The sequence below is a fragment of the Pelecanus crispus genome, chromosome 1, assembly GCF_030463565.1.
Source record: "Pelecanus crispus isolate bPelCri1 chromosome 1, bPelCri1.pri, whole genome shotgun sequence".
Lineage (NCBI taxonomy): Eukaryota > Metazoa > Chordata > Aves > Pelecaniformes > Pelecanidae > Pelecanus > Pelecanus crispus.
This window is the reverse complement of record NC_134643.1, coordinates 189,192,666-189,336,844: the sequence shown is the minus strand read 5'-3', so window position 1 is coordinate 189,336,844 and position 144,179 is coordinate 189,192,666.

Sequence of the window (144,179 nt, the reverse complement as noted above, 5' to 3'; positions counted from 1 at the left end):
GTGTAGAGTCACTCATTCATGATAAATTAACATAATCAGCAGGATTCACAAAGCTGCATTTGTGACAAGTTGATGTGTAGAAACCTGTGGATTTAATTAAATACATATGAGTAGCCAGCACTATCTTGGATGTTCTGTAGCATTGTCTCATGGTTACCTTCTTCTCTGTCAGTTTTTTCTCCCAACATGTTGTCCATCAGTTTTTTAAGACAATAAGAATAATGATAGGAGGTTCCAGGGAGAAAGAATACCAGATTTTCTTTCCAAAAAATATATTGTGGTAACATTTCTGTCTGATATTTCTAATTCCAATAGCTTCAGAACTCAGCCAACTTAATAATTTACCAAACCATGCCAACCGCAAAAAGAAGAAACAAGATATGTGAAACACCTTGCATTTTTATCTGTATAGGACAAAACCTTTCAAATTTTTTTCTAAAGATGTTTGTCTCCTTTGCTGAGAGAATGAAAGGGGAAGCAATTCTCACTCAGAGTATCTTAAAGTGGATCTGTGTCTATTTTGCTTTCCCAAGATTTATCTAAGTCACCTGATAATACATGACCACACTCAACAAGGACCTGTGCAGCTTAGAAATGCAATTTGCATTCAGTGTAACACAGAGTTCCATACAGATTTTTACAAATCATTGTATTCTAATGTATGTGCTTTCTTTGGATGCCTCCTATATAAAGTCTTTCAGTAATTATTACCACCTGCTTCTTAGCCCCACTCAGCTGTACTGCTTTGGAGCCACCTGCAGCAGAACACCTAGAGAGACAAGAAATCAGAAGAAAGAAAGAGAAAAAAAAAAAGAAAAAAAGAAAAAAAGATATTTCTTTCTATAAGAACAAGAGTTTTTAGAAACAGGATATGTCCCTTACATTCTCTATGTTCCATGGACACTAAAGAAGGAACTGGAGAGTGGGCATGAGTGATCAAGCCCTTCCCATCTTGGTTACTAATAGAAATGGACAGATAAGATGCATCTGTGACCCCTTGGGACTTCAATGGCCAAAATGACATGGTTCCTGGCATACTAGAATACTTGCAAAACTTACAGTGCAATACACAAAGGAGTGACACACAATTCATCTACTGTGTGGATAAGTGGGTATCTTTATTACGGCAAGAGGAGATCAAGCAGGTTTTATAACTAGAACGGTAACTGAATTTTATGAGACCAAGGGGTGGTGTTCCAGCTAAAGGATAATCCAAAAATTGTACGTTGCTAATGTGTCTTGTTAGTGCCAAAGGCAAACTTTTTCAGCTGCTTGAATTGCATTGCATAAGGGCAGAAGTAGGAAGAAAGTGAAACTTCTAAAGCAGACAGTTGTTCTATGATGGTGTTTCTACTAGCTATATAGCATATGCATATGTTGACAAACTAAGCAACAGCTGCTTTATTGGCAATATTCAATGTTAAGACATTGATGCTGCTCCTTACAGAGGGAACTTTTCTTGTAGCAAACTACACCTAAATGCAACATCTCATCCTGCCTGAACCCTAAAGGAAATGAAGCAGGTATCCACACTGCATTTTAAATTATCAAATTGGAGTATAAGAGCAGCATATATTAGATGTTTTAGCACAATTCTCCATCCAAGGCAATCTACTTTTTCTTTCTTTCTTTTTTTTTTTTTTTTGTTTTTTTGAAACTGGGTTAGGTATCTCTAAAAATATCGCTGGGTTTGTACAGCACAAAAGCACTCATAGGAAGGTTAGAGCTAGCAACTTCTATATGAACCTGTGTATTCTTCTAGCTTGGCAAAATTCCTAACAAGGATGTACAAAGAGTCATGAAGTGCCTTGTTCTCACCTTGATGAGCACTTAAAATGTAATTTACTGTTGCTCTCAATTATTGTAGATTCCACAAGTGTTTACTATTTTTGGCATCCTGGAACCTCACAGCCAAATGATGATGAATGAATGTAATGATTTGTTCTGTTTTAACAGAAATCTGGTAGTAAGGCAAAATAAGATATTTAGGCTAATCTGCATGACTACTTCTTGAAACTTTAATAAACTGTCAAAAAGATGTGCTAACATTATGCTGAAAAAGATGCTACAGAATGACAGACTTTTTTTACAGGGAATATGTTATTTCTTCAAAAAAAAGAGGAGAACAGGGCATATTTTGCAAATGTGTTATTTGTATTAATTATGTACAAGGTCCTTTTTGGTTGTGCAATTACATTCCCATCTAGCACCCAAGGAAGGGATTCAAGTACTTAGGAATTTGACAACTGCTGTCTGCCTCACTCATTAGCATCAAATTTCTTTCTTCTGTAGGAAAAAGCTATGAAAAGCCTTCAGCAACTTTTTATTAACCTTTCAGAGGTTTTAGCTATTTTTCCTTCTTTTTCTTCCGTGCTCCTTCTGTGTTTTGCTCTTTGGCCATAAAGGGAAGCAGCTACTATGAAATAAAGTGTTCACTTCTTCCTTTATATAGCCCCTTTCCTGTGTATTAAATCACTTCCAGGCTAGTACTAGATCTAGAATGTGGCTAAATATGCACTTCATAGGTTCCTACAGGGTAATATTTGGTCCTGATGCAAATCCCCAGAAAAAAATCGTATTAATTCCTTTGTATGGTACTATATGGGGCTTAATATGCCACGTGGGATGAACTGAACCCTTATTTCCTCTAACATTTTACTACAGATAGAAATGGACTGTGAACAAAATAAATTTAATATCCAGCAACACAATGTGCATTTTCATTTTGTCTAATGCTTTCAGAGTATATCCTGTCAGCAAATGAAGAGCAATTTTTCAGCATAGGCTTTATCAGAAACAGACTCTGCTTTTTTGGCCCTTCCTTTCAGACTTCTGACTCAACTTAGATCCATAGGGGATGTTTTCACCTTCTTTCAGGAAGAAATCTTCCATTCTGGCAGGTGGTATTGCAGACTGCAAGAATATGGCATTGTCCTGGTTTCAACTGGGATAGAGTTAATTTTCTTCCTAGTAACTGGTATAGTACTGTGTTTTGGATTTAGCATGAGAATAATGTTGATAACACACTGACGTTTTGGTTGTTGTTAAGTAGTGTTTATACTAGTCAGGGACTTTTAGCTTCCCATGCTTTTCCAGGTGCACAAGAAGCTGGGAGGGAGCATAGCCAGGACAGCTGACCCAAACTGACCAAAGGGATATTCCATAGCATCTGACATCATGCTCAGTATAGAAACTGGGGGGAGTGGGCCGGGGGGCAGTGATCACTGCTCAGGGACTGTCTGGGCATCAGTCAACGGGCAGTGAACAACTGCATTGTGCATCACTTGGTTTGTATATTCTTTATTATTATTATTATCATCATCATCATCATCATCATCATCATCATCATCATCATCATCATCACTACTTTCTCTTCCTCTGCTGTCCTATTATCTGCCTTTATCTCAACCCACTGGGTTTACTTTTTTTTTCTGCTTCTCTCCCTCATCCCACCAGGGGAGGCGGGTGGGTGAGCAAACATTTGTGCGGTGTTTAGTTGCTGACTGGGGTTAAACCATGACAGTCCTTTTTGGCACCCAACGTGGGTCACAAAAGGTTGAGATAAGGACAGATCAGACCAGAGCATGTTAAAACAAATTTGTTAGAAGCATTTATTATATTAGTTTAGTAATCACTGGTCACAATGTTGATTTATTTGCTCTCAGAGTTGTTGCATTTGTTCTCAGAGTTGTGTTATGTAACACTTTACTTACCATATATACTGTTTATCAGTATTTATGTGTTGTTTATTACCTCTGGGAAATGGATTAAGGTTATCGCTTTGCTGACTGTGTTACATTGGCTTATGGTATGATAAATTATTGGTCATGAGATCAATCTTGTATTTATGCTCAGCATTGCTGTCACCTCTGTACTTCAGGAGCCAGAAATTATTAATAATCACGCTTAACTTTTTCTCCTCACAGAGCCAGCCTATGGGGGATACACCTTCCTCCATCTTCCCCTTCTTCTCCAGCCTAATTACAATAGCTCTTGAGAATTTTGAATATCCTTGGGATGTTCAAACCAGCATTTTCCTATCGTTGTCTCCTGAATGTGTGTCAGGTCTTGCTAAGGGTTAAATGGCTATTTATGAATATTGCAGTTACTCCAACCCCTGCAACAGGCACTGCAGCTACTCAAACCATGGTGAAAGGCACTGCAGCTGAACCAGAGAACCAGTCCATGTTGGTATCAGTTGCCCCCGTACACATGAAGAAATCTTGGAAGTGAAAGCTTGTTTAGTAAGGGATGAAGACGTTTCTCCTAAGAGGGAGCAGGGGGAAGAAGTATACTGCCCCACCAGCGAGGAGGCAGACTACTCTAAATCAGGACCACCATGAGAACAGGAGGAAGAAGAGGAAGAATTCCATGCTTCCCCTCCAAGGAAGAACTCAGTGGAAGCATTCCTTCTCTTCCTTGGAGGAAGAGGAAGAACTCATAAATGAGACAGTAGCCACTCGATCTCTATCCCTGAGTGAGCTGCAAGATATGCAAAAGGATTTCAGCCATCATCCAGGTGAACATTTTATCACCTGCTTTCTCCAATGCTGCGATAATGGGGCCAGTAGTCTGGAATTAGAGGGTAGGAAAGTTGGGTTCCCAAGCAGTTGGGATTCCTTTCCAGGGAAAGGGGCATTGACAAAACGATTGGGAAAGGGCCACAACCCCTCAACCTCTGGAGGTGACTCCTGTCAGGTGTGAAGGAAAGGTATCCCTTCAAGGAAGATGTTCTGTGTCAACCAGGCAAGTGGACCACCATGGAAAGAGGTATCCAGTACCAGAGGGAATTAGCCAAGCTGGAGGTGATTTATGATGACCTGGACAACAAGCAGTTATCCAAAGATCCAGACGAAGTCAAGTGCACGCAGCCTGTTTTACAGTGGTTTCGAGGATTCCCAGGGAAAGGATGGCATGCACACACAGACTATCTAGCAGCATAAAAGACTTTATTAACTACACTACAACCGTTTAGCAAAGCAATAGTCTTACTGACCTGACAACTGTGAGGAAGATGGTCCATCCGTTCAATCTTGTGCTGTCTTGCGCTGTGAGCCCAGCCCAGCGCTCGGTAGGTGCCAGCTTTACATGGGTGTCCCCACGGAGGCAACGGTGACCTTGCTGTACACCTGCCCACCCCTATTCAGGAAATCCCAGTATTTATATGGCAGAGGAAATGGGTTTCAACACACGTGGCCAGTGAGTGCCGAAAACACGCCTCAGTTGCAACAAAGGGAACCTATGGCGCGTGCGCCCGCTGGCCAGGCACGATGCACACGACATAGTCATCCCGTTTATTGGTTCATGGGCTTTGTTCACATGACATACTACCATAATCAAGCAGTCACGTATTGACTATGCTCAAGCCAACAACAGGATGCTTGCAAAGCAAGCAAAATCATGAGCTGTACCTTGTATCTTCACAGCTGCACATCCTCCCTAACATTTCTCAGCTTTTTATCTCTATGGTCAGCATTTCAAACAATAAATTATCTGTCTCTTGTGCTAACGGCATTCCTAGGCTATCTACTTCTCACCCAGTGTCCATCCACGGACCAAAATTCCATCTTTTAACCCTTCAGTACACGCAGCCCATGTGGCAGAAGTTTGTACAGAGTGAACCATTGTCATATTGAGGTGCTGGAGCGTGTTCAGAGGCGGGCAACGAAGCTGGTGAAGGGTCTGGAGCACAGGCCTTATGAGGAGCGGCTGAGGGAACTGGGGTTGTTTAGCCTGGAAAAGAGGAGGCTGAGGGGAGACCTTATCGCTCTCTACAACTACCTGAAAGGAGGTTGTAGTGAGGTGGGTGTTGGTCTCTTCTCCCAAGTAGCTAGCGATAGGACAAGAGGAAATGGGCTTAAGCTGCGCCAGGGGAGGTTTCGACTGGAAATTAGGAAAAATTTCTTTACGGAAAGGGTGGTCAGGCATTGGAACAGGCTGCCCAGAGAGGTGGTGGAGTCCCCATCCCTGGAGGCGTTTAAAAAACGGGTAGATGTGGCACTTCGGGATATGGTTTAGTCTGGTCTACCCTTGATTAGTCTAGAGTGGGCTTGGTAGTGTAGGTTAATGGTTGGACTGGATGATCTTAAAGGTCTTTTCCAACCTAGATGATTCTATGATTCTATTCTATGATATGCCAACTCATAGGCAGTAATGACATGCAAAGACAGAGAGGGACAAACGGTGGATGAATTGGCTGGCCAACTCCAGCAATATAAAGAAAGTCTCTCTTCCTACCTTTTCTTGGCTGTAGAGAAACTGGTCCAGCAACTCGAAGAGGATAGATCCCACTCCCCACCTGTACGGACCAGTATCTCAGCTAGTAGGAGTTCCTCCGCTCAAGAGGGACAATATAGGGGGTATACACCACAGGGCACCCTGTGGTTTTACCTGTGTGACCACGGAGAGGACATGAGGAAGTGGGATGGAAAATCTACCTCGACCCTAGAGGCATGCGTGCGTGAGTTGCAAGGAAGAACTGTTACAAAAGGTGGTTCTTCCAGGAAAATTGCAGCTCCAGTTTCCAGTGAGCAGTTCCCCAGACAGAGTCAGAGGGTTAATTTTACTTGTGATCTTAATCAAGGGACTCTTGATCGTCATTTGCAAGAAGTGAAAAACGAATACTATGACCAGTGTTAGAGGGGCCCTGCCTCCAGCCAGGTGGAGGAAAGGGACAACCGGGTTTACTGGACTGTGTGGATTCAATGGCCTGAAACATCAGACCCACAGGAGTATAAGGCTCTAGTGGATATCGGTGCACAGTGTACCCTAATGCCATCAAGCTATACAGGGACAGAACCCATCTATATTTCTGGACTGACAGGGAGATTCCCAACAGCTAACTGTACTGGAAGCTGAAGTGAGCCTAACTGGGAATGAGTGGCAAAAGCACTCCACTGTGACTGGCCCAGATTCTCTGTGCATCCTTGGCATAGACTACCTCAGGAGAGGGTATTTCAAGGACCCAAAAGGGTACCGGTGGGCTTTTGGTATAGCTGCTTTGGAGACAGAGGAAATTAAACAGTTGTCCACCTTGCCCAGTCTCTCAAAGGACCCTTCTATTGTGGGGTTGCTGAGGGTCAGAGAACAACAGGTGCCAATTGCTACCACAGCAGTGCACCAGCAGCAAAATTGTACCAACCGAGACTCCCTGATTCCCATCCATAAACTGATTCATCGACTGGAGAGCCAGGGAGTGATCAGCAAGACTCGCTGACCCTTTAACAGTCCCATATGGCCAGTGCAAAAGTTGAATGGAGAGTGGAGACTAACAGTAGAATATCGTGGCCTGAACAAAGTCACGCCACTGTTGAATGCTGCCATGCCGGACATGTTAGAATTTCAATATGAACAGGAGTCAAAGGCAGCCAAGTGGTATGCCACAACTGATATCACTAAAGCATTTTTCTCAGTCCCTTTGGCAGCAGAATGGAGGCCACAGTTTGTTTTCACTTGGAGGGGCGTCCAGTACACCTGGAATTGACTGCCCCAGGGGTGGAAACACAGCCCAACCATTTGCCATGAACAGATCCAGACCACACTGGAACAGGCTGAGGCTTCAGAACACATGTAATACATTGATAACATCACTGTGTGGGACAATACAGCAGCAGAAGTTACTGAGAAAGGGAAGAAAATAGTCCAAATCCTTCTGAAAGCTGGTTTTGTCATCAAACAAAGGTCAAGGGACCTGTACAGGAGATCCAGTTGTTAGGAATAAAATGGCAAGATGGACGTCGTCAGATCCCAATGGATGTGATCAACAAAATAACAGCTATGTCCCCACCAACTAGCAAAAAGGAAACACAAGCTTTCTTAGGCATTGTGGGTTTTTGGAGAATGCATATTCCAAATTACAGTCTGATTGTAAGTGACGCAGAAGAACGATTCCAAATAGGGTCCTAAGAAACAACAAGCCTTTGAACAAATTAAACGTGAGATAGTTCATGCAGTAGCCCTTGGGCCAGTCTGGGCAGGGCAAGGTATAAAAAATGTGCTCTACACTACAGCCGGGGAGAATGGCCCTACCTGGAGCCTCTGGTAGAAACCACCAGGGGAGACTCAAGGTTGATCCCTAGGGTTTTGGAGTCGGGGATACAGAGGATCTGAGGCCTGTTGTACTCCAATGGAGATAGAGATATTGGCAGCGTATGAAGGGGTTTGAGCTGCTTCAGAAGTGGTTGGTACTGAAGCACAGCTCCTGCTGGCACCCCGACTGCTGGTGTTGGGCTGGATGTTCAAAGGGAGGGTCCCCTCTACACATCATGCAACTGATGCTACGTGGAGTAAGTGGGTTGCACTGATCACACAACGGGCTTGAATAAGAAACCCCAGTTGCCCAGGAATCTTGGAAGTGATCATGGACTGGCCAGAAGGTAAAGATTTTGGAATAACACCAGAGGACGCGGCCCCACTGTATACTAAATTTCCAGAAAATGAAAAGCAATATGCCCTGTTCACTGATGGGTCCTGTCGCATTGTGAGAAAGCATCAGAGGTGGAAAGCTGCTGTGTGGAGTCCTATATGACAAGTCGCAGAAACTGCTGAAGGAGAAGGGGAATTGCGTCAGTTTGCAGAGGTGAAAGTCATCCAGCTGGCTTTAGATATTGCTGAATGTGAAAAGTGACCAGTCCTTTATCTCTATACTGATTCATAGATGATGGCAAATGCCCTGTGGGGGTGGCTGCAGCAATGGAAGCAGAGCAACTGGCAGCGCAGAGGCAAACCAATCTGGGCTGCCGCATTGTGGCAAGATATTGCTGCCCGGGTAGAGAACCTGGTTGTAAAAGTTCATCATGTAGATGCTCACGTACCCAGGAGTAGGGCCACTGAAGAACATCAAAACAACCAGCAGGTGGATCAGGCCGCTAAGATTGAAGTGGCTCAGGTGGACCTGGACTGGCAACATAAGGGTGAATTATTTATAGCTTGGTGGGGCCATAATACCTCAGGCCATCAAGGAAGTGATGCAACATATAGATGGGCTCATGACCGAGGGGTGGACTTGCCCATGGACGTTATTGCACAAGTTATCCATGAATGTGAAACATGTGCTGCAATCAAGCAAGCCAAATGGGTAAAGCCTCTCTGGTATGGAGGATGATGGCAGAAATATAAATATGGGGAGGCCTGGCAGACTGATTATATCACTCTCTCACAAACCTGCCAAGGCAAGCACCATGTGCTTAAAATGGTGGAAGCAACCACCGGGTGGCTGGAAACATATCCTGTGCCCTATGCTACTGCCCAGAATACTATCCTGGCCTTTGAAAAGCAAGTCATATGGAGACATGGCACCCCAGAAAGAAATGAGTCAGATAATCATAGAATCATAGAATCATAGAATTATTTAGGTTGGAAAAGACCTTTAAGATCATCCAGTCCAACCATTAACCTAACACTACCAAGTCCACCACTAAACCAATTAAGGGTAGAGTAGCAATTTCATGTTTCCTGGCTTGGTGGCTGGGTTATTGTTTAATGAAAGTAAAAACTAGGAATCATTAAGATTGGAAAGGATCTCTAAGGTCATCAGTCCAATCATCAACCCAACACCACTATGCCCACTAAACCATGTCCCAAAGTGCCACGCCTACCCGTTTTTTGAACACTTCCAGGGATGGTAACTCCACCACCTCTCTGGGCAGCCTGTTCCAATGCTTGACTACCATTTCCGTGAAGAAATTTTTCCTAATATCCAATCTAAACCTCCCCTGGCACAGCTTGAGACCATTTCCTCTTGTCCTATCACTAACTACATGGGAGAAGAGACCAACACCCACCTCACTACAACCTCTTTTCAGGGCGTTGTACAGAGCAATAACGTCTCCCCTCAGCCTCCTCTTCTCCAGGGTAAACAACCCCAGTTCCCTCAGCCGCTCCTCATAAGGCCTGTGCTCCAGACCCTTCACCAGCTTCGTTGCCCTTCTCTGGACATGCGCCAGCACCTCAATGTCTTTCTTGTAGTGAGGGGCCCAAAACTGGACACAGTATTCCAGGTGCGGCCTCACCAGCGCCAAGTACAGGGGGACAATCACCTCCCTGCTCCTGCTGGCCACACTATTCCTGATACAGGCCAGGATGCTGTTGGCCTTCTTGGTCGTCTGGGCACACTGCTGGCTCATGTTCAGCCAGCTGTCGACCAACACCCCCAGGTCCTTTTCTGCCAGGCAGCTTTCCAGCCACTCCTCCCAAGCCTATATCATTGCATGGGGTTGTTGTGACCCAAGTGCAGGACCCGGCACTTGGCCTTGTTAAACCTCACATAATTGGCCTCAGCCCATCAGTCCAACCTGTCCAGGTCCCTCTGCAGGGCCATCCTACCCTTCAGCAGATCGACATTCCCACCCAGTTTGGTGTAATCTGCAAAATGGGACTCATTTCCAAAACAACCTCATAGATGCCTGGGCCAGAGCATGATATTGACATGCATGACTTCCCCTATCATGCACCAGCCTCTAGGAAAACTGCACAATACAATGGACTGTTAAAGACTACCCTGAGAGCAATGGGTGGTGGGACATTCAAACATTGGGATACACATTTAGCAAAAGCTACCTGGTTAGTCAACACTAGGGGTTCTGCCAAGTGAGCTTGCCCTACCCGATCAAAACTTGTATGTGATGTAGAAGGGAATAAAGACCTTGTGGTGCACATGAAAAATATGCTGGGGAAGACAGTCTGGGTTATTCCTGCCTCGGGCAAAAGCAAACCCATCCATGGGATTGCTTTTGCTCAAGGACCTGGATGCACTTGGTGGGTGATGTGAAAGGATGCGGAAGTCCAGTGTGTACATCAAGGGAATTTGATTTTGGGTGAAAGTATCCAATGAACTGAACTGTGTGATGTTAATTGCTATATAATACTGTATGTCATCAATTCTATGGTGGTTATATGCCATATCAGCAGTATTACAGTAAGAATCACCCAGATTAACGAAGAATGAATTTTGATGAAACTGAGCAAAGTGCAGTGGTGATGGAACCAGAACTGGCTTCAGAATGCAACAATCCAACACCGCACACCACCTCTCCTGCCCTGAAAGGCTGTTATGACAGATTGACCCCAAAGTCATGACTGAATGAACTCAGTGGACATTTTAGAGGGATAGCCCATAGACGAAGGGAATGATATCTTTGTATATACATCAAAAGACAGGAAAAGTGGTGGTGATTAATTGGAATGTATTGGAAAGGGTAGAACCTCAGCATGATGTAGAATAAGGTACAGAATAAGGTGTGGATACTGTCCTGGTTTCAGCAAGGATAAAGTTAATTTTCTTCATAGTAGCTGGTATAGTGCTGTGTTTTGGATTTAGCATGAGAATAATGTTGATAACACACTGATGTTTTAGTTGTTGCTAAGTAGTGCTTATGCTAGTCAAGGAATTTTTAGCTTCCCATGCTCTGCCAGGTGCACATGAAGCTGGGAGGGAGCATAGCCAGGACAGCTGACCCAAACTGACCAAAGGGCTATTCCATACCATATGACATCATGCTCAGTATAGAAACCCGGGGGGAGAATGGGCTGGGGGGAAGTGATCACTGCTCAGGGACTGTCTGGGCATTGGTCAGCGGGTGGTGAGCAATTGCATTGTGCATCACTTGTTTTATATATCCTTTTATCATTATTATTATTATTATTATTATTATTACTACTACTACTACTTCTCTTCCTCTGCTGTCCTATTAAACTGCCTTTATCTCAACCCATGGGTTTTACTTTTTTTTTCTGCTTCTCTCCCCCATCCCACCAGGGGAGGAGGGCGGGTGAGCGAGCGGCTGTGTGGTGCTTAGGTGCTGACTGGGGTTAAACCACGACAGGCATTTTAAAAATAATTTTGGGGATGTGGATTGTCTTTTAGAAATTTGCTTTACAGAAATGTAATGGCACAGATTTTCGTAAATAAATACCTTCTAGACTTGCAAAACAATTAGTCACTTTTGAAAATTTTGTTCATAATGTTCATTCTGTGAACGTTAAGCAGACAATATTAAAATTATGATTTAAAATATTAATGATTACATGATTATTCACTCATACCAATCACTGTTCTTTAAAAATAGATAAAACCTATAGTCAACTCCAATAAAACAGTTTACCTCAGTTATGCAGATAAAGAAAATTTTCCCTTTCTACTAAATAAGATAAAAAATACAAAAAGATGGTCATTTGGTTATGCTATTTATTGACCTGACAGAGAAATTAGGGAGAAAAATTCTGTGCAATATGCAGAAGGTCGAACTAGATGATTTATATTAACGCTTTCTAGCCTCAGCATTGATGAATCTATGAAATCCTCATACGTCAGAACATGCTACGATTTCCAAATTATGACAGTCAAGAGGAAACCTCTTTAATGAGCAGCTTATTCCATAACTTTTCACTCTAGGGAACTATTGCAACTTCCACTGAAATACTTGGCACTGGACATGTCAGAACAGACTCCTGCTCTGATCCAGAATGTCAGTAGGTTCACAGATTCATACAATCAGAGTGCTACATGGAAGGCTTCTTGATGCTGTTTTGTTTTAACAAAGGTTCTGGATGGGCTCATTTACTCTGTTCATAAATATTTCACAACTATATTTGCTTATGCAACACAAATGCATCATTATTTAAACTAATCCTTAGGGATCATTTTTTGCTGTTGCTGTGCTTTTTATAGTACCATGCTCTACGTATAATTTTGGTTTTGAACGTCTGTTATCACCAACAGTTCAAGGCTGTACAAAGAGTATATAAACACACAGATGTCAAAGAGAATGTTTAGGCATTTTGTGGCGTTTTTTTTGTGTTTGGTTTTTTTTTTTTTTTTTTTCCCATTCTGATGCTTTAAAGATTCACCTTAAAATGTAATATTCTCTCATGATGTGCTAGGGCATAACATCATACAGTGGCTAAAGGAACCCATTTGAGGCTATTGCCATCTAATACTATGGAAAATTTGTTCCTTTTTAAATGCACTTGTGTGTATGTCCCTAATGCAGATCATGCGGACTATGTCTATGCTGCGAAATAAAATAAGGTTGAGGCCAGTCCTGAACCCTAAGGCACAGATTGGCTCACATTCACATTTTTCAGAGCTAGCTATCTCCTTCAGGAGTAGACTGGTCTCATGAGACAGAAACTATTCATCCCTGGGTCTCCTCTAGAATCCACATGATACCCTTTGGGTCCTGCGATATAATTAATTAGTGTGTGTTTATGAATGGGGGGGTGTTAATTCAAAATGCTCGAAGTAACATGTTAGAGGATACTCTACACTGGAAGTTCAAGAACATAGTATTTTTTAATTGTCATGGTTTAGCCCCAGCCAGCAACTAAGCACCACGCAGCTGCTTGCTCACTCCCCCTACCCCAATGGGATGGGGGAGAGAATTGGAGGAGTAAGAGTGAGAAACACTCCTGGGTTGAGATAAGAACAGTTTAATAATTGAAATAAAGTAAAATAGTAATGATAATAATAACAATATAATAATGATAATAGCAATAATAATATACAAAGAAAGTGATGCACAATGCAATTGCTCACCACCCGACGACCGATACCCAGACAGTTCCCCAGCAGCGATCACTGCTTCCCGGCCAACCACCCCCAGTTTCTATACTGAGCATGACGTCATATGGTATGGAATAGCCCTTTGGTCAGTTTGGATCAACTCTTCTGGCTGTGCCCCCTCCCAATTTCTTGTGCCCCTGGCAGAGCATGGGAAGCTGCAAAGTCCTTGACTAGCATAAGCAGTACTGAGCAATAACTAAAACATCAGCGTGTTATCAACATTCTTCTCCTACTAAATCCAAAACACAGCACTATGCCTGCTACTAGGAAGAAAATTAACTCTATCCCAGCTGAAACTAGGACATAATTCAGGCTAATAAGAAGTAGGATTGAGAGGACAGGATGCTTGACAGAAACCGGAAGGCATACAATTTGCAGAACAAACAGCTTTGGAGTTTGAAAGGCATATTTGTTAAGGGTTGTATTACATTCTTTCAAGTTACTATGCTCTATTTCACCTTGTGAATAATTAGTTTTATGTCTAGTGTCACCTGTAGTAGTCATGCTGTCAGTCAGGTTACTCTTCTTAAGCAATATTGACAGCATGTGTTTCTCCTTTGCCTTGACCAGCTATGACAAAACTTATCAAAGGGGTTTTATTCCAGAGATTTGAGGGAACGCATTCTCCATCTGCACCTCATGGAAGTCTTTGATCTGTCTGCTAAAAGTGCTCATTAGTGATGATGGACACGGGTTCAGATGAAACCTGACCATCATTGCTCTCTTTTGATGATTTAAGGAGTATAGATGACTATTTTTGTTTTAAAAAGTTCATTTCTGTGAAACATTTATCTTTTACTTTAACAGCCACAAGTCCTCAAAGAGGTAAACTATATTCCATGATACCCACAAGACTCTGGGAAAAACTCTGAAACTGCAGTTTCTGTGGGACCTGCAAGCTGCAGCACAGCTGCATTACTGAGTCTCGGAAGAAATTCTTAAAAAGAGAATTGCAACCCTAAGAGTATGTATGGAGATCTGGAAAGAGACCTAGGGCCCAAACTCTTCAGGGTCGGAAAAGTGATGGGAAACTGATCCTCTGAGTTTCTCTGATTGTTATGGGTTGTTACATTATGTTGTCTCAAGATAGCAAGCAGCTGTCTTGAGAGAGGTAGTTCAGATCAGAGAAAAGTTCAGCCTCTAGAGACACCTGTTGTAGAATATCTCACTCAGATTTTGAAAGTCAGGTTTTATAAATTCTCCTCTAAAAGAACATGAGGGAAATGTCATCCACAGTAACTGTAAACTGATGGGTATCCAGAAAAGCTGATTTAGGAAGTGAAGACAATCAGGAAACACCTCCCCCAACACCCCCCGAAAAAAAAAAAAAAATTAAAAAGAGGAAAAATACACTAAAATCATAAAAGATATGGAGTAAATTAATAGGGAACTTTTATTCACTATTTTTCATAACTCCAGATCTAAAGAGCACCGCAGGAGTTGAACAGGCAGTAGCTTTATAGTGATCAAAAAAGAAGTACCTTTTTCAGACAGTGTGTAATTAAAAAGTGAATTTTATTTTCATAGGAAGTTGATAAATCTCAGAAAGTATAAAAAAAATGTTCAGGAAGTGAAGGTCCTTCTGTAGTTATTAAAGACAATGGCCTGGATGAAGCTTCCAGTTAAGGAAGGCCCAAGAAGCTGATGCCTGGAACACGAAAGCAAGACCAGAGAAAGTGCCACTTCATCCTTGCCTTACTTATCTTCCCCTAACCATTCATTGTAGCCTCCAGGATGTTGGGCTAAATGACTCCTCTGTTGTTTTCTGTTATGGACACTCCAATGTTCTTGGGAGACCTGTAGGATTTTCATAAATGTCACCTTATAGACTGAATTCTATACTGAACTTGATCATCTCCCATTTAAGCTAAATTTAGCTTGAACATTTGAATTTATTTAAAGAAATATAATCTAATAAAACATGTACTCTCACACAGTATCCATGTAAATTGCTTAAATGAAAACTACCTCAACTTCTGTAATATTTTGTGTGAGATACTGGCTTTATTTAAAAATATATATATTTATGATGCATCCATCTGTCTATATAAAACTTAAGCATGTTCTGTCCTAAGTTGAACACAATGAATGTTTGTGTCTTTTTTTTTTATTTTAGCATAATGCACTAAATTAGACTTCTGGTAATTTCTCTTAGCCTAATGCAGATGGTTTTAAAAAACAGTGGTAGCTACACACTGCAAGGGAGTGATCCCTGGTCACCAGAGCCAAGTACAGTGACTTGTGTCCAAACTGTTTAGAGCTAGTCCCTTCTACATATGATTCGCCATATCCTTACAGCATAGCATTTCGCTCAGTGTCTCCTCTGAGCTCTATGTCAAGATATAAGTATTGGTTCAGTTTTCTATAGATTTTGTTTGTTTGGTTGGTTTTTTTAAGTTGAAAGTGCCTGAAATAATGTGAGGGCTGTATTTCAACCTAGTAGACTGGTGTTCCCACAGTCTGAATCTGAGGATATGCCTCTGGTGGGTAGGTTCATTTTGAGATGTTGGGATTGTGATTTTGGAGGACTAGGACAGGAACTCAGACTGGTTCAGTATCAGGTACACTGCATTTTGGGAGTGGTCTTTGCCTAAACCACATTTGAGTTTTTGGTTAAGGTAAACTAATTCATCCACTCAGAAAGAGTTGAAAATAAATGAGAGATCTTTGCAGGAATAAGAAAGAAAGTACTCAGTCTTTCTCTATAAATTAAAACATAAGCTTAAGACATCAGTTTTTGTGAGGAAGATGTCTCTTTTTTTCCTATAGCTGCAACCTTTATAATGTCTGGTTGCTGTTTTTCCCAACTAATTTCAGTCAAAAAGTAAATGTACTGTAGTCAGCATAGTAAAGCCAGGGTGACTAGTTGAATCCTGCCAGACCAGTGATGACTAGGGTGATACCCAAAGAAATTCATTGCCCATCCTGCACAGACATGAGCACTCAAAGATGCAGCTTTTAACAGAAGCAACTTAACCTTAAAATCTGCAATTAAGAGTGTGGTTTCCACGGAGACAGCTGTGAAAGATGCAATGGAGTTGTAAAATAAACAAGTTGTAGAGTGTCAGACACATAAACTAGCCTGAAAATAAAAGAAAAAGCCAGGAGCAAACAAGGTATGAATTGTTTTCTGCGCTGTAACTCCTCACACGACCTTAATGTTTTGCTATAAATGTAAGCAATTCAGAAAAAGAAACCATGGAGGATCATATTTACAAGAAGTGTTACATTTCATCAAGAGATAAGCATATGAAGCTAGGAAAAAAAATACCTAATGCATTATGTGATGGATATTAGCAATGGCTGGGATTCTTCCTTACTGCACAATAATAGTAAGAAGAAAACTGTTTCACTTTTTAGAATACAATTCAGGATGTTAACAGATAATTGTTCATCTGCACACAGAATATGTTGTAGGAAAAAAAAAACCCCATGGTTCTGAAAGATAATTATTAAGGATACAAAAATCAAACAATACAAAGTTATAAAATGCTAGTAATGATGTTGCTTTAATTCAGTTTTATATTAAATGTCTAAACATAAGTGAAAAGAAACTTTCCTTGGATGTTCTCAAGGACACTCAATTTATCCATTTATAACCCACTCATTTCAAGAGAACTGAATCACTAAACACCTAAAGCTAAGGCACAAGCTGTATCTGTCATTTACAGCAACCAGAACTCATCCTGTGACACTGTCTTCACTGACATAATCAACTGTGTCACTCATTTAGTCCTTCCTCATTGGGGAGGATGCTCATTTACTATTCTCATTATTGAAAATGTGTGATGTAAAACCTTGTTTAGTGCACACTTTTCAGACCCTGCTCTGGACACTGTGTTATTAATTTTATCAGAGACTGTTTCTTCTCTAGAGTCTCAAGTACTAGACAACCAACGTGTCTTCAACCCCTGCCAGGCTGTGTTCATGGGATAGTGTTTTACAGGTGAAGACCAGCAGAACAAGAATGTTATAGTCAAATGACCAATTTGAGACAGCTACTATCTGATTATTCAAAGTACTTGGCGTTAAACTTGTTTTATGTGTTCAGAGCACAGCTTCCAGCACTACTGCAAATCAGTCACACAGATCTTTAATTTGATACATAGAAGAGAGGCAAAAGATGATAAAGTTTAGGATTATTGAGTTTTCCCAGGATAATGTCAGGATTTTATTCAATAGTTGTAATGCAAAATGCAGGAGTAAGCTAATGTCATAATCTATGTCTCTTACTCAAAATATTGCTTTAGTGAGAAATTAAAATCTTTCCATTCATTCAGTTCCACAGGGTCCACCTTCAACAGAAGTTCAAAAGGAACTTTCCTAAACTGTAGGAATTGTTCAAATTCTTCTCTCCTGCTTGAGACAGGGACCGAAACTTTCTGTTTCCTGAACAAGTAGCAACACGCTATTATGAAGAAGGCAATAAACATCAGTTCATTTTTAAGCGAATATGTCTGTATTTTGTACAGATTTCAGTACTATGCATGCACATCAGGTATTCTCAGGACATATGTGGAAGACCTATCAATACTTTCTCTTCGTTTATGCATCCCAAATGGGTTTAGGTGAAAGCTACCTAGATGCTCAGGTCAGCCAAGACCGTGGCAATTCCAGATGTTTTCCATAGCAGGACTTCAGGTGAATAAGCATGTTCTGTAGAAGAAATGAGGACTTTCAGGCTACTTTTGCTATTTTAAAGTTAGACATCTAAAGATGCTTTTCCCAACTGAACAAGGAACTGCGGCAGCAGACTGCTTCCTGAGGGGATACCAGCCAGGGGTGACCCCAAAGCAAGCAGAGCTTTCACTGATGCGATGCAGCCCTAAAGGGTCTGAGCACAGTGGGCAGAGCTGGGGGCTGGTAGCAAGGTCCATCAACAGCTCCTGACACAGCAAGCAATGGGTCAGGTCCAGAATACATGCAGGGGATCCTGCCAGGGTCAGCAAGACACAGGGTCAGCGACAGGGCCTGAGGCAAGCTGCGGAGTACGTCCAAGGCATCCATCTACAAGGCAAGCTACCCACAGCATAGGGATGAGGTCCATCCAGGAGGCAGGGCTGGAGACAGGTACCCCTATAACGTAGCCCAGGTAGTACCTGAAGGCCCAGGGTTGAGCTGGAATTTGGCTTTGGGGCTTGTGGGCAAAGTGCCAGTGGAGCAGCCAAGAGAGGCTGCTCCAGGCCATTAAAACCTATTAGTGCACCCGTGACACAAATTTAATGTTTAAGAGAATTCTGTGCTGGTTTTGGATCTTTCACTTTTTTTCAGCTACACTTTATGTGAGATTTTTTTCTGAGTTCTGGTTATTGTTGTCTGTCTTCTACACTCTTTCATTCTGGAATGGTCTTTCTGAAGGGTGGTAATTTGTACAGCACTCACTAGGTAAGGCCAAACTACTGATTTATGGGAAGACTTCATAGATTTTATCATAATATTAATTATTTCTTATGCTATTCACCCAAACACCTTGGTAACCTTTTCGATCAAGTATTTCATTGACTTACTCACAGAGGTGCCCAGTTCTCAGGAGTTCCTGAGTTCCAGCTGGGACCCAAACAGAACCCAAGCCACAGAATGTGCTGCAGTACATTCTTCCTATTTCCACCAGGATAGCCTCTGTCTTTTCATCTCTTTCCATGATGTTATCTGAGCCCTCTAGGAGTGCATCCACTTCTAAACAACTTGACAATTGGTTTAAATAGTTTTGAACCAATTATCATCTGTGAATCCAAAAACTGTAAAACTTGATAGCAGGTAGTTTTTCTTTCCTAATGTTCTTCACAGTACCTTCTGGTCTTGGTTGACAACTTTGTGTCATCTTTCCACCTCACTGCTCAATCCTCTCTTCCAAATCATTAATAAAATGTATTTAAAAGCACAGAGTTTAATGTGAAACCTTGGAGAACCTCTCTGTTAACGTGTTGACATTTTTTTAAAATCCTCCCATTTTCTGTTTCTTAGCCAATTCTGCCAGTTTTTTCTCCTTTAGTCTATCTTTTATATTAAAAATAATTTGTCCTACACCTACCACCTATAATTTTCCAAGTTTTTCTTTTTTTCTCATTAAAACATCTTTCACCTGGTTTAACAGAAACAGCTACAATAGTATAGATGCTGATATTGATCTAATCAATGAAAAGATGCTAAGCAGCCTCATGTTACTGATGTCTCATGTTGGAGAAAACTGTATGAAAAGAGGTAATGTAAGTGTAAGTGACATATAATAAATACTGTCTGTGCCAATGAATCCTGAGTCTTTTCCTGATCAATGTTAACAGTAAGAATGTCTGTACCAATATTTCAGATAGACTATATCCCATTAGTTAAGGACTTTGGGGTGGATTATGACAGAATTGTGTTAGAAAGCTAACAGTCTTGAAAGATTTTGAGCCCAAATGTCTTGCTTGTTAGAAAAGGGAGGTGTATTAGTGTTTAGCCCATTATCAACTAAGGTTGGAGCTCTGACAGTACCTTTTGGGACAGAAACGGTCCTGATGGGATATGTCACGTGTGGTATGTAGAAAGCTGCTTGTCATGGTTTAGCCCCAGCCAGCAACTGAGCACCACGCAGCCGCTCGCTCACTCCCCCTGCCCTGGTGGGATGGGGGAGAGAATCAGAGGAGTAGGAGTGAGAAACACTCCTCGGTTGAGATAAGAACAGTTTAATAGTTGAAATAAAGTAAAATAATAATGATAATAATAGCAATATAATAATAATAATAATAATAATAATAATAATAATAATAATAATAATAATAATAAATATAAAGAGCAAGTGATGCACAATGCAATTGCTCACCACCCGACGACCGATACCCAGACAGTTCCCCAGCAGCGATCGCTGCTCCCCGGCCAACCCCCCCCAGTTTCTATACTGAGCATGACGTCACATGGTATGGAATAGCCCTTTGGTCAGTTTGGATCAACTCTTCTGGCTGTGCCCCCTCCCAGTTTCTTGTGCACCTGGCAGAGCATGGGAAGCTGCAAACTCCTTGACTGGCATAAGCAGTACTTAACAACAACTAAAACATCAGTGTGTTATCAGCATTCTTCTCCTACTAAATCCAAACCACAGCACTATGCCTGCTACTAGGGAGAAAACTAACTCTATCCCAGCCAAAACCAGGACACTGCTGAATTTAACCTTTTCTGGAACATAATAGGGAAGACATCTAACATCTGAATCCCAGCTCTGAGGTATGATGATTTTTTCAGTCGCATTATAACTGGTCTGTTTTAAAGCAGAGAATCTAAAGCTTAGAAGTCTTGCTTTCTGTGTGTATCTATATGTCTCAAACTTATAAAGAGGATATCCAAGGTGAGTAGGTACCTAATTTTGGTTTCTGGAAGTAGGCATGATGAGCCTGTCTCTAGATAAACAGCAGAGTTTAGCATCTAACAGTGCAGCATCTACACATGTTGGGTCACCTCTGAAATGAGATGTGAGCTGAACTGTGATTACAGTTTTAGTACCTAAAGTTTAATCTGCATCCCACTTCAGGCACTTAGGTTCTAGTTTGGATTTGGCCAGTCAAGAGTATAGGACAAAATGTAAACTGAAGTGAATTGGTGTAACTCTACCAGATAATGGAGATAATCCCAGTTCTTCCAGCAACTTAAAGCTCCATCTGTAGTTTATGGATTCATTGTTCTATTCCACTCAGAAGCAGCAGTCCACCAAAACCATCCTGAATATAGATAAGCAACTCTAGTTTTCATGTTACAGCAACAAGATTTGACCTCAGTGCTGTGACGGAGGTTTACAGAGACTCTTACTGTTCTTCCACTTCCTTTCCCTTCAGGTTCTCCAATTATCCTGCAAGGTTACTTGCAGGTTACTGCAATATTACTTTGCAAAATACCTCTCTTTCTGACATGGAAATTATATATTTCAATACACAACCGAATACATTTCTAACAGGTCTTAAAAGGCATTTTTAGGCCAGATTCTAAAGCCTAGGAACCCTTCCTGCCTGTCTGTGGTATGCCCCTTTTGATGTGACCTGTGAGGAACTCCCAGACTGGTTGGTGCCTTGAAAACCATAAATTTGTTTTCTTTGATTATATCATCCTTCATTAACAAAGGTTCAGAAGTTCATTGGCACATCAATTCTTCTAATATTTTACAAAAGATCCTAAGCAGCTTATTAAAAAGCACTAATAGTACAGGTAAACAATTATGAGGGTACCTATATTAAGAAGTTATGGAATTCATTAAATGTTACTATATGTCTAAATTCAAACCCACAGTCTATATTTATGAACAGTTTTGATTGACTGCAGTGTGTGTCACTATTTGTCTTTCTCATCCTTGACTTTATGCGTAGCTTTAAACACTTGGGTTTATTTCAGTCTGAGAGTCATTTAATGTTAAGCAACCTAGCCTCAGGCTCTGAAGATTGGTTGGGTTGTATCCTCCAGCTCTTGCCAGCTGCAGATCTGCCCAAAAGTAGCTAGGAAAAAAAAAAGAAGAAAAAAGGAAATAAAAAAAAAAAAAAACAGCATAGCATGATATAATCTTATTTATTTATTTAATGAATTAATGTCAACTGAAGAAGCTAACTGAAACCAAAAATGAAATTAATTTTATTATGTTCTCTGAGAACATCTGCTTTTTTACCTTGATTGTACAGATTCTATTGTAACATCTGTAATGGTCCTCAGAATCAGTTTCATATGAGGTTAAGATGACCACACGTTTTTGAGAGTTGAGCCATAATCTCTTCTAACACTTATTTTTACTTTGTTCAAACAAAAAAAAATTAAAAGTCATAAATATTATTTCTTGACGTCCCTAGGTCATACACACTTCTATTTTACAATATAAGAGCTGCCTGCTCTGCCTGGGTTCATGATGACTACATATAGGATTCTTCTGCACTTGTATAGTAGCACACTCAAAACTTGTTAGCAGTTTGTCAATGTAATAGCTTAAGGTAAAAATGCTCTAGGTAAAAATATATATAAAAACATATCAGAAGTGGATGACACCAACTGATATGCCTATGTATTATAGAATATTGAATGCCCTATTGCTGGTTCTTCTTTTCATAATGGTGTTATAAATATTTCAGCACTGAGATCAGTTTGTCTTCTCCTTTGTAGAACCAATTTCACATTCACTGAATCTGTAGCAGAGCACTCATTCCCCATCTTTCCATCTCACAAATAAAAACAGTCCAAATCCTAAGAATTTCTTTTAAGCTACGAGACTTATGAACAGAAAAAACAGAATTTACATGTCTTATTGTAGCCCAGGTTATATAAATCAGAAGACTGAGAAAAAGATAACATACAGTTGTGTCCAATGAAGAACTAATCACTGTGAAAGGTACAAGTTCAAACCTAACCTCTTAGTTATGTTATCTTCTAATATGTAATGTTAGAGTGGAGAGACTTAACAGCCTACATTGTTGAAGAGATGGCTTCCTCTCATCAAGAAATGTTCATAATTACACTTAAACAGAAAAATGGAAGTCAGATTACAATGTCTTGTGAAAGTAATTTTGGTGCTGTATTATACAAATTGAGATTTTTTTTTGTGTGTGTGGATTTTTACTGTGAAGATAATTGTTCCCTTAACTGTCTTAGTTCAGTATTATGATTTACCTTGACAGCTGTTTTACTGATATGATAACTTTGCAGAATTAATTATTATTTTCTTTTATTTTAGTCATGCAACTGGCTGAAAATCTATGCCAGTCATTTGGTCAAAGTCCAAACACTACAAAAGATATCTGCTCTGAATTAAGGACAGACTACAGCAAATAATCTCATTCTGTGTTTCCTTTTAGCTAAAACTAGATTTTAAAGCAAACAAAGAGATCAGCTGAGCTCATAATTCTTTTAAAGACAGTGCTTTGCTATGTGGGGATTTGTGATTCTGGCTTTCAAATATGAAGCTGGGGAAAAAAAAAAAAAAAAAAAAACAGCTAAATGCTTGAAAGCCATAAACTGTAAAGACAGAAGCTCATGTCTAATTTAAGAGGTTTGGCAAGTGTTGTATTCATTGACTTTATGGTTATTTTCTGTCCTTTTTTTTTAAAGTTAAAATGTCACATGGAGTGCTGTAAAGCATAACACAAGTTCTTTCCATTCTCTGGTGTGGATATATTCTGCTTTTTGGGCATCCTTTCTCTGTCAATACTTACATCTGTTGCTTAAAATGCTGTTCCTGGTACAATTGTTTTTTAAATGCAAACCCATATGTGTGATCTCAAGAGAAACTGGTAAATTTTACCAAATGGGCATCCCTAAATTACATGCCATCTGCAGCTAGTGATGAGAGGACTAAACCCAGTCAGCTGTGATCTTCCACCATGGCGTCTATCATTTTGATTGGCTCTAGGGAAATCAACAGCTTTTGGCTTGAACTTTTCCCACTCCAACAGGTTATTATGGACTTGAGATGTACTGGCTAAAGAATGATCTCTTTTATGTGCAGCTAGGCCTCAGACTGTTTTCTTGTAGAAATCAACAGCAAAACTGCAAAATTCAGCAAAGCAAAAGTGGGCACATCCTCTAGCATTGATTCAGATTTTATGAGGTTTAACTGTGTAGCCTTATTAACTCAGAAAGACTGGTGAAACATGCAAAATATGAAAGAAAAATTTAAGAAACATTAATATTGCCTATGTAATCGTAAATTAATAGTACTAGAAAAAACAATGAACTTTTCGGAACACGTTCATATTCTGAAGGGATAATTGCCTAAGTGGGAATTACTGTGTTATAGCATGTGAGACTTTAGGATCATGTTAGAGAGAGAGGGAAAACAAGCAGGAAAATAATACATAGATTCTACCTCACTGAGGAAAAAGCCCTCTGAAATCCTACTTATATCCCTGATTTTCTGCTATTCACTCCTACCTTATGGCATATTCCTTTAAAGTAATAAAAGTTATTGTGAAATGATTAAAACTGAAGTTTAAAAATTTAACTGGAAATATACTGAGATACACCTTGCTCTTACTAACAAAAGGCTTGGCAAATGTAAGTCCTTAAACCTCATGAGCCTAACTAAACACTCATAATTTGTTTTTATTTATTTCTTGGCTAGATGAACTAGTAAAGTCAGAAAACAAGATGAGGGCCAGCTCTGAAAAACAAAAAACCCAAACCACAAACAAAAAAACCCCACTCCAGAACCAACATATCTTTGTTCCTCTACTACAGAGCACCAAATGCTAAGTATAGCATGAATTCATTTTCACCCATAAACTTGCTGTAGCATTTAAATGGTTAGGTTTGCAGGAATGAAAGGCATAATATCCAGCATGTTAGGGAGCAGGACGAATGAGGTACACTCTGGTAGACACTGAAATAAGGGAATGTCTGAAATCCCACCTCTTTTTTGATCCGAGACATGTGTGTCACTGGGATTCAAAATTCAGAGCCCATTTTGAAAGACAGTTGTAGGTACCTGTGTGCAGAAGAGCAACCTGGGCTGAGCATCCCCAGTGCAGACAGGCACCTTCTTGGAGCCATGCAAGTTATCAAGTCCTTGTAACATGTGGAATGGTAAATCCTCCTGTCTATCTGTTGGCTATTTTCATATGGCACCATATTAGACAAGCAAGATGCTAAGAAGAGTGCACTCTACCTAATGCAGTCACTTTGGTGGGGTTTGGATACCTCTTTGTGAATTAGGCATCAAAAATTTAAGGCATTCAAATTCCCAGTGTTTAAATTAATCTTCTGGTCTTTCAGCTACGTTTGTTTTCAAGTTCTGTCCTCTATGCTAGAATTTTAATACGTGCATTTGGTATGCTCTCAGAATGTCTGTAAGATCAAATCCCCCAGGGAATTTAAGCAAAGGAATGGCTGGTGCCTCTAAATAGCTTTATTTAATGGCTAGTTGCTGAGTTGCTCATACCTGTTAGAGTTTAGGTGCCTAAAGTACATGTACTACAATTCAGCTGCAGTTACCTATGGAGATTTTTTTAAAGTCACAAAGAAAAGGATCATTAAAATTTGGGAATTTCTAAGATACACTGAATGGGAGTCTTAAGGAAAACAATTTTGGGATTTCGATTTCTAAATTACATGTGTATTCCAAGTTAGGTGCCTGAATTATATTTTTTGTCTATTCTTTAGCTTCTCATTGCTTTAATTTCCCATCTGTGAAATGTAAAATATATCTTTCTTCCATAACAGAGTGCTGTGAAAGAAAATAATTTAAAGATTGTATACCCTCATCTCCTACAGGAGCCTAGTTGGCAGGATCTCAGATAAATACTTCAAGTTTGAGATGAGATAATGTTTAAGATTTTAAGATATATTATGAAAGAAAGGGAAGAAAACCAGAAGATGGAACTAAGAAGATAAATTAACTGGGAGATAAGGCATCATGAAAATATTTTTTTCTGGCTTTTTAAGGTCCTCTTGTTGACTGATTTTCTTAAAAGCTGCTGCACAAAGACTCAAAGGTAGTTCAGCACTAATAATCTTTCCATTCCACTTGATGTCTTAGGAAATTAGATGCCTAAATAACTGTTAAAATATTTTTTTTCTCCCATAAATGGTAAAAGATTCAAAATTGAGAGGTTCTGAACTTGCTTTTGTAAAACGTTTTTCATGACATTTTCCCACTGAAGCTAATACACGTGAGTCATCTCACTCCACCTGATTGCTCAGTGGTGTAGCATCAGTCTCAGTATCATTAGAAACAGTAATGTTTTAACAAATGTGTAACTTTGCGGGAAAAAGAAAAATCAATTACAACCAAAATGATAAAAGAAACAAATAAGGAGATAAAATTGGTTTTTATGTGAGGCTAACTTGCTGTATAAACTCCTTGATTTATTGTAACAATTAAAGACGGAACAAACCCCAAAATTAATATTGTGAGGCATGAGAAAGCAGAGTCACTAACAGAGAGCAGCCAACTTGTTTGTAACAGTTTTTGCAGTTTGCTATCTCTAGTGTACTTTACTAAAAATATATGAAATGATGGCAGACTCTGACTACAAAATCCGTCAAGCATTTGCTGTAAGTGCTTAAACATGACTCTGAAAGCAACAGAAAACAGGAAAAAGCCTTTGGATTTTGAAAAATCTGCTGCAAAATAAGGTATGTGATTTTATTCCCCCACTTGAAAGAGCCACAGGACTGTCACGGTGACTTTTCCAAATTATGTACTTTCTCTCCAAAGTATTGCTTGCTCAGATGTCTGAAGAAAGGCGAGACCTTTCAATTGATTTTTTTTTCAAGTGTTTTTTGCTGGTGTACATTCCTCAAGACTAATGTTAGGACCCTCTCACAGCTTTGCACCATTACCTTTATTTATCACGTTTACCAGAAAAGTTTCCTCTTTGATGTCCAGTACCCAAGACTCTGAATAGCTGCAACAGCTGAAAAAAGATCAACACTCTAGCGCTACCATCTAAAGCTTGCAATAGGGGACATGAAATCATTCTCTAAGTCAATGTTAAGAAATGTTTATTAGTATCTGTTTTTATATAAAGAAAAGAGATGAATGGTAGAAATGTCAAGTGATTTTCAGACAGTTTGGTATTGTCAAAGGACAAAAATATCCCCTTGTGATGTCATCAAGGACTTTCATTATTGACTTTGGTGAAGACAGGATTTTACTCAGAATACTTGTCCTTCATAAGGAGAGAAGGAGGGAAAAGAATGAGGAGAGGGGCTTTCAATTATATTTTATTTCAACTCTCTGCAGTTGTAGAATAAAACTTGCCTACACATGCAAAGGATGAAGGCTGGTTTCTAACTAAACAGGAAATGACATCCAATCTATCAGAGAAGATGGGTAGGATGGCAAATTTTAGCTAAATGAAAATCTTCTGCTTATGAAAAATTCCTTTATGTCCCCAGTGTTCACACAGAGAAGCCAGGAGCTCTACGGGTTTCATGTCATAGTCCTGTAGTCCCATGCTACATGAAACTCAGCTACACTTGAGAGGGATGATGGATGAATTGACACTGCAAGCACTTGAACAATGATCTTGAAGGAATCTGAGTATTTTAAACTCTCATTTATTACATCATTTTTCTGCCTTACAAGCCTGACTATACTTAGGATAAGTATTTACCTTTCAGCTTCTATTTGAAGGCAATTCAACAAACCTACTTTTTTGCAGGTAAACGCTAACAACTACAGGAAAATGGTGCTTTCAAGATTGTATGGAGATGCACTTCTTGGCCCTAGTACCCTTCCTATCAATATGAATATCCTCATTCTAAGCTTTTATAGTATTTTATTGTGACAACATAGAGTGAAATCTTTCCTTTATCTGTATTTCTGAAAAAGTTACTGAGGAAGTACAATCGTTTTCTCTATATATCTGTTTCCTTTCTCTTCTAATTGTGTATCTGCCAGAGAAAAAGATTAAAATATGGAAAATAAAGGAGCAACTCACAAAAATAAAACTGACAGTTTTGTTTTCTTAAAACGTTGAAACAACAGAGAATAGGAGTGTATGATTTTATGAAAAGTATGAGTGTGATTTTTTGCTTGTTTGTCTCTGAAGTTTTTTCTCTTTCCTTTGGTGGAACATCAGGTAAAATCTAATTTGCATAGTTTATTGTGTCTGTACATAAAAAATACATACACAACCTGTAGTTGTTTCCATACTTGTGATGCACTGCATCCAGGCTGCTCCTCTGAGACAAGGAAAGCTTGCCTTGTCTCCCTAACCTATCGTCAAAGAGGACATCATTATGCAGATTGCGTGGTACACTGATCTTTGTTCGGGGCACACACAGAAGGCATGCAGTCTGAGCTACGGAGCGTGGAAATCCTTTTCCACTCACTTCCATATAGGAGATGGACAATGGAGAGCCTTTTATAGAGTAGCTGAAGTGAAGAGCCAGCAGGGTGAATACACAACAGAGAATATAAGAAAGAAAACTGGGGGCGGGGGGCGGGAAGAGACACTGGCTGCCAACTCCCACTGCTTTGTCTTCACTCTCTCAACTTTGTCCACTATAATCTGGATTTTGTCTTTATTCCTGTCATTGAATATGCCCTTTGGAGTGACCCAATCACAGTGACCCTTTTGGAGTTTGCAAGCACAGCAGATGCCAGCTTGTGCTGTGTAATAGAAGGGTACATTCTCATTGTTACTTTCTAAAGAGACTGCTATTGCTGGTTGGAATAAAATGAGAACCAAACATAGCCTTCACCTATGCTTCCATACAAGTGAAATAATACTGTCATTGTTTGTTTAAGTGTAATTTTTCATAATGTAACCCCATCTCTGAATTTTTCTGGCTATCTGTACTCACAAATTTAGTCCAGGTGCATCCATAGGCATTGCAGGTAAATTAATTGTGAACTGTTCAGGAAAAGTGTTAGATGGAGAAGACCAAACTCATGTCAGAGAATGTTCTAAAATTTAGTACCATAGATGATAATGACCAGCAACCAGACATATTACCAGATAGGAACAAAATGACTGGGATAGACGTAGTCACTGGTTACCCTTCTAACAGGTCTGATCTGGGATAAGTAACTTCCCTATAAAAATCTTTTCTTACATATTAGTATCACTTCCATGTATGAGATTTGTGATCTTTTTCCCAGCCCAGATAGAATAGGGTGAGGCACTATATCAGCAAGGTCTAAGAATAAAGGAATAGCTTTTGGCTGAATTAACTTTTGGTCTTGAAGCAATTTATAGCTTCTAAAATACTTGTAGAAGGAATCACCTTACCCACCTTCAGATACCCACAATGTGAATATGTACATGTGAGCTACTATCTGAAAATTTCTTCAGGGACAAAGGAGAAATAAGCATACTCTTCAGGTGTGCTTTAACTGGCCAATTTTAGCTGTCTGCTTCAGGCTGACCAAACTCAAGCCCTAAAAGTGCCTGCTTTTCTTCACTGACTATAAGGGTAGACTATTTCAGACACAACAGCAAGCTAAGATGCAATTTACTGATTGAAGAGACAAATACAGTCTGATTAACCCTCTCTGCCTTCATATTTGAACAAAAAGCTTACTGAGAAGTAAGAAACTAGCCCAGGTGAAGAAATCTACTTTTAGTCAGGTCCTACACTCAGTAAGACTTACTGACATGGAATGCACAATACCTCCTAAAAGCAAAGAAACAAAAGAACTCTAAAAAAAAGAAAATGTTTTTTACACTCTGAGTAGGTAAATTCCCTTCCACAGTAGTTTCACAGAGTTTATGCTGTGGGACTGCCATGCTGATTCAGCTGTGATTGCACTTTCCACACTCACTGGAGCAGAATGAAGCAGGTATAGTTCTTATTTAGTCCAAATTGTATTTGTTCATATAGTCTAGCCATGTTGTCGTCGTTTTCAAAAAGGTTTCAGCTCCATCTGGAAATGTTTCTCCCTTCCTTTTTTGCAACTCTTTTTAGAAACCTCAGGGGGATACTTCCAGGTCTTGGAGTTCTGTTAAGCTTCAGATGTTCTAATTCCTTGATCACCTGTTCTGGCTGAATCTTACCTCCTTCGATATTTTTTCTTGCTCTCCTGGGAAATTTATGTCTGCTTCTGACATCTGTCCCCAAACCTTCTGTGTGAACACAGAGGCAAAGAATGCATTTGATTGTGCTTTAGTTATGTCTGTCTCTACAGTCAGTAAATTACCTAGGCTAGCTCTTAGAATTTCCACTATCTCTTCCAATGACCTTTTGTTCAATACGTTCTTGAAAAAAAGAAAACTTTGTTATTTATCTTAACCTCTTCTGCAATTTTCCTTTCATTTCACATCTTTACTATTCCTAGCAGATTGCTGTGTTTTCTACTGTGTTATGCCATCTCTTCAGTCATCCTCATTCTTTTAATACCTTGCGTTGGCCTCTTTGTGGACTTTAACTAACTTTTGTGTTGAGTCCTTCAAGTTTTCCTTTCAGAGGCTGATTTATTGGTTGGATAATTCTGGCAATGACAGAGCACACAGAGTACTGTGTGCAGTTCTGGGCCCCACAATATAAGAAGGTTATTAAGGTCCCTGAATGTGTCCAGAGAAGGGCAACAAAGCTGGTGAAAGGGCTGTAAGGCATGTCCTATGAGGCATGGCTAAGGACTTTGGGCTTGTCTAGTTTGGAGAAAAGGAGGCTGACAGGTGACTTTATTGCTCTCTACAGCTTCTTGAGGAGGGCAAGTGGAGAGGGAGGTGCTGATCTCTTCTCCCTGGTGTCAAGTGATAGGACATGTGGGAATGGTTCAAAGCTGCTCCAGGGGAGGTTTAGACTGAACATTAGGAAACATTTCTTTACTGAGAGGGTGGTCAAACACTGGAACAGGCTCCCTAGAGAGGTGGCCAATGCCCCAAGACTGACAGTGTTTAGGAGGCATTTGGACAATGCCCTTAATAACATGCTTTAGCTTTTGGTCAGCCCTGCATTCGTCAGGAAGTTGGACTAGATGATAATTGTAGGGCCCTTCCAACTGAAATAGTCTATTCTATTCTATTCTATTCTATTCTATTCTATTCTATTCTATTCTATTCTATTCTATTCTATTCTATTCTATTCTATTCTATTCTATTCTAAATTTATTCATCAGTGCTTTCCACCTCCGTGTTGTTATTTTTTCTATTGTTTTATTTCATTTGATTACACCAGCAATCTTAAAATGTGCACGGTCAAAGTAGCAAGATGTGTTTATCTGATGTTTAAGCATACAGGAGGATATTCCTAGCTTCACCACTGAGTTGCTGTGATCTTGGAAAAAATCCTGTGGGCTAGACATAAGCCAGACTATACATTTGTGAGTGGCAAAGTGGTAAATGTGAGAGAGTGGGCTGGCAGACCTTGGTCACATAAAATGGTACTTCGTGGCAGTCATTGTACCTCATTCTCTCAGAGCCATGGGATGAGGTGCTATAACCCTCAACAGAGGAACATACATAACATGTTTTATAAAACTGTCTTACTTTTCTGAAGGATTCCTCCCAGATGCTTTGGAGGTATTTAGGGTGAGTTACTATAATCATGTTGACCACCACCACTGGTCTCCAGCTACAAAACAATAAGGAATTTTTCTAATAACTTAAATAACTATTTGCAAGTTGTGCTTATGAGAAAGTGAAAAATTATTCTGAGTATGAAATAGTGGCTCCACACCTGGTTTATCACTTCTGTTCTTATGCAACATAGAGATGCCCAAGAAACTCCTAGAGCTTCATTCTGAGGAAGGGGGGAACTTGGAGCACACAGAAGATACAGTTTGAACACCAAGCACTGTTCACACAAGAGAACTGGAGAATGAGGGATTACAGATATGACTCCCATCAAAATCTACAGCAGCATTTTTGAACAGTTTTTGTTTCAAGTCAAAAGTTTTTAGTCAGGTGTTTTTTCAGTTTTTAATTTTTCAGAGAGAAGTCAACATTTTCCACAGGGAAAGAAACAAAATAACATAATCTTCCAACTAGTTTTGGTTGTAACAAATGTATGTTTTTGTAAAGTGCTTTTAGACCATCAGATAAAGGTCACTGGGGAAGTGGAAAATGTCATTAAGAAATTCACTGACTTGATTTTCCACAGGTTTAGGCTTCATTTGCCAGCTAAATACTACAGTTCTTTGTCTACAGCGAAGTCTGCCACAAGATTCAAAATGAAATTAGATTGTGTAGTCTAGTTCTCTGTTGGTATTAAGGTCATACCAAACTACCTCTATAAATTACCCAGCTACAGTCAGTTCTTAATGCAGCCCCTAAGGACACTCCAGTGCAGTGGTGTGAAGAGAGGATTTCTCTGGCTTAGCATTAGGCATAATCATTCCAGGCCACTTTTTCCCCCGAGCAGTCTTACAATACCCCCAAAATTGAGGACAATCCACCTGATACAATTCTTCCAAGACCCTGACTTGCAACAGCTGCTGGAACTCTTGACGACCCTAGCCTGCTTCCTTGCCCTCCTCATGATAACTGTTTGCATGCATTGACGGTCTGAAACTCCTCTGAAACAGGCCCTTTACACTGGTTCTTCTCTTTTCTATGTTGGAGATAAACCCACCTGCTGAGTATGGGAGGTATCCATCACTACTACCCACTAAAGAGTGAATGAGTTTAAAACATTTATTACTGTATCATTTCTGAAGGTCTAGCAAATATTGTCAATCCCTGTTAAAAACTGGAGGGATTTGGTTATAGGGGAGTTACTTTCAGGGTAGTGAGACCTTGCACAGAAAATTAACTAAAACTAGCTTGGAGGGCATTCTGGCACTGACAGGAAAAACATGAAGTTATTTTGGTCTTGAAGCTGCCCTGAGAAGCTCTGAATAGTATAGTAAATGCATCTAGGAAGGTTGGATTTAGGAGTTAGGCACGTAAATACTTCTTAAGAACTTTTCTGAGAAACTCACTGCTGATAATACATGAAATAGAGTAAGAATCTGAAACTCAAGCTAGTGTTGTAAATGCTGAGGTATTCCGCAAGCAACTGATGTATTCTTTATGAATAGTCCTTGATGCTGCAAGTCACATGTTCTTGCTTAATGCTCTGAAGAAAAATACACTAGGAAAAAAATACACTAGGAGTTTCACAGTGAAAAAGGCTTTCATCAGGAAATGTCAATTCATTAAATTCTTCCAGTGCAGGCTGGATTTTGTGGTGAAATAGAGATTCACTTTAAAATGTCCAATAATCAAAGTATCTGGGCATTTATCTGCAATGTGACAAATTCAAGTTAAAGCCATTTTTTTATGCATTTTTGCCACAGCCCAGTGAACACTTCAGCCAGATTTTTATTAGCTATTTTGGGGTCACTATCCCCTGTTCATTTATACTAGCTTGTTCCTTTCTGTATGGATAATTAAATAATCATTGGAATGGAACTACAGTTTTGGCAATACAGAGCTTTCTGAAAATTACTGACAAATTCCACCCAGCTCTAATAAATAGTCCCAGAGTATTAAATTGGCCAACTCTCACAGCTCAAGTGCAAATACGGGCCAGGCTGGGTCCTCTTTTTTGTTGGTCTCAGTGAATATTGGAGTAGATTGGAATCAATTTCTTATGTGTTATCATCTTTGTTTCAGCTCTGGGATTTTCCTGATTACTTGATTTATTCTACAGTACAGGAAGTCTTCTTATTTTTATGCTGTTTGCTTAATTCAGAATCTGACATAATTCTTCACTGGGATAATCAATAGTAAATTTCTAATACCAGTTTTCTCTCTTCATTATCTTCAAAATACTTCATTGTAGGCAGATCAGATTTAACCAGCTTCCTCTCCGCCAGGGTCCTCTGTATCTTTTTCTTTTTAGCTACACTTGGGGAAAATGCCAAGCACTTTTAACTACTGTGTTCACTTGGAAATTATTTCACTGGCACTTGTCTGGGAACACAGAAGAGACACAACCTAATTGATCCATAAAGGTGAAAATAAGAGCTGTGTAATGCAAGATAGATTTTTATGGTAAAAGGAATTGGAAATGCGAAACACATTAGAAATCAGAAGAAGGAAGAATATGTTTTTGCAAAGCTAAGGCTGATATTTAAAATCTAGAGAATTAAGAAAATCAAAATGATAGGTGGCAGCCACTTTCCTGCTGTCCCTTAAATAAAGTCTTCAACTTACCCCAGGTGATTTAAGAGTTACAATGTCTGGAGCTTAATAATGGAAAGAGGTTAAATGTATACTACTGTAAATAATTAATATGCAACTTGTCTTACAATGTCCAGAGGAACTGTCATAATCCTTATTCCTCCAGTCTTGTGATTGCATTAAAATAACTGCACCTATTGCAATCAAGAGGCAGAATTTACTTGCAAAAGCCAAATTTATTAGTCTTGCTGATGACTTACTCATGACTGTTAGAGCACAGATCGTGCAGTGGCTCTCTGGAACCCATACCCACCAGCTAACACAAGCCAGAATTAAATGGGACAGGGATTACAATTGTGCATAAAGCCCATTAAAGCTTGTGATGAGGAAAGGAATCTTTTTTATGAGGAATCAGTGCTATATTAGCACTGCACAAGAGACAAAATGGATGGAATTACTGACAAGACTGAGTGAAAAAAAAATATGAAACAAGTCCAGACCTCTGGACATGTCAGGTCCTTACTCTCAGTTCCCCATTTTAAGTATTTTTGGCAGTATAGTACTAAGGATCAATTTGCAACAACAACAAAAATCCCCCCCAAAGCAAGTTTTCATTTTTGCATCTATTTTTCCTTTTTTTCCTTTTTTTTTTTTTTTTTTTTTTGTTCCACTAGTTTATGGACAGCTGTATTGTGTGTTGGTGGCAAAGTGTTGGCAGCAGTGGGGCTGCAGGGGTGGCACCCATGAGGAGAGGCCAGGGCTGCCTTATGCAAGCCACAGCTGATTCCAGCTGGTCCCAATGGACCCACCGTGGTGCACGGCTGAGCCCATCAGCCAGCAAGGTGGAACCCTGGGGAAAAGGTATTTAAGAAATGGCAAACTGTTGCACAGCAGTGTGAGGAGTGAGTAAAAAGGTGTGAGAAACAGCCTTGCAGACACCAAGATGAGAGAATAAGGAGGCAGAGGAAGTACTCCAGGCACTGAAGCAGAGATTCCCCTGCATCCCTTGAAGGAGACCATGGTGACCCAGGTTGTCCCCCTGCAGCCCATGAAAAGGACCATGTTGCAGCAGATATCCAAACTGCAGCCTGTGGATGACTCCACACCAGAGCAGGCTGATATTTCTTAAAGGAACTGCAGCCCATGGACAACCCATGCAGGAGTGGGGGAAGAGTGTGAAGAGCACCAGAGAGGAACTGTTACAAACTGAGCCCATTTCTCATCTCCCTCTGCTGCTTATAGGAGAATAAGGTAGAGGAGTCAGGTCTTATAACTGCTGCCCTGTAAGATACAGCGCTTCCATTTCTGTATTTATGTGAAAGAATTTTCTGAAGTGCACATGAGAAAGCAATCATGATATAAGGGACCAGAACTGAGTCCTTATCACTAAGGCCTTACCAGTCCATTCCTGAATGGAGACATTTGTTCTTTTCTTTGCCTTTCCTCATCTCAGTACCATGGATTGCTGTAGTGACATGGATCACCACATTCAGGGAAGGAACACCTCTCCAACATTTCATGATGTTTTGACAAAAATGTTCCAAACTACAAAATGTCATACACTTATGTAAATATGACCTAGCACAACTTGACTTCCCTTACTTGAAAAAAGGCACTGACAGACTGTCCCCCTTGCTAGGAATACCCCTGTCTGCCTAGAGTTCTCCAAGAGCTCTGAACTGCCTTCATTCCTGTAGATAATTCTCCCAAGATTTGTTAGGTGACAGCCTTTGAAGGTGCTCCCATCAGAATAAACTCCAAATGTGAGATCTCCAACTCTTTTTAGTCCTAGATGAAAAAAACATTCCTTTATGGAAAAGACAGAGTAAAAATAAAGTAATTTATTGATATCTGTACAAGAATAAATATATTCAATTCTTGTGTTGCATAAGGATGACAGGCTAATTGTTTTTCTGGACAAAATTCTCCAAATTTATGCAAAAAATCTACAAATCATTCTTGCTACTCTTTCTTTTCTCTTTCTATAGGAAATTTTAAAATCTTCTGGTATTACACAAAATATTCTTTCAACAGGAAAACATAGATATGATGGTTTCTGTCTTGCATACCTGTACATCAAGAGAGGTACATATAATGGGTTTTAAATATGTAAGCCTTTCTAGATACTGCAGCACATACTTGATGGACAAGTCTGTGGATTCATACCACACAACAGCAATGCATCTAGTAGTTTTCACAGCTGTTTCATAGATGTATATTTGTCTGATACCACACAAAGTATCTGTCCTCTAGCCATATCCTTGTCCTTACCAACTGGCTTTACTATGGGTATAGAGGCCTGCAAAGCAAATCAAGGCAAGATAGTAAGAAGAAAAGTAGCAATATTCTATGACTAGCATCCATGGAACTACCCGAAGGAAAAGGGAAAGGAAAGAGTATCTCAGAAAACCCTTTACTGTAGAAGTCAAGTTAAATATAATGCTCTAGATTTTCTCAATAATGACATTGGCCACAATGACAAAAACACTAAATGAGATTCTTCTCTTATTTAGCCAGGTGAAGATTCTTTGACTGAAGTGGCATAGATGTAACTCAGGACAAATTTTTGTCCAATAACTCCTGTAGAATACATGCTTTGGGACACAGTTTAGTGGGCATAGTGGTGTTGGGTTGATGGTTGGACTGATGACCTTAGAGATTCTTTCCAACCTTAATGATTCCTAGTTTTTACTTTTATTAAAAAACAATCCAGCCACCAAGCCAGGAAACATGCAGTTATTACTCTACCCTTAATTGGTTTAGTGGTGGACTTGGTAATGTTAGGTTAATGATTGGACTGGATGATCTTAAAGGTCTTTTCCAACCTAAACTATTCTATGATTCTATAATTCTAGCTAAATTAGACAGAAAAGAGAAGCATTTTAAATTGAAATATAATATTTGAATAGAAGTTTGTTGTTACGAACATATCTGTAGTCATAAATGCAGCCTTCCTAAATGTTCAGTACAAGGATTCTGCAAATATTGATCTATACATAATAGCTGCTGTAATATATTTTTAATTTGAACCTTTAATTGTCCATAAGATATATGTGATGCTTTCTTTACTATTTTTTTAATCTTTGTGTTCACAGGAGGTGTGCTTCTTAAGGCTTGAACTCACAGGGTCAGGCCCTGAGGCTAGAGTTTGCAGAGCCAGCATGAAGAAGGTGCAATGATGAAAACGTATCAGGCCCACTCTACATGCACCTCACAGCTGGACTGAGCATGCATCAAGAAATTCTTCATCATTCTCACTGCAGTTGTTTCAGAGCTCTGTCTGTTGCTAGTAATTCCCTGCAATGGGCTTGCATGACATCTTTTCTGCTTAGTTTAAATTTCTTTTACCATGATCAACCTCTGACAAATCCATAGAAAAATCACTAGGGAGTTTTCCTGAAACACAGCTCTGTACTGCTTTATGAAATCCTTTGTGCTTACCTTATTTTAATAGTCTGTGAGTTTAAATGATAACCCCTTCCTTAGGATGGAAGGACATGTCATGTGTCCCTCTGATTTCATACTTCTGTTTTCATACAGTGCACAACCTATAGCTCCAGGGCTTGACCCCATGAGCTCATTCATGCCTTGGGCACAACCAGTTTCATGAACCTAGTGTCTAGCTTAGAGACCTAATCTGACAAGGCTCCCTACAGTACCAGTGAAGAGAGATTAGTTCCTCCAGAGCAACTGAGCTAGACTACTGCTCTGACTTTTCCTCAGGAGAAGCTCATTTTCAACTGCAAGAGAATCACTGCTGTATTTACCTTGAGTTACTTAGTTATATATTTAGAGTTACCATAGTACTTACCCATAGTCTGAACATACTGAATCCCTGAAGATGTAAAATCACAGAGAGAGTAACGAAAACGCAGGTTTTATGGCTTTGTTTCCTTAATAACATGCTAAAATATCTTTAAATAAACACTCAGAGAAAATGTGCTTTAAAGCATTTTTATCGAGAGAGCTGCATGGTCAGAAGGTCTCCTTCGTCTCCTTTAAGCCTTCTTTCCCCCATGTATTCATGCAGTTTACTTCATAGAAGCTCCGGGATAACACAGATGAATTAATAGGAGGAAAAAAATATGGTACTTTTATTCCACTGCTGCAACCAAAGAGAAAAAACAGAAGATGTTGAGAAAGTGACTAGGGAAACAGAGATTAGATGGTGAAGATTCAGGACATGGGGAGCAAGGAAAGAGAGGGAAATAGAGCAGATGCGAGTGAGAGATTAAACAATGAACAGAATCAGACAGTATGACTAACTTGTTTCATAAGGACAAAACACTTGTTATAGCTCAATTGCATATTAGCTTGGTTAACACGCTTTATCCCTGTAATAATTTCTATAGTTGTCCTAGGGTGGTTATTGACCACAGCTAAGGAAAGTGTCCATTAGACAATCACCTTCTGAAAATATGGTCCACATGTTGGGAAAATTTAAACCAAAATTTAAAAATTTAAACCCTTGCTATTGATAAAATAATGGGCTCAGAAACTACACTACAGTGAGTGAATCAGAAATAGCTGTAAATAGAAAGAAGCACAGATGGCTGTGCTGGAGATGGGGATCTCTGCAAGATTCCCCTCACAGGGTTTTCTCTGAATCACTCCGTCATGAGGATGGGCAAGTTACATTTTTTCTCTATCACACTTCTCTCAACATCACCATCCTTTGCCAGAAATAAATGACCAAGTTTTTGATCAATAGATCTTCAGATTTAGCATGTCTGTCAGCAGTCATACACTTTTTGTACTCAAAAAAATCATTGTGAATTATTATCTCACATCTCAATGGTAAAGAATTTGTTGGAGTTAGACAGTTAGGATGTGCTTTTGCTAGAACCTTTTCTTAGACTGGTGAGAAGGAACGTTATCAGGAAGAGTGTGTATATGCAAAATTTCTGCTAGTTTAGGTTTAAGCCCAAATATGGTGACTGAAACACAAGAATTTCCAAACTGTTTAACAAGCAAATTAAGATTAAAGAAAATAGCAGTTTTTACAGTGCTTAAATTCTTATTAGAAATACAGATTCTCTATATCCCTGCAGCTCTTATTACATGAAGCAAAAAGAAACAGTCAGAATCAGTTGGGGGATAACTGGAGAGTCTCCCTTTGACTGTGGGGGTCCCTTTGACATCACAAGTCAGATTCTGCATCTCTTTCTACACCACAACATTGAGAAAGAGTTCACATCAGGGCCATGGATTGCGAGGCAATACACAGGGCCAGAGAGAACAGTGGTCCTTTGGGACACTTACACGTGGTTTGCTCAAAAGTCTGCCATCAAAAACAAAGGTAAAACTGTTCAACTGTATTTGTCTCTGGAATGGTCTAGTAGAGCACAAAGACAACCTGATTCTACATGTTGATTTTTTGTATTTTTTTTTTAATTCCATGAAGAACTATTTTTTTTGCTTCATCACAGATATTTATTCTTTGCTTTTCTATTGTTTACTGGTGTGACTAGATCAATGGATTTTCTTTTATTGCAAGTCAGTTTACTAGTATGTTTAAATCTTTAATATGAAAGTAGCACTGATGGGATAAAATTTCTTCCCAGGACTTTTTTAACTGTAGAATACAAATAAAACTCTAGGCAAAAGTAATTTAAATGAACAGTGGGGTTTTTTATCTTAAAAAAAAAAAAAAGCATTTTCAGTTCTATATCTTTCTTTATAGCTTTTTGGGAAGCTCTCCTGACAATTTGCCTATTTAAGGTAAGTATATAGAGAGAAATTTGCTAGAGGACACATTTCTGTACTGTTATATAGTGACTCCCTATTTGTAAAATAAGTATTTGCCAGTTCTAGTCGTGTTCCTCTACTTAAGTAATTGTGTCTCTGAATGCAGTATTTGCTCTTCTAGACTGTGTTTCTCAGCCTGCAAAAAAGCTAAGATACTGAGAAATGTTTCACAGAAGTTAGTGGTGAGTCTCACAAACTGTAAAGATAAGCATACACCCAAATCCGCAGAACTGATTTCTGCTTGTCTAAGAGTTTGTAACCAGGTGAGAAAAAATGCGGTTAATAAGCATGAAGGGTCACAGTTAAAGTTTTGTTCTCAGTTTCCTTTGGGTTTAAGGTTTCCTCTTCTGCTTGCGGTGAGGCTGGAAAGAATATAGACTAAAAAAAAAAAAAAAAAAAAGAAAGGAAATAACAGGAAATAAGGCTATTTTTGTCCCTATCGATGTGCAGGGCACTGATGCACATACATGGCACAGACAAGATTTGGGGTAATTTGAGGGGCAGAACTGATAATAATAGCTTCAGACATTTCTGAAATCTAGAATCATTTATTGTTTTGTAAATGCTTGAACATTTAACTCAAAAAAATTTTCAAGCCTCTCTGCACACATAAAAGAATTGTTCCCTGCTCTGGTACATTTGACTCAACATGCATTCTCAATTTTGCTGCAGTTGTTATATAACCAACTTCCATTTTGTTTTGATCTCTCTATGGCTTTCCATAACACTTATTTTAGCTTATGTTTTTATCGTGAACTATTGAAAAAATAAACTAAACAAATAGCATTACACTGAAATCTAAAGAAAAAACATTGTTTCTGTGAGGGTGAGGCATTCACCTTTATGACCAGCTAATGCCAGTTGAAATACAGGTGTCTCTGTTTATTGCATCTTCAGTTTTGCCTTTCATTATCATAGTTTTATACCATAGTGGCCATGGGAGTGTAATGGTGCAGTAGAGCCAAGCCAAAATGGGAAAATGCAGCTTTGTGATATCTGGAATTATTTTGGTGTCTCAAGACTGGTTCGGTGTTAAAACACCTTTGAATGAGGTACTTCAATCAGCCAAGCATTTTCATTTTTCAGGTAAAATATTTGTATTTTTTAATGACAAAAATTCAAGTTTTCAGCTCCAGATTTAATCTAGCACATTTCTTGTGTTCTGTCTGAGCTTTCAGAAGCCTAGTTAGTTAGTTCAAGTACAGCACTATTCTGCTTTGGGGACCCAATTTGGCATTGCTGCCTGCTTCAGCTCTGCACTATGTGGACTTTTGACACTCTGAAAGCTGGTTTGGAATTATCTACATTGCACTCAGTTGCATGTTGTAGCCAAGCTGTGTTGTCTTATGCCAGATTTTGATGCACAAGTATTACGAAGTTTTACTTCTAATGCAGATGTGTGAGTCTTAGACAGAAATACCCTGTCTTCCCTATTGCATTATGCTGTCAACTGTTGAACATCATTGTCTAGTAAGCACCAAGTTAAAATCGCTGTCATTTTTCAGTCTTTCCAATGCCTTTGGGAGGGCTCTTTATGTGTAGCATGTGCATTATTTGGTTTTTTAGGATTTTTTCTTCTGTGTTCTTTCAGATTGTCTGTGTCAGACCAGTAAAAATCTATCACTTCCTTTCATTCTTGTCAGTGTTCAGAAAAGGGCACAGCTCTCTGTAGAGCTCCCATGTAGAGGTGTCTAAAATGGAGTTGATAAAAAGAACAGGAGGCAGAATCCCTGCTATCAGCCTTAATTTTTTTTTTTTTTTTTTTAATATGATAGTAGCAATGGTCAGTTCAAGCAGGAAGTTTTACCTTGTTCTTTTGGTTCAGTTTCCATTTTTTAGTTTTTCTTTTTAACTATAAATTACACATGTTCACTTTAGAAAATCTATAGCAGTTGCCAATTGATTTCTAATACAGCCATCACCACAAAATCAGATACGTTATATAGAAGAATTGATAGCAATATTATCACAGTCAAGTTTCAACTATAGCCTGTACTTCTTCCCATGATACTATGACTTCTTTGTAGGTTCATTTCTTCATGTGTATTCTAGAAGAGATGCACTTAGACTTCTGTATTATCTTCAGAAAAAAGAAAGAAAGAAAAAAAAAGCTTTATTGCAAAGACATATAAGTGGAAAAAATAGCTATACCAGATATTAATCTCATTTCCAGTAACTAATTCTAAAAACCACTATGACTGATCCTTTACTTTTTTAATACAAAAGCAATTTTAATGCAACAAAATAATCTATTTGTGAACAACAGTATAAGAATGGGAAAACTAACTTCTGCTTCTGAATTCTGGGGTTTTTTTAACATCAGTGTAAATTCATTAATCCATAACAATTGGGAATTGTTCTCTGCTGTGAGAAAACTGATTATGCATGCACAGGTATATACATGTATGTATTTAGACAGAGAAAGAGAGGGAGAGAGATATTTTTATACATGCCCACATTCACATGCCCTCACAGAGTAGGCTATAAATTGACACATACATCCAAACATTCTTTCAAACCTGACAGTGCCACCTTGAAAGCCAGGAATACTGGGAGACTTGCTGTAGTAGTGTATAAAGGGAAGTCCACTTTGATATTTCACATCAGCGTGATGCCTAGAATTGTGTGGACCAGACTCTCCCTCTGGGTGTCCTTGTTCTACTGTTTCTTTCCCATCAGCTGTCTTTCTTCCTCTTTTACATCTACCTGTCCCCTTGCTCCAGGTGCCTTTTTCTTTCATCTTGAACTTTCTAAAGCACAACAAGACAAACTGTGTTGTTACTCAGTTTGACATTGCTTGCTATATCATGCACTCCCTTTCCACTGTTGAATCAACAACACAATATAAAACTTTGTAGGGGGATAGAACTACAACGCTGAAGTTATGAGAATCTGACAATATATTACCCATTTGCAGGGCTAATGAACATGTCTAAAGGGGTTTCCTCCCCCATGAAAATCCATCCTTCACCCAACTCGAGCTGGGCAGGACAGCACTAATTCCCAGGATGTGTAACCTAGTGAGGGCTGTACACCTCTACCAGCGTAGACTGGAATTGTATCAGCCTCATATTAACAGCTCCCACGGTTCATGAATCAGCCTCATCATACCATGAAATCTTCCAGAAGCAAAAACGCTGAAGTATTTCTAGAAAATTTCAAGACTCGGCAATGCTGCAGAAAGCAGTGTAATGAGTATGTATAAATGATTGTATATGTGTTGCACTGACACAAGTGAAAATGTTTTTATTAGTCTGTAACAGCCTGAGAATGTCTTTGCCATTAATACTGTAGTCTGTGGTAAGTAGATACACAAATATGCTTAAAGTGTTATTCATACATTAAATTCAATCTTAGAAGCTTGACTAAAATAGTATATGCTGTTGAAATCATTGCTAAGCAGAGGTTTCTCACTTGAGAATGGGTAGTATTTTGCATTGTCCCATTGAAAACATTATACTGGACATTTCCTTCCATGCAAGTATAATATGAGGGTCAGAATTTTCTCTTCTGCTGGGAATTATATTCATAAGCTTTCATGTTGAGATTACAATCAATTTGTTAGTATGATATCATCTTAGTTCCACATTGCCCTTTGCAACCTCTCTGCTCAAATTCCTATTTTTTCCATCTTGTGATGCTTCTGAGATATCTATAAACTGTTGCATTTTTATCACATTGAGTATTTATGTCCTTGAACACTTACCTTCTCATGCATCTTTATAGATAGATGAAGATTCTACCACTTTATGTGAAATTAGAATGGTTTATGTCTAAGAAAGGTAATACTTTACTAGCTGATGAAACACTGTTCTTAGAACAGTTTTCCATGTATAGTTGCAAATATTTGTGCCTCTGACCATAGCACTTGCTAGTATCCAAACGAAATTAGCCCAATGATTTAGCAAAAAGAGGTTTCCCAAATTTATATAATTTCAGTAAAAGCACAGGTATCATTTTGCCTTGTGGAAAAAAAAAGCTCATATAATACTCAAAGCAAGAAGAAAATAGCCTTTGAATTTGGAATATGAGCACTATCATTCAAAACACACTGAAACTAAAATTCTTAACCCCTCGGGGAAGTGGTTGAATGGATGAAGACTACTTGGCATATCAGTTGGATACATGAAGCATGAAAAATGACATGGTATTAATTAGAGGGACAACACCGACTAGTCAAAAGCACAACAATGGTCTTGAATTGCTGTTGTTATCTTGTGTCTATTACTTTTAATTAGCATTACGGAGTGTTCAGGATTTCTCGCTGTTTTGTTTCTCTTAATTATGTAAAAAAGAATGCAAGATATGTTTAAAAGCATTTGCTTTGCAGCATAGAAGACTGCCTGTGTTCTAGCTCTGACATTCATGCCCCTAGGAATACACTTGTGCTGGATTTAGGCACTATTTGTTGACATGGGTTGTAAACTACTATATTATTATTGCAGACTATTTGATGTGTAATGTATTTTTCTTGGACATGATGAGCCAGATATCATACAATATTAATATTTTCACATACAGGAAAACCATGTAAACTGGTTGAGAAACAGTTGAGAACCAAACACAGAAACACACAAGCCAGAACCTTTTTTAACATGTATAAAAAAGAAAAAAGTCCTGTATGTGGCAGAAAGTACCAGTGCCTTTTTAATAAATATCTGTAGTAAGTTATATATATATATAATAGTGATGATAATGTCAATAATCATTAACAGTACCAAAAGTTTTCATAAAGCATGACCTTACCCCTGGTATTTCCTCATAAAGGAAATATGAAAGAAATTAAAAAAAAATACTATAAAAAATTATAAAAATCTACAATAAATGATTAAAAACACCCTTATAAAGCACCCTAAATGGATGGAGGGGACATATTAATAAAAGAAATGGGGCAGAATAAAATCAATAAGCATTTATGTCAACAGCAGCTGTTCTAAAAATATTCATTAGGAAAAGAACAGAAAAGATGGGGTAAATAAACCTGGATGAATGTCAGAGGAGAATGGGTCAATCACAAAAACTATCTAATTGTCTTCTCGGACGAAGTACACCGAGGAAGTCGCAAGAAACAATTAGTAACTGCACATAGATACTCGTCAAGAGAAGGTTCCAAGCAGAGCACTCAGCAAGTATGAATCAGTGAAAAAATGTGTAAGATGCATCTTTGTTTTACAAGAGCAGACAGAATTCTGACTAATTCATTAGACAAAAAAGTCACACTGACTTTGGTGTTGAATAATTGAAATACTTATGTTTTGATAAACTTTGCTTTCACTTACATACAGATAAACCCATTAAATTCAGCTGGAATTTGTGTGACAGGTCATGACAGAAATGGCCCAATAACCTCACTGGGTTTTTCATCAGGAAAAGAGGAAAGCCACAACACTCTCTTCTTGTAAATTTAAAAGTTCTTGTTCAGACACTTTAGATTATTGTTACTCTCTTAATCTCAAATACATTGCATATTCAAATACTTATTTTAATTTATTAAGTGAGGAACATTCTCTTTGCTATGTGCTGTTGCATTCAGAGACAGCAGAAGGCCTTCCAAAGAAAAGTTACACCATTATCTGTTTTTCAAATACAACCTGACTTAGAACATTTATTATAAACAATAAACTTCCATGTGATTCCACATGAGGATTTGATTAACATCAGTACTAAGACTTTGAGGGGGCATCTGAAGGTCACCAGAAAGAAAACAGATATAGATTTTGTACTTTAAATTTTATTTTTCTTTGGTGTAATAAAGGATGTCTGGCAGTCTAAGTTGAGGAGAAGAGCTGGAATACAAAGGCTTTTACAAATCAGGAATAAGCAATATTGTCAGGCTTGCGCTGGGAGCTTGCACAGTGCCTGCTTGCATTATGTCTGTCTTTAGCCTCTGCTGCTCTTTCTATGGAATTTTAAAGCAGGACTTTATCTGACATTTCATCCAAAGTCCAGTGTCTGTCCTTGAAAGAGTGAGCTAACTGATCCTAGAAAGCAGCAGACCACTGCGTTATTGCAGCTTCTGAGTCACAGCTGTTGATCTAGAGGATCAGTTTCTAATCTTTCCCACTCACTGTGAACAAAGAGTCAGCCAGGGTTCACAGAAAGTTGTGTAGCAGATCACCTCTTCTCTGAGCAGTGCTTCTGGCCACCAGCATCCTTCCTTGAAGGTGAGAAATCAGTGATTGTGGATGGTTTCCTTGTTCCACTTCTATCTTTTTCTCTCCTTGCTAAACTGTACTAACCTACAGGAATTGTTAACTTAGCTTTCAACCACTTGCTGGATGACCTACAAAAATATTTTGAAAAATGGAAATTAGGTTATAAACTCTGGCTCTTATCACAGTGTGTCATGCTGGTAATTTATTACAGGATGGAACAAGCAGTATGCTGGAATTTCTCTTTGGAAATAGCTTCAGCATTTTCAGTCCCATGTCCAAACTTCAGTTTTATCATTATTGGTTCTCTGGAGAATTCTTCATTTATAATTGAGAATACTTTCCTTCCTCTCTAATAACAACAACAACAGCAGCAACAACAATAATACAAAGTGTAATTTAATGAAAGGAAACGTGAGATTTATTGCTCAAAGTATTGAAATAGGATTCAAACTCATGAACTCAAACTATAGGTCTGTATTGATTTGCTGCACTAATATGTCTGTGGTATTGAGCAAATTAATTGTTATTTTTGTGCCTCAGTTTGCCTATTTGTAAAACAGGAATTATAAAACTATTTACTTCATGGGAACTTTTTGGAAGGTTTAATTATGAGCTTTAATGGCCCTTAGGTGCATCGGATGGTAGATGCTGCGTAAGTTGCAACACACTATTGTTCCCATTCGTCTTCTCTGTCATGGGAGTTTCTCTGCTTTCAAGGTCTTACAAATGTGAATTATCCTTAACAGTAACCAGACCCTTACACTGGATGCAGTCTGAGGAAATATACTGTAACAGTTGTTTCCAAAAGCTATATTGTATGTCACTGGATAGATTTAAATCTAGAAACCTGGAATAAACCCAAAAGTTTTCTTCATAATAGAATAAGAATTGTGAATACTGTATTTTATTTCTGCAGGTGTGAGAAACTGGCTGTAATAATTTCGCATTCTGTGGCATAGCCATATACTCATAGAAATGGAAGAATGTAATTTATGATATTCAGCTCAAGATAAAGTATAATCTAGATATGTCACTGAGGTAATTTTTGCAGAATGGTTTTATGTTAAATATTCTGAAGGCCAAAGCCATTAAAACTACAGTCTTAATTATCTTGTCCAGCACTGGTGTAGATCTCTTCTGAGATCATTAACTGATGTTTATAATGCACTATTGAATATTATAAACAGTTTTCTTTTTCAAGGGATGAGTCATTTTCCCTCCTTTTTCATGAATGAATCATCTTGCAAATCCTATATATTTGTTCGTCGGGTGACACATTAAATGAGCATATGGGTGCAGTCAGTTGCCTCTGTAACATTAGAAAAATCTAGCAATCCTAACAAATCATTTTCATGTGTTGCAGGTGCTGCCTATTAGAAGAAAAGATGTAGTTTGATGTTCTTTAATTAAAGTTTCAATTGCTTTAGTTATTCTGAAAAGAACTGAATTAGAAATTCTACTACTGAGTGTCCTGTGAAGTCAGAAAATATTGATGGGCACTAGGTCAGATGGCCACTAGACCAGTATCTGTACATGCAGATGTGTTATACATGAGTGTCGTGAGCTGTTGTACGTCAAACTTCACAGTTTACAAGGCTCAAAGCTTCTCTCCCCCATCCCATCGGGGGGAGTGAGCGAGCGGCTGTGTGGTGCTTAGTTGCTGGCTGGGGCTAAACCACGACACCTCCTCACCACAGAACATCCTCTTTAAGTAATCCTTTTCTTTTTCTGCTTAATCTTCTTTGATTCTTCCCTTGTTGAGTCTGTCTTGCTTTGTGCATTATGAGCTATAATGATATGACTGATATGACCCCAGTGAGAATAAATTTAAATTGGATAAACACTTCCATAGACAGCAATATACTTAATTTTGTGTCCATCTTCTGAAGATTAAATTGATAGTGTTACACCACCTTGTTCATGGATAATGCAGGGACTTAAAACTTTAATGCCAAAAATAAGAGGAACACCTTCATGGCAAGCATACAGATGTATTAGTATTACATATAATACCACTTTACAAAAGGTTATTATATTGCTGGAAATTCATATTAGCAAAAAAGCTAGGAGTAAATGGCCTGTAATAATTCATGGTTAGCATGAAAAACATTTTTGCATTTGGGCCTTATTAGCAGCTAAGTCTTGGTACATCTGTGTAGTTTCCATATTGGTTTCTAATTCATAAAATCATAGAATCATAGAATATCTCAAGTTAGAAGGGACCCATAAGGATCATTGAGTCTAACTCCTTGCTCCTCACAGTATTACTTAAAACTAACATATGACTAAGAGTGTCATCCAGACGATCCTTGAACTCTGACAGGTTTGATGCCATGACCACTTCCTTGGGAAGCCTGTTCCAGTGACTGACCACCCTCTCAGTGAAGAACCTTTTCCTAATGTCCAGTCTGAACTTCCTCTGTCACAGCTTCATTCCATTTCCTCATGTCTTATTGCTGGTCACCAGAGAGAGATCAGCACCTCCCCCTCTGCTGCCCCCCTTGAAGAAGTTTTAGACAAGAGATGAGGTCACCCCTCAGCCTTCTCTTCTGCAAGCTGAACAAGCCAAGTGACCTCGGCCACTCCTCATAAGTCTTGCCCTCAAGACCTTTCACCACCTTGGTTGCTCTCCTCTAGATACACTCCAGTAATTTGATGTCCTTCTTATTGCTCACTCAATGTATTATGGACTTGCTTAGCTGTATGCTGGACATTTTATGCAGTAAGAAACTGTGAAAGACAGTATCAAGACTTTTGCTAAAATCCAAAACCACCACATCTACTGGCTTCCTTTGGTCAACTAGATGGGTGACCTTGTTATAAAAGAAAATTAAGCTGGTTAGGTAGGACTTCTCCCTCATGAACCCATGCTGGCTATGACCAATGACTGCATTGGCTCTCAAATATTTTTCAATAACTCCCAGAATGATTCTCTCCATGATTTTACCATGCACTGAAGTGAGACTGACAAGCTTGTAATTACCAGGCTCTTCCTTCTTACCCTTCTTGAAAACTGGACAACATTTGCCAGCTTCCAGTCGACTGGGACCTCTCCAGACTCCCAAGACTGTTGAAAAATAATGGAGAGAGGTCCTGCGATAACATCGTCCAGTTCTTTCAGTACCCTGGGATGAATCCCATTAGGCCTCATACACTTATATACATCCAGCTGGAGCAGCAAGTCCCAAACAAGTTCAGGGCCATCTTGGAATTTATCACCCCCTCAGTCACAGGAGTCCAGGTGGCCCAGGGCCCATCATCAGTGTTAAAGATAGAGGCAATTAAACATCTCTGCTTTGTCTACACCCATATTTGTGAGGAGACTGACTTCATCAAGTAATGGACCAATGTTTTCTCTGATCCTCCTTTTGCTGTTAACATATTCAAAAATTCTTGAAAGAATTATTGAAAGAAAATAGGAAACTGGATTACTTTCCATTATTGCTTCACCAATTGGTAGCTACAAATATTCATATTAAAGTGTTCATTCAATGAAGGGATTTAGGGGCTTATTTGTTCTTTTACCAGCCAAAATCCAACCCACAGGAACATCTGACATCACCATAACCTTTATGCAGCTATAGTCCAACATCCAGTTGAGCTGTGTCCACCTCCATTCTCATAAGAGATTTTGGTGCAGAAAATCTGTTTTCAGGTTCTTGTTCTGCAGCAGGTCTAGTGGCAACTGTAAGAAGGTCCCTGCTCTGCCAGGGGAGCTGGGGCTGAAAGGGGGGTTCCTGGGCCATGGGCAGGGCAGGGGAAACCCTGAGGGGGTCTGAACACAGACAGTAAGACTCATGAGTGCTCTCAAGGCGCAGACTGTCTGCTATCAAATTGATGGAAAGTCTCAGGAATGATTTTGTCCAGTTGACACTGTCCCCTGTATTGTTACCAGGCTGGGGAATTAGAGTGGGCCAAGGGTTGCAGGTTGTTTGCATGTGGTCAGTCTGTTTAGAAAGCAATGCTGTAGTTATATGGATAATAGCATAAAAACTAGAGTTGTCCCATGCCAGTTGCCTCTGTGCTGGAGAACAGACTCAGAGACATTTAACTTATCAGTGCAGATAAAGCACAGCTGTGTTAGGACATGTCTGAACCCGTGACGGCACTGCTCTGCACGGGCAATGATGCTCATTCAGGTGTTGAAAGCAGTTCAGCTGAAACACTGTAGACCCAGCTAACTCTTAACATGGATTTATCAGACTAAAGGCCTTTATCTCTCTCCTTCCCTTCCCACTAAAACCATCCAGTGCAGAGTAAATACTTCTGATTTTGTCGTGTTTTGGTGATCTCACAACAGCGCTGCTTTCCCCACAGCTGGACTGGATTGACCCTGCAGTGGAGCCTACCATTTAAAAGTACTGATAGGTTGACAGTGTGGATGAGATTCGTCTCGTCTGATGATCCAGAGGAGTAACCTTCTACTTCATACGCAGTCACTAGAAGGAAATAAAAAAATCTTGGATGCAATTCATCTCACAGCAAAGTAATTGTCTAAAATAGGTCAGGAGACTAGTGCTCAGTAAATTTTTTTTCCCCCATGATATATATATATATATATATATATATATATAAACCCACACACACTGGACTCATGATTTTAGAGATCCTTTCCAATCTTAATGATTCCTAGTTTTTACTTTCATTGAAAATGATCCATCCACCAAGCCAGGAAACACAAAATTGCTACTCTACCCTTGATTGGTTTAGTGGTAGACATGGTAATGTTAGGTTAATGGTTGGACTGGATGATCTTAAAGGTCTTTTCCAACCTAAATGATTCTATGATTCTATATAAAAGATGCAAATGTGACTGGTTCAGAAGCAGATGTATAATGCAGCTATCTAAACTTTGGTTAGATGGCTTTCACATCTTTTTTTTCTGTTGGCTTATTCCTAAGTCTTTATTTTTAAATGTAACTCATATTACCTGAGTTCCAAAGCAGATCTGCATTGCTGTAATAAATATCATTATCATGATAATTATTTGCAATCTCCACTAAAGTTAGAATGAGAAAGAGGAGGTCAGCAGCTATCTATGCTTGTGAAAACAGGAAGAATTCACTCACTTCCATGCTAAAGGATCTTCCAGAGTGTTATGAAACTATAGGATGATCTCAAGGGTCTTTTCCAACCTAAATGATTCTATGATTCTACAGCAGTAACTGAAACATATTCTGGTCTGTTTCTCTGCACCAGGAGACCATTATCATGATAATTTAACACCTGTATCACTGATTTTTGGTAGTGCAACCTGTAATCAGAGTCTGAAGCAATCCCTGAAGCAGTTATAATTTAGATTACAGTTTAATATACAACAGTATTGATACTGAGCATTTGGATCACAGAATGTGAAAAACCTCACTAAGTGATGATTGTAATAAGTAGGATTTACCAAAAAGGAGGGCAATATCATAATTCTATAGTCTTGAAATGTAGCCAGGCTTGACTGTGCTTGTATCTTGAGCAGGATAGCCCATTTTTGGCAGTGTGATACCATACAGGATGCTTTCATGAAACGTCTTTCTGGTAGTTTTATTTAGAGTAGGCCCAGTAGGCACTTCTAATTTACCTTCAGGCCATGATTTTGAAGGGCAGTCAGTATAACTCAGGAAATACAGTAGCCCCACAGGAAGAAAGTTTTATCAATGAGACATCTCAGGTATTACACATGGGGAAAAATAACACAGCCAAGCAGAGCTGTCAACACTCTGCTCTGTAGCTTCCACCTCTACTGTCTCACCAATACTGACAAAGTCTGGAAGACAGTAGGCACAGCATAGATGCCCATAAAGCTTTCTGTCAGAAGAGATAAGGAATAAGAAGGTACCTAAGCTATTCTGCCTACTTATTCCTTTAGGGCTGTTTAGGAAAGGAAAATTAAGTGATATTTCCCAAAATGATTATTTGTTACTTTGCTGACAATGTTACCAGCAACGTAGGTTTTGGTGCCGCTATAATGTGATCTGTGCTCCTATTTTAGAAAAAAACACAATGGTTTTTTTGTTCTTTGTTTTTTGCTTTCCTCCTTAGTGAAACTGCAGCCTATGCAAATTTTGCAGATCCATAAAGATCTGGGACTGGCTATAGGGACTGGCATCTGAACAATCAGTTTGGTTCAGGTAAAAAAATAGTCTTGGCCATTGCACTTATTCATTGTGATATGTTCCAGGCCAACCATCATGTAGCATCTCTACCACAAGACAATACAAGAGGAAAGGTAAACAGATCTTGTTTTTTTTTCTGGATAGACTGAATGCTTGAAATGGAAATGCTGTGTGAAATTCGATTTCTTTTGACCTTTCTGCTTGACTTTTGAGCAGCTTAGGAAAAGATAAGGAGCGTAGCCACGTTTATGTAGCCCTGGTACTCAGATGCCCTGGGTGAAGGTTTTAAGCATCACTGTCATTGTTCAAAGGTGGTTCTGCCATGTTGCAGATCCTTCAGCACATCTGACACATGAATCCCGCTGAGACCAATGACATTCAGATGTCTAAATAATCGGAAGGTTCTGGACCTTAATGACTTGTCTTAGCCCTCTTCCATTGCTAGTGAAGTCAGAGGAAATTTGTGACTGAAATTTAATAATGGTTCAGATGCATTCTTGAGGAGAAATTTCTAAACTTGCCTGGCTGGACAAAGGCACAAGGCTTAGTATGAAGAGGGGCCCTATAGGTATAGCAGATCTTTAGACTAGTGCGATATTGTTGTATTTCTTTAAGTAGGACATAAAGAGTAGTAATACAAAACTTTCTTAAGCTTTCATATAACATTTCCAGTTATGGCTAAGGCATTTCACTGTCACTTGAATACCATCAAATCTCTTTCCACTAAATTCCTGTTCACCTATGAGTGCAGGCAAGCTGAAATGTCTTATTGTCCAGCTTTCTAGTGATAATACTCACTGCAGGCTCAAGTTTGTGCTAAAGCTGTGGGGAATCAACTAGCCAACTCCTGACATCACTGAGTCATTCTGAGCTGAACTTTATACTGCAGCTTTGAGGCAAGTTTCATGCTAATTCTTTTGCTTCTAACAGAGCCTGCTGTGATTAACACACTGAGAGAAAAGACTGCCTACCCTATTAAGCTTCACACAAAAGCTCTCAAGATGGAGGGGTGCTGAGTATTCATTTCTGATCTGAGTGTCCCATGATTAAATCTCTCATTTGGCTAAAAAGAAATAAAATGGACTTAAGAGTCTGATACCAATACAATAGACTTAAGTGTCTGATACCTTCATTGACTGAGGGTTTCAGGGAAGCTGTGTTGAAACCATAACCTTAAATGATGCAGTTGAGGAGTGTTCTAGGCATCCTTAAATGCTGGGTCACTGGATGTGGAACTAGTGCTCTTCTTGGTCCAACCTGAATTTTCAGACCATATCCATTCAATCAGCCCAGCAAGCTTCTCTGGACTGTGTCAGTCCCGCTGTGGTCTAAGCACTCAATGTTTTTCATGACATTAGAAGCATGGCAATAGAACTTCTTCCTGATAAAAAATTATCTAGATGGTTTACGCACCTCTAAAGTTAGGTGGTAGCTGGTAAGAGGTTTGTAAATTATTAATAGTCTGAACTAAGGGCCTAAAGTCCTACATTTTGTGGACCTGGCAGCTTACAGCTTATGTACCTGAGTCCCATAGATTTTTGTGCTTAACTCTTGTCATGTCGTTTCAAATGAGAACAAACAGAAGCAACAATGGTTTCATAAAATTTTGCTATTTGCACATTATGAGATATTAGTGTCTTGCCTAATTAGGAAAAGCACTCCTTTTGTAATTTCTACTGATAAACAGCTTGGACCTATCTCTGATAAATGCAGAAAAGAGCTGTTTTGTGTATCATATTATCAGCAAAGTAGTAGCAAATAGCACAATTTTATTTTATTTTTCAGACTTTTCCAAATCAATCCCAAAATAAATATTTTGGAGATTGAAATTACTTCAGCAAAGCTTGACATGGTAATAACGGCTCACACTTGTGCTAGTTATTCCCTAACCGGGCCCTTAGCCATATTATTTGCATTTTTTCTTTGCTCACAACTATCCTTCTTATGTTCTTGTCAAAGCTGTTACACTTGCTGTTGCAAAGAAAGGAGGCTGTCTGTATTCCCAACATTCTGGGACAGAATAAAGGACCAAACACTACTGCACAAAGCTCCTTTGAGCTATTTAATATACTTTCTGACAAAAGGAAAGATGACATTGAGCACTCAAGAGAGAATAAAAATTGTTTCTTAAAACAGGAAATACAAATGATAATTCAATCATTAGGAAAAATTCTATTAAGTTTGGGAAAATTCCATTATGCCTGCTTCATTACAGATTGTGAACTAGCCACTGTTGTAGTGGGATGCAAAAGTTACATTTGATTTTGGTTTTGGTTTTTGTTTGTCTACTGACAAAAAATCTACTGAAAAATGTAGATGCAAACTTCCCTTCTTCCTTTTGTTTTATTAATAACAATTAGAAAAAGCCCTTTGATCAAGAATAAATTGGAAATTTTCAGTGGGAACAAAACAGAATAAAGCTGTTGTTCCTACTCTACCAAAACCTTGTATCGTCCCTTTATTTTTATATATTTTAATAATCCATTAATTCCTATTAATGAAGATGATACCATACTGAAAGAAAGTAAATTAAAACAATGAGTGACAACTAACAAAAGCCTGGAGGGTCTGGCTTTTTATATCCTTCAAATACGAATTTTTCTAAATGCAACCATACTTGGTGTCATTTGTTGGGGGGGTGGAGGGGAAGTTGCTGCAGGTTTTAGTCATCTGGAAGTCTGAGGATGGAAAATTTAGATTTATGAGAGCAATACAGAGGCCAGGCAGATCACACAATAGCATATTCCAACAGGGAAGCTTAGATGTGACCTTAATGTTTGCAGTTAGGTGACAATTGAACAATAATGTTGTAAGATACAAAACCAAAATATTCTACCAACATTTTTGTGTTGATCACATACAGGTTCAAAGCAAGTCTTTGGAGACTCAGTTATCAATTCCTTACCACATCACCTAACAGAATTAATAGGAAGCAGTATCAACATCTATATTTAAAAAAAAAAAAAAAAATCAGCTCTCAAAATAAATGCAACCTCAATGGTCACAAAATACACAGATTATCTTGCACACACATAGACTGAATTAACTGAAACCTTTCTATCCTGACAGATGCTACTACATGAAATAGGTGAGTCATGACCTTCACCTGTGTTAATTTGAATCTGTGCTTTCACAGAAACAGGAGAAAAGGAAAACTGGAGAGTGAGGAACTCTATTGTGTGATGTTATACTTCAGCATCATGATACAGTTTCAAAATACTTTCATCCATATGAATTCTTGTTTGGTGGAGAGAGAGACCCCACTTGTTGCGGAGTGAATGGAACAGAAGATTGCCTCTGCTAACATTTCTTTTTTATTAGCTAGAAGTAGAGACAGACTTCTCTGTAACAGACAATTCCTTGTAACATTTAGATGCACGTTAATATGTCCTTATATTGAATTGCAGGAAAGATTACAAACAAAAGTGATCAGTTCTCATCATGTGACAGGTGTGTCTTCTATGTACTGGTGATTGTGGCACTCATGCACCATTACACTCTTCTGGTGTAAAATTTCTAAGAAATGCTTCTGATCTTCCAGTTCAAAACAGTTCCATCTTGAGTTAATTTTGCAGACACTGCACTTGGTGTGTGACCGTTATACACCAGCTAAAACATTCTTCTGATGAGTGTCCTTAGCTTTGCAATGGTTGTGCAACCCATTCACCGAGCATAACATTTATTTAACTAAAGTATACTGTGAGTCAGCAGTAAATAGTTAAAATATTTAGAGTGGGTGAACAGGTCATGGGAATTTTCTTCATCAAGAGGATATAAAGATAGAATTGCAGGTGAGATGAAGCTGAGAGTATGGGACTAGAAGGTGGCAAAGTGTCAGTCTGTGAAGGGGACTGGAAGAGTAGGTAGCAAGACAGCTGAAATGCTGAAGGCATCTGTAAGCTTTATCATGCCCTGTGTTTTGGGATTTCAGGGCCTGTCTATCTTGAGAAATAGGTCCCTCCTTCTGTCCTTCCATGCAAACTAATATCCAGGGAGTTTGTTGCATCCTCCTTGGTTCATATGTCTCCAGGCTATTATGTGTGTTTTCTGAGGCACTCTGTCCTCCTTACATAAATTGGAATACTTGTGTCTCAGAAAGCAGAACTTGTAAGATGAGGGAGTTTATCATTTCAGTCCACAGGACAGGTTCCTCAGGTTTGACTATGGAGAGACAGACATGGATGAAAAAATTTTCCTATGTTCTGTCTTCAGTACTGGGATGCTTCTAGTCAGAATTCATTGCCTTTTTGGATTGTCTTTATTTAGTGTTCTTCACAAGGATTTGGGCCCTTTCAGTGATCCACATCTGGCTTAATTTAAAGACTTCTGTGTTATTAAAGATATAAGTCCAGTCTGCCTTTTCTTTGCATCATTCTTGAAATGAAACAAAGTAAAATACATTCTTTTCATCTGAAAAACAGAAATGGGTGTTTTAAGTTTCTTTGAGGTACACAGTGTGAGAAGAAGAAAAAATTGTTATACATACCTGAGTTCCCAAAACTTGAGAACTGGAGGGTTTCTCATGTTCAGGGGAGAGTTAAGAAACATTTTGTTCCTCTGATTTTTTTCTGCCTGAATGCAGGTTCTGATATAAATACATGCCCTGCTTAGTATAGTGTTAACAGACACTCAATCTCCTCACACACCCCTCTCCTTCTTCCCCACCCTTCATGAACTAGAGCATTTTCTGTAGGTACTTTGTGTGTGGAATTCAGGCTAGATTAAGACAGCTGCACTTAAGTGTAGATGTAGATGTCTGAACTAGCTGTCTAAGCCATCACTGTGGTAGATGAAGACGTAGAATGGGACTTGCTTGTCCAAACATAGACACTTAGTTCTTCTGAGATGCACTAGGGTTATCTGAGACATCCTGAATGGGCTAGTGAAGATGACATATGACCTTAGTTAGGAAGACACATTCTTCCATACTCAGTTGGCAGTAGACATGTTTCTGAATCTCACCCTTGTGACTGTTTAGATGACTCATTCTCTTGTCTTCATTAATTGCACTGAGCAAGAGAAAGTGTCTTAACCTTGAAATGAATGACACCTTCAAACTCTTGATTTAGTAGCCCAGGCTACATAATAAGTATCATCTGTGAGGATATATTAGAGACTTATGACCTGGAGAAACACTTGGAGGCCAGACAGTATACCTTATATATTTTTAAGTGGCATATGCCAAGATGACTAACTGGATATATTTTTTTGAAATTAAGAGTTAAGCTTCCCTGTAGTAACTCATCACCTCTCAGAACATTCCAGAATTATTTTTAAAAAATAATGCTAAAAATGGGGAAAAAATCTGGCTAGCTTTTGCTCTGCTTTCTTCAAATTATGTCCCAACATGCCCTGAACAAGTGTATGTACATTCTGCTCTTGTATTGTACTGAACAAGGGTTGCTAGTGCTTGTGCAGAATACACATTTGGCTAATAAAGTTAATGAAAAGATATAACTGATAATGTATGCAAGCTCAGACCTAGTTTTACAATCAGTTCATTCAGTTTCACATGAACAATGTTCTCAACCTTCACTAAGCCTACAGCCACATTTGTCTCAAAATTGTTACTCTTCTCCTTAGTAAGTTCTACAATTTCCTTCCCTATTCTTTCCTTACTGAACTGCATATCATTCCAAGGACAAAGATTTCAAATGGAAATATGGAAGAAAAGCATGAGATCTTTTCCCTGCTCTAAGAGTCCATCACAGCTCTTCCAAAGCACTCTAGTCAATCCCTCTGCCATTTAACTCTTGAATACAGTTAGGCTATTTACAGTTAATTTACTACTTCAGGGGACAGAGTTAAGGTGATCTGAGTATACACTGTAAATCTCTATTTGCTAGCATTCAGATGACTGGAAGAACTTATGTCTCTCTTTTCTATTTTCAGAGGTATTAATGTTTCTGAACCCACATGCATAGTACAAATTAATGTCATTGAAGTTATATCTAATTGATATTGTATTTATTAGTAATATTTTAAGTACCTTACCCAACCTAGAAACTACAGATTTATTTTCTATCTCATTGTCTTTTTCAACCTGATGGCTAGGCTTTTTTCTTTTCTTTTCTTTTTCCTTTGCAGAATGAGTTGTTGGCATTTCTGAAGGTAATGTGATTTTAGTTCTTGCAGCAGTGAGTCCCACAGCTGAAGCATAATAATTGAGACAGTTAATTCTGGTGTACTCATGAACCATGCTCTTTTGGCTAACATGGGAAGCTAATATTCCATTTTCCATAGGAATGCATCTGTCACAACAGACCAAGTCAAGAAAATTCCTGCAATATTTGAAACAGTGATCCAAGACTGTCTTCAACAAGGCAGAACAGCTGAATGTGAGACAACATTTACTTAATAACCTGAAACTATAGTGATTTTAAACTGCATTATTATAAAATTTTACTTAGAAATCTTAGGAAAAATTTCAGTCAAGAATAAGACCAGGACACTGGTATCAAATGCCAGTACCAGGGTACTGCAAACTCAGCAGTTATTCCAGTGACATAACAAGTTACATTTTTTAAATGTGTGCTCTCCATGCTTATGGTTAATATTGAACCAGAAAGCATAAAATAAGTATTTTAAATAATCCCCCTATTGAAAATCAATAATTTGTTCACTTATTATGAGCACAGTATGTAACATAAAAACAGAATAAAATTTGCATTACATTTTCTTCAAGGACTCTTTAAGGAGTCACAAACAGTGCAGAATCATTTTGTCCCCTACATCTTTTGTGAACAACATGAAAGCTGTAAGTCTTTCAAAACAATGTCCATATGCCAACTGCATACATTTTGTATTTATTTTTGCTGTGAAGGTGTAAGAAACGGCGGTGTGGTGGGCAATAAGTGCAGTATGTGGAAATAAGCAATTAGAAGCTCTGTAACTGGGGAGATTCAACTGTAATTGCTATTTTTCTCTTTTTCATTCTTTAATATAATATTTTGATCCTATTTTATGTTTTACAGAAAGTGTTATATAGGATTATTGTCAGCCTTTGAAAAGTCCGTTTAGGGCCTATAATTAAGAAGATGGAGGGGAGGCCACCACTGAAAGAATTACTTTCTTTTTATTTTAGTTTTTGGATTGTATTTAACCTTTTCAAATGCTGGATGCTATTTTGACTACCATTATAAATTATATACAGCTTGATTTTCTCAGAAGGAATTAATTAAAAAGTTTGGATTCATTTTGGTTGAGAAGTTCTGTTATCAAAACAGATGTTAATGACAAAACAAATTATTTCTTTTATCAAGTGACAGAGATAGCTTCAATTAATTTTGGACTACTTCTGGAAAAACATATTTTATAAAAGGAACATATTATAAAAAGGTTCTGTTGCTCCACTGCTGCTTTTCTACATGCCACTGTTAAAATGAGACTGAACTTCTTCTACAAGCCTGGTTATAGGGAGCTGTCAACTTCCAATTGGAAAACCATGTAACTGTAGTCACAAGGCACTGTCTGATAGTAAATAAACAGAGGCTTGCAGCAATGTTTTCCATACAGAGACCTTCTGTTGTAACAAAGGAAAATGTCACTTGCTGTACCAATTTGAGGACCAAATTTACTCCCAGATTAACTTTAGTAACACAAATAGAGCGTGAATTTTGCAAAGTATTTTGTACACAACTCTGTGCTTCATGGCATTTTCCGGTTTTCTGATGTATAATTTTAAAAACTTAGTGAATTGTCATTTTTTAAAATATATTTTCACCCTGATTATCCACTGTCTTAGATTTTGGTTAATCATGCACAGACTGCTCACAGATTAAAACAAACCAAACTATGAAATATTTTTCACCCAATTTGCAGATATGTAAATGACCTTAGATAGCAGAAGGCTATCATGGTTTAACCCCAGTTGGCAACTAAGCACCACACAGCTGCTCGTTCACCCTCCCCACCCCCAGTGGGATGGGGGAGAGAAGCGAGAAAAAAAAAAAGAAAAACCCATGCGTTGAGATAAATGCAGTTTAATAGAACAGCAGAGGAAGAGAAAATAATAATTATGATAATGATAAAAAAATAGTGATGCACAATGCAATTGCTCACCACCCGCTGACCGATGTCCAGACAGTTCCCAAGCAGTGATTGCTGCCCCCTGGCCCACTCCCCCCAGTTTCTATACTGAGCATGATGTCATATGGTATGGAATAGCCCTTTGGTCAGTTTGGGTCAGCTGTCCTGGCTGTGCTCCCTCCCAGCTTCTTGTGCACCTGGCAGAGCATGGGAAGCTGGAAAAGTCCTTGACAAATGTAAGCACTACCTAGCAACAACTAAAACATTGGTGTGTTATCAACATTATTCTCATGCTAAATCCAAAACACAGCACTATACCAGCTACTAGGAGGAAAATTAACTCTATCCCAGCTGAAACCAAGACAAAGGCAAAGGAAAACTAGATCTCACTGTGAAATATCCTTTCCTTTGAGAAGGAAAAAAAAAAAAAAAAAAAGGGGTAAGCTGTCCTTGTAAAAAACCCACCCACAAAACCAACCCCCCCAAACAAAAACACCCCCCCCCCCCAAAAAAAAAAGGTGAAGAATATTTCTACCTCACTGTTTCACATGAAGCCTTATATGACTAGAATGAAAATACCAATTAGTGTTTATTGGGGTTGGGTTTTTTTTCCCATTCTCTGAAAAGAAATATTCACTTTGACAAAATCACTGGTGTTTACTCCAACATGACAAGATTTTCTATGTGCTGTTTCTGTATACTTGAAGAAGTTCAGGCTGTCAGCTAAGTGATTCATTTTCCTAACTTCAGTCTCACTGAATATAATTCCATATTGACAGAAACCTGTGGAATTCATCCTTTTCAGCAGTCTTCTGGAAGAGCTGTTATAAAGAATAGCATCTGTAATGGCTCTTGCTTTGGATATGAGGAAGAACCATATAACCTTTTTGTGTTTATTGTCTTTTGTCTACAGTAGTATGGATTTCAAAAAGCTTCTGAAGTGACTAGACATTTGGGTGTCCTGGTTTCTGCTGGGATGGAGATAATTTTCTTCCTAGTAGCTGGCATAGTGCTATAGTTTGGATTTAGTAGGAGAAGAATATTGATAACACACTGATGTTTTGGTTGTTGCTAAGTCCTGCTTATGCTAGTCAAGGACTTTGCAGCTTCCCACGCTCTGCCAGGCGCACAAGAAACTGGGAGGGGGCACAGCCAGAAGAGTTGATCCAAACTGACCAAAGGGCTATTCCATACCACATGACGTCATGCTCAGTATATAAACTGGGAGGAGTTGGCTGGGGGGCAGCGATCGCTGCTTGGGAACTGTCTGGGCATTGGTCAGCGGGTGGTGAGCAATTGCATTGTGCATCACTTGCTTTGGATATTGTTATTACTATTATTATTATATTGTTATTATTACTACTATTACTACTATTTTACTTTATTTCAGTTATTAAACTGTTCTTACCTCAACCCAGGAGTGTTTCTCACTCTTACTCCTCCAATTCTCTCCCCATCCCATCGGGGTAGGGGGAGTGAGTGAGCAGCTGCGTGTTGCTTAGTTGCTGGCTGGGGCTAAACCACGACATTGGGAACCCTCAGTAAAAACTAAAAAGTTAGGAACTCCACATAAGGCATCTGCAGAGAGACTGAACATCGAGACTTACAACAGTTCTTTTAAAACCAGATTGTATTGAAGGAGTTTGTGTTGGCAACCTACGGTAAGTTTACATTTTGCTAATTAGCAATACCTTGGTGAAAACTGTCTGCACTTCCACCTCTCCACAAAGGGGTAAAAAGGAGAGGCATAACAGTGTCTCATCTGTCTGCCCACAACCAAAGAACATCAAATGCAATCCCCAGACACATGGATTGTATTAGGGATGGAGTAAGAAGCCTTAACTCTGTAGTTCCTGGCTTTTGTTGGATTATTTTTACACAGCTTTTGTATTTAGGGAGGATTATAGCACACATGGTCAATAGGATCACACAGTCCTTTTAGACCCCTATAATATTTTAAGGTGCAACAAAATTCGTTAAATAGAGAGAGAAAAGCCAGTCTGAGTCTTATGGCTTTTGGAGCTTTAAATAAAAACTTGTTGCACATTTTAACAAGAATCTTTCCATAATTTTTAACATTAACAGAAAAAAAATTGTAGATGAGATTAAAGAAGGCTTCATACTAAAAGACCTGGTCTGATTACAGTGACAATTATTCTCCATTTTATCCATGGTAATCATAGGAAACCCTTTAGAGCTATTATGATTTTGGTTGAAGTGCATGGGACACTGCTACTTAATTTCCATGAGATCTTAATGTAACTGTTATGATTCCTCCATCAAAAGCATAATCATACATTCTATGGTTGTCATGGTGTATTGTGCCAATAAATACTACTAAGGAAATTCTTCATGCACAGCTCATTGACATAATAGACTATAATGGTTTTTTTTAGTGCTGCTATGGTCTACTGTATCAATGCCTACTGAGGGAGACTTTAAAGCACTCATCCAAGCACATAGGGTAACTATACATAATAAAAATCTTTATGAAGTTTTTGGAAATAAGCAATTATTCTGCACTGCACTCTTCATTTTATTTATAAGTGCCAAAATCATTAGCATACACAAGGGACAGATGTGGTATTCAAATTTTCCCTTAAAGATTGAACTAACTTCACTTGCACAGGCTTCATGAACCTTCAAGAAAGTATTTTTTTGTGTTGTCTCTTGTTTTTCCTAATGTCAAAGTGCAAAAACACAAAGGAAAAATATTCCCGCTCACTTACAGATCTCATGCTTCTCTACAATTTTGTAAGAAAACACCTCATCTTCCTCTCTGAAAGCTATGCCTCTAATCTGAAACTCTTGTCTAAATTTTCTCTCTATGAAATGGAGAGAGAGAACTACCTCCAGAGAACAATCTGGAGGAACATTCATAAACTAGTGTCCTGGTTTCAGCTGGGATAGAGTTAATTTTCTTCCTAGCAGCAGGCATAGTGCTGTAGTTTGGATTTAGTAGGAGAAGAATGCTGATAACACACTGATGGTTTAGTTGTTGCTGAGTACTGCTTATGCCAGTCAAGGACTTTTCAGCTTCCCATGCTCTGCCAGGGGCACAAGAAACTGGGAGGGGGCACAGCCAGAAGAGTTGATCCAAACTGACCAAAGGGCTATTCCATACCATATGACGTCATGCCCAGTATAGAAACTGTGGGGGGGGTTGGCTGGGGAGCAGCTATCGCTGCTGGGGAACTGTCTGGGTATCGGTCAGTGGGTTGTGAGCAATTGCATTGTGCATCACTTGTTTTTTATATTCTTTTATCATTATCATCATCATTATTTTCTCTTCCTCTGCTGTCCTATTAAACTACTTTTATCTCAATGCACAGGTTTTACTTTTTTTTTTTTTCTTTCTTCTCTTCCCCATCCCACTGGGGGTGGGGAGGGTGAGTGAGTGGCTGTGTGGTGCTTAATTGCCAACTGGGGTTAAACCATGACAACTAGGTACCAAAGCTGAGTGGGACGTATGACTCACTGAAGAAGTTAGCCTAGCTTCCTAGCAAATACATACCACAGGAAATATTCTCAGTCCTTATGTAGAAAATACAGACACTGTTTTCAGAATTTCAGCTATCTAGATGAAAAGGGACAACAGAAAGGACCTTTCATACTAAATAGGATGCAGTGCTGAATAACTACCACTTTCTGACATGAGTACCAAAAGACTCAACAAGAAGCTCAAGAAACTATGCAGCTGTCACTGATACATTAACTTTTCTGGTGGGCTGTGAGGAAAGTTTTATCACACCCACCCCCAAGATGTATTAGAGTATGCTCTAGATCATCAGAAAACTCTTTTTTCCTCTCTTTTATAGAACATTGTGGTGGGTTGAACTTGGCTGGTCTCTAGGTGCCCAGCAAACCACTCTATCACTCCCCTTCCATCAACAGACAGGGGAAGAAAATACAATGAACAGCTCATGGAGTGATATAAGGACAGGGAGATCACACAGCATTTATGGTCATGGGCAAACCAGACTCACCTTGGGGAAATTAATTTAATTTATTGCCAATTAAACAGAGTAGGATAATAAGAAATAAGAACAAATCTAAAAACACCTTCCCCCCATCTCTCCCTTTTTTCCCAGGATCAGCTTTACCTCCTCCTTCTGAGCAGCACAGGTGGATGGGGAATGGGGTTTGCCGTCAGTCCATAATGTTTTGTCTCTATCGCTCCTTCCTCCTCATGCTCTTCCCCTGCTCCAGCCTGGGGTGCCTCCCACAGGATGCAGTCCTTCACAAATATCATCTTCTTTAAGGTGTCTAATAAGGTCTCCTGCCTAGTGGATGAAGGGAAGGCGGTGGATGTAGTTTTTCTGGATTTTAGTAAGGCTTTTGATACCATCCCTCACAGCATCCTTATGGACAAGTTGTCCAACTGTGGGATGAGCATGTTCACAGTGTGCTGGGTGAAGAAATGTCTGAAGGGCAGAGCTCAAAGGGTTGTAGTGAATGGGGCTATATCCAGCTGGTGATCAGTCACCAGCAGTGTTTCTGTTCAATATATTTATCAACGATCTGGATGCAGGAGTTGAATGCACCTTTAGCAAGTTTGCTGATGCTACCAAACTGGGAGGTGCTGTTGACTCTCTTGAGGGACAGGAGGCCTTGCAGTGTGATCCAGATAGATTGGAGCATTGGGCTATGATTAATGGAATGAGATTTAGCAAGTCTAAATGCCAGATTCTGTACCTAGGATGGAGTAATGCTGGGCACAAATATAAACTGGGAGAGAAGTGGCTGGAGAGCAGCCCTGCAGAAAGGGATCTGGGGGTGCTGGTCGGCAGCAGGCTCAGTATGAGTTAGCAGTGTGCCCTGGCAGCCAAGAGGGCAAACTGCATCCTGGGGTGCATCAAACAGTATAATCAGCTGGACAAAAGAGGTGATTATCCCACTGTATTCAGCATTGGTGCGGCCTCACCTTGAGTACTGTGTGCAGTTCTGGGCCCCACAATTTAAGAAGGATGTGAAGGTACTTGAATGCGCCCAGAGGAGGGCAACAAAGCTGGTGAAAGGGCTGGAAGGCACGTCCTATGAGGAGCAGCTAAGGACTTTGGGCCTGTCTAGTCTGGAGAAAAGGAGGCCGAGGGCAACCTCATTGCTCTCTACAGCTTCCTGAAGAGGGCAAGTGGAGAGGGAGGTGCTGAGCTCTTCTCCCTGGTATCCAGTGATAGGATGCGTGGGAATGGTTCAAAGCTGCTCCAGGGAAGGTTTCGACTGGACATTAAGAAGCATTTCTTTACCAAGATGTTAAACATTACTCAGGTTCTTTAGTCACTCCTAAATGATTTGAAGGTGCCTAACATAGATGAATCACATAAAAGAAAGTTAAATACAAGACTAGAAAATATGGAGGCTGTAACATAAGTAACGACAATCCCCCCTATTTTTAAAACTCATGAAGATATGCCTTTCATCTGCCTTACTGAGAATATGGTCTGGTCATGGAGTGCTTTGCCACAGTCTCTAATTATACATCTCAGACTTTAGCCCTTGTTTTTCATGGCAAATCACTGTCACATTCTAGACCTTATCTTTCTTTGAAAAATTCGAGTGATGGCGTTGACCTCTTCTATACTGATTTGGATGTCTAAATAATGCTTTAAGAGTAGGATTCCTTTCACCTATATTTAGGTATGAACTAATCTAACCAAAGTAGTATTTGGCTCCAATTGCTTTTAGAGGGAACACATGAGCACTTTTAGGGCAAGATTCAGCTCATCTTTTTTAAAATATATTTTTAAATCATACTCAGAGTATTTATTTGTTTCTTTTGATTAATGTTGTGGTTTACCCCTGTTGGCAACTAAGCACCACACAGCTGCTCGTTCACCCTCCCCACCCCCAGTGGGATGGGGGAGAGAAGCAGAAAAAAAAAAAAAGTAAAACCTGTGCATTGACATAAAGGCAGTTTAATAGGACAGCAGAGGAAGAGAAAATAATGATGATGATAATGATAAAAGAATATACAAAACAAGTGATGCACAATGCAATTGCTCACAACCTGCTGACCAATGCCCAGACAGTCCCTGAGCAGTGACTGCTCCCTCCGGCCAACTCCCCCCACTTTATATACTGAGCATGATGTCACATGGTATGGAATAGCCCTTTGGTCAGTTTGGGTCAGCTGTCCTGGCTATGCCCCCTCCCAGATTCTTGTGTATCTGGTAGAGCATGGGAAGCTGGAAAAGTCCTTGACTAGTATAAATACTACTTAGCAACAGCTGAAACATCAGTGTGTTATCAACATTAAATATCCTAAATAAACAACATCCTAAATCCAAAACACAGCACTATACCAGCTACTAGGAAGAAAATTAACTCTATCCCAGCTGAAACCAGGACAATTACAAAAGAAGTCTATTACATTGTTACATTGGATTTGGATGTCTCTACTACTGAGGTGGTCACATGGTTCCCTACTGCAAGAATTTCCCTGAGTTTGGCTAATATCTGCAGAGGTGTGTTGTAAACTATCTCAAATGGAGATAAATTATATAAACTATGCATGTGGACATCTGAACTTAACCCATTTAAGCATGTTGATGTATGTGGACTAGGACCTATGAGTGCACAACAAAGCAGACTGACTACTCACTATAGACACAATTAAGAAGGAAGTCACATGAAGAATTCAGACTCTGATGTACTTCTCAGTTTCCTTAGAATGTGGAAGTATTTATACCACACGTTTGTTTTTGCTACAGAACATTTTATGTGAGAGGGGAAAAGGAGTACTTAAATTAAGTCCATCTTTCCCAACAGAAAATGTTTTTCTACCGCTTTCTATTAACAATGAAGCTTCAGTATCTTACTGAAGTCTTCTTTAGTGAAATAGGGATTTCTACTGTTGCAGTGTTCAGTCTAGTTAGAAACAAACCAGAGCTATATGGGTGCAGATCATGTTTTAAACCAAGTAAATATACCGTACAGTGATGCAACCATACCTGCAGAAAAAATAATGTAGACAAGCCTTTTGACAATATTCTTTTCTTGGTCATTTGCCATAAAGATACACTCTAAACAAGCCCTTTGGCTTAATAACCATACTAGCAGTGAGCAGTGATAGTTGTGTGCTTGAGTCAATATTCCAGCTTCTGTGCAAGGTTAGATATATGGATTGTGCTCACACACAATGTATTATTTTAGATCTAGTAAAATGTACAGCAATCAGCATATAAATGCACAGCATGCAAAAGACCCAGACAAGTTCAGAGTCTTGGAAAAAAGTTCTAGCTAGTCAAACTAAAATTTAAAATATAAATATAGTTTTGGAAATGTCTTTTCCTGTTTAATGAATCTAAATGAAAATAACAACAGTTTTAAAACATGTAATATAAATATGTAATATATATATCATAAAACATACTGTTATATGTGATAAATCATGACTTATAATAGTAGATTATAGTATATTGCATATAATAATATCATAATATTTTAATAACATATTTTACTATAATTTAATTGTTTCATTTAATGTGCTTCATAACATATATAAGACAAAATTTCTTTGGAAATGTCAGTTCACTGATAGCATAAGCGGTGTTTTTTTTATGGGGGTGTATAAAACACTAGTCACTATTTCTAAGTGATGAAATGAACATGCTGAAGAAATGAACATACTAAATATCAATAATATCTGTCCAAGTGTAGTCCCCCTATTTACTCAGTACAGTAATCTTTCCCCATAAAACAAACAAATTTTTAGTGAATTCAACCAAAACACCAAACAAAAAGATTAACTAAAAGCCTAACCACATAAACATTATATACAGCACACTGAAGTGAAACAGAGGCTGATCAGAGTTTATCATCAGCCAGCCTCTGGAGAGTGAAATGCAAAGTCATAATCTGGAAACTCCTGTAACTGAGAAGTAGGATTCATTCCTTAAGGCTGAGGTATCTGCTGATATGTTTACCTCTTACAGCTCCCAGATTAGTTAAAAGCTAGTTTGGTTATGTTGACAGTCTAGAGTACTAACAGTGGCATAAATGATCCAAAGAACTTCCTACTTTTTGTCTTGTTCTATCTGAAAATATTTTCAGTCACTCTCCAACCTTGTTGCACAGGTCTGTTATGATTCTAACTTGCTTAAGGCTTTAAAGATATTCAGGAGTAAGCTAATCTGCACATGGCAGGTAGCATGGAGACAGTGCAGAGGTTTACACACCAGTACTATTTGAATGTCTGTTCTTTGCACTGAGGAAATCCGTAGCTGTTCATGTTGAAATTTTCAGCCTTCACATGTAGGCTGAGGAGGAGCGGCTGCAAAATCTTGGTGTCTTAAAATGATAAGCGTTATGAACCTTATCTCCTATCTGAAAATCCAAGGCTGTCAAGAATATTAAGACCTCTGTAGCCAATGAGCTAAAGGTGAACATACACTTCTTCGAGATACATGTATGCGAACACATCTTCAAGCAAGGAGTTTAACTCAGCAAGTATTTTGTCAATGAATCACATATAGTTTGCTTTCACTCAAATCGTGCTTTGATTCATATATTGAGAATGTACTGAAACTCTGGCACCTAAATATAATGAAAAGGTAAATATAGACCCTAAAACACCTCAAGAAGGATGATGGCATATGTAATGCCCAGTCTTCTATGATTTGCCTCAAAGTTGCACACAGATACTCCTTGGGAGAGGAAGCTGTGAATTACTTGACAGCACTTTGTGTTCTTTTTCCCAGCAATATTCATCAGTCTAGATAAGATTTTATTAGGAGGGTTTTTCACATTAAAAAAAAAAAAAAAAAGTGAAACTTGAGAGAAGTTCAGCCCTGAGCAATCATTATTTAGAACTGAAAAGGAATTGGAAAAGTATGTTCTGGTCTTAACTTTCTTTCAAAAATCAAGTAAAACATATGACGATTGTGAACCTCTTAGACCATGAGTGTATATTTTAGCTTCCGAATTGGAGAAACAAACCAGAGAGAGTGTATCAAAAAGCTGGATTTTACAGTCCGGAGGTTTGACCATTTCCCTGAAATATGAAAGGCACACTGAAGACACACTTAATTCAGTGGTTCAGTTTGGCCTTTCTGTTTCTCACTGCAACTTCTAAACACAAAGCTAGTGGCAAGTCTGTCTTGGATACATTGGTCTCTCTGTCTCAGAAGATAGGTCTCTTTGGTACATTGTTTAAAAGTCTTAATTTTGTTCCATCACTAAATTAAATTTAAACTTAGAAACCTTAAACTTTTCCAGAAATGATTTTTTTTTTTTTTTTAAATTCTCTTCATATCTTTAAACATGAAACACTATGAGACTGAAATATCCTGTACCCTATGTGTGGCTGTCATTAGTAGAATCATGGGTTATGAAACACAATTCTCTCAGATCCCTCTGTGTATAAGTAATACAGATGTTGGAAATATGGCCACCTCTGACAATACTTCACTTTTCTTTGTCAGGACTTACCACACAGGGAAATATTATATGAAGGAATGTAATCTTTCCTAGTAACAAACTTGATATTTTCTTGTCGTGCTCAAAGTGGGCTCTAAAACAACAACTGACAAAGAAAGAGATGAACCAGTTTGAGCATCTCACCAGTCTGTAAGAGAGAAATGTGTCAACAGACTATGATATGTGCTCCTTTTATTAACTTAGGACCCTGATTTTAGGGTTTTTTCCTTCTTCCAGGGGAAGACTGATGAGCAATATTCACAGGGAGTTCTCATCAAAACAGTGTTTTGTAATGTCTAAAAATCTCTAGAAAAATGGTCTGGGAATCTTAACGTCTGAGACAGAACTGCCTGCTAGTCCTGTTTATTTTATTTATGTTCACATGAAATTACTTTCTTACACAAATCTAAATAACATCATTTCAAAGCCATAGGTTCCAAAGCACCAAGAATGTGTCCTATTCAGTTACATGCATGCATGAACATGCACAGACATACTCATAGAGACACAATTTTTTCTACTGCCTAAGAGCTTGCATAGCAATATGAAATTCTTTAGATGCTTAAAAATAAATTATGCAGTGATAGGGACATTATAGTTACACAGAAATGTAGATGCCCCCTTCTTGCTTCCTCTTGCTCCCTCTTAGTTTCACGTGACATCACAACTAAACTGATTGACATTGATATTTTTAATGGCTATCTCTGAAAGCAAAGATGGGATTAATCAAAGTTTGAATCTTTCAAAGCCAAGGTCTTACAAAAAGGTCACCAATAATCTATTCTATTAGGTTTGATAACACCAAACCTATGCACCTTTATTTCTAGGAAATCATCAACAGACACTGTAAAGACAAAATGTGATCCATTTGTAGTTTACAGACAGATTGATATATGGCATCCATGTATAACTAAGTCTGACTCCTGCACTGCTAAATTTCTAAGACTTAAGAGTCTAAGCTCTGCGAGGAGGATTGATTGATAAGGTTAGAATTGTCTGTGGCTTTTGGATCTATCAGGGTAATGAGTATAAAAAGTGATGACACAAAGCTCTGTATAGAAGTTTTTAAGTAATAAGAGGGTCAAAAACACAGGGATCACGTTTATTTGTACCGACATATTATGTAACCATTGATATTTCCTAAAAACAATATAAATACTGCAGACCATTTCTAGCCTAAATGCTTCATTCAGCATCTGCATATAGCTCCCATTGCCGCTAATTTTTGTGTGTTGTTATAGTTATTCATTCTTAATATTTTATTAATTTTTATTGCCCCTTTAAATATCTAGTCAATCAAACAGATAACACAGAAAATAGTCCCTATTATAAAGGAACATCATGACAATTAAAATGTCAATAGAAAAACCACAGATGAATGAAATGGTAAAATGTCACTTTCAGTGAAAGGATGACTCAATTACAAAACAATGTTTACTCAGTAGCTTGAGAATATAATAGAACAGAAGTAGAAATTTCCAGATATTATAGATATTATTAAAACCAATAATGTTTTAACTGCCACAAAACGTCTTGTGAGGCAAAAAAGGGTTATAGCCCATATTTTACAGATGGAGAAAATGATGCACAGTAATTTTATATGCCTCCATCTTGATGTTCCAAAGCTGAAACACTTGTGCTTGATTTCAGAGTTGATGAACACCTACAGCTCTAAGTGAAGTTAATAATGAAACACAGAGTAGTATCTGGAAGCACTAAGAACACATTTTTTTCAATCAAGATTGAAAGGGTGATTTTTTTTTTTTTTTTTATAATGTTTAAACTATTCTTCATCCACTTCTACGTTTCCAAGATTAGATCTTGGCTTTTGTAGTGAAAGATGCTTTTTGTCATATTATGTTTGGTATTTTATAGTTTCCACTATACTGCCTGGAAGGAACATTCAGCCTGAAAGTCTTTATTTAGTCTTTTGTCAGTCACTCACTAACAACTTGCTTTTTATGTCTTCCTTTCTATTATGATTAATAGTTTACATTTGTATTTGGAATGCTTCAAGCTACAGTCATGGCAATCCCTTTCACAATTTCCTTCTATGCCTTCTGACACTACATGAATATTTGTGTTTGATCATTTTTTCTTATGGGTATGCAGTGAAGACAGCATGTAGGTGTAGTTTCTCAGTATATTTTATAGTAAATTTTTTGCTTCTTTCAGGGGCACAGAGGCCTCTGCCTACATAGTACAGTGTGCTGGACCCAATGATTGGAAATATTTTCACACCTCAGACCTGGGAAATCACTCAGGAAAAAAAAAAAAAAAAAAGAAAAAGAAAAATTGGGATTCCCCTTTCCACAGGCTTTTTTTAGTGCTAGATCTATCACCTGGGTATTATGACTGATCTAATCTAATTGGCCAACCAATCACCAGTCCACCCTTTGACACAAAAAAAAGTAAATTTTTTTAGCAATACTTAATCTTTCAGAGCTAAGACTCTTTAATGTAAAACAAGGGTTCTGAGGAATTGAGGTGCTGTAATGAAGATAAAATCCTCCTCTGTAACAATATGTTACATCAGCACAACTCACACATCACTCCTCTTTCAGAGATTTCTGGTATAGCTTGCTGATGCTGCAGTGTGATCTAATGTTAATAGTTAAAGCATATAAAATGGTTCTTCTCTTACTGAAGAAATTTTAAAAAGTGAACAAAACTTTAAAAAAATATATATTTGTAAAGCAACAATAGCTTTGGAAAAGGATGTACCATACACTGTTAAAAATATAAAAAGTAACTTAGAAAATTCGGTAGTTGTACCACATACTATACAGAACAGTATCAGTGACTGTACATTTATGGTGTCTCTGAAACATAGTACACCTTGAGAACATCCTTAATGGGATGAGTGACTCCCCCTCTGGACTTCCAAATAGAAGTCTCAGGGTACTAAAAAACTCCTTTTACCCTGCATGCTGATATCTCTGTATCTAAGAATATACCTGTGACCAGGCTTTTTAAAGCATTTAGAGACTGAACTCACCTTAAATTCCTTTGCCTAGTCAGAGGCAACAGAGAAGTCTTTTGAAGAGATTTCTGAAGAGCAATTCAGAGAGCCTTAGAAAGAGGCTGATTGAGGATTTACTGGGAACCAGGAAATGGATTTGGGTTAGCACAATGCTAGGTGCAAGTTAAACTATCTAATATGGTCCTTTCCTGAAGTTACTGAGGAACACATACAGAGTTTTTCCTGTGTGAGATTTCAGAATTTCTAATAAATAATGTGAAAAATAAATCTTATTCCTCCTAGGATCAAGAATTCTAAAGGTTTATCATTACAATTGGAAAAAACAGTTGGATAAAGGAAGTGGAGCACATGTAAATTCTATGCAAAATATCCTCTTAGGGATCTAATGTATCTCACTGAACTTACTTGCACCTGCTCTGTTCTGTCTACTTATAGACAGATGAATAATTCATCGTGTTATAATGGCAATTTATAAATTTTCTGTACAGTTAATTTCAGGACAAGCTGTGTTGTAAAGTGCCTTAGTAGTGGTAAATTAGTCTTGTCTGTTGCTCTGCACCAAGACTAATAACATATGTCAGTATCTGGAAACTTGGATGAAGCTTTTTAATGTTGCCTTCATCTGTTGTAAGCTATTGTGGTGGGTTAGCCTTGGCCAGCAACCCCACCCAGCCGCTCACTCACTCCTCCTCCTCAGCAGGACAGGGGGAGATAATAGGAATGACAAAGCTTATGGGTCAAGACAGAAAGGGAGATCACTCACCAATTACCATCATGGGCAGAACAGACTGAACTTGGGGAAAATTAATTTCATTTTTTGCCAATTAAAACTAGAGTTTCGTGGTGAGAAACAGACAAAAATTAAAACCATACTTCCCACTCTCCCCTTTGAGGCTCAACTTCACTCCTTCACTCCCAACTCCTCTCTCCCCCCAACCCCTTCTACGCGAGGCTCCATGAGCAGCACAGCGGGATGGGAATGGCAGTTGGGGTCAGTCTGTAACAGTTCCTCTATGCTGCTCCTTCCTCCTCACACCTTTCCTCTGCTCCAGACTGGGCTGCCAACAGGCTGCAGTGTGGATATGTGCTCCACCGTGGTCTTCCATGGGCTGCAAGGGGACAACCTGCATCACCATGGTCTTCATGGGCTGGGGACGGATTCCCCTGGGCTGCAAGGGAATCTGTGCACCAGCACTTGGAGCACCTCCTTCTCCTTCTCTCACCTTGCCATCTGCAGGGCTGTTTTCTCACATTTTCTTCCTCTCTCCTCCCTGCCTATGTAGCATTTTGCCCTTTCTTAAATATGTTTTTCCAGAGGTACTACCATCTTGGCTGAGGGTCTCAACTGTGTCCTGCAGTGGGTCTGCTGCAGCTGGCTGGAACTGGACTCTCCTCACAGAGGCCACACCTGCAGCTCCCCCTCCCCTGGCAAATATGTTTTCATTTATTCCCAACATAGTTATCCAGAGAAACTACCCAGATAATTTGCTATCAATAATATAATGAACTCAAAGTTATTGGGTTTTTCTTTTTGTTCCTTTCATGAATTAGCAGCAAGTAACAGGTTGAGGTTTTCACTCATCTGTGGTTTGCCATTCCCTGATGTCTAGTTTGTGGTAGGACATTGCTTTAATGTCACAACTTACTTTCCTTGAGCTAGGGCTGTGTTGTATTTTATAAAAGTTGCATGTTTTTAAGTCATAAGATAGTATTTCTCATGAGTGATTGGAAGACTTAAGTTTTTACAACACTAATATTCTTTTCTTCCTCTGAAGGTATGTTACCAAAGCTAAGAATAATGAATACATATTGCATATATGTAAAAATTCATTATAGTAAATAATAGAAATTCTTTATTATATTAACTAAGTTTTCATTACATTTTCCATCATAAAGTCTGTCTGCAGTTGTTTATAGATTTTCTAAATTCATACAGTTGGAAAAACAGAGAACTTGTGCAGAGTGATTACATGCCCAAAAGCTTGCCATTTTTCCACCAGTTGTATCAGTTGGTATAATAAAAATATTATGTCCCCCATAAACACACCTGGTTTCTATTTTTAGACCACTGCCATGTTATACACGACATACTAATTCACTCTGTTTTATTTCTTTGCCCTATCTCTATACAAGATACAGAATGCAGAAAACCCCTTTCTGGACTACTCTCTCATGACGGCCTCGTGGATGGACTAGCTCTAGCACTCCCCTGTACTGCCCAGTGATCAGTATCCGACTGGCACAGATCTGCTGTCTGAGCTTGTTAAAGCATTCTCACTATCCACTGTATGGTAATTTTTGCATAACAAGAGAGAACAGATGTTTTGAAAAGATAATGAAATTACAATTCTGAAGTAAATAAGTGCAATATTTTTCAGCTCCATTGAAGTGAGGTACTGCAAATGGATTTATCTCACCTAACGTGTATATCTCAAAGTTCAAATAAGATTCCTTATTTGCTGGCAATATTGCCTTAAAGTATTCCTCACCTCTACAGACCCATTTTTTTTCCTGCCTCAATCTGTATTGCACTCTTTACCCCCCTGGTTTACAGAAATGTATAAGCAACTGGACTGAGAAACTGTCTAAGTCAACAAATTGCCAACTACATACTCCTGAAATCACAGATAAAGTCTCTGAAATTCAGCTCATCATTTTAGTTCTACTTCATAGTGAAAATAAAGAAATAAGCATCCCTGAAAGGTGATTTATCTCATCTTGAGGTGTCTGTTTTTCCTCAGTGGTATAAAGGGATCCAACTTTGATTTAGACAAGTAACTTTTAGACAACTGAAGGTGGATGAGATGAATCACATGCTGCATGAACATTGCTTTAAGTACTGAAAATGAATCTGAGCTTTGCTACAGAAACAGTTGGCATACTGCTTACTCGTCCTTAATGCTTTTTGAAACTGATTTGTAAGACCTATTAAAAATCCCCAAAGAGCTAAAATTTTCAGGTGTTTTAGAATCTTATTCATATGAGTCATAAATTATTTTAAATTCCTAAGCCCTATTTGACTGTCAGTGTTCTTTCTTTTTGAATGAGAAACATTTTTTCTTCTGTTACCTGATACTAGTACATCGTCTGTGTGTGGATCAGAGGTTATCGGCTCTCTAACTTTCCTTTACTACTCTTGCCATAAGTGCTGAACCCTCTAGTTCAGCTTTGGTTTACAGTGCTCTATTTCTTATAAGGAGAGCATCCTGTAAAGAAAGGAGGAGATAGTTCTCTCTGCTTGGAAATTTGCATGTGAACACTAGCTACAAAGCAAGTAAATGCACATTCACCATGAGCACAGTTCATGGAGTGATGAGGACACAAAGAGCCTCAGAGGGAATGATTGTTTCACAACAAGGAGCTCATGCATTTCAAATTGCTCAGCACCTGGGCTTGAAATGAGTCCATGCTCCTGTTGCTTAATACTGTTGCACAGTAGTTTTGGCAACAAGACTGACAGCTTGAAGGGTTATTCTCAAAATCATACAGCATGTTAAATTCTGGTAATGTATTTTTTCCCTTCCCTGGCAAGGTTACAAGAAAAAATTGGCTGGATCTTTATAGATGTGCATCTGGCTGAATGGCAAAGCCTGGCTATCAATTTTATCACTATTAATTTATTATTTCCTGGTTTTTGCACCTTACTTAGCTGACATAAAACTTTGAATCCCATTGTTGCCTTAATAAAATGACTTTTTTTCACACCTGAGGGATGAATGCATGTGCTTATGATTTTCAGACATTGTCTCAATTAACTTTTGACTGCTTTGGTGGCATTAAGAATCTAAAATTTGTACAAATATGAATGCTGACAGCTACCTGCAAAGCCAGATGCTCTCTGTATGAATGTCCATAAAAGGTCAGACTGAGTGTCCACTTAGCCCAGTACCTCTTCACTGTAAATGGTTTGTGGTAGACACATAAGGAAAGAGTAAGAAACTAGTTAAATGTAGTATTGTTCTGCCCTCATATTCTGTCCTGTCTTTAACTTGAGGCCTTCCTTAATCATTTGAAACTGCAGAATAATGGAGAAATGTTTTAGGGTGGTAGGGTGAATCAAATGGTTTTGGTGTTAACCAAGAGAGAGTTCCAGCACAAAATCTGATCATGAATTCTTGCTTGGAACTGCCATACTCCTACACTTGCCATAATCTTATACTTCCCTGTACACAGCCACTATTGATTCCTGTCAGAAACAAGATACTGGACAAAGTGGACAGTTAGTCTGACTGGTAAGGAACTTTTTAAAAATGTATGAAAAAAATATTAGAATCACAGAGTCATAGAACATTGCAGGCTGGAAGGTACTTCAGGCAATCACTAGTTCAGCATCAAACCAGCTTCAGCTGTGAGATCAGATCAGGTTGCTCAAGCCTTTATCCAGTTGAGTCTTGAAAATCCCCGAGGATGGAAACTGCACAGTCTCTCTGGGAAACTGTCCCACTGCTTGACACTCCTCATAGTAAAAACGTTTCTCCTTATACCAGTATGTCATATTCAACTTACGTATTTTACTCAATTTATGACCATTGTTTCTTGTCCTCTCACCCTACACCACTGTGAAGAGCCTGGCTCCACCTTCTTGATGAAGAAGCTGAACTCACTCCAGTTGATTGATGTTTTCCTTGTCCTTGACAGGGGTGAGGGGAGATGGCAAGGGCAAACTGGCCACAGTATTCTACACGTGGTCTAATGAGTAACAAGTAGAGGAGAACAATCACTTCTCTTGACATACTGGCCATACTCTTGTTCATAGAGCTTAGGTTCATGTTGACCATCTTGCTGCCAGAGCACATTGCTGGCTTACATTGAGCTCACAATCCACTGAGGGCCCGATGCCATTTTCAGCAGGGCTGCTCCCCAGCCAGTTAGTCCCCAACCTGCAATGAGTTCTTCCTTCCTAGGTGCAAGACTTTGCATTTGTCCTTGTTGATTTTCATAAGGTTCTCCCATACCTTCAGCCTGTGCCTAGTCCCTCTGTACAGCAGCCCTGCCCTCAAGCATGTTGATTGGTCCTCCACAATTTGGTGACATCTGCAAATTCTATGAGAACCTGCTCTTTCATCTGTTTAACAGATGTTAAACAGGACAGGTTGGAGGATAGACCCATGCATTACTCTACTTGTTACCAGCCTCCAGGTAAACAAATTAACCACAATGAGAAGAGGTTGCATGCATAGACCAAAGATGCCAGTTCTAGAGGCTTGCCATGCCTTTTGATGACCAAACATTTGGGAAACCTTCAAAAGGGAAAATAAGGTGAGACTGAATGTTTGTACTATGGCACTGTACTGCTGATAAATCACTTGCATGCTGCTTTGTGCTTAAGCAAACAGTCACCAACTTAGGGCACCTTTCACAACTTTTGTATTATCTTTATTCTTTCCTGTACATACACAAACGTACGATATTTATTTCACTTAGGGGTATATATAGCATCATTTTTTTGTGTGTGTGTGGTGTTGAAAACAACAGAAAACATGAAAGAAAGATTAACAAAATTGATATTGTTCCTTATTTGAAGACCAGTTGCTTCTAAGCATCTGGAATGTCTAATATGCAACAAGCTGTGTTTTATTGCGCTGAGCATAGAGCTGTGAGTAGCACTCTAGAGCTGTTTTTGAGTACATCACTTTTTTTTTTTTTTTTTTTTTTGGATTAGTACCTTAATGAAAGAAATACTAAGTTATATATTTGTGAAAGACACAAGATACATGTATAAAAATCACAAAAATAGAAGATAGTGTTTAACTATTCATTGTTGTTACTATTTATTATTTATTTATTATAAACTGCTTGCAGGCCAGAAGAGTGCCTCAGCATTTTTCAGTATTTTGTGTTAAATTATTAACGTATTTCCTTTCAAAAAGCTACCGATTTAAAAAATACTGTAGTTTGTGGAATTACAATTTTTTTTTTTTAACAGGCAGAAAGCTGAAAGTATTGCAATACTATTATCTCAAATTGTGATTAGAATGGAAACAAAATAATGTTATTGAGATATAAGTCTTTGATATCTCTCTTTGTTGTTATTTAGGATGGGGGAGTCCTGTTCTTCTGAGTACCTGTTCTAGATGAACAGTGCTTTGGCAGATTCTTGATAGCTATCTGGGCTTTGGTCTTTCAGTTTTGAGGTCAGAGCATTAACACATTTGCATTATAAAAAGAAAGAAAACTTGCTGGGAATCCCAATATATATTTCATCTGGTTTAAAGCCTTAATCCTGGATTCTGAGTGCTGTGTGGTTTTTAAGAGTATTAGTACAGATTTATACAAAATGGCTTGATATTGCATGTGTAAGCACTTTCCATGGACATCAGAAAGTTAAGTAAAAAAAAAATAAACCTAGATCAGGGTTAACAGGGTCTAACTGCTGGAGCCCTGGGAAGACCAGATGGCTGTGTGAAACAACTATATTGCTTTCTTGCTGTTCTGGAGATAGCTTTTCAATCAAGGATCTTTTATCTTTATTTTTAATAAAAAGAATACAAAAATAATCTGTGTCAAAGTCTTTTTTACAAGTTTTGTGGTGGTTTTTTTTTTAAACTTTCCACAGCAGTTGATTCACTCTGAACACCAGCTACTCTCTTACTTTTGCCCTTAGAGTCTACTTCTGTTACATGCCTGTTTCAGGGCAGATGGAAATATTTGGCACAGCAACTGGCCAAAATTCAGATACTCTATTTTGTGTAATAAAACCTACATAAAGATATTTCTATATTTGGTTTTGAACCAAATCATGCAGAAACCAAATTTGCTAAATTTCCCATGAACAGAAATTCTGAAGAAGAAAAAAAAGGCATTTTCCCCTATTACCCTCTGTTCCTATCAAGTACAATAAATACACTGGGACCTGCAGCTGCTAAACGAAAATCATAATCTTGAGGGGATCAAGAGGCTGGGGAGTGAGTTGGCTCAGGAGTCAGGACTTCTTAGAATCTTTGGCCAAAGGACAATCTGCCCAGTGGGGTTTCCTATGGTCACATGCCATTGATCTCCACCAGCTGCTACAGTGGAATTAATATTCTTGTCAGGTTGACTGCTGCTGCTAGCCATGTGAAATCATCACAACTGTCCATTTCAACATTTCCATGCCAAGAAACCTGGAAAAACCAAGAACCCAGACTTGTTATATAGCTCTCAAGGCTGATAGGCTCTTCCTGCAGAGCCAAAAGCTGACTGCTGTTTAGAGGTGGAGCTCAGCAACTGGGATCAAAGAGTCTGAAAACCTTGCCACAGTAAACTGTGCTGGCACCACGGAAAATGAGATTTCATTCACAGGGGAAAAACACATGGTATCTAAAATACTATACTATTCAAAGCCTTGGATTCCCAATCACTAACAGCAGATAAGAATTCTGTCAGGTTTTCCTCATAAAGTTCTGTCTTTGATTTGGTAGAAATTCCTTGAATTCAATATCTCTAAAGAGAAATATTTTAGGTACAATGAAGACCTTTTTTTTCTGATAAAGCTTCATTTTACTGAAAAGTTTCTGAATAGATTAAATTTGCTCTTTATTCAAATTAGAAGTTATAGCAAAAAGGTAACTTTCTGCATCTATATATTGGTTGGCACCCAGTGTCCTTCAGTTTTCATATTTCACCTCACTTCCTAAGGAATTTGATGCTCCGAACTCTGAGGTGTCCTCAAAAAAAGCAATTTGTACGGCAGGGTGTCTAAGTTAAGTCTTAGGAAAATACTGAGAACAAGCCAACTGTTGTCACTCATGGTGTTGGGATTATGACCTGTTCCAAGAAAATAAGAGCTCATTGCTCAATATTGTTAAAAACCAAAACAAAATAAAAGTTACCCAACTGTTAGGAAATATTAAAACTGGAATAGGGAATTAAACTGAGATCATAATTACGTCACTATTTCAATCTGTTGTCGACATCTTAAATACTCTGTAGTTCCTGTCTTTCCATCCCAGGGGAGTTATAGAAGACTGAAAAGTTCAGAAAGCAACAAAGATGATCAAAGATATGGAGTGGGTTTTAACAAAATTTTTGAAAAAAAAAAAGTAAAGCTCTTTCATTTGCAAAATAAAAGATAAGGAAGGGAGGTGAATAAAGATGTATAAAATCCTGGGTGTTATGGAAAGGATAAAAAGTTGTTAAATGTTCATTTTCCCCACCAGTATAAGAGCAAAGGGATAACAAAAATCAAGCTAGTTGAAGCCAGATACAAAAGAGAAGTCATATAACAGACATCTGAGTCAAAACTTGCTTCCAGAGGATGCTGTGAATGCTAAAATTGCCGTGGGAACTAATGAAACTGAGTTTTGAAAGCAAAATCTATGGAAGGTTTTGTGAGGGTGCAGAGCAGGCTGACTGCTATGGTGCTGGAGCCATGGGGGCTCCTCACAGGGTCCGTCAGGGTAGCGCCTGGCATCCTGGGCCTCAGGCCAAGGCTGGGCCAGGATGAGGGCCCAAGGCCGGGCAGGGCAGGGCTGTTGGGAGCTGGAGACCGGCCCTGCTGTGGCATCGCTGCGCCAGGGACTGAGAGCCCCCGTGGGTGCTAACATGGCTTCCTGTGTCATGGGTAATGCAGGGGAGCCATGGGGAGGCTGGGCAGGGCTCTGACAGGCTACCAAACACTCTCAGAAAATCCTAGATTTGTAAAAATACTAGAGCCTGGAAAGTACCAGCAGGAATTATCATACATGCTTTTCCTGTTTTTGTACTGTTCCTCAACATTCATTGTTGGCCACTGCCATGATGGCTTCCTCATCTGGGGTCAGGACCTTTACTCTGAACCAATACAACCATGTTTTATGTTTTTACACAAATTACACAAGAATAGGTAGATCTTTAAATTCAGGTCTAAATCATAATTCAGAAAAGGAAAATCTCTCTAGTTTTAGGTGCATAGGTGTTTGACATGAATCTCTTTTAGTTTGTGTTGAGTACTGTTTAGTTCCTGTTGAAACATCTCTATCATATTTGGTCAGAGTGCCATCCAATCAATAATCTATGGGATTTGTTATTACTTGCACTTTCAAACACATGCTGACATTACCTGGATCAATAACTATTTAACTATTCCATGGTGTTTCTACAGTGTGTACTAAAAGAACTTTTTTCTTTCCATCTTTTTTATCTCTACCCCTTCCCATACACCAGACTTTCTATAACCATTGTTGCAATTAGCATCTGGATGATAGAAAATATCTGTTCTGGAGCCATTTTAAGGGGTGGATCCCCGAGATGTTCACTCTAGATGTCCACTCTGAAAGGTGCCTACAGCCAGTACTCAACATCTGTTGCATATCCACTGTGCAGTCATTTTGCACATTTGCTTAAGACACTGGTAGACCTACATACTTCTAAGATGGACCAGGTGATAACATGTCCCTGAAGATATAGTAAAGTATTAAATACAAGTCTCCTCTATGCCTTAATTTCTGAACTGTAACATAAAAGGAGTAAGAACCCATATCATTGTGTTTTTTGAACAAATGCTAGCAAGGTCAAAATCCCCCCCGAAAAAAGATTAAGAGTGTGATTTGGGGTTATTTTTATCACTATTTTTAATTTAAGAAATATGTTTGAAACAGCAGTTCTTTTTCTATTCTGTGTGCCACCTTGGGGGGAAAAAAAAAAAAAAAAAAGAATATGTGCCCATGAAACCAATTTATTTTCATTGTTGATAAAAACAATATTATCTTGAGCATACATTGCAGATCTAAAAAAGAATTTTTTATTTACTATTGGGAACAGGCCCCAAAATTTTATATGAATGACCTACACAGAGCCACATTGTCACGATAATCCAAGCAACCATGAAACAAGATTTATCTTTCTGAAATCCTCTAATATCCTGACCTAAACATTCATAAAGCAAGAATATGTCTTCATTTTTTGGTCTACTCTGCTTAGCTTAGGAAGCAAGCTAGAATTTAATAGAGTTGTGATCATGCAGTAAGAACAAATGCAGGAGATTTCACCAGTTCTCCTCCTTAGTACAAAGCCTTGTTACTGGAAAGTCAATGTAATTTTCAGACCTGAACTTTGAGAACATTAAAAGGTTTTCATAGTCTCCTTAAGAACAAACTGTTAAAATCATTGTGGAGTTGTGTATCTTACAGTTTCTGAAGCACGACACATACAATATTTGTATTGTTTTTATCTGTGGACTACAACATCTATAAAGTCTTTACTTACAGTAACCCACTTTCCCACATCTTTACTTTTTAAAAACATACGTTTCATTAAAATTTTCATTAAAAGCTCACAGACAATTTGCCTCAGGAGTCCAACTTTGTTTTATGAATGATGAACAAGATCAACATATAGATCATAAACAATGGTGTTATTCAGTTTGAAGAAATATGGGATTTTAATTACATTGTAGAGAAGAAACTTAATATTTCCTGTCATCTGCTCCAAATATTTCATTCTATTGTTCTTCTGAAAGGTCAAATCTAGAATGTCACATCTGCAAGGACACCCATGACCCCTCTTGGTATTCAAGGTCTTGCAAGATGGAAGCAGGAAGACTGAAGAATGTTTCCCTGAGTATCCAAAATAGATTATTAGAAACTTATTCCAACAGCTGAGTTCCCTAAGGCATCAGTGTTATGTACACATATACGCAGAAGGTTTAGCATTTAAAAATATCAGGGAGCATTTCCAAATCAGTCCCCAATGACTCTTACAGCTTCTTTCCTTTGTTTGTTGCTGGCTTGTTGGATTTTATGGTTTGGAGTTGCGGGGGGGTGAGGGGGGTGGGGGGGTGTTACCTTTAATTATTAGTATTTTAACTTTTTAGAATTCCTCAGAAACAAAACAAAAATGATTTATCTGAATACCAGTAGCCCTGGGAATTTTCTCTGATGAAAGAAACTATATCTATTTTATGCATATCTCATCTTTACAACCCCCTTGTTTGTGAATACTAATACTAATGGCATTCCTTAACTCTGGAGCTTAATGGGAAAAAAAGTAGCAGGGTGATTTCTTTAAGGAATTCTGGTATTTAACTACTTCCTTTTTGTTAAATAAGTTTCAAAACAAATACCCTACAAAATAAGAAAACGTCTCACCAAATGAAAAAAATAGTTAAAATGGGAGCCTGGAAGCAACATAGCCTTTTCTTTTTTTTATGTTCACTAATCTTTGAGAGTTGTACTTCAGGTTCCTCAACCCCACCTTTTCTCTGTAAATCTTGATGCTGGTCAAACTGCATCTTTTCTCATGTATCATGGCCATTCAATTCTCTGCAATGCAATTAAAACCCCATCTTTCTTCAAACTGATTAAATCTTGCTACATCTGTGAGGGAAGAAAGGGAGGTATAAACATTCTCTTTTCCTTTACACAGGTGGGAGGTACAGACCAACAGGATCCAAAATACTCAAGTGGTTGCTAAATGTTAAACCTTATTCAAATAAAAAATGTAGTTTTGTGTTTTGCTGCTTTGAGTTCTAAGGGATTTGATTAAAATCACTGATCAAGTCACAGAATAAACACAAGTCTTTGGACTTCCAACAGCCAAAGTGGATCACTCTACATACATTTAAAAAGATACAAGAAAACAGTGAGATGAGCTGTAAAGAGGTCAGATATTTTCTGGGAAAGACTAGAGGAGTTTCTTATCATCTCAGGGAAAAAGGTTTTCATAGTTACTTAGGCTGTAAATTAAGAAGTCCAGATGATGTTTCAGGCAAAAATAAAGACCAGTTATGAAAGAACACATAGAAATAGAATTTAAAACATTTTTCCCCCTTTGTGCTAGTATGAATCACAGACCTAAAATGCTGTTAATTCCAGCAGTCACAACAAGACACTCAGCTGCTATTTCATAATAAAGCAAAGAAAAAATTATACTTTTGAGGGTGTGCCTTTCTTTAAAAAGGGAAATATCAGTTAAAAGTCACCTGTGTTTTGCCAGAGAACTATGAAATTTTGACAAGTGCTGTCCAAGCTGCACACAAACCATGCCTTGCTCTCCTAGCTGACAGATTTTGTCAGGGAGAAAGTCTTTTGTTATATACTTTTACACTCTAAACTTGCCTGGGAGGGCAGGGGTTTAAAATTATTTATTTTTTTGTTGATTTCTAAAACGATTATGTAAGTTCTGTACTTTTACGTATTCTAAGAAAGTAGTACTGGAACATAGCACAGAAAGACTCATAGACTATCTCTTGCAAGTTGAAACATATCTTGAACTTAAGCAATTACTATGGCAGGGCTTTGCATCTTTTCAGTCTGTGATTTTCTTTAAGCTTCTGTCAGTAACAAAACCCAAAACTCTTAACCCCATGAAACTTACAGAAATGATGTCCTATAGATGTTTATTATTTCCCTTACCCTTAATTGCCTGTGCTTATTCACTGAAACACATCTCATATTATACTTTGGATTAATGAGAGACATTGGGCTCTTGTTACATGCCTTTATACCTTGGTAATAAAATCCTTGGTGCCTTTGTGAGATCCATGCTACTGATGTCATTGGAATACGTAAGAGACAATCGTTGCTGTCTACAAAAATTGTAAGTACATACATTTCAGTAGCATTCTTTCTTGTTAAAGAGAGAATTACTGTAATGATGCACCTCCATGTGTGTCATGCAGCTGAGATTATATGATTTGATGTAAGGCTTCATGTATAAAGTTTCTGCCTTTATCTGTACTTCAACCAGAAGCAGCTGGAGCAACAACTTTGTCATATTGGATCCTTACGGAAGCAAAGTTTCCTCTGGGTTAGCTGTCTTAAATTTCAGGGTACAAATAAAACTTTTTCTCTAAACTACATTTTTTGCTCTCAGCATGATCCTGATGTTGTTCAAACAACATCTATCAGATTTTTCTTTGAGGTTACATGCTTTTAGATTTTCTTCACACATAGCCCTGTGTACAGAATGAGGCTAAAAAACTCTCTGCTTCTTGGTGTATATGGTTGTTCATTGCAGCAATAAAATGAAACATGTAGAGCTGATTTAAATAACAATATTATAGTTTTCATTCAACTCTGGATATAACAGAGAAGAGATCCATTATCTGTATCTCTGTCACAGAAGAATTGTCTCCTGCAGAGTGCACGTGTCTTGCTTGAATGTTTGCTAAGCTTCTGGTTCAAGATATTTTGCTACAGAAGTGATTGTGGTATGTGTGTAAATTAAAGTAAATTAAAGTTGTTTACACTAATAGAGAAAACAAGACTTTCTTTTAAAGCAATGGGGGTCAAACTTTTTCTTAATAAGGGTCATCATTAAAGGGAGAAACTGTTACATGGACAGTTCCTTTCCATTCAGGACTGTAAGATCCACTTTTCTTCCTGTTTACTTTGATAAAACAGACCCCTGACAAATGCTTTGATGCTAAATAAATTTTGTATAAGACAGTCTTTATTTTTAATATCTTTTACTCATATAAAAGTGTTGACAGACAACAATCAGAATCATACACTAGCCAGCTCTTCAAGAAAACCCACCAAACAGGTCATTTATTATGTTACAAAACCTAATTTTTAAATATATTTTTCATAATGCTGCACAATATTTTGATTGAAGATTTACCATTATTTGGAATTAAGAGGTCCACAGAATGTAATTTGAAAACTGTCTTTCCAAATAATCTTAAATGTAATTCTTAATGGGTACATTTGCACTGTCAAATAATTCAGTTCTCCTCATCACTGCCATATCTGGTCGCCTGACTGTACTGCACAGATATTATTTAAACTTCCTTTTAAAGAGAACAAAATAGTTCCTGCTGAAACACAACCTGAAAGTGGTTCTGGGAATAGCTTCTTCAACAGATAGCTTCCAAAAGGCTGACGGTCCAGAAGACAATGGTAGGCTTGTTACTGTATGCTCTATACAGTTTTCCAGTACCTTCTGAACATGCTTTTGATTCACAAGTTCCTGAACATACCATGATGCCTGGGCATGCAACACATTTCAAGCCATAAGAATATGGCTCTGACAGGCTGCAATAAAGCCTTCACATCATTAGTTATATTTTCAACAGAAAAAAAAAAAAACCCAAACAAAACCACAAAACCAATAACTATATATCTTTTGTTCAAAGGATCACCGTGTGGGACTAAAAGCAAAGTCAGTGTCAGCCTCTGCTTAGTGTGGATGCAGCTAGTTTGCCCTAGCTTAACCTTGAATAACATGGATGTGAACCACCTTACAAAACTTGGGGTCCAAAAGTAACTGCATGGAATATATTAAGTAGCCAATACATGCAGCCAGTGCGTAGGTATCAGTGGAGTAGTAGGGAGAGTCCCCTTAGGATCAAATCTCAGTTCATTCCTGCATCTATGATAACGATGTAAAAATATTTATTAGCAAGTTTTGCAGATGACAGGCTTTGGTGGGATAATAAATGAGGGAAAGGAGAGGTTATTTCTGTGCAATTGGCATAATCTGGGTGAATGACCAGAGTGGGAGCCATTCACCAAGCCTGGCTATAGTCTAGTGTGGTTAATCTCCCCCTCTGAGATTAATTAGTCTCCTACTCTGAACTGTTCTCTGGAGGATACTATCATACTATCTTCCTCTACTGACTACAAGGGACTCTAGGGAAATTAGCCTTTATAGACAAAAATTAGCCTTTGGAAATACATTTCCCTTTCCTGGTGTGACAAACATCTACATATCTAGGATGTGAATAATGCATACACTTGTAGAGCTTCTTGCAAAATACGGTTTGGGGGGGGAAAAAAGAAAAAAAAGACTGTTGACTGCTGTTGCACTCAAAATATGCCTATTTTGGAGTAAGTGAGCAGCACAGCTACTCTCCAGTTTAAGGCATAGCTGTGAAACCCTCTAAAAAGGGAAGTCAACAGGATGAAGAAGAGCCAAGGAAAACTGTATCACAAGAAAATGCTGGTCATTGATGGTCCCTTACTTCTGTACTTGGAAGAAGACTGTTTGTGAGGTCCTACATTTGCACATATAATTAGTGTTGCTTCAGTTTTTCCTATGAAATAAGTAAAACATGCCATCTAATACTACATAGTCACAACCTGTATGAAACCCCCTTTGTCAAAGACTCTGTCCCTTTAACATAATGGGCAGGCATTGTTTTTCCAGGAAAAGAAAGAGCCATCATCTTTTATGAAGTTTTGGAACTGTAGCTAATAGATGCAGTGTTCTCAGATTATTCCACAGAATAAACAAGTGCTTTTTTCTTTTACATAGAGCATCCTACAGTCATTTCAGAATGTACTTTTTTCCTAACAGATATAAGACCATTAAACTGAGAATCTTTTTGAAATAAGGCAATGCAGATTCCAACATACTTCCTTACCAAAGGTCTTTGCATTTGGAGAGTGGAAGAATGTTTTATCATGAATTTTAAAGCCTTTGACAACAGAGAATTAAGGAGCAAGTAGTGACTAAACACTACATAGGGTGATGTCAATGTCAAAATGTGAGGAAGTGAAGTTCGTTTTACTCACTGTTATATTGGGCTAAGGTGCAGCTTTTCTAAACCTAACATGTAGGTCCTGAACTGAAATAAAAGAAATAAAAAATTTAAAAATTAGTGTGGTCATTTAGTGTATAATGTACCATAACATATTGCTTGCAAATGAAGTCACTTTCCTTTAGGCTTATTCCTCCAAGGTGTATCTCTTGAAATGACATCTGTCTAGAATTATTTTAGACACAGACATCACTAATTTATCTGTCTCACAAACACAGGGATTTCCCAAGAAAGAAAAGGAGAGGACAACATACATACAAACAAATACATACAAACACACACTAATTCCTTCTTATTATTCTATTGCTTATAAAAAGAATTATGCAAATATCCTTATTTTGCTTCTAAATAAAATTTCCAAACATATTGTAAATATTTAGTAAAACTGTGAAGTACTTTTTCCTTCTCAAATGGAAATAACATACACAGGACTTTATTAAGGAGGAGGAGTATGTTTGTGCTCTACATCATAACTCCATCCAGACATATGGATGGTGCCTCTCTGATCTTCAGATGTCTGTTTCTTCGCAAACTGTCCTCTGCAGATTACACAGGCATTTCTGAAAAATTCATTGAAAGAACAGATTTCATTTACTGAGCTTTCTGAACATAAGTAATAATGTAGTTTTATATTATTTAAACATAATGCCCAAAATAGAAGAAGAGCATGTCTGCAGATGGATAACAATAGTTATAATTCCAAAGAAAGACTGTCTGCTAGAGTAATAAGTATTTTTTGGTTTTATGATCATCTTGCCTAGATTCTAAATTACCTCAATAGGAGTTCTTTGATGCACGGTAAGCCTTAAAGCTTAATAAGAATTTAGTTGCCTAAGCTTAGGCTTTTGACTTTTAAAAATGTTGTTCCTAGATACTTGAGTAAAACTTTCTGATACAAAGTCATAAGGTAAATGTTGACTGAAAGTTTCAAATCTTATTGTCTAATGTTTGTCAAACATGCAAATAATTGTCTTTTCCCTCCAGAAATTTTTTCCCATTGAATCTGGGTACATAATTTAGAGACTTGATGTAGAAATTACAGATTTGATACCTGTGTTAAATTGGTCTAATTATGCAGCCCTTGATTTCACCAGCATATAAAAATGCAGAGCAAGAAGACAGCATCGTATTTTCTCTACTAATCTCCACTCTACAACTGGAGGTTTCACATGGTTATAAACAAAGACGTCAGAAGACCTGACAGGAAATGCCTTATATGGAAGCCTCATGGTTTTCTCCTATATCTTTTTTTTCCCCTTAGAATCGTGACATAGGTAAGCGCTTGTTATTCTTGAAAATCAGATACCCTTACAAGCATCTAAATTAAGACTTTTCTTTTTATGGTTTAAATTGTGACATCTTAGTGGCTTTCCTCCAGTGTGCCTAATTAGAAGTAGGACAAGAAAAGTGCAGCCTATGTAGTGCTACTTTGTTAGTGTTAGAGAGGAGATGGTGACATCAGGAGCTGGGCAGTTACTTTACTATATGAAAACTCAAGTAACTGTAAATTCAGGTTCATTTTTGTGGTAGTTCTGTGTTATGTATTGCCATGGAGACTCATTCCTGTCCATCTTAAAGTCCAATCCTGTAAAGTTAAGTTAGTCTCTTCAATAAGAGCTGAGGGCATTCATCAGCTCACAGGTTCCTGTAAGGTGTCTGTGTCTGGTATTTTTTCCTCTGTTAGTTTCTGTGTCAGTCAGATGAAGCAAAACTGAATTTTGAAAAGGAAAAACAAAATCCATAGATCAGAAAACAAAATGGCTATCCACTGTAATATTCAGTGTACAAAATAGGTTCATGTAACTTGCGATCAGTGTAGTGCTATGGCCTAATGTACCATTAAAAAAATGATTCACATCCAACACAAATCACCTCTGTACAACTGTGTGTTCGATTTCATAAAGCAAGCCAGAGACACAGCATGAGGTTAACCATATCTAAATATTAGTAAATTACACACATAATTAAACACAGATTTGACTTCAATTACCCTTATTTTTTAAGACATACAATACTCAAGAGAAAGTAATATTCAGAAATAGGAAAAATAGGAAAAAAAATCCACCCCAGAATCAAAAGAGCAGGTTTTCTGACTTCAGGAGCCTCCCCTTCAGAAACAACTATCTTGGAAATTTTGAGCTAGGCTATATCATTCAGTCTTTTTGTGACATTGCCTATTTAAAGAGACTTATGTTCTTAAAATAATCTAAATGAAACATCAGGAACAGCATTCAATAAATCATAATGCTTGCTCTCTATAGCCTTCCTATACTTCAGATGGTTGTAGTGTCTTCTCAATTTACTAATAGACGTTAAGAGGATTCTGGAAATGCCAAGGAAAAAGAAATATCTCCTTGTCTTTTATGAGCTGATTGCCTTGCCTTGAGAAAGTTTTATTTTGTGCAAAAATAGAAAAGGACTGCACTGAGGATGTAAAGTATTCTGGAGAATACTGAGCCACTAAACTTCCTCTTACTCTATAGTCACATAGTCACAGTGTATTTCCACCCTGCAATGTGATTTACTGTCATTATTTTTATGCTGACATACATGGCTGTTTTAAAACAGAAGCTCCCATATTGTTCAATACATAGAGAGAGATTAACTTTTTTCAGGTCTCAGATTTCAAAAGTCCTCCTATTCAGATCTGTACAATGATGTCATCTGAATTTTCTTCCCTTTCTACTTTTCTGTATACATTTTGTGTATATAACCATATGTTCATTCATGTTTTGATTGTCTTTTCAAAATTATGAAGCCATAATATCCCCTTAAGAAAAATGTTAAAGCCTGATTATGACAGTATAATTAAAACTAAAGACTTCATTGCAAATGCAATGGGTTTGATTTTAATGGGACTACTTACAGAGTAGTACCACTTTGTAAGTCAAGTGGTATGTTACACCATATATTGCTGGAGTGAAACTGATGAAGTTATGCAGGAAGGACTCTTTCTTAAACAAGGTAATCACATTTTGACACTTATTAAGGAACCTGGCAACTGGCAGGCCAGTAGGCCAGTATTCTTAGTCAAAGTCCTGGTAAAGGGTGGCTCAAAAATGCTCGAAGGGTGGCTTTGAAGTGCAGTGTTATGCTACCCACATGTGTTAACTTATTTTTGAAATTCCTGATTTAGTTTGTACGCTGAAATAAAATTTATCTACACCATTTGGCAGGATGAAGACGATGCTTGGACTGTAACTTCCAGAATTTGTCACTGCAGCAAACAATTTAAGAAGACACATAAGGAATACACACAGAACAGTGGTGCAAGATTTCCAGTCCGTAATTACTTCACTCTTTCTGCAAAAAGTCTTAACCTTTCTGAGGATGCTTTCTCTTCCATAAATATTGCTGACACAGCAGAAAACAGCTGGGATTTTCTGTAAATATAAAACTCAGACAATTAACTCATGTACAACACACACGTCATCATATTCATTTGCCATTTTCATGGTGGCTTGTCCTTTCTACATTTTATTATTCATTTATGATAGCTATTATATGCCTTTCAGAGTCTATCTGGCTCTCCTGAGGAATATTTATGACTATTATAGGGCTCTTATGAGAAGACCCAACGATAGTTATTGCGGAAACTCTGTGAAATGCTACATTAGTGCAGAGATGTGCTGGTAGTAAAATACCTGAACTTGTTTCAAAGCATCCCTTGATGGAAATTAAAAGACAGGCTTCTTCTGGTGAGGTTCTCTATCTCCTCTAACCCTGTCACCTCAGAGAACTGAGTAGTTCTGATTGGAGTTTAGTATTCAGTGGTTGCAGCTGGTGCCTGAAAGCAAGAGACTTTGGAAAAGTTTCCAATGGAAAGAAGCAAGAAAAAGATTATTTTTAAAGGTATTTGCTGCAGCCATAACACAGAAGAAATAAAAATGGAAAGAATACAGGTGAAAATAGAAGGCTTAAAGGTGCATCTTCTGACACTCAGGGACTCTTCTATTATCCTTTATCCCCCTACCTCCTTCTATTTTAAAGAAGGAAGGGTGGTGTCTTGAAGTGAATCTGATTATTGCAGTACTGCACCACCTTCTGGGAGGGAGAGAATCTGGAAGGAAGAAAAATTGGGGGAGGAAGAAGGCCATAGCTTTCACTAGTTTTTTTTTTTTTAATCAGTGTCTAATTTCATCCCTGTATCAATAAATAACCATGAAGTAAACTGCTGAATCATTTTTGTTTAATCCATGGCCATTAAAATCTTTTCTATGTTTCTAACTCATTTTGGACTCTCTGTGTAAAGAACAAGTAGCCATTTCAATTTAGAACTAGGAGATTTTTTGGCATTTAAGTGGTTGCTATAGGAGCAAACATGCTACACTGCCAGGGAAGTAGTTTGGGGGAACATCTTGGGTGGAAGGCGAAAGAAGAGAATTTATCAAGCCAAAAATATTAAAGAAAATAAAAAGATCAACAAAGTGAGGGAACTAAAAGAAATAATGGTAATACATGGATACTATATAAATATAAAACTTACCAGTTTGGGTGCAAATGTTAACTTTACCTTATAAAGAACATAAATTCCTGTGATGGGTTCATGTCCTATGAATGCAAGAAATAGATTCCATTATGCAGCTGCATTATCACAGCTGCTTAATATATTTGTTCCAGTGAAATCTGTGGTACAAGTTACACAATATCCTTATTATCTTTTCAGAACTCAATCAGAACTTAGATTTTGTTCAGTGCCTGAAAGTTTTTATTTATTTATGTTGGCTGAGCTTTAAACAGTTTATGGAAGAAAGCTGTGCATTGTCTTAGAATGCAGTTTAATGCCATTTTGGACCACTCCAGCATTTCTTTTGTGTAGAAAGTCCTTTGGCTCTTTGAGGGAAGCTAAAGAGAGGTATTGGTAAAGACTAATCTTACAACAGGAAAGCTAGTCTCCGCAGGTATCTTCTTTAATCAAAGGAGAAGAGCAGGTTCCACAAAGGAAATGTTTCATAACAAGAGGCTCTTAATCATTAGTGACGGTGTCCTCCTCCACTGAAGATGCCTCAGAAGATTCTCCTTCATAGGTAAAAGTCACTCTTTTTGACTAACCCTTTAAAGGCTTATCACACTTCATTACAAGAAGATCCCCTTAAATTATTTGTTGTCATGGAGTGCATTTTAGTGTTTAGGGCTCTACATTTTAATTACTTTCTCCTTAGTGGTATATTTTCCTCTACCTCCTACTCCCAGTTACAGGTCACTGCTTTTATTCAAATTAGTAAAAATGTTCTTTTTGTACTAGGGTGAGTATCACACTACAGAAACAAAATATTATCCCCACTTTCCTCTACCCCTGACCGTAAGCTGCCTGCAAAAGGGATTGCTTTTCCTTCTGATTCTTAGGCAAAACCTAGCAGATTGCACATATTTAGCCAACATCAAAGAAAACAAAACAAAACAAAACAAAAAAATCCAAACCAAAACACATAATGACTTAGTAAATAAATTAATTGAAGTCAGTATTGTCAGTTTATTCTAGCTGAGGATCTGCCCCTGAGTATTTGTTAAGAGTAGGATTAAGTGTAAATATATCATATTGCACTGTTGGAGTGTATGATAATTGTTTGGGTTTTGGTGGTTTTTCTTTTTTTTTAATTTTTAATTCTCTGTCTTTTGCTCTTCTGGTTTACTTTAATTAACAAACAGCGTGAAGCTTTTCAAACCTGTCCTTGATGTTCATTGAGGAAGAGGGAGAGCAAATGCCAAACTTTAACCTACAATTCATCACAAACAGTGAGATACCTTATAGGAGGTAGCAGAAAATATATTCATTCACATTTAAATTAAGTGTTTCAAATAATGATTTAATTGAGAATTAATAAACCAGTTATTGCAGGTTAATTAAATGCCACTTGATGATTAAAAACATATTATTTATTCAGATTAGCAACTATTAGGCAGTAGTGTAGCCCCACACCCTGCTGTGACTTATTACTTTAAAAGACTCTGTCAATATATTTCTAATTTTCAGGCTTGGTTTTTTTTTTGTTTTTACTCTGTTGCTCTTTATAACACCTTGAAAACATAATGAGAAAATAACCCAAAATTCTTAACATAAGATTGTTTTCTCCTAACATAGACTATTTATGTACTTTTTGTATGAGTGTTTCTAAAAGTTCAGCTCTAGTAATTGTAAGGAAAACACCACTGAAATATTGCAAGTGCTATACATATGCATGTTTATATAAAACAAAGAGAAAATTTGCAAAGAGTGTATACAAAAAACCAGAAATTAATTAAGTCAAATATTGAATCTGTAAACTTCTGAAGAACTCCTTTGATTTACCTCATGGGTGATACCTAGTTAATTTTCAGTAGAGCTGTACAGCCATATATGCTACATGCATTTGGATGTAATATGTTGTAATGGGTTTGTGTGGCAAGGTTTTGGTAGCATGGGGGCTACAGAAGTTGCTTCTATGTCCAATAGAGCCATTGCCAGCCGGCTCCAAGACAGACCTGCCGCTGGCCAAGGCTGAGCCCATCAGTGGTGGTGGTAGCACCTCTGGGATAACATATTTAAGACTGGGAAAAAAGAAAAAAAAAAAAAAACCAAACAAAACAAACAACCCAGAACACAAACTATGGCTGGAGTGAGGAATGAGAATGTGTGAGAGGAACGACTCTGCAGACACCAAGGTCAGTGAAGAAGGAGGGGGAGGAGGTGCTCCATGCACTGGAGCAGAGATTCCCCTGCAGCCCATGGTGAAGACCATGGTGAGGCAGGCTGTGCCCCTGCAGCCCACGGAGGTTAATTGTGGAGCAGATATCCACCTGCAGCCCGGGGAGGACCCCACGCCGGAGCAGGTGGATGTGCCTGCCCAAAGGAGGCTGTGACCCCATGGGAAGCCCACGCTGGAGCAGGCTCCTGGCAGGACCTGTGGACACGTGGAGAGAGAGGAGCTCATGCTGGAGCAGGTTTTCTGGCAGGACTTGTGACCCCGTGGGGGACAGACGCTGAAGCAGTCTGCTTCTGAAGGACTGCACCCCGTGGAAGGGACCCAGGCTGGAGCAGTTCATGAAGAACTGTAGCCCATGGGAAGGACCCACATTGGAGAAGTTCATGGAGGACTGTCTCCCATGGGAGGGACCTGATGCTGGAGCAGTTCATGAAGAAGTGAGGAGTCCTCCCCTGAGGAGGAGGAAGCGTCAGAGATGATGTGTAATGAACTGACTGCAACCCTCATTCCCTGTCCCTCTGTGCCTCTCTGGGGGAGGGGGGAGAGAAAAATCAGGAGTAAAGTTGATCCCTGGAAGAAGGGAGGGGTGGGGGAAAGGTGTTTTAAGATTTGGTTTGATTTCTCATTACCCTATTCAGTTTTGATTGGCAATAAATTAAACTGATTTTCCCCAAGTGGAGTCTGTTTTGCCTGTGATGGTAATTGGTGAGTGATCTTCCTGTCCTTATCTCAACCCACGAGCTTTTTTATGTTTTCTCTCCCCTGTCCAGTTAAGAACAGGCATCACAGAGCAGCTTTGGTGGGCGCTTGACACCCAGCCAGGGTCAAACCACCACATGTGTGAATACTGCCTTGTGGTGGTCAGGAGTGGGTGTTGGAAAAATAAGCAGCGCTAACTTTTGTTTGTCATCTGTATTACAATATTTCTTTATCCACATATTTTTTTTATGAAAGCCTTTTTAACAGTGTGTTAATGCTTATGTTGTGCTGTGTTGATAGGTTATTTAGAATTCCTTGTAGATGAAAGATTACCATAATAGAGCAAACTTTTCATCCATATTAATGCACAGTATGAGCACCATCTTTTCCTGTCGTAAATCCAAAACAACATTAAATCAAAGCAACTGTACAAATCAGTTTTGCATGCATGGCAGGACAGCAGGGTTCACCCACCTTCAGTTTGGACAAGAAACTGCAGCCTGGCATGTAGCCCATTACAATTATTTTGGTTTGGAAATATTGCACAACTTCCACGAGGTGAGGGAAGTGGCAGAGTCATGTATGCTTATATTGGATCTTTGCCACTTTTGCTGAAGTGATTCTCATCTTCCTCAACAAACTACCACTGCACAGAAAAATTTTATACTACAGAATACAGGCATCAAGTTTCCTCCTGCCTCTTCACAACATCTCTTAGTGTTGTTACAATACCTCTTTTTGCCTGCAGTAAAAGTTTGCTTCTGTTTTTCCATAGAAAACACTTATGAGAGATTCCAGTACTGGTACAGGCATATTTATTTAAGTGCTTTCTGGATCCCAATGTGATGGTAAGAATTTAGAAATCAGAAAAGTAATTTTCTGTATTACTTTTAGAAAGATAAGGAATATTGTAAACTTTTGGGTTTTAGGTGTAGCTTCACTGAGATCTAAAATTTCTGTGCAGCAGCAAGCTTGAGAAATACTGGGCAACCTCTCCCTTATAGTCAGCTAACTTAACATAGAATTTGTTTTATCCTGTCCTAACTGGAACACAGCTGCTTAGCCCAGCTTAAGTTTAAAAGATAATGAAGTCAGGGACCAATCAAAAGATGAATTTACTGTGATTTATATCAAAGTTCTTCACTCAAAGTGAGGCAGAGAAAAACATTCTATGAGCTGGTTTACAACTATTGTGTAAAGTCACATGTCCAAAGCATAAACCACAGTTTCTTTTCAGTGCTGTGAACTGCATTTCCATTCCTATTCTGTAAAATAAATAAATAAACATGTAAAACTACATCATCAAAGACAGTAGAAATGGTGTCATGTTGACTAGAAAACATTTTACTCCAGTATGCACAGCTGTTACGACTTCTGAGAAGGCAGTGAAAAAAAGAACCAGGTCCCCTTCCAATCGTCTTCTCTAAAGTTAAGGATAGCTTAATGACTAGCATTTTGCTGGCACCAGTAGGTTTATAAAAAGTCCTCTTAACAGTATAGTAGTTGAGTTTAAAGTTATTTTACAGAAACAAAATCTTCCTAATCTATCTTGGGCATTAAGGGAAAGACAAACTTACAAAGGAAAGGGTCTTGAGAAAAGAATCAATTACACTAGTTTATGTTCCCTCAAACTCACTGACTTTTAAGCTAGGAGAGGAGACAGTTAAGTTTGTTTTCACAGCAGTTGGGTGTACAAGTGTTTTTTCCAGGGGTCAGGAAGGCCAGTCTTCCCTAAGCATAACAGGCAATAGAGAAAGTGTGAGCTACCACGCTGAAAAAGACAGAGGACCTTTTCTTGATGAAACAGTCAGCAAGAACAGAGGAGAACGTAGTGCCACTTATTTCGCTTTTCCTTCAGACTGCTCTAGCGGACAGTTTCAGCAACTTCTCAGGTCTCTGAATACTTACAAAAGTGATGTAAGACTGTGAGAGGATGCAAATGGTATGTGTCTATAGGTGTCAGGTTCTTCATATTGTTTGGGTTAAACTGCTGAAGATATTTTAATGTAAGGGTATTTAAACATTTAAGGTATGTCCATTTCTAGACATAAAAGACTGGACACTTTTATAGTGCCACTTGGTGTAGATGTATGTGCTGTACAGCTGTTGTGGATCTGACTCTCATGTTCTTCAACTTTCCAAGACTCACTGCAAACTATAAATTGTAATCAAGTTTCCAGCAGCTTGGTATACCTCAGAGCATCTTCTGCAAACCTCAGCTTGTCTGAAAACTAACACAACAGACATTAAAATGAAGGAGAAATTAGTACACAGATCACTTGTAAAATGCATTGTCTCAGTTTTATTAAAATGTCAGTGGATAAGGATGGGGATGGTGGTGGAAATAGAGGACAGAAATATTCAAAACATTGAAAATAGATTATCATATATTTTTTTCTGTACCACTTTGGATCCATACCATTAATTATTGAAACCAACGCTGTTTGAAAGCTGTGAGATGGTATAAAGATAAAAATAGCTTTCAACTTTAAAGAAGCACATATTAAAATATACTAAAGCATCTGTACCTTTTATTACTATGTAATTAAAATAAAATGATTGAATTTTATACATACTATTCACTTTATTTATGTTGCCTTACCAGTTTACATTTCTCTTAGTACACAGGATAATTACCAATCAGTCACTTAGATTTTAATCATTCCTATTTTCTTGTTTTCATATACTTAAAAGAGATTCCAATATATTCAGTTTTTCCAACACTGAAGCAAAATACTGAAATTCAAAGGAAACAATGCCTGTGGGTTTAGAATTTTTTTAATAACATGGATGTATTGTTGACAGCTAATAAACAAAGGAGCAATTTTAGACTTCTGTAATTTCAGAAGTACCCCATTACACTACAGTCATAGGGTCTTTTTGCCTTTCTTTCTTCTGCTTTTTTTTTTTTTTTTTGAAACTGTGTTCCTACAGTTTTCTCTCAAATTTTCTCAAATTGTGCTACAACATGGCAAAATCAACCCAATTTATTTATTTTTAAGAATTCTGTAACTCTTTTTTAAGTTGATACTGTTTAAAAAAGTACTCAGATAAAAAGAAGGAGGATGAAAATAAGACAGAACTCCATGAGATACAGAACTAAAGAATTCTGGGCCCTGACAGATATGTGATGCTTGGCCATTTTTTTCTTTAATGAATCAAGGTCTTCTGTGACTGCAGTAGATACCATAGGTAGTGAAGCATTAGCTTCACCCCTTCTTGCTTTGGTATTTCAGGTCATATTGAAAAGGAAGACTTACGTTGTGTTACATACTAGGAACATCAGCATATCTGATGGGGAAGGTGAATCTCATGATACATATAGAAGAAACAAAGCCATGGCAAAGAGTTGCAATCTTTTGCTTTATCAGGTTTCTTTTGAATGTGAAGCCCTTCAAAACACACTCCTCCTCCTTCAGACATCCCATCCTCTCCAGTAAGAGCTATATCACAGATGACTCACTCGCACGTCAGGTCAGGAGCGTGAAGGAGTCAGGAAGTGGAATCAGTGCCGCAGGGTTGCAGCTGTGTGTAATGTTGTCCTGCATGTGGCTAAGCGGGCTTGGAGATTTCACTGTGCTATAGCTGCACCTGAAATACTCTGATTAGTGAACCACAGAGATCTGAGGCAGATGGTCAGGAGATGAGCATCTCATCTCATCACAGGAATAATGAGAAGAGAAAAATATCCAAAAATACAGGAAGGTTAATACATGGGAGATAAATGGGCTTTAGGGTCTGCAGAAGACAGGAATTACAGAGAATCTCTAACCACAGTGTATGGAGGGAATCAGGAACCTGCACACAGGTCTGCTTCACATTCTTAAAAGATGAACAAAGAAACAGAGTGTGGGAATGTAGCTGAGGAGGTATGAGAAGCATTTCACTTCAGTGGGGGAAAATTCAGGGGATGGATAATGGCTTTAGTCTACATGAAAACACTGTACACAGGAAGGACAGGACTTCCCACAGCATGTATAGCTCCCTTTCATTTCCCTGCAACCCTCATCCTAGAGAGGTTTTGGCAGAGACTGCAGATTTTTGTTTAAGTTTTGAAAAATTTGAGTATTGTTATTTGGAACTGATTAATTAGGGAGGCTTAGATTCTCCACTAAGAACACTATAACTGCCTACCAGTATTAAATCCCTAGTTCATTGTTTTTCAGCCTAAGGATTTAAAATTGTTCCTCTCCTCCCATAATCATTAAGGTAGGTTGGTAAAGTGTCCAATAGACCTATCTATCTGGAGTACAGCTCACAGGGAGGCTGCACGGTCAAACAAAAATATCCAAAGGAGGCCGCAATTCAAAAATGATTGTTCAAAATGTTACTGTATAGCTACAAAAAGATCTGCTACCAGCAAAATACTTTGACCCAGAGCAACATATATTTCGCATATGTAGGCAAGAATACATTTTCTGTGTGAAGCAAACCCTGTGACCTGACTGACATCTTCCAGTACAAATCCATCCTCTCATTTTCCCACTGACACAGTTTTGTTCTTGAATTTAATTGAATCTCCTGTCTGCAGCCTTGGCAGCTCTCCTGCTCCTTCAGACTTCTTTCTCATGGCTCTAATTTTCTTTCTGCATATGTTTTCTCACAACTCCCTGCACTTTCTCCTTCCCTGTGGCACACCTTTTTCTTTCTGTAATTCTCGTGCTTCTTCTCCATCAGAGAAGTTCCTTAGATGCTGTCCTCCAGTGCAGCAGCACACTGTGGCGACCCCCTCTCACCCTAGCAGCACTTGACCATACTCATCTTCCTTGCAGTAACATTTCCATCCACAGAAAAGCAGTTACAATAACACCAAATTATTATTATATATTTCAATGAACTCTCCTTTCTTGAAGAAAAAAAAATCACTGCATAATAAATGTTATGCTTCAGTGCTTTCCAGATGAAACATTTTCATCTTTTAAAGCATTCTTCTTTAAAGATTTCCTTTGAATTCACTTCAGACTTACAAATTCAAAATAAATTAAAATTCTAGATTTTTGTTCTTGTTTAATTCTTCTGTTCTAAGCTAACAGTAATAGTCAACTTATTACTTTTTAACATATTTTTAAATAGTAACAACTAATAGTTGTGGTTTAAAAGCAAAAGTTTACTTCTCATTTTTTTGTCACAATGAGCAGAAACCTGAACACTCATATGATGGATTTATGAGGGGAAGAAGGGGAAAAAAAAAAAAGGTGTCATTAACTTTTCTAGCAGTCTACTTGCCATTCCTTTTCTGTGGCCAAGAAAAGCAAAACTTGCCAGTACAGCTCCTGCCATATTTTTCCTAATCTCACTGCCAGACTGAAGTTGACAGAAAGGATCCGTGCTGCTGTGTTATGCACATCAATAGCTCTAGTGCAATGGCAGGGTCTGGGAAATTAATTAAAAAAGAGCCTTCCCAGCTGGAAGGTTATATGATCCAGGAGGGTCCGTAACTTACATGGGTTAACGGGATAAGGGGTAGAAAAGGAGGATGCTTCATTAACTTAGGTCGGCCATTGGAAGAAAATAACTTGCCTTCCTCTGTTGGACACCCACAGAGATCTTCATGTCAAAACTAAGGCTACATTTTGCAGATCCTTTTGATTTAAGGTCTTATTTATGGCTTTTTCCATATATGTATGTGACCAAGTTTGTTGTTCAGATTCACAGCATCTGTCATCACGAAATCCCTTGCTTTAGCCTTGACAATTACAACCTTTCCCTGCTTGTACCAAAAATGGTATGTCAGAGATAATTTTTGTGTCCTGTTCCTTTGTTCATGAAACTAATTTCTTTCACCACCTTTCCCTTATCTGTCATATTGTATATAAAATATTTTAAATTCTAGACTTTATTTTCAAGGATTTCTACATGGTATTTTCATTCTAGCTTTCAGATAGATACCTTGAAAATTCTCCCCCATACTTGTATTTTTTTTTTTCTTCTTACTATCTACAAAACTTAATCTTCATTCTTGCAGTTCTTCCTTCTAGTTCTTCTTCATGATACCCTCAGCAATCTTGACAATGGTCAAACAACTCTGAACAGTGCTCGAGTCTGATGACTAACACTGTCATGGTTTTCCTGTATTTCCTTTATATCTGTTTCATTTTAGTGTCCACTGTCTTAGCCTTTGCTTTTAAGCTTTCAGGGAAACAATCCATATATTCTGATTGAATAGCACCTGGAAGCAAAAATTCCTCACAAGGGCTCCCAGTTTGTGAACTGAGAATGCTAACAAAACAACAGCTTCAAGTCAGAATGAATAAATCTAGCAAGTGAGAGATTCTCCAAGGTATCTACTCTTAACACTGCCTTTTAATTAGTATCTCATAAAACATATGACTTACATTGTGTTGGGCTAAAGATGTCTGTATAACATCTTTGACCTAAAGTGTCGTCAAGTTCTTGTTTAAGTTCCTTTCTGTGCAAAGATGAAGTTTTCATCATGTCCAACCATTCTAGCACTGTGGTTCAAATAACTGACCAGTTGTCTTATCCCAAACTTCCTTGATGTATTTGTCTTCTATTAGATTCTCAGAAACTTTTTTTCAAATTCTCCTTGAAGGAACAGGGTACAAAATATTTAATGCCTCCATATAAATACATATACTGCTGACATATCATAACACTTATTAGTGTTGGGGGTTTACAGCTCCTGTCAGTAGCAGAGGGAGGCAATACCCCTGAGTAACATAAATGTTCAAGTAGAGAATCCCTTTACTTATGCATGCCTGCTAAATATTGTTAAGGAAAAGCAGGTTGCAGAAAGCCTTTGTTACCATACAGCTGTAGCAGCCTGCACAAAATGGAAGACACTTTCCTATTTATGAGATGTCTGCCTATATTTTTTCCTCTCCCTTTCAGTATTTATTACTTCTTATTTAAGTTTTCTGGTGTCACAGGCTCTTTTAGACCATCTTCTAGCTAAGGAAACTACTAGAGAATTGGCTTCTTTTAGTTTTGCCCCATGCAGGCCTGACCTATTTTACCTTGTTACAGTGATGGAGTGTTTCCACATGGCTCAAATTCAGCTTCCAAGAGTTCTGTATTAGAAACAATGTGGAAGCTTCCCCTTCATATTCCCTGTACACATAGGTGTAAGTCAGAATGTTAGCTTGTAATCAGTGCAGCCATTCAACAGTTCTAATCAGTTTTTTTTTTCTATTTAGTGTTTGTTTAAAATTAAAATTATCTATTCTATATCTATATGATGAAAAATGTCTACTGGCAAAATAGTCACTAGCAAGCTTATAGATAGATGAGTCCTTAGTTTATATCTTCCCTTTCAACATCCCTTTCCTCAGAAAAATATGCTTTAGCTAAGGAGGCCGTGTTCATTTTGTGGTGGTTTTTTTTTTCGTTTTTTTTTTTTTTTCTTTTCAAGTACCTGTAATTACTGAATGTTGGCCAATATACTCACTTAATCTTTTCAATGTGTTAACTGTTGCTTTATCTATCCTAACAGATGGAAGCTGATTTTGAACTACTTGAATTTTTTAAATTGATGCTGCCAGGAACTGCTTTGCAAGTGCTATTGAACTTTCACTGGATAAGATAACTTAGATCTTTGTTAATTCCATGGAATAATTAAGATTCCCTGTAAGTGGAAACCTTGGACAGGTATATGATGCTTAGAAGTACAAAAGCTGTTCAAGAATCATTATCACATCAATGCAGTACATTGATATCATTGTAAAATAAAAATATGCCAGGTAACAGAGCAGTTATAAAACAGTCTGAGCTGTTTCAGCAAGATGCATGCTGACCTCGGACTATAGCAAATAATCTCCTGTTACTTACATGACATTTTCTTTCAGTGCAAATGTTTCACTCTATGACCCACTTTTCCTACTTTATTAATTCAAAAAATACAATATAGTATGTGAAAAAGAGCCAGTTTTGATGAATGTCACAGGCCCATTGCGTAGGTTGCCAGGGAAATTTTCCCTCCGGTGATCACGTGTTCTGAAAACATTTTGTTTCCATTTAATGGTTGCATCCATTTGCTTCATTTCTAAGTGCTAGATACACTCCACCTACATTCAGCCTTGATTTATCTACCCTTACCTAACCTTTAACCACTTGCATCTCATCTGTCCCATACAGCCATACAACCTACTTAATTACTCTGACTATCCAGACATGTAGGTGCACAGATTTATTAACTGTCTCCTTCCCTAGGCAGTCATTTGAGCAATGCCCATATGTGCTCAGAAGTGTGAATGGGTGCCTGTCTCCTGTCTATCAATCCACTGAGAATCAAGATACCTAATTGTTTCCTCAGTCTCTAGAGCTGTCTGCAGAGCCATTGTATGGTCATATCTAATACTAGCTTTCTTTTAGATAGTAGGCACCTGATGATATTTACTCTTTGTATAATGCTTCAGTTGTTTATGGTAGGGGAGACAGATCTGGAGTTCCAGATACACTTTCTGAGGGATCTAGGTGATTGATTTATATTGAAACTTATAAATCAGAGTACATGAATACTGGTAATCCTCCTCCCTTACTTATTTCTTTCAATTTCCACCAATGGAAAGGGATTAATATTATTAAGTTTTCTTTATCACTTCATTGTTTGTACATTTTTGTGTGATTGTATTTTTTAATCACAGGGCATAGAATTTGAAGTAGAGACATAATACAAATATTAAATTATGACAATGGCATATTACTACTCATTTTTTAGTTTCAAATTCAAAGGAAACTCCTATAAGCATAATGCTACTTATGAAACTTAAATGAGAGCAAAAGATAGATTACTGTGAAAATATAGATACATATAAGTCTTTTCCCCAGAAGTAGGCCATGTAGTAGCTTGACTTTTACGGTATGCTTAACTGTCATAGGCTGCTTTGAAACCAAGTTAGAGACGCTCTATATGCTCTGGCTTTAGCCTATGTAATCTTAGCACAGGCTAATGTGTATGATATAGTACATGCTATAAATCAATGCAAAACACTGTGGAGTAGATAGATCTCTTTGTTATAGGAGTTCTTACTGTATTCATATGAATTTAAAATCTACATTCAAAAGAGAGAATATTATCATTAAACCAGAAAGGCAAAATATGATACTCGTAAGACAATGATTTTGTGTGTATGTTTAAATGTGTGTGTAGGGGAGACTAAGAAAAATAGAATCATAGAATCACAGAATCAGAGAATGCTTTTGGTTGGAAGGGAACTTTAGAGATCATCTAGCCCAACTGCAAGGTTTTTTTGTTTTGGGTTTTTTTTTTTTTTTTTTGGAAGTGTTCAAAAAACGGGTAGATGTGGCACTTTGGGACATGGTTTAGTCTAGTCTACCCTTGATTGGCTTAGAGTAGACTTGGTAGGGTAGGTTAATGGTTGGACTGGATGATCTTAAAGGTCTTTTCCAACCTAAATGATTCTATGATTCTAAGTTGGGCTGCAAGTGCACATTGTTGGCTCATGTCCGGCTTTTCATCTACCAGTAGCCCCAAGTCCTTCTCCTCAGGGCTGCTCTCAATCCCTTCATCCCCCAGCCTGTATTGATATTGGGGGTTGCCCCATCCCACGTGCAGGACCTTGCACTTGGCCTTGTTGAACCTCATAGGTGGATATAAATTTAGGTCATAGTATTTAAAATTATAGAGGGATTTAAAAAACTTTAAAATATAATGACATTCACACCTGGGATTCAGTCCTGAAATTTTGTTTCAATTAAGTTAAAATCTTCCTGAAGTTCAGTAGTCTTAACATTTGAACTTTTAACTTTTCAGTAGCCAGAGAATTGGCAGAGACAATTAGTTTAATTCTTTAGTTAGTAGGGAATTAAATTCCAAAACATAGCCACCATATAATAAACCATATAATTCTAAGCATAAGAAATGGAATAAAGCAATATGAATTGCAAGTAAAAAGTAAAATGCATTTCTAATATCCCGTAGCAAGGAGTTTTATATAGAGAAACATGCTGAAAAGCAGCTTCCTAAAGCAAGTGTCATGAAAACTTTCTTTGATGATTTCAGCTAGAATTCTGGAATGCAAAGGATCAAAGAATCCAAGAGATTTCATAATTTCTCATACATCCGTGAGAAAACCTTAGGGCTGATTCAAGCTGATGAACCGAGATTTAATGTAATATGGTCGATCCATTTTGTACTGATTACAGTCTAAGCAGCTGCATCCTGCCCTATCAGTTATACTCCTCAGAAGGCTGCGCTATTTCTAGTGAAAAGAGATATACTATCAAATGGATTCAAATATATGCATTAGGACAGGCAAAAAATAAGGACTAACTGGAAATGTTAAAAAGAAATGAAATGAAGAAAAACCCTTGTCTAGCTGCTTACATTACTAACAAAGAAAATGTTTTCAAAGACTTTTACAAACTAGAACTACATTGAAAACAACACTGCAGCTGTAAGAACATTTTTCAAAATTTAGTATGCTTTTAGTTTTTATATATAAGACCTATAGTATCAATAATGAATAATACAACATACTTTTAGAAGTATATAGATGTGGTCTAACTCTGCTCACAGTAGTCCAATGCTCCACTAATATTTTTTTTAAACCTTCTATTCAATGTTCATTCATCAAAATTCTGCTGTCCTTCTTTTCAGAGGAGGTTGTTTTACTCCTTTAGGGATAAGTTTTGTAAAAGCTAGCCATTTCATGATATTTTATCCAATCCATTATCTATTCAAAGGAATAAGAAAGCAAAACAGGGATTAATTCTCAGCAATGCAAATGTAAAGAAATGAGTGGAACCCTGAGGAGCAGATAGGTTAGAATGCTTTTAAATGATATAAGCTGGGTCTTATAATCATCTCCATGTGAATCTCCCCAGCTGGTATCTGTTTGACTTAGATTGATAAAAATACACATAACCCTTCAGTTATGGGTTCCCTGCAGTGCAGATAAGGTGATACCTTCTATCAAAATAAGAAGTAGATTTTGTTAGAACAGTAAATAGTAGGGAAGCTTTGGACTCAAGAGTGACTTTCTTTTATGGAAACACAGAACAATAAATACACACTTGGGGTAATAGATGAAGGACTAATTTTATATTCCTGATTCAAAAAAAATCTTCTGTTGTGTTCACTGAGATTATTCCCTCAAACACTAGCTCAAGATCAGGACATTTTCTAGTCTGTTCTTACTTTTTACAGGACTACAACGATGTTGAATAAGGGCAATCATCTAAGGAAAAAAAATCAGCAAATTATAACGTCCCTTGAACAAACTCAGAAATATATATATATATATATATATATTTTTTTTTTCCCTTTAGAACAGAAAGCTCTGGTCAGGTCTCAGATAAACCTTGGCTAACTTTTAAATTTGTGGCCATTCTGAAACAGCCCTTGAAAACTGTCAAGTGTATGTTTTTCAAATTCAAATGAGAAAACTCATTTTCTCTGTCACTTGACTGGGCTCTGGGTGTTCTCTGCTTGCAGAACTCATCAATAAAGAAGGCACACCATAAATCACTTTTTATTTTATGTGATACCCTCTGTTATTTTGTGGTCAAGTCCAGGCTGTACAATCAGAGGGAATGAATGTCACTCTTAAAGGGATTCATTAAATTTGACAACTTCTTTTATATTGATATATGTCAGCTGCTCGCTGGTCAAGTCAACTTGTTTCCACATGGGACCATTTGCAGTGGTTTTAAGTTTTATTGAAGAAAATCCTTTCCCTCCAATATGAATCATGAAGTTCAACTACTGTACATCAGAGAACTAAGATGAAATCAGCTATTTTAATTTATGCCAGGGGCCACGTAAGGTTCTCTTCCTTTTCCAGTTGTGTCAATCTAACATGGCTGTCACTCTACATAGATGAGGTATTATGGCAGTATTAAACTCATGCAGAGGATTTACATCCTTTGTTCTCTTCTTCATTTGCTACTTTAATGAATTTGGTATGCTTAGTTTACAATTTTAACATAGATAGTTTTCAGTTAAGAGTTATGAAACTTTTATTACAAAACACCATCTTCTGAAGACAGGACAATTTTATGGTCTTGACTGTGTGAATACAGATACACATTTGTTTGTCCAGTAGATACATTGTACATATTTTCTTTAAGCTAGTATAGGAACTAATACTTTCTCATTTCTCAAGAAATGCTTCTTTTTTTTTTTTTTTTTTTCATTCTTTCCTACAGCCTAAGTCAATGTTCTCATGCAAGAAAATGTCCTGGTACTGTCTTCCTTGTTAATTATTACTACATAAAAATACATAAAAATCTACATATCACTACATAAAAATATTTGTTTACATGTTAAGAATAGATTATTATACAGAAGAAACATGATCAAGACTAAAAATGAGAAGATTAAAGTCTTTTATTGGCACAAATTTTTAAGAAGGTAGAGATTTACCAATAATAATTTATATTAATATATCTTTTAATGTGCTATTGGAAGAGAGCTGCTGTTTTGCATTGTCACAGAGTGGCATAGACCTTAACTAAGTCAGAAGACTTAAATATATGCTTAAATTTCATCATATTGAGGCCGGGGAAAACTGTCTCACATTATCTATCCACTGATAACATCAAGATCAGATCCAGCTTCAATATGGTCAGCACAACTGCTCAGCTGTAAGGTTACTGTCACATCATGTCTCTGCATGCTGCCCAAGGACATGTTGATGGGTTGGCTACAGCCCCAGAATCTTACCTTCACCTCAGCAAATCTGTCCTGAAGTGTCACTGAGAGTTGTACATCAATATGTCCTGCTCTCCCTAATGACCCATCTTCTGGCCAGATCTTTACAAAGATTTTATTAAGCAATCATGGTGTGTTTTGTAAGCAGTATTGAACTTTCTCTAGCTGAAATTGTTTTTTTCCTTTGTTAATTCCCTAGAAATTATTTATATTATTGCAATCCTTGAGCAGGTGCTTTGGATGAAGCTAGCAAATAAAGTTCTTGAGTCATTAGTCAGCTAAATGCAGCATAACAATACAAGTAAATGTAGAAATATACTGTGTAACTAACCAAGCATAAAATAATTTGGTTTGCATCTAGGAAACTATCCACCTGACAAAGTATTCTGGCTGTACCTGCAGTAGACTGTTGATGACTTACATTGTGAGCTGGCTTCCCTGAGCCCACTAGGAAAAGCTGTAATGCTCATTGCTATTCCATCCCAGAACAGGTAATAGATGAAAACCAGTCAGTAATTATTAAAGTGCTGCACTTCAGGGTACTACGACAAAAACTGTCTGAAAACAAAACAAAAATATATAGCTATGCATTCAAAAGCTTAAACAAAATAGTTGGATGCTCCTGTACTCATACATGTCATTCTGCTCTCTCCCCCTTAATTCTGATGTTTTGGAGACATAAATACTGTAGAAGAGGAGTGGATAAAGAAAAACTGGATGAGATACAAAATATATTCAGACAGATTTTAGAGGAAAAAGATAAAACTTAAAAGTGAGATGATGAAGAGAGATGAGTATTCTAAATCAGGAGTTGAGACCAAATTTTTGTGCCAAGAAAAATGGGTTTAATCTAGCAACCTGATCAAGATTTTGATAGATATTTCAGAAATAAAAATCTTCCAAATGAGTATCCCTGTACCATAAACTCTGCTATTTTCTTTTTTCTTTTTTTTTTTTTTTTTTTTCTTTCTCTTGTCTGTCAGAAGGGAAAAAAGTGAATTCTTTGGTCATGAAAATAGCCAAATTGGTAGAGTCAAAATTTAGAACCAGAAATACACAACTACATTTTGCACAAAACCACGCTTAAGATGCATATCTGACCCCACTGCTACCACATCTTCAAGTCAGAAGCCAGTTTTCATTCCCTTCTATTCATCAGCATCTGAGCTGGGATGGTCAACAAAGGATTTCACACTGTGGAAGTTGTGGAAACCATTTTATGATGCTGGCATCCAACACATTCCCCCAGCCCACAAACCATTGTTGAAAATAACTTCTTGAAAAAGCAAACAAGCCTAGACTTGACTTCATTTCACTGCTGGATATTTTATGCATATGACTATCAAACTATAATTGTTTCCATCACATAAAAGGCAAAACTAGCTTTATTAAGCAGAGTCAGTGAAGTTGTAGCAATGACATGACATGACTTAACAATAAAATTAGCTGAACATTTTTAGAGAAAAACCATATCTTTAATAGGAAATGTTGATTCATCAAAACGGAAATCTTAGCAACTGGGTTATATTCAGCAGAAACCTCTCTGGTTTCCTTGCAGATATTCTTCTCAGCTTTCAGGTGAAAACAATTCTCTATAGCTGCAAGGCAATTTCACAATATGGACTTTAGACAGATGCTTAAATCTTTTGCTATTCTGAAAAACACAGAATGAGTCATTTCCATGTAGCAGAGGGGGAAAATCTTTATAAAATTCCCTCTACACTCCAACATAATCTGGGATAAAAATAGTAAAACAGAAAAAAATCATACAGATTTCATTTTGACATTTCCAAAATGCAATGCTTCAAATCAATAGTGTTAAAAATCTCAACACTTTCAACTTTTCAGTCTCATATTTTTTAATTTTTTGCTTCAAAATATCATCACTTTGTTTTAAAATTGTACCAGATAAAGAGGAAAATAGGTAAAGGTCTAAAAAAATGCAAGCCAAAATGTTTTGTTGCAGAACAAACAAAATGTTTCCATTTGACAAACACAATTTTAGTGATCTTTGGTGCCTCTGTGAAAACTTGACAAAATTCTCTTTTTCAATCCAAGTCAAGTATTTTCATGACTTTTTTCTCCCAGTTTTCATAATTTAAAAAAAAAAAAAAATCCGGTAATTGCTTAGTATAATTGGGTATACCTGGCAAGATTTGAGGTGGGGCAGGAGTGGCACTGCTGGGGCAGCCTCTGTGAGGAGAGTCTGGGGCTACCCCATGGCAGACACAGCCATTGCCAGACACAGCCATTTCCAGCCAGCTTCAATGGACCCACCACAGGACACAGCTGAGCCCCTCAGCCAAGATGGTGACACCTCTGGGAATGTGTATTGAATAAAGAACAAAACACTGGACAAGCAGAGGAGTGGGGGGGGGAGGGTGAGAAACAGCAGAGGGAACACTAGATCAGAGTAGGAGGAGGGGGAGGAGATACTCTAACCACCAAAGAAGATATTCCAATGCAGGAGCAGGGGAAAAGTGTGAGGAGGAAGGAATGGCAGAGAGGAGCTGTTATGGACTGACTCAAGCCCCCAGTCCCCAACCCAAATGTACCACCCAGGGGGGAGGGGAGGGGTAGATAGATGAGTCTGCAACAAAGGAGGGAAGTTGAGCCTGAAAAAACAGGGAGGAAAGGTGTTTTTTAATGTCTGGTTTTGTTTGTCACACCCCAAATCTATTTTACTTGGCAATATTTTTTTTCCTCCAAGACAGTCTGCTTTGCCCATGACAGTAACTGGTAAGCAGTCTCCCTGTCTTTATTTTGACTGAGAAGTTTTCTATTCCTATTTTCTCCCCATGTCCTGTTGAGGACAGGGAGTAAGTGAGCAGCTGTGTGGGCATTTAACTGGTAGCTAAGGATATCTCATCACACTCAGGTCAATTTAAAGGGTTCATTACTCTTCAAGGAAGAAAAAAAAAATTTTTTTGAAATATTGCTCAGGGAAGGGAAAATGTACTAAAAATTTAGTATGTGTTGATGCATTTAACCAAATTGGAGAATAAATTTAGGTATGGTGCAAAGTGCATTCCCAACATGGTGAGCAGAGTACAGCTACTTTGCATCCTCAGGAGTCTGCGCTTTTTGTCATTTCTCTGGAGCTGTCCTGTAAATATGTGCTCACACTATGTGCTTGTACTCAGGTATGTAGTACCCAAGCTGTGTACTATGCTGTGCTTTCAGTCAATGCAATTAGCACAAAGAACTAATTTTCCCCTTTTTTCCTTCAGTACATAAATCCGGCAGCCACTTTAACAGGTATCCTTCCCTCTTTTTTCCTCCATAGAGAAAGTCTTAAAAGCATGGGAGGATAACAACAATGAAGAAGACTCAGTGCTCAACTGGTATAGTATCAGCACCCCTGGATCTGAGCAAGAGAGTTAGAAAGGCAAAGATGAACTACATATCCTCTGCCTTTCTTTCACATTCCTTTGATTAGAAAATATGACCAGAAACTTTCATAATTATTTGATACATAAATAAATAGCTTATGTCCTCTACTGTGAAAATCCAAGGTCTATCTTTTGAACTGGCTCACATCTCTTCTTTGTAGGCCAGGTTCATTGTTTGCACTCAGTAACACAGTATAAATTATGCAGGGATAATGATTCAAGAACTCAGGAAGGACTTTAAAAAACTTACTGTCTGCAAGGCACACCTGTGCTTCTTTACTTATTAATATGCATTTCTTTGTTTCTGCATTTATATTTAGAACACTGGAAAGGGCAGGTTGGGAGAAGATAGTTTTTGAAGATGCTACCAATAAAAGTTACAAAAATAAGTGGGGAAAGGTTTTAAAATAAGCACAAAACAAAATCTTCAAACAAAGCAATGCAAACCCAGAACTGAAAGTAGAAGTCTCTACAGTTATATAAACTTTGGACTCTGCTAAACAGCTATGAATGCATCTTCCAAGGGAAGATGTGTTTGCAAAAGGGAATAATGAGATTTCTGCATCCAAAATACTTTAAGCCTGACATGCATTTTTGTGCATGTAGCAAAGGAATAGTGATTGTCGTAATCTGTAAGGAGAGATTCCTGCTCCTACACTTGAGTGGTTAGCAACAACTTGGCAAATAGTTTATAGATGTTACTGATATGGGAGGTTAAAACTGTCTTTCCTTAGAGCTTAGGAACTTTTGTTAGTTTTTGATAAGAGTTAAGTCTCTTCACAGCGAGGAATTATGGAAATAAGAAGCAGGACATGTTTAAAAAAGGGAACACATTTCCTTTTGTTCATATAAGCATTCATCCTGCCCAGAGAACTGCAGTGTTGCAAGTGCAAGGTAAAATGCGTTGAACAGAGGAGCCTGACTTTGCACTAATGAAACTGCCGGGCTGCTGAATTACTCCTGCCTAAGAATACTCTTTTGGGCACTGTAAAAATTATGAATGATAACCGCAGCAGAAACGATACATATAAGGGGAACTCTGAGCTATGCACCACGTTTGACATGCTGAGGATGGCATATTATCATGACTTGCTAAACACCCTGCCCTACAGCTCTGCTTAGCTACTGGCCACATGAAGAAGTAAGGAAGCAGTAACTTGGGGAATGTGAGTGCACAGGGTGCACAGAATGGTACCCAGGTCTTTACCTTGTCAACACACATCGCAATGAAATGGCACAGACCAACACATCACTCCTTGTGAAATGAAAGTAATTCCAGGAAAGAGTATAGTAATATTATGTATTTAGATCTCCTTTATTCCAATACAGTTCAATGCCAGACAAGCAAGTATACTTTCCTCTGGTAATGACCCTCAAATTTTGCTTGCTAAAAACACTAATTTCCCAAATTTTCTTCACTTTATTTAACTGTAAGTTTTCTGTTAAAAAAAAATATATATATAAAAGGCAGAAAAGCTCTAACACATCTTCATATCAGAAATAAGAAATATACTAAAAATCCTAAATGCTAGTTGAAGAACTACAAACTATGCATTAAAAACCTGTTGCCTAACACTAGAAATCTCTACATTTACATTTTAAAGCTGCTTAAGAACCTTAAATGTCTACTCAAAACTGCCCAGATCTAGGGAGCACGGAACAGATAAGGCCTTGGTTTATATCTCAGCTCTGTCAGTGTGTAACAACTAGATAGTCTGCTCTCTGAACTGCCCATTTGAGACTGATTCATGTGACTTTTCAAAACATATCTATTGGGTTGAACCTCATAGAAACTACTCGTGGAAGATGTACTCCCTTTTGCCCTCTCCAATTTTTACATAGGAATTTACTGGTTAGAGCATGCACCTATGGCTCTGGAAGACCCTGTCTGAGTTTTCACGCTGCTGTAGGGAGATGAACCTATATCACCAGAAACATCTGTTAACCAATAGGCTATTTAGTATTCAAACCAGGTCTTCTCAAGTTCATCTATTTAAAAAATGTTTTGCTTATATAAAACTTTTGCAATATTTATGGAACAAGGATTGGAATTTTGTTCTCTCTAACTCTGGTTTACTAATTACCACCGGCCTATGACTAAATTGAGCATTTTGTACTGAAGATGCAGTTCCCCTTGCTCAGCATGTCTTAACACATCAAGTTATGATCTTTATTAAGCATCCAAATATCTAGAAATCTGATCATAAAACACCTAAGGTGGAATTTATGTGACCAGACATAGGCAGCTAAGCTATCTTTATTGTCAGAGAGAAATAAACACTTTAAGTGGAAGAAGTGTACCTTGAGGTGGCCATCTATATTTGGTCAGAAGAATTTCACCCTTAAAGAAACTCTCCCTCGTTGAATTGTAAAGAATATCTAGAGTGATCAGCTCAGCTGTAGGTGACTGGTTTGCAGATGTCTAAAGTTCAGTGAGGTAAATTCCACCACTTTCAGTATCCATATTTTTTCTGCATCTAATGTTAATGCCTGTGTGGAAAGTTTTTTTCCTGCATTATTTGAACAGCTATAAAAATTGGTCAAATAATTGTTTTCTGAAGCAGATTTTCCTTTACCAAGTGGATACAAATTTATTCATTAATTTTGTCTTACACAAGAAAGAAGGACAGCTGTTACTCTTTTCCTTATCAAGATGAATGTATTAGTGCCTGATAAGTAAGTTTTCCCTCTGTATTAGTTTTATGTGTCCCTGTTTTAGTACCAGTGGTGTGTATGGGGTGGTGGCAGGGGTGGTCTATGTGAAAAGAAGCCAGGAGCTGCCCAGTGTCAGACACAACTGGTTCCAGATGGCTCCAATGCACCCACAGTGCAGACATCTACACTGCAGCCCATGGGGGACCCCAAGCCAGCACAGGTGGATATGCCCTGAAGGAAGCTGCAGCCTCTGGAGAGTATTTCAGGCTGGAGCAGGTTTTCTGGCAGGAACTGCAGTCCATGAGGGACTCACACTGGATCAGTCTGTTCCTGATGGACAATACCCTGTGCAGAGGGCCCATGCTGGAGCAGTTCATGAAGAACTGTATCCCATGGGAAGTGCCCCATGCTGGAGCAGGACAAGAGCATGAGAAGGAAGGAGAGGCAGAAGCGAAGTGTCATGAACATGACCCCCATTCCTCATCCCCCTGCACTGCTCAGAATAGGGAGGATGGGATAGAGGAGCTGAGAATGAAGGAATGAAGTTGAGCCTGAGAAGAAGGGGGTAGAGGGAAGTTGTTTTAGTTTTTGTCTTTTTTCCACCACCCTACTCTATTTTTAATGGTCAATAAGTTAAATTAATTTTCCCAAAGTTGAGTGTTTTGTTTGTGATGGTAATTGGTGAGTGATCTCCCTATCTCGACCCACGAGCATTTTCATCTTACTTTGTCCCCATCCTGTTGAAGAGGGGAAGTGAGAGAGCAGCTGGGTGGCTGTCTAGCAGTGAGCTAAGGTCAACTCACCACACCCTCAAAAAATGCAAGGAGAGGGCGTATCTTTCTGTATTCTCCCAAACAAGGAAATGAATCGTTTTTGTTTGAAAGATGAAGTATGGAGAGATGCACGGATATATCTGCATTGTCTGTTGAGCATCACTTGGAATCTATTTGCTGTTGGGACAGAGCTGTCTTTGCTATTGTAGATTGCCAGATGTTTAGAGGGGAGGCAGGTTGACCATGAGCTGCTGTTTAAGAGCAGCGTAGACTTAGCTGGAAAGTTATAGGTCCAAATCATCAAAGTATTTAAGGGAGAGATGTGCCTCCCTTTTTTTCAGAGGAACATTAATAGCTTTCCACTAACTACAATACCATGACAATACCTTATAGGCATGATTGGATTCTGTGGTTGTAAGCAATCCTCCAAATGTACATTGACAGCACTGATGAATATTTATAAGGTATGATAATAAAAATAATAGTAAGGTAGACACTAGAATCTGATATAATGTTTTTCTTCTGAATGTGTGTTCAGTGCTGTTTTTCCCCCTTCATTTTGATTTCTGAATTTAAAGAAAAGTAAGAAAGAAATTGTAATTGAATGTGGTTTCCCTTCTTCACCTTTCTTCTCTGCTTGCTTGAGAGCTGAGCTAAGAGGAAAATCCTACCCAAACGCATTTGCTTCCTCACAGAACTGAACTCCCAAAGAATTGATAAATTAGCTATTTAAATACAATTTATAGGACTGCACACTTAAGTATAAAGCTTAATGACTTAACACAATTGTGAAAGAGGCTTGGCACAGTGTCAAAATACTTAGAGCAAGATCTTCAGCTGGTGGAAATCAACAGTGCTGTGTTGGGTTCAGTGGAGCGATGCCAATTTTCACCAGCTGAAGCTCTAGTTCTTTATATTTACCTAAAGATTTACTTTAATATGGTTCCTTTGTCATGCTCACTGGCATGCACACTCATGCCTAATGTGGGCACTGCTGTGTAAAGGATGTGTTGTGCCATTCAATGAAATGTTTAAACGAACCACCTGCAGCCCATTGCTAGTTAGCAATGCAGGTGGAAGTACAGAATCCCGCAAGGAAGGCTGCCCAGTTTTTCCATCCCTCAGCAAAACAGGTTCTAATACGTAGGTTTCTGTGTAACCATTGTTAAGCTATTGCTTACACACTCAGTGCGCAGTCGGTGCTTCAGATAATTCAAAATTGCAAACTGCTTTGGGGGTGCTTGGAACCGATGAAGGGTGCAATATAAAACCAAATTCTCTTCTATTCAGTTTGTGAAACTATGAGTTATACTTGACAGTGGGGAAGAAAATATCTTTTTATGCCTTTGGACTAACTCCTGTGAGCATTTTTTGTGCTGTTTCAAAGTAATTTAGCTCTGGGGAGGGAACAGAAGCAATGATCATCTGTCCAGGGTAAGAATTAATAGGCACAGTATTGATCAGCCACAGCTCTTTACACAGAGCTCTGGCCAGAGTCAAATGTAACATTTCTTCACATCTGCCTTTGATTTTTCTCTAGAGAACTTCATCTAAATATGTGCCAGTTACCGGATGCTAGTCATCTAATTCTATCCATCACCAGCAGAAAAAAAGAGGAAAAAAAGAAAGAACCTCAAATCAGCTAGATAACTAAAACTACTGTGGGCAAAAGGAAAACATCTGTGTACATGTAAAAGTCAAGAAGGGAAGGTCTGGTACTCTCAACTCATAAAAAAATGCATACTCTTGGCACCCTTTCTAAGAAGAAAAAACTTGACGTGTAAAGTACAAATTCCAAACCCATCCATTTATCACTGTTGTCACAGGAAATGTTTCATAATCACACCAATGTTACTGAACAAGGATTTACTTATTTATTTGTATTTTATGAATAAGCAGGCAGCAGTTGTTACAAGGTACTCCTGATGTCCTGGAAATGATCTTGCATGTGTAGCACTGGAATTAATAGCTATTTAAAAGTGTATTCCCATTACCCAGAAGTCAAATTGAGTTTTGATGACAGTTTCACTGGAGGCAGGACCAGCTCCTGAATAAACCATAAGGGAACTGGAAAGAATAAGTAGGATATATGGGGTTACAGTCACCCTGTCTAGCCCAATATTTTGTTTTAAATGGTGGGACATAAAAGATGTTCATGGAAGGCAAAAAACCAAGGTCTTTTTATGGTGAAATTATTCAAAAATCCTCTCCCAGTATCCAGCAGCTGGAAAAGCAGGAGCATCCTTATTTGAGCCAGAGTTAATTTCATGGACATATTTAAAAGTGGAAACAAAGAGACTAGACTGTGCAGAGTTCTGGAGCTGTTATTCACCTCTGATTTCAACTGAAGACTCAAGCAACTGAAAAAAAATGTTGTGGCCTCATTTCAAATTTGCTTAAAGTCTCCTAGAAGCAGCACTGCTCTTCAGAATGGCTTCATCTGGAGTTATCAGTAGACCAGGACAAGAATAGAAGGGCTGTTACCTTGTCTGGATAAGAGGACATTGGTTGAGTTTGTTTAGAGGAAAACTTCATTGCAGATTGCTGTTTGGATAGCACTATATTCAATTGCATGGGAAGATAAGGGAAACCAGGCTGAACTCAGCTCAAGCTGAAGAACTTAGATATAAAATATAGATGGAAAGATTAAAAAAAAATCTCGCTAACCCCTTTACTGAGCTAGGACTCAAGGAGGCAAGACTGGTTCTCAAGAAAAAATTTAAGGGTTTGTCACACCAGTTGCAGGGGGCTAACAAAAGCAGCTGTGGCCCAGCACTGTATGTTGTGCAGTGAAATGCGCCAACATCACCTGACCCTCGTCTAGACCCATATTGCCAACGGCAATCCTGCCTGCTGCAGAGCTTAGGGGATCGCAGTGCTGTTGGAGATGTAAGCTTTTTAGCCAGAATCCACTAGCAGTTGAACAAAAAACCACATGTACCCTTGAGAACCTGACTTTGGCCATTCAACGTAAACAACACTGTCAGCCAGCAGAGAGATATCAATAAACATAAGTTTGTGAATGACCTCACGTCTGTAACTGGTTACAGTAAGTGGTGTCAATAACTGCATAAAGATAAATCCAAGAAAAACTAATTATTACAGCAAGGTCAGTTAAGAGGAGATCACCAAGTAACTAAGAAAAACCCAACCTTCTCTGTTATACCAATAAAAAAAAAAAAAAGGTATTGTTGACATAATGGTAAGTAAGAGTGTTGGTACAGAAAGGTAGTATTTTGTATGAAACACTGCTAAATGTATGTTAATATGTCTTGCAAAATAAAGCAAGTAAATTCTATTTACCTACTTTTATCCAGGATTGTACTACTAGAAAGACATTAATAAGTTTGAGTTAGATACTGAGGCAGTGCGATCTAAAACTTCAAGGCATGTTAATCATTCCATTTAATTTCAGGTGTTCAGCTGAGATCAGAGTCCAGTCTCTCTGGATATCCTCTAAATTAAAGGATAGACAATTCTAGAAAATATTTCCTCATGGGAATATAAGTAACATTAAGATATAGGAGACTTCCTGCCTTCTTACAGCCATGAATTTATGTTGGTCAGAGTAGGTAAGAGCTGAGTGTTGGCCTTAAAGGTGTAAGCAGTGCCTTCATGTTAGACTTAAGGTATTGGGAGAGATAGATGGATGGATGCTTTAAGGGATCTGAGCACTGGCTGTTATTTAAAATGCTATGTGAACTGCCGTTCTCACACTTCAGCAGATGCCCAAACATGCAGGAAAACTGCGTACTGCTGGGGAGGGTGCTGGGGGTGGTAAGGGGAGTTGTTCTTTTAGCAATTTTCTGGTTATTAAATCAAACAATTCTAGGCAGAAAGAATAATTTCTTTCTTTTGAGAAAGAGAGTGATTGTAATATTTTTATCTTCATTATGGCTTCTTTCTGATTGAGAATTTTCTTAGCTGAATTCCAAGTGTCTAGTGAAATACACCCAGGCCTACTAATAACAGTCACCGAGGATACACAGAGATTTAATGCAGTGTTTGCAGAGCTGGAAGTAATGGCTGTCAGACTGAGCTAGTGGAGTTACAGTACTTCATTAGCTCATTTGGAAGAGCTGTGATTTTAGAGCAGAAGGTCTCTAGACTGTAAACACCTCCTCCAACCCACCCTTTGTTTTTTTCTAGGTATGGTGAGACTTAATAAAAAGACAAAGGTAAAACAGAGAACATTTTTAATCAAATGAATCTTTATTATGTGTAAAAGGAAAACATTAATCTTCAAATCCCTTTGGAAGAACATCTGTATATACAGGGAATCTGATTGTTTCTGTATTTCATTGGTGCTTATCACTTATTGTAACATTAAGGAAGATCAGTTGAATTCTTTGCTTGGTAGTAGTAAGAAAAAGGAATAAAGGGAAAGCACCACAATTTTGTGAAGAACCATAGCTTGCTTTCACTGAGATTACACATTTCTTTCCCCTTGCTTGCACAATTAGTTTCTGGGACATTTGTCAGTTTGCAGTGTATTAGTCATTTGGTGAAACCTGTGTGGCTACAGAGGATAATTTGTTGGAATGCACTAATGCAGCACTGTGTAACTCAGATGTCCTTTGTAAGAGAACTAGTATTTGGCACCTGGGCCTTTACAGGTAGTAAGTAGAAAAGCCTATAGCAGGTTGGTTTATATAGCTTTTAATTTTTATTTATAGTATTTTGCTTTTCAAAGGAGACAGAAAGGAACAGAAGCAAATTAAAAATACCAGTCTTGATGATCACAAGGATGGGACTGCCTCTGTTTACTTCCTGTGCTAACAGCACAAAAGTGGGTTTGGTTTTTGTGTCTGGTGCAGTGGTGCAGCAGTACCAGGGACCCTGCAGGAACTCATGATCGGGGTCATTTAAGCTGCCCCACACTGCCTGTGAACTCTCGTTCTGGGTATGGGCAGAAGTGATCCTAACACCAGGGGCTGCTGGGGAATCAGAGCTTCTGAGGATCAAACTGGAGAATAAGACACAGAAAGAAAAATAGAAGGGAGTTTCCGAGTCTCAATATGGGGTTCCCTGCATAAGGAAGTTTTATGGGAGACAGCTTGCCTGCCCTCCTCACAGGTCCCAGTCTAAGCGTCCCCAGCCACTTCTGCAGTGGAGCAGAGAAGATAGGAATAATAAATTTGTTACATATATAAACTTTGCCTTATATCCTTTTGCTTACTTAGTGTTGGGCAAAACTCAAACGTTTTGGTTAGATGGTTGCACCAAGGTCATTCACCCATTCCCCAAAACCTGCCCGGCCCCTTAGCATTCCCTCATGTATTCTCAAGTCCTTTTCTCCTTTTCAGTGCTTGATCTCCCCAAAAGACACTAAAACTAGGGAGTATGTCACTTCTGCATTTACTTTCACAGTGATACAACTCCTAAAGCACAGAGTAAGTGGGACTGAACACAGAGAAGAAACTTGTTCTTATGTGATTTCAGGATAACCAGTCATAGTCTTATGCACAAATATTCTCACTGCCCTGTTGTTCTCCCTGTCACTGGCTGCTAGCATCACTGTACTTTATTTCCTGTACAGTAAAACTGGGTATCACACGGATTAAAAACTATTGCTTTCACGTCTTGATATCCCACTCATTTCCTGTCAGCCTGCTGATACAACTGATCCAGAAGGCACTTTTCATTAAGAGCTACAGTAAGAAAATCTCTTAACACTGGATTTGAATTTTCATGGTAAACACTGGATTGGGTAACCTTCATTACATGCCACCCAGCAAGGGAAAATACACTGTGGTTGTGTCTTAGCAGATGTCTGGTGACAAATATCACTCATCACTGTGGCAATCTTCTTGTGTTAGCCTTCTTGAGACCACAGAAGAGATTAGGATTTAGAACAAAACACTTTTTCAATCTACTTTGTAGACAGACAACCACATAGGTCCTTTCAGATATACCTTCATTCAGCTGTCGGTTGCTTTTAAGTAATTTTAAAAAGTAATGATGAGGATTTGTCTTTCCCCTTCCCTTCTTATCGTGACTTTAAGCAAAGCTTGAAAAGCCTTGATTTGAGTAAACAGATCAGGTTTTAAAATGCATAGCAAGAACAGACATTTTAATTGTGATCTTGAAGAAGTTATTTGTACAAAGAATATGAAGATTATCAGAGAAACCTCTCCAAATGCCTTCTTGAGGACTTTTCAGTCTAGGTTCCCATTTCTGCTGAAGTTAATTGAAAAGAGATTTCAGGACTTTACTCCTATCTTTTCATTAGATGCTACTAAATTTGGCATCCCTAGCTGGAGGGCCTTTTTCCATTATTTATAGATCTGGTAGCCTTGCAGAGACTGGATGGATGGACTTCCATAAGCATAACTCTTTCATTCCCACCATCCCTTTTTCAAGCTACATTAGAAAATTTTATATTTCAGAAAGGACACTTAAATGTAAAGTACCAGATTCTCAGTAGGGGAAACTGAAAGCAATTCTGTATTGTGTTCATGGACCTTATTATCAATGACATGAATCTTGTGTTTATTCTGTGTATAGTAAGCACAAAGAAAAAGCACAGCATTACAAAACCTAAATGGTCATGTTTTACAGTTTGACATTCACCCATGTAAAAAACAGCTTATAGTATGAAGTGGTGGAAAATAAGATCCTTTTTATTTCTTAACCAGCACAAATTGTTATGGTTCTTTTGATTTTAGCACATTTTTTCCAGGTTCTTATCTTTTGAACTCATCACCTACCACTTCTGAGATATTGGTAAGACAAAAAGAACTTCCTTGATTTCAAGTATACTTCTTATTCTATAAGACACATCTGATTATGTGTTGCCTCTCTCATTTAGCAAAGTAAGGCTTACCACTCCTTACAATGCATTACAAATAATTAAAATATTACTAGGGAGCTTTAGTAACATAGCCTATTTTTTATGAAAGCAAAAACCTAAAGATAAGTAATACCAGTGGTGCTCATATAACATCACAGATTTTCTTTTTTTTTTCCCCTCTTTTTTTTTCTTCCAGTAATCCTCTTTATGGGCTTAAAGAAAAAAAGATAATATCAAGGTCTTTGGTGGCTCTAGGACATTGATTGCCAAACCAAACCATTCTTCCAAATATCAGTAAACTAGGAGCAGCAGACTGCTGTGAGCTATTTTTCACCCAAAAGTATTAGATTTGTCTCTTAGACGGGTCTGACATCTAATATAGATTTCCAATGGGTTGAGTTTCGCCAGTCATACTTGTGACTTTGTGAGAAGACTTGCAGCTTTCTGAGGGTTGAGTATGTCCCCTGCTGGGGAACTGAAGCATGCACCTCAAGCCCTGACACAGCAAGTCTTATTAATCGTATTACCTGTTTTTAAGAAACCTTCAGTTGAGCTGTGGGGACATATCCACGTCGTCAAATCTTCTGGGACAATTTCTGTTACTGCTACACAGCACAGTGGCTTCTGGATTCAAATAATGAGGCAGCTATGGTTATTTAGGGCTCGCAAAGAAGTAGGTGGAAAAAAAGGAGAATAAAATGAAGCATTACATCCTAGGCAGTTATGTGATTTTAGCCTTTGTTCCAGGGACACACTAGGAAGAGATTCACACTGTGGTTTGTATGCAGAAGCACAGAAGAAGGACTGTAAAATAATTAAGAAAGTAACAAGCTGCACTTAATGAAATTCAATTTTGATATATTTTCATAAAAGTACCAACATTATTTATGTAAACAATACAAACTGCATCTGCTCTTTAGCTTTGTGTGAGATTTTCCATATCACTGAGGTTTAGGGAATATCAGTTAGGGAGAAAAGCAATTTTAAGGTTATCATGTGAGTGACAAAGACATTAATCTGACAAGATATGCTCAAGAGACTCAAGATGCAATTGTAGAATTCTTTTTGGCGCTCTCACCCATAATTTCACAGAGCTCAGTGTAATTAACACACTTCATGGGATTTAAGTAACATTTGTTGCTTCTCCATCAGAATGCAAATTTGAAAATGATATGGATCTGTACAGGAGACAGCGACAACTGTTCCCTAGGTAATAACTTCTGCACTGTTTCCCACTGCAAAAAAAAAGGGGGAAAAAAAGGTGACATAGAAAGCAACACTCAGGTTTTATTAGGAAGTTAACATATGTTTTATAGCTGCTGCAAATGCAGAAACCAGATATGTCATAAAATTAACAAAAATTAAATGGTTTATTGTCAGTTTGAAAATTTTAGTCCTCATTTTCTTAAAAGCTATATGAAATAATGAAATCCCCAGACTGCATATGTGTGTATGCATGTATAAATGAGTGTGAAATCAGCTAACAAAAAAATCAGTAGGTCAGCAGCATCTGTTAATACTTAACCAGGAAGAAAATATAACAAAAGAGAAGGCACTAATCATAGATGTGCATGTATGTGCCTGTGTGTATGTGTTTACTGTACAGAAATACATTCAAGCATTCAAACCAAGAATCTTTTTGCTTCAGTAATAGATCAGTGTACAATAAAAGAACAGATTAGAAGACTGGTTACTTCCCTGCCCTGCATTCCACCTCAGAAGACAAAGGAATAACCCAAGTAAGAAGAGATTGGATGGTCTTGATTACCAATGCTTTTTGTCAGGAAATTGAAAAAGTAAAAATAAATTTCATGCCACATGCAGCCTATTAGTAAAGAAAGAGAAAATTATGCAAATAATTCATTAGCCACTGATACATTTCTCTAGAATCATAGAATTATAGAATTGTTTAGGTTGGAAAAGACCTTTAAGATCATCCAACCATTAACCCATCGCTGCCAAGTCCACCACTAGACCATGTCCCTAAGCACCACCTCTACACACCTTTTAAATACCTCCAGGGATGGTGACTCAACCACTTCCCTGGGCAGCCTGTTCCAATGCTTGACAACCCTTTCTGTGACGAATTTCTTCCTAGTATCTAATTGAAACCTCCTCTGCTGCGACTTGAGGCCTTTTCCTCTTGTCCTATCGCTTGTTACTTGGGAGACCAACACCCACCTCTCTACAACCTCCTTTCAGGTAGTTGTAGAGAGCCATAAGGTCTCCCCTGAGCCTCGTTTTCTCCAGACTAAACAACCCCAATTCCTTCGGCTGCTCCTCATAAGACTTGTGCTCTAGACCCTTCACCAGCTTTGTTGCTCTTCTTTGGACACACTCCAAAATAACCCTCTGAGACAGGAAAGAGTATCCAGATTTTAGACTTCTTTTACTTACTCATATTTGAGTACAAAGTGAATACATGCACAAATTCATAATGCATGCAGAACATATAAGTTGAATAAATGAAGTGGGGCATACAGTACACATTAGTTTATTAATGCTTCAGGTTTTTCTTGATGTCCTTCAGGTGCATTATCAGCTGCCTTAAGGATGATCAGATTTATCCTCATCTGCTCTTCTTTTTTCCCCTACAGATGAAATAATAAATAAATAAACCTGTACAGTGAAGCTTTCCTTAATGCATTTGGCATTGGCAGGACAGTAATCGGAGAAAATTTTTAAGCTGTCAACATCATAGAATGGAAGATACAACTAATTTATCCCATATGTCTCTAATTTTTAGCAAACCAGAGCTGAAATGGTTTTGGTTTTTAGGATGAATTTAAGGTATTACTACTCCTTTATGTTTGTAGTTCAAAACAAATGATAAGAAAAACTGAATTGCTAAGCTGGCTAAAACTGCATGTGAAATCAGATCAAAGTCCTATTATCATACAAGGTTAAAAAAAAAAAAAAAAGTTGTAGATACCAGAGTGCCATTGGTTCTTCTGATTTCTAAGCTCTACCATATATCTATATGTACAGAAAACTTGATATATCTCCTGGAAAGAATAAGAAATGAACTTTAAATGTTTTAAGAAAGATTTCTTGTTCATAGGCAGATGGAGGCACTCAGATGAGCAGTGAAGCATCACCACTGACGTGCACACAGAAATACACAGGAGAGGCAGACTAAAAGAGACTCAAGATATGGGTTTATCCCAGTGGGAGAGATACGACACACATGTGTTGTAAATAAAAATACTCTGTTCTTGGTCCAGCCTGATTTTCATGCAATCAGACTAAAAGAAACACTTTCTAGTGCCTCTTTACTGTTGCTCTGTTTATGCCTTGGAAGTTTTTTTGCTCACAACCTTTTCCTGGACCCTGTGATTGTCTGCCTCTAACCTCCTCTCTGCTCTGCCCTGAATCTTATCTAAAAGTGAAATTATAGTAATTAATTCACTGCACATGCAATTCAGCTTATTGGCTACAGCTAGATTCATGCAGCATGTTCCTAGTGCAATACTAAATGCCTCATCTCAGTAGATTTTCAGGCCAAGGGTTGTATTGTGAATCTATTTTGTGTATTAGTGTTCTGCTATATCATGTGAAATCACCTATTGCTAGGCACTCAGCATAGATAATTCTGAGAAATGTAATTTAATTGTGAGACACTTATAAGACAATATCTAGGATTTAAAGCCTAGCCATATCTTTATAATGTTCTGAAACCCACTCCTGAAACTCTGAGTGGCTCAATTTTCATTTGTACATTTATATAGCTGACACCTGCTGCCCAATAACTGGTGCCATAAGCAATTCGTTCTTAATTTATGTAACTAAAACAGTGATTTCTAATTCCTTAGTTTAATGCACTGTTTTGTCAAAACAACACTGTGCTACCTTTTTTGAAGAGCCTAAGAAATGGCAATAATCGTGTTCATATGAAACAAAGGTTGTGCAGCTAGGTATTTTACTGGTTGAGGGAGTGAAATCTTCATGAAATATGCTATTTAAGTGTTTTTGAATGTATGATGTAGTTTAAAACAGATGATGTTTTAAATTATTTTCTTTATAAAAGATCTGTCCTAAGAAGCTCAGTTTGTCACTTATTTTCTCAAATAGAATATATATTTTTTTTAGTTCTTATTCTGAACCAACTGTATATTTCTGGTAGACAACTTATTTTATTCTTCTTAAAATGGAGGCACATTAAGTTTCTGTATCTGCTTGCCCTAGAATTAAAATGGTACAACTGCTACTTTAAAAAGTCACAAATAAGAAGTTTTATCAAAAGGAAACTCAGATCCCCCAGAAATATAAACACATTTTGCTTGTTTATACTACAAAAAGTTAAAGCAAGGTACATAGCCTTACTCCATGCTTCAAGTTAAAATTGGTGTTTCTTGTACAAATGGAGAACCAAATTCCAGTATTAGCAGCCCTTAGTCCTGGGTCAATAATCATTCTCTAAGCCCTAACACCATTTCCTAGATGCACAAATATGCTGCCAGGCATGAACTTGCTGATTTCAACTGTTTTAGTTGTGTTCATGAACAGAAGTGATGTCTAAGCTATCCAGGACTCAAATTACACAGAACTTTAAAGGTCAGTATTACCACCTCCAACTATGGCCAGAAATTAATAGGAAGTTCATGGGACTGAAACCATTTATTTTGACTGGCCCTGCCAAGGCAGTGTGTTGGTAAATTTTGTATCTATTGAACCCTTTGAGTCCAGTGTTCATGCCAGTCCTAAAAATCCATTAGTGGGAATACTGCATGTTGTGCAATTTGCACAGTAGGATTTTTAGGCGCATTGAGGACTGCTATAAATCCAAGTTTTTTTGAATCTGGTAGATGTTTCAATACCCCTTGGAATGCTTTGGAAGATTCTTCATGGTATTTTCTGTGCTGTGATCTTTTAAATTCCATGCAAAGCAGTCAGTCTCACTGGTATAAATGAAAATATGACACTCTAATAAGTATAAATCAATTGGAGATGACTGATGCGGAAGTGACAAAGGTAAATCCCTTGTATGAAAAGACATGGATTTTCCCTTTCAGGAAAAAATGGCATCCTTAGTAACAGAAGCTGCACGTATTGCAGCAAGAAAATTTAAGTAACTCGGAACCTATTTACAACTTCAGTGTTAGGGAATTGGGCACGCATGATTCATAGCAAGGTTCGTGTAGTGTTCAGGTCCCTGGAATGGTTTTGCCTTGCATATGCCTCTGAAGGGTTGAAATATTCTCCTTGACTATATCTCCTGAAAGAATTAAAACACTTCTCCTACCTTATGTCTCAAATGCAGGTTTGTGAATCCTGCTGATTATGTTAGTTTATCATGAATGAGTGACTCTACACAGTTTGATTTAGTAGCAGTTTAGAATTTACTTGTGGCAAATTGCAGGATTGGATTGTGATATTTTAATAGCACTCAATCATCAGTGATTAACAAAGTGATTAGACAAAATTGATCAAAACAGCGACTTAGTTACAGATTTGAAGATGGCAAGGTTCACTCTATTACTACATGGAAGTGCATAAAGGGAAATTAAGTTACACCGAGTTGGAATGATTCACAGAGAGATCGTGTATGCAGGGGATAAGACAGATGCTCCCGTGGAGTCATGAGGTTCAGAATAGACCCCCTTGCTTTCTAAACTCCTTTTCAGAGAGGAGTCTGGGTGTCGCTAGATCCAATCTTCGACTTGGTCAACGGTTTATATGAATAAGGATAAAGCATATATGTGTATATCTAGTACATAGAAGAAGTGCATAAGGAAAATTGTTACACTCAAGTGAGAGAGATCATGGGTGCAGGGGGTAAGGAGGACCCTCCCATTGAGTCACGAGGTTCAGAACAGACCCCCTTGCTTTCTGAACTCCTTTCCAGAGAGGAGTCTAGGTGCGGCTGGGTCCAGTCTTGGTCTCAGACTTGGTCAATGGTTTATAGGACTAAGGATAATGCAGCAGTATAAGATTAATTTTGTAATTAAATCATACATCTACAGACTACTTAAACTGATTCATGCATGCAGACATGAATGCGCATATATATATATAAAGGCATACCTGTTAAAAATTCCCCTCAAGTGCAGTGAAATACTCACATGGAATTTCTCAGCAGGCGGAGGCTGAGCCTTGAGGAGTGAAGAGCTTCAGCCCAAGCTCCACCATCAGTCGTTGGCAATGGACCATCGATTTTAGCAAACTTTGAGAGTTTGCTGGCTCTGAGAGGCATCTCGCTCAAAGGGAGATGTTGTTGGAGGCCACTGCAGTCCAGAAGAGCTCAAAGGGCCTGACTTAGGACTGCTGTTTATAGGATCGTGAGGTGATTGGCTTTAGTCATCAGTAAATTTCCATCCGAGCCACAGTTCGGGTTGGTAATTGCTGGAATTCCAGTAACGATACCGCTCTGTTTCAAGGCTGTCACAGGTAGCTGTTCATTCTCATTCCCCTCGCTAGCCATAATACAGTTTCTGATAGAGACAGGACTGCTCTACGTTTCAACCATGCAGGAGTTTCTGATAAAATTAAGGGGCGCTTAACTGACAAACTCACTACACAAAGGCCACGGTCTGGAATTCCTGAAATCACACAGTGGTCAAAGAAAGAGAAAAGGGGGTGGGGAGGATGCACAACCACAGCATGAAAACTGACATTGAGCCAACTAAGCCCCATGCCAGATCTTTCCAGTTCTTTTTTCAGGGTTCTCTTATCTCCAGAGAATGAAAGCTGCTTTGGACTTCCAGTCTGTGGAGACCAACACGAAGAATTGTAGCCTAAGAACTCACTGGAAGTCTTTTACTACTCATGAAATTCTCTTAGAAGCAAATAATAACCTGCTAAAAATAAATATTAGCATGCTATCATCAACTCATTTCCCATAGCCCACCTTTCTACCATTCTTTTTGGGACATCCTTCTCTAGCAGTCTGAGATTTTGTTTTAATTATTTTTTTGTCAGACAAGAATGTCTTGGAAATGAGATGGATCACAAAGAGTTCAGGTTTTCTTCAATATATTTAATTCCATAAAGTAAAAAAAAAGGATCTCTCATCTCATAGAAATGCATGATAAGCTTCATCCAATTGGATATACTTATTTCTGCCTAGCTGACACTATTCATTGTGTTAAGCTTGCATTTACCTTCTAATTGTGCTTACATTGCCTACAGCGACTAAAGCTTTAAAATAAGTTTCATCAGGCAAGTAAACTAAAGCAAGTAATTGTTTCTAAAATCTTTTCTGTTTAATTCTAGTTAAAACCTGATTTTTTCCTAGCTCATTGGCCTAAGAAGTAGTAGTAATTGGCTTATTACTATGTAGTATTTGTAAGCATCAATAGTAAGCCTGCTTATGCACAGTTATTCTATACCTACAGGGCAGAAGCATAGTTTATCTGAGTTGCGTGTGGTTTCATAATGATTACTGAATCATTCCTTAGGTTCTTTGTGTACTTGTTCAAGTCATGCTGTGAAACATGAAAGAAGTGATTATATATATGTTTGTCTTTATGTTTATATTTGTGTTTATGTTTATACTATTTACATTTACATTAATATTACTATATACATTACTATTTATATCTGTGTTTATATACATTTACATACTGTCTGAAGTCCAAATCAAAAGCTTTATTGTATACACCTCAAATAAGGAACTTTGGTCAGGTTTGTACATAGCTTAAATCAAGATAACACTCTGACTTCTTCAGTACAATACTGATTTACACTGCCTGAACAGCTGACGCCGCATATTGGAAGAATGGCACTTTTTTAACATTCTGGTGTCACAGAAACAAGAGCTTGAAGAAGAGTGGCTCTTCTGGATTGGATCAAAGGTCCAAATCCAGTGACAAATGTTGGCTACTTAATGTAATAATAAAATGTTTAAAATTATGTAAAAAAGAGTAAGCACAGAGTAGCATACTCCTCAGGATATTTTCCCAGCTTTGTGTGGCTTAGGGGAATTCCTGAACTAGAGCTTCTATCTCAGTGTTTAACAGCCCTTGATAAATTTCCATTTATTTGTCTAATTGGTTTTTGAACCCACTTAAACTTTTGGCATCCAAACTATCCTGTGACAATGAGTTCCAAGGTTTAGTCATATGTTAAATGAAATAAATATTTTTTGTTGTTGTTTTAAACTGATTACATTTACAAACCTATTACATTATACAAACATATTACAGTCTAATGGCTCTGACAATTATTTTATTATGTAAAAGAGTGTCTTGTTCTATTTTTCTTCCCCAATAATTTTTAGGGTTTTGTGTTTGTTTGTTTTGGTTTTGATTTTCAATGAGCACTGAACTGAAATATTCATAGGAGCATCCAGAGTAGCTGCAAATATCTTTTCTAGGTTAACAATGCCTAGTTTAGAGCCATTCACTATTTATAGACAGTGAGAATTTTCATTTCTCTTTTTTCCCATGTGCATATCTTTGCATGTGTTGCCTCTGCCTTATTATCACCCAGTTAGTTGTGCAAGGAGCTTTTGCAACCTTTCACAAAGATTGGGACTTTTGCTGTTAAAACTGATCATTTACTTCTGCTATTGTCTCCTGTCGTTTAGATATTTATTAATTCCCTGTCCTTCAGTTATTTGTAGATCCACAGATGGAGGTTCTTTTTTATTATCCATGACTTTAGTTTATTTAACAGCCTTTTATAGAAGACCTTGTCAAAAGTTTTTTGGAAATCCAGGCACAGTGTATCAAACAGATACAGATCACCCTTACCCGTATGTTCATTTATTCTTTCTAAGAACTTTTAAAAGCCAGAATTTTCTCTAATTTTTTTTTTATTCCTTCTCATTTTATTGTATTTATCTATATCTCTATGACTTCTGTTCTACCAATCTACCTGTAAAAAATCAGGTGTACACTTCTTAAATCTTCCCCACATCTCCCTTGCCAAGTTTCTCTAAGGATCCTTTTAAAAAAAAGATGTAAAATTTACTAACCTCCATTCTTCTCAGACAGAAGCCAACTTAAGTGATAGTATAAGATCTCTGATCAAATGACAAGGTCATATTTAAGAACCCCTGGGTGTATACCATCTTGTCTTGGCAATTTGTTACGATTCAATTATCTATTTGGTCTAAAATCACTTCTATTGACACTTTAATTTAAGATAGTTCCTTCTGTTCATCTTTTGCAAAGAAAACAGCCACTGTGGGAACCTTCCTAAACTTTTCAGTGGTGAGTATCAATGGGAAGAACTAATTTAATTTTTCTACCATGGCCTTATCTCCTTTGAGTTCTCCTATTACACCTCCATCATCTATCAGCTCTGCAGACTCTCTGGAAGACATTCTGCTTCTTCTGCTTCCATTGCCTTGGAAAGAAGGCTTATTATTAGCTTTCATGCCTTTCACAAGACTGCCTTCTAAATCTTTTTTTGGTCTTAGCTTGACTCTACATTAAACTTTTCAGACCTCATGATATTCAGATCTTCCTTACATAGCTATAAATTCCACTTTCTGAGAGTAAGCTTTTAATTCTAAGAGTTTCTTTATTCTACTTTTTATCAATACCATAATTTTGTTGATCACCGTAAACTTTACAAAATTTCCATTACACATTCAATAATTTTATCCTTTAAGATTCTCCTTTTTATTTCTTGGTTTTTTTTTTCTAGTATTGCTCATTTTTATAGCGTTCCCCTTGTTTATATATATGTGTGTGTGTGTGTAATTTTTTTTTTTTTTTCATTTCTGTAGGGAAGAGGAATTTAAATGTACTTTAGTCAGGATTTCAGAATGGCTCTTCAGTAGTAAAAATTTCAGTAAGTTCTTATGCTCTGCTCAGAATTATATAAAAAGTAGCTGCTTCAAGAGGCAATCATTATATATCTAAAATTAGTTTTTAGAACATGTCCCAAAATTACTTTTTACTAGTCTTCATGGGAATAATTGAGGAGTTCATTATTACTGAGTTTTCTGCCATTGTAATCTCTCTCATCTCCCTTGCATGTCCTAGACAATATACCTATCCTATTCAGGTGATTAATAACACAATTTTCCTACAATATTCTTTCTATTTAGACATGAAATATTAAAATCAGAGAGAATGCTTCTTGTTGATACAGTTAATGTGTTTACCTTGTTTGACTTTATCTGCACGTATACCACTAAACAACCTTGGGCCTCAAGTCAGGATATGCAGAGGGGACTGTGACCACACTGCCTAAAGTTAGTTCTCTTCAGAGAAAAATAGATATGTTTACAAGGTTTACAACTTGGCCAAGGTCTCTTCTGGTCCCTGTGTTCTGGTCTTAAGATGCAATTTTTTTGTGTGTGTGATTTTTCAGATGATAGTGTGATGGCTATGCTGCAATACATCAGAATGGGGGTTGGGAGACAACGTAGTGTGGGTGGACGCATCGGAGTATTCCTGGAGCAAATGTATTCTCATACATTTGAATTTAATCTAAATCCAGAGGTTATAATTCATTTCACTTGAAAAAAAACCAGCTGTGTAGTTGACACTGTACATGAAGAACACATAAACTCTTCAGTGAACTTGAGAGCTAGGAGGCTGTACATAGTAGCTCTATCTCTGTATCTCTGTAACTTAAGGTATAGTAGCACCCACTCACCAGTACAATCTGACCTATCACCCTTATCTAGTTTGTAACCTGATATTGCAGTAGCTCACATAGTATATTCACTTCTGTCAGGTTTTTTATACACTTATTAATTCTAAACTTGAGAGAAGAACATATACATTTGATTAGGACCTGACTAGTAATTTTTAAAGTGTTCTGACTGAATACTACTTCATTTAATTGGGTTTCTTCACTGTTTCTTACCTATATCTTCTCTATAAATAGGCCCCAAAAATATCAAACCACCCTAGATCACAATACTTTACTGTAGATAATTAAGCTAATTTAAGTCACGATAGGATAAATGTTCAAGAACTAATTTGATATTTACCAACCTTTTCTGCATAAATCTACCAGGGGCCATCATACAATTTGTCAAAAATGACCACAGCTTGAACCCAGTGTTTCCAGGTGTTCTTGCAGCAGGTGTAAAAGTACTCTTTATTATTTGCAAAATGGCAGTCTTTTCTTTTCAGCACAGGTTGCCATACCAGTACTAGAATATATATTTTCAGTATAAAGATGATCTTTGCTATGCGACTAAGAATAAGGTTGTTCCAATGGGAAACTTCGGTTGCTCATTAACAACTGGAGTTTCTCCCAGAGACATGAATAGCTACTTCACTCACATGTAGAAGCAGCTAAAAGAGTTTCAGATAACAGTAGGTGTTGATTCTGACCTAGAAATCCTTAAATGATTTTGTGCCTTGTTACCTGAGAAACCAACTTTCTCTTGTTGTGTTTTTGCCATCAGTAACAGCTTAAGAGCTTTGGTTCACACATGCTAAGTTCACAGGGTGATACGGCATTAGTATCCTATCTTCAGACATACATATTGAAACATACTTTCTAAGTAGTACTCTAACACCTAGATTTCCAGTCTGGATATTCAAGGAATACCCAGAAAATGAATTTAATTTCCAGACTTTCTTAAGGCTTATGGGATGCATTGGGAGAGATCTAGGGAGAATATATATAAAGATCATTGTTCAATTTAGTTTCAAAAGATCCTTTTCTGCCATCTCTCTTTTCTTTTTTCTTTTTTTTCTTTTTGTTTTTTTTTTCTTTTTGGTATAGTATCTAAGGTGTGGGAAGTATACAAAAATACATATTCAGATATAGTTTGGAAATGTACATAAATCTGGTTTCTCACAGTGGCCAGGAAACTTAGGTTGAGAGAGATGTGAATTTAGTTATTATGTGGCATTGGATGAAGTTAGGGTAGCATAGAAGGAAATTATATAAATTGGGTTTGATTTTAAGTTGGGAAAGAAAAAAAATCCCGTGTTGGGAGCCAGCACTGTCAAAGCAACTTTTCTTTGGGAGAAATGTTTTTGCTATACAGCATCCAATGAGAGTGGACATAGTATCAAGGATGTGGCAGCAGCTAACACATACATGCATTTCCTTTGGCTCTATGTGTCAGAGTGCTTATAGGATCTGCATGTGTTTCTATATGCTTTTCTTTGGTGGGCATTTTCCTTTCTTCACCTTTTCAGAGCTTTGTTCTATACCTGTAACCAATAATAAGTAGGCATGAGAAATGAGTCTTTAATGAAATAAAGCCACATACACATAGAAAAAGCAGCCATCCGTATATCAGCTGGATTGAGAAAAAATAAAATTTTCACTTAAGTTAATACAATTAATTCTGCAGTGATGTACACTAAAGAGACAATATTGGAACCTGCAGAACAACTGGCAGAAAAGCCCAGAACTGCTTCACTCACATCTGACTTCTGCAGATATCCTTATTTACTGACTCTGTAACAAAGACACTTCACTTCTAAGACTGTGAAAATGTTTCTACATGAGTTATCATTAGATTACACTGTCATCTTCCTCTTACTAAAACTGTATGATTGAGAACAGAGAGGAATCTTCCTGTACTCTTTTCTATAGCTGGTAAAAGATGGTGCTGAAGACATACTGTAGTAGAGCTAAATAACTTAAAATAAAATTAATGACTACAGTGAATAAAGCTGGGAAAGCAAACTGTATATGTAGACTCACTGAAATGCACACGTTAAATAGTAAAACAATGTGTCACACAAAATTATATTAGGAGGTGCCCTGCTAGCAGCCTTATAGCTAAGAGTATATTATAAGACAATCTTAAAACAGACAAATTCTTTTTTTCTTTAAAATTAGGAGTCTTTGAGTTTTTTTCTTTTTTTTTGTATGAACTAACTGAACTAATTCTTCAGTATTAGCAGTTCTGGCTAATACCTGTTCAGAATTTCAGAATTTTAGGATTTTTATCTGACAGAGACTTTTCTTGTTAATATATCTGCCCGTTGTCGTACTGCATCTCCTCAAAAGGTCAGTGCTTTAATAAAATTTGGTGGAGAGGAGCATCAGAAAGAATCTAGTGCAGCTTATAGTTTTACTTCAAAAATAGATTTTGGAACATGCTAGTGTAAATATTTATCTTCTGCGAGCCCCCAGGACAGTCTGTAGTAAATATAGACTTTTTCTCATCCACCTGACAAAAGAACTCTATGGTTCACATAAGACTATCCCAGCCATGCTAGACAACATTAATGAAAAGGAAATAGCAGAAAGAGCTGTGATTAAACAGTCTTTGCTAACTTAACAACACTTATCATTAACGTACCAGAACTATATGTACACATGTAGTTATTATCTACATGAATAAATTTATGCTTCTTCGCATTTCAATTTTTGCTATTTTTCCATTCTTTCCAGTCCCTTTTTCCCCTATTTCAGACATACTATTTCCTTTATCCCTTCATTCTTCCCTTACTGCCTTCTACTCTCTTTTTTGATTTTTTTCTCTTTTTGTCTTCTTTCTTCATTGCAAGGCCTGCTTCTCTGTCATTCACAGAGCATTTAATCTTTTCCCATACCTCTTTTCTAGCTGAGAATAACGTTGTCACTTAATCACCTGCACACAAGTACATGCATTCACATTTGCTGCTCTCTCCCTCGTCCTTAACCACCAACATTGGCTCTAAAAAATGTAGTCAGAAGGATTCTGTGAATGTTAAAATATCTGCCCCCTCCTCAACTGCTTTGCAAAACAGGGAAAAAAATTATGAATTTTTGTTTTGTCTTCCTCACAAAATGTTTGCAAAGACCTACACTGTCTATAAGAAGAGAATACAAGGTTTAAACACCTAACTTAGGTGTCTCAGGTAGCTGAAGATGAGTGAGCGTCATCTGGCCTACGTATGCCAACATTTGCACCGTAGCAGAAATGCCCACAAATCACATGTTAATTCAGAAATTATGGACTCTTAACATCAATGGGGCTCTAATTCTCCATCCTGTAAGAGAATGATGATGATATTACTTCCTTAACCCAGCATGTCTGTTCAGACATCTGCTGCTTAGGTGGCAAATCATACTACCTCCTATCAGTATTTATTCAGGCAAGAAACCTTCTGAAATCACTACTGCTCCTCAGGGGGTAATTACTGTCTGGTGTTTAAAATTCCTGTGTATCTGTGTAGCCCTTTGAATGTGTATGGAACTGATAAAAGCATACTGTGGTTGGCCTTCCACAAACTTAATATTACTTGTTTTGTGCATCTCTATACTGTGTCTATAGGTGAAGTCTTTTCCTATGACACCCTTCCAGACCATGGAAATTGTGGCACTGGTAAAGTTGAAGATGAAAAAATAATATGATTGTACATAATTTAAGTAAATTTATACAACTGAAGAGCTGGAGAAGAATGGACTTGTTTGTAATTGGTAAAGTTATATAATTGAAGCAAGTGATAAAATTATATAATTGAAGCTTTGTATATTCTCTTTGGTCTAACATTTATTTTAATCTTTCCCTGCTGATTCTACCCATTAGTTTTTATTTTATCTTTATCAATTAATAAGAATAAATTTCCTGTCTTCCTAATATTTCTTTATATATTTCTAGATTATAGTTTTTCCCTCTGACTTTTTCCATTTTTTTCTTTTTTTTTTCTTTAGGTGAAACCCAAAATTGAATGCAATACTCTGTCTAAACCTTGATTAGTATCAAGCAGTTAATTGTCTAATTACTTGTTTATTGTACATACGGCACTACTTTGCAATAATCATGGGTTTGTAATGTTACCAGGCAGTTCATCTACATTTAGTTAACCATGGGCTGGCCGTTTTTTTTTTTTTCCTATAATTTTTACTTTTTTTCTGTGACTCTTCTTATCTAAACCAATTTAAAATTGATATAACTAAAGATTAAAATTGAGCATTGCAGTCTTTTTGGAACCCATCCCCATTCCTAGCAGCATTAATTATATACTATAAACTCATTAGTCAGAAAAACAAGTGCATCTGGACTGTGCATTCCACCCCAGAAGACTCTGAGAAGGATAGGAATGATTATGGAAGGTTGTTGATCCCTATCTGGTTACATCTCAGGATCTGCTTCAATATGAAGCTCATTGCTTCACAAAAAGCCCTTTGAGTTTCTGATCCAACCCAAACTTTGTACAGAAGATTCTTGTGTGGGGAAATGAACCATCATGACTGACCCAGCCCAGGGAAAATCAGCTTTCCTTCTTATGACACTGCTGACAATACAAAGAGTGAGTAAAGCTTTTGCAGAGATTTGTGCTCTCTATTTTCTGTTTTAAAAGCTTTGTGGTGTTATTTATAAGTATCCAAAGAAATGTAACTTGTTCTTATTTTTTATCTTCTGCGTTTTTGATTAGCATGATTTTTACTTTGTTTTCCAAGCACGCAGTGAAAATATTAAGCAGAATTAGACTCATGACCCAGAACTGACCTCTGTAGGGCACACTTAATACTTCTTCCTAACCTGATACTGAACCATTGCTCTGTGGGTTGTGTTTTTTTGTTGTTACTTTGTTTTTCTTCTCTCCAGCATTGTTTTATTTAGCAGTGGCTGTATTTAATCAACATTTCTCTAGTTTCCTTATGAGAATGTCATGTGGAACTGTATCAAATTCCTTATTAAAGACGTAGTGTGTCCACAGCATTTCCTTTATCCACTAAGCTTGTTATCCTATCAGTGAAAGAAATGAGGTTAGTTCAGCATGATTTGTTTTTGATGAGCCCATGTTGCCTACTATTTACAAGTTATTTTCCTCCAGGTGCTTACAAATTATCTGCTTTATTAATTGTTCTAGCAATTTATCAAGTATTGAGTTTATACTTATCAGTCGGTGAGGTTTTATAAAATAGCATGAAGATAACTGCCCATCTTGAACATATTGTGAATAGGGATTCATAAAAATGCTCTGCTGTTTAATTCTTTATCTAGATTAAGAGGGTTTTCTTTACTTTCAAAGTTAAGGATGATTTCAGACTAAAAGGATATTTTTAACCAATATGTAATAATGTAATAAAATAACATCTGTCACAGAAAAGAACACTAAGTTAAATCTTACTCTAATACCTTGACCCCACCACACACCATCCACATGAGGACCTGTCTGCATGTCAGTTACTATTTCATTGCCCTACCCTTTTGCTGAAGTTTTCTGTGACACCTGAGCTATGACCCATGGAAATTGCTATCAGACATCAGAGTATTCATATGGGAAATCACCGGTGTTTAAGGCCTATAGTAGATACCAACTTCAGCCTGAGATGAATTGTGCCCTAGAATGTTCTACATCAATTATGAAGGGACCCAGCATGACCTAGTCAGATATGAACATTTACCTTTGCTCTCTCTGAATTTTTAGTTGCTCTACTCCAAAGTTGAATGAACTTTCACGAGGGGAGATTTCTCCTGTGCAACTCAGACATGAGACAGAGTGTTAGCTTTGCAGCTGTGTTTTTCTCCTTCATTGATTCCAGAATATTGGGAACCCGGATGTGTAATGGATGTACCCCTTGTTGGCAGTCAGATGGAATGCAGTAGTTTCTATCAGTAATCAAAAATCCATTATTAAAGGGAAATGGGATTATTTCCTTAATTCCACTGTTATCAACTGCTTGATGAGAACTGTGGGTCCTGATTTAAGTAACATTTAATTAGCACTGTTGCAGAGGTAAAACATTTCTGAAGTAAATTAAATTGCATCTGTTCAAGCTACCAGTGATTTTGTCTTTGTCTAGATTTTCTTAGTATAATTAGTCAAAGCTGGGTTTAACCATCAGAATTACAAGAATTGTTTCTGTACTACTGGTAAAATAGAGTGAGTGATGTTTTCACTCCTCCCACTAGTTATTTAGCAAGATTTGACAAACAAAACCTTGCTCTCTCTTTATCCAAAGAATCCCTTGTAAAAACTGCAGGAAACTAGTTAAGCGTTAAAAGCAGTGATCTTCAATCTGTTGGCCTACAAAGGCTTTAGGAAGAAAAATGAAAAAAGAAGTATGGTACTGTGCCCATTAGAAAAGCAAGGCATTGATTTAGTGTAATAAAAGAGCCTCAGCATTTTGGAAGCAAGACCTGACAAGGTGAAGAAAAATCTACGGCTTGAGGATGAAATATTCACAGAAAACCATATTTATTTCCACTTTTTCAGGCAGAAACAAGGTACACCTTTTTTTTTTTTTTTTTTTAATTTCTTCCCCCCCTGCCCAAGAACAAGCAGAGAAGAGCAATGGTGAGAAACACCTCCATTAGATTTTCAGGCAGCTAGCCTCAGCTAATATGACCAGGCTGTCACATTCCTCATATGGTGAGAGAAATATTCTTCATGTGGTGATGCCCTTGCTAAGAAATTTTAGTCATTGTTTCTATGATGGAGTACACATACAGTACATAGAAGTATTTGGAAAAGTGTCTGACAATACTTTGTTGAGCAAGTGGGAAGCAAAGGTGCATACTTAACAAAAATGTAAACACCTCTCCTGGAAAACAAAAAAGACCACACTAATCTTCACCTTCCAAATACCAAATCCCTTTTCCAAAGCAACAAGTCATTATAGTGACTCAGGTAATTGGTTTATACAGGGGCTGTAGTTTTTAGAGGGTTTTGGTTTTTTGTGGTGGTTTTTTTTGGGGTTGGGGTGGGGTTTTTTTTTTCATTGTCATACATTTTAGTAAAAGGTTTTAGAGAAAAAGTATTTTTCTGATTTATTTCTTGGAAGAATCTAAAGCATTTTTGGTAACGGTTTCCAGAATTATCTTGAAGCTTACCAGAAAATGTCAGGTTGAACTCTTGAAAGTTTAGTAAAATTAGGGAAGAAGTTTTTTAAAGGGAAAAACTTGGCTTTTGTCCAAGGAGGATGCCTGAAGCGGGACTTTGTTGGAATATAGGTCCTTAATTCCAAGAATGTAATGCTTATAACCTACAGGGAACATTGTTCCCCAATAGAGTTCCGTAGGTTCCTTTATCTTCAGTATCCCCTGAACTGCAGCTGCAATGGAAAAGCAGACAGACTTAGTGCCTGTCTCAGCTCTATGTTCAAATACTCAAACTAGACTTTCTTCTGACAAAACGACTTTCTCACTGGTCTGATCACAAAGTCAAGATGAGGCATCTCAGATCAAACTTAGTCCAGAGGATTGAACAGTAAACTAAAACCAAAGAAAAAAAAAGCCACATTTTCTGTTTTCTCAGGCAAATCAAAATGCATAGTAGCCTTTCATCTTCAAGTTCCAGCTTACGATGGTGACAGTATTTCAATCTCTGCCCTATGCAGTCCTATTCTGTCCTGTATTTCAATTGTTTTGCTATAATTTTAATTTTTAATTGTTGCAAAAACTTTTGGGATCTTTGCATCTATTGCACAAATATGTGCCTACAGACACACATACAGAATTTAAACATGTCCACTACTCTTCTAGATTTATATTTAATATCCAGAGAGACAAGTGGATGTAAAAGACACAGGAACTAACTAGCAAAATTACTGAAAGGACAAATGATATTCTTATGAAGTCACAGAACAAGTATCCTAATTTCCTTTTTCAATAATAAAAATATATTATTATGAATTTTAATTGAGTTGTAAACTACTAAGTTTACCCCATTCAGATTGTTTTTAAATATCAAAAAATCCTATATATTTTCTCAGCATTGAAGGAATTCTTTTTGCCATTGCTATAAAAGAAATTTAGGCAGGAGACCTATGTTCTTGTGTCGGCAGACAGTTTCAGCTTGCTTTAATGTTTGCAGCTGACCCAGGATGGGTTTCATGAACTTCTGTAATTCTGGGACAACTGTGTCCATATTTGTGTTGAGGAACAATTTGTGGATTTATATTTTTTTTTTTGGTCATTTTTAGTATTTGAGGACCATTCAGGATTGTTAGCTCCTTCAGTATGAAAAGCTAGTAAAATACAAGTGGTGAAAAGTGGGGTTTGAATGCAAACCTAGCATGAAAATTTTACCTCAGGATTTTTCATCAGCAGAGGTGAAAGTAAAGTCTTCCCAGGCTTGTCTTCTCCCTTGTTTTACTTTCTCCCTCTTGATTTGCTTCTGAGGGCAAAAGAGAGGGAGGAAAAGGTCATGGCAGCTCTGTGTACATTCCAAATCAATCTGCTTCTGACATGCATCAAAGACCAGACAAGAACCCAGACACAAAGGTGTCATAAATCTACCTTCACTTTCCATTAATGCCTTTACCAAGGCAAGCTCCATCCAAGAGCCAAGATCAGCTTGTGGAATAGCTTTTTCTGTTTTATTTTTACTCCTGTATCCAACTTGTATTTGTTAGTTTTCCTCTCCTTCCGCTAGTAAGCATTGTTATTGCCATTTACTTATCAAGATAAAAAAACTTCTAATCTGTTTTTTGAGACCTGATTCTTCTTTATTCTCCATCACAGTTGGTAACTTCCATTGCCACAAAGAGGGTATAAAATGCTACCAAGTGAAAATTAAGTTACTGGCAGAGTGAATCTATGACAGTTAGCATTGCAGCTCTCCAAAGATGAAATGATTGTTTGGCAAGACTGCTTCCTCAAAAAAAAAAAAAAAAAAAAAAAAAAAAGATATAGCAAGAAACAAATTAAGGAAGAAGAAACAAAATGTGAAAACCAGAAGAAAATAGTAATCTAACGCGCAGGAACTAAGGATGATTTAAATTTTATCTAGACTCAGCAAGGTTTCACTCCTTCTTAGCTACTTGGGATCTACCATTAGAGGGGTGATCTTTTTTTCAGTCTGACAAGTAGCCTCATAACCTCAGCCAATTTACAACTTCTCCTCATGTTGAAAGATGTCTAGATACTTAAAGTCAGCAATGCATAAAATTTACCTATAGATGTTGCTGCACCATAAATCCTTTAATGTATACATTTCTCTGTAACCATTCTGAGGCTATAAAAAAGAAGATATATTAGCATATCTCTTAGCGAGAAAAAAATTCTGGGATGAAGACTTGTTTACTGCAGGATACAAAAGAAATAAAACACAATCTGGTTTTGGCTCTAGAAACTTTGCAATACTCTGGCATGGAGAAAATGGTGTGCACACTTTATTCAGGCAAAAATTTAATTAGCTTCCATGTCTTTTAATGATTGTGCAGTAAACTGTTTAGACCTGAATTACTCTTATGTCAGTCTCTAAAATGGGAAGACTAATCTGACAACATAGAGATGTATACAGTAAGATCACCTCATGAAGCCTTTCAATGCAATTTCAATAATCAATGCAGAGAACTGGAGAGTTTTAAATCAATCAATAAAATCATAGAACAGCCCAAGTTGGAAGGGACCTTGAAAGATCATCTGGTCCAACCTTTAAGATGCAATTTCTTTCATCTTAAACCAGATGCCTAAAATAAGTCAGATGAAACACACCCTAAGAATGCCTCTTGTTCTCCACTGCAGTACTGGATACCAGCACAACTGGTACCTACACCCTCGGAGACCAATATAGTTTTAATACTATCAAAAAAAGATTTTAACTGCAGAAGCTTATGCTCTATTTATATTATGTTAAATTTCCATAATTAATGCCTCTCCCAATTTAACTGCAAAAAGAATTTGTTATTTTTCAATTTTTTTAATGTTTAGAAAAAACTTGTTTAAAGCAACAGTGGGTAGCTGTGCTGGAAGTTCGCAAAACAAGAAGTCCCCATGGCAATTTTTGAAGCATTAAAACTTCATTTTCCCTGTGAAAAAGCTATTTGACTATTTTTTAATGCTATAATAAGTTTTCCCAACAGAAAATGAAGCTTTTAAGCCTTACTAAAACATTAATGGGGGCTTTCTACTCAGAGATATGGAGTCCAAACTTTAGATGGAAGAGTTTGATTCTCCATGGCCTTGTATGTTAAGCCTCCCTTACAGTTCCAGTGGAGTACCTTTACACATTTCAGGTAGTGCAATTATGTTTCATGTATTCTTCAAGGCCACTTCTCACAGCCAAAAAAAAAAAAAAAAAAAAAAAAGTGTTTTTTTTTTGTAGCTCAGACCCAAGCTTTTTGCTGTAATCACTGATTATTGTGCAAGTCAGTATAAAATATTACCAAGGACAAATGTACCATTTTATAGTGTCTTTGAATTTCTTTGAAAAACTACAGAAGGTACGGAGTAGAATACAACGAGGTCCTAAGCCAGTAAATTTGAATCTTCCTTCACTTATATCTCTGGTCTCAGCAGAAATACTCTTTCCTTGCATAAGCATAATTGATAGGAAATTCACACCTTTTAATGCCAACTAGAAAAGCACCAGATCTGTGAAGGTGTTGACTACTGCAGATGCACAGACAGCCTTCTAATTATGCCAAATTAGCTAAAGAATTGCACCAGGAAGATAAAAAGATTATTTCATTAGTCATCCCATTCTCATTGCTGCCCTACACTAGAATCTGTGTAGGAGGAAGTCATGTTTTCAACTGTGTGTATCAGTGTTTTCTGCTTGTGGTCTATTATCTACAGTGGTCCTGGAGATGCTTCTAAGGGAACTAAGATAAATGGCTGGGAAGACCAATTCCACATATCCTTGACAGCAAATAAAATATATTTCTAAAGTGATCCATGTCACCCAGAAATCACAAAAGCTTGAAAACTCCTGACATATAATCATATTCAGCATGGTTATGACCAGTGCTGCTGCTCTGTGCGTGCCTGTAGTTTCCATGGTATGCTCTCTCCTGCATCCAAGTCCTAATCAGTTACAATGCCTAATGTTGATGCATCCTCAGGTTCTATTTTGACACTTGCATACTGTGTCTATTAATAAAGAAAAATTAAGTGTAGAGGACATGCTACATAGCACATGCCATGTCCCTAGGAGATATGACTCCAGCTGCAGCACCCCAAAGGGTCCTCATACTGCAACACTGAGGTTGCACAGGGTGCAGAGTAATTGGCTTAGGAACTAAATGTTCACATTGGTGCTGTATGGCACCAGCAACAAGTGTGATGCAATGCACAAACCTAAAACTGGACTAACATGATGTTGGAAAAGACTTGAGCTTGTTGGATGTGGATGCCTTTTTTTTTTTGATTACCTGTGCAGCTTGTACTACTATAATCAGCTATGTTTTCTAGATAGAAACCAGAAGGTATAAGCTTAGTGTCTAGTTAAATCATTATTTGTCTGGTGCACCATCTAGGTTTCAAAACACTGAGTAACAGGCTAACATTGCCTTCAAAATTACATTTATCACATTGCACAACCAGAATGACAGGCTAGCATCATTAAAGGGGAAAAGAAAACCAACAAGACTGTAGCCTGCCACTAGGTCAAGTAGCTCTTTTTTTTTTTTTGAATGCTTCCCATCTAAGTAATTTATCTTTCTGACCCAAAGATGTGAAGCTCCTTATGAAGATGGAGAAAAGCCAGTAAGGAGTAAGCAACTGATCAGTAAAATGAAATAAATCCCTTAAAAAAAAAGGACTTTTGTGTTGCTTTTCATATTAGGAAACTATGCAAACTACTTTAGAGCCCATTTTTCTCTCACTGTAGTAAACACGAGAATTCACATTGACTTTGGAAAGCATAACTTTGTCTCAGCTCCTTTTTTTTAAGAATAAAAGAATTCATTTCTTTGCATATCTGTTGTTTTCCAGTGGGAAAAGACTTTATTATGGAAAGTTTTGAAATTATCTTCTTTCTATGAGACTGGTGATGAATATACATAACTGTATGTCTAATGGCTAACTCTACGAAGACATATTTGATTCTTCACTCCTTTACACCAAATTAT